At 41.6% G+C, this 144,179-nt stretch overlaps 4 protein-coding genes across 4 annotated transcripts; 1 reads left to right on the top strand and 3 right to left on the bottom strand.

Moving 5' to 3' along the window:
* Positions 1–33,528: 33,528 nt before the first annotated feature.
* LOC310691462 (metabotropic glutamate receptor 4-like) lies at positions 33,529–39,825 on the bottom strand. The gene is made up of 4 exons (XM_083471278.1): positions 39,723–39,825; positions 39,012–39,143; positions 37,582–37,809; positions 33,529–33,762 (listed from the first exon to the last, which is right to left on the bottom strand). Exons 1-4 carry the CDS (start codon positions 39,756–39,758, stop codon positions 33,646–33,648), a joined length of 513 nt encoding a protein of 170 aa, XP_083327404.1. The 5' UTR covers positions 39,759–39,825; the 3' UTR covers positions 33,529–33,645.
* A 19,054-nt stretch (positions 39,826–58,879) lies between these two features.
* On the bottom strand, positions 58,880–65,859 carry LOC310692619 (vomeronasal type-2 receptor 26-like; the record flags this gene model as incomplete). The annotated part of the gene is made up of 6 exons (XM_083473564.1): positions 58,880–59,781; positions 61,277–61,403; positions 62,458–62,685; positions 63,909–64,799; positions 65,013–65,063; positions 65,569–65,859. 6 exons carry the CDS (start codon positions 65,857–65,859, stop codon positions 58,880–58,882), a joined length of 2,490 nt encoding a protein of 829 aa, XP_083329690.1.
* A 4,226-nt stretch (positions 65,860–70,085) lies between these two features.
* Positions 70,086–81,030, bottom strand: LOC310692618 (vomeronasal type-2 receptor 26-like; the record flags this gene model as incomplete). The annotated part of the gene is made up of 4 exons (XM_083473563.1): positions 70,086–70,987; positions 76,704–77,370; positions 78,757–79,048; positions 80,951–81,030. The coding sequence occupies 4 exons, from the start codon at positions 81,028–81,030 to the stop codon at positions 70,086–70,088; spliced, it is 1,941 nt and encodes a 646-aa protein (XP_083329689.1).
* Positions 81,031–92,175: 11,145 nt separating this feature from the next.
* On the top strand, positions 92,176–98,706 carry LOC310692481 (vomeronasal type-2 receptor 26-like; the record flags this gene model as incomplete). Its single annotated transcript, XM_083473427.1, has 5 exons — positions 92,176–92,466; positions 92,732–93,607; positions 94,523–94,750; positions 95,886–95,898; positions 97,805–98,706. 5 exons carry the CDS (start codon positions 92,176–92,178, stop codon positions 98,704–98,706), a joined length of 2,310 nt encoding a protein of 769 aa, XP_083329553.1.
* Between the last annotated feature and the right edge of the window lie 45,473 nt (positions 98,707–144,179).

Here is a 144,179-nt window from a genome sequence, read left to right as displayed (position 1 = left end):
CAATGGAGAGACTCTTCATGCAATGTGTCATTGATTCTTACTGTAAGCTGAAAAGGCAGAGGTGTTATGTATTCCAGGTTGAGTTCTAGAAATGGGAAGATGGCCTCTTTTTTGATAGGCTTGTGCTCCCCTGGAAGGAGCCAGTTTGTAGATTGTGGGTAGCCCCAGATACAGCATTGTCACTTCTGGCCCTAGTGGCCTCAGTGCATAGGACTGCATATTTCTACCTTCATCTAGGTTCACCAGCTAAGGCCTCTTTGGGATAGAGATGACTTGGCCATGGTATTTCATGACCTGCTGATTTCCATATGGAATCATTGCAGTGCATTCTATGTGCAGCTGCCCTTGAAGATGACTTGGAAACTTCATTTAGTACAAAAGGCAGTAGCCAGATGATTTTTTTCAGAACACACCCTATATATGTGGCTGAAATCAGTTTTAAATTGTTGTAATCTACCCTGCTTACTAAGAAAAGGGATGATGCCCATTATGCTGTGCTTGGGGATTTTTATCTCCACAGTTGTTTAGCGAGATCAGGCATCCCCATCATGCAGCCCTCCCAATGTTTTGGCCTACAACTCCCATGATCCCTAGCTAACAGGACCAGCGGTCAGGGAAGATGGGAATAGTAGTCCAAAACATCTGGAGGGCCGAAGGTTGGGGATGCCTGAGCTAGATGGATAATTCTCACCACACATAGAAAATGCACACACACAATCACATATACAAAGCAAAATATTAAATTATACATTGACTTCCCTTCGCACCTTCCATGGTTCCTTCTGATTACCCCTTTTCCCTTTTGTCTCAGTGTAATTTTTACTTCTGAATTCACTCTAATCCTGCTAATTTTTTAAACTTGTTTACAATGATTCTTCAAAAATTCTAGAAACATTTTCAAATCTTCCTGAAATTCCCTTTCCTCTTGATCTCTTATTCTGCTAGTTAGGCATGCCAATTCTGCATATTCCATCATTTTTGTCTGCCACTCCTCCTTCGTTGGCACTGCTTCCTCCCTCCATTTCTGGGCATATACCATTTGGGCTGTCACAGTTGTATAGAGAAACAGATTCCTTTGATATCTGACTCATTTATTCCTAAAAGAAAGCCTTCTGGTCTTTTTATAAAAGACCTTTGAAATATTTTTATTATTATTATTTCATTATTTACCATCTCCCAGAAGGCCTTACATGTCCACCACAAATGCAAAAACAGATGGGGTATACAGTAGACCCCTACTGTATACACCATCTGTTTTTGCATATGTATTTGCGTGGCAAGGCCCCAAACCCACCCCATTGTTGGAATAAAGACACTAGATGTCAGTATTTTAGGTTAATGGGCTAAAAATGGTCACAATTTTATTGGTTACAGAATGTGAGTGGTATTGGCTTGGGCCCCAAACCCACCCCATTGTTGGAATAAAGACACTAGATGTCAGTATTTTAGGTTAATGGGCTAAAAATGGTCACAATTTTATTGGTTACAGAATGTGAGTGGTATTGGCTTGGGCACTGGAACCAAACCGACTATATCTAACTCCTGCCCACCTGCAGGAAGTCTCAGAAGGGTTAACCACCAGTAGAGGGAGCCCTGTTGATGCACATCAACTAGGAACTCCGCCAGGGTCACCGATAGGGGTCATGCCATGGCCCTAGCCCCTGTCTGGGTTTCGGATGGGGCCACACCCCCCAGATTCCTTTAACAGAATACCCTTGAAATAGGAGGGATAGGTGAGGGCCACTACGTCCATTCACCTCCAACCGAATACTCCAGTGCCTAACCGCCAAACCTTACAAAGTTGTGACGATTTGCTACGAGGTAGGCGAAAAACCAAGTGGCTGGTGCCAATTTTCCAAGTGGAAAAAAATCCTACCAGGCCCCTTCAACAAAGGATTAAGAGCCTAACTATAGGGAGGGAGAAAGGGAGGGAGAACTGTGCAAGCGTGAACCAAAAGGGGCCGAGTTCCTACCTTGAGCAGCTTAAATGGCATAAGCCATGTCCCCCCATCCAACCAGATTGGTCAGCCCATGGAGTGAAGCAGCCAGGGACTCCCTGTGATGTGGGGGCCAGCCCTGCCCCCCCCCCCACAGGGTGGGCTCATGGCCAGTCCGCAACTTCATTTCCCGGGGGAAGGGAAATGGCTTTATTGGACATTGTGGATTGGATATCATTGTTGGATATCATCAGACATGTAATAGTTGATAATATCTAAATCGACATTTCTGAAACATTTTCTGAATGCTAATTGCCTCCTTTGTTTAAAACCAGGTGCCTCCCTTCTCCTTATGTAACGAGAACTGCCTGCCTGGTTACAGCAGGAAAGTGATCGAGGGGGAGAAATTTTGCTGCTACATTTGCGCTCCGTGTCCAGAAGGGATGTTCTCAAGCAAGAAAGGTAGATTATACATTGTAAAGACACTTGAATATAATGAAATGACAGCTGAATCTGTGATTACCGATGACAGAATGTCTAGCCTGTGTCGTTATTAATGCCTACAATTGTTCCTCTACATACCCACACCAAAGTTATTGACAAGGCTTAGATAGACTGTGGCTTTCTCCCTCTGCATGAATTGTCTGCCTCCAAAGACAAATGGAATCCAGTCAATCCCATAATTGGGGAATTCCTGATGCTTCTGTTGAGCATGTCCTCCCCTGGATGATAGAGTTCATTTACATCCCGCATTCACCAGAGTAGTTAAGGGAAATGCTACAAAAACAGAGTTTCACCTAAATGCAGTTGGTTCAAGGGAAGGGAAATTTAGGGCTTAACTGTGAGTGATTGCCTGCTTGAGCCAAATGTATTGGTTAAAGTTTTGTGATGAAAGGCTCATTTTAGGCCAATTCAGACAGGTCAAGACTGTAGGTCTCGCAAAGAGGAGAGCTTCCTTTTATAGAGATTCAGTGATACACTGTAGTGGCAATGAACATGAAGCTTTATTAAAGATACAGAAACAAAACTATAGCAAAGATATGACACACTTGTTCTCTGATTACATTTCAAAATGAGAACCATCCCCTTGGGTAAATCTGGGTAGAGGAACTCCATACTATGTGTGATATGTGTCTTTATTCTGATTCCCTCCCAAAGCTGCAGCCCAAGCCTTATATAGCTATTATCTTTAATAGCTTTATATAGCTATTAGCCACTGCCATATAGCATGGCTTCTGTTCATCTATATTCACAAAACAATGGTATGGAAAGCCACCGAGAGATCAAGTTAGAGAAGCAAGGTCACCTTTCCCTGTCTCTCTCCTGATAAAGGTCATTCATCATAAACATATCATTTCTAGCAATATTACCATGCAAAGAAGCCTGTAAGTGTGATAAGTGTGATGAGATGTGAAAGAATTAATAATATATTTTTGAAGAACAAAACGACATAGAGCAAGAAGTACAACCAAGATTTTGGACAATTTCCCTGGATGTCCTGTCAACCACTATTGTATTTCGCATTTCATTTCAACCCATCCCTAAAATAATTAATTGTTCTTGGTAGATCATGTGATTTTTCAAATAGAAGGCAATATTTATAATACCTCAAAACCCTTACATAAGCATATTAGGTTAGGAGGATAGAATGGACGGTAGCCACATGTTCAGAGTTTTGGTAATAATTACTAATAACTACTTATTAAGATGAATTCCAGGAAAGATGCTCATTGTTCATGAAAATAGAAGAGTGTTTAAAAAGCATGTGTTCTTCTTTTAGACATGGATTATTGTATCAATTGCCAAGGAGATCATATTCCAAACAAGGGACAAGATAAATGCATCCCCAAGACGCACAACTTCCTCACTTTTGATGAACCTTTGGGCATTACTCTAGTTTCTTTGGCTATTCTTTCTTCTCTGATGACAGCTATGGTACTTGGAATCTTCATTAAGCACAGGGACACTCCCATCGTCAAAGCCAACAACCGGAGCCTCACCTACTTTCTTCTCATTTCTCTCCTTCTTTGTTTCCTCTCTGCTTTGCTCTTCATTGGAAAGCCTCAGAAGGGGACCTGTCTCCTGCGACAAACAGCTTTTGGCATCATCTTCTCCATTGCTATTTCTTCTGTTTTGGCCAAAACCATTACAGTGATTGTGGCTTTTATGGCCTCCCAGCCAGGAAACATTTTCCGGAAATGGGTGGGGAAAAGATTGGCATATTCTCTTGTCTTGGCTTGCTCTCTCCCTCAGTTTGTCATTTGTGTTATTTGGTTGTGTACCTTCCCCCCATTCCCAGATTTGGACATGAACTCAATAACTGGAGAAATCATTGTGGAATGTAATGAAGGGTCACTTTCCATGTTCTACTGTGTCCTGGGGTACATGGGAATTATGGCAACCATCAGCTTTACCATGGCTTTCCTAGCAAGGAGGTTGCCAGACAGTTTTAATGAAGCCAAGTTCATCACCTTCAGCATGTTGGTTTTTTGCAGTGTTTGGCTGTCCTTTGTGCCAACCTACTTGAGCACAAAAGGAAAATACATGGTGGCTGTTGAGATCTTCTCCATCTTGGCGTCTAGTGCTGGGTTACTAGGTTGCATATTTTCCCCCAAATGTTATATTATTATATTGAGGCCTGAACTGAACAAAAAGGAACAGCTAATAAGAAGGAAGCAATAAAAATCAAATAGGTTCTATCCAGAGCTTATCCTAATCAGAGTACTTAGTTTGATGCAATCTGCTATATATTTTGTTCCTGCTCAGGAGCAAACGCCTCTTCTCCTTATGTTTGTTGAACAGACTAAATGGTTACAGGCCCTACTATGAAAAAGCAGATTTTCGCATTATTGTCTTCACTGCTGTCTCTTTTGTTTTGTGCAATGCCTTTATGATGTTTTTTGCATTCACAATCTATAAACCAATAAAGACTGGCTCAATTTCTTTTATTGTCATACTACTTTTTCCCATCCAATATTTGTGCTGTTAAGTTAAACACATTGCCCTCATTGCTCAGTTTGGATTTGCAGTCATTATCTAGGACAAACATGGGGGACTTGGCTGCTCTCTAGATATTGTTGGACTCCAAGTCCCATCAGGCTTAGCCAACATTACCAAAATTCAAAGATGATGGAAGTGGGAATTCAATAACATCTGAAGGATCACTGGTTCTCAGTTTCTGTATGTTGGTCTTTTTCTGTGTTTGTGACAATCGTGCTCCAGAGAAAATGTGCACATAGTGGCCATGGAGATCTTCATCTTTTCCTCCAGTGCTTGTTTTCTGGATTATAACTTTTCATCCAAATGCTTTCTTGTTGTGCTGAGGTATGATCTGAATAAAATGCACCAACTAATAAGGGGGGTGGGGGGTGGAATAAAATATCAAATGATCAGTCCTATTTGTTTCGCCACCTTTTTTTGTTTCCTCTGAAGTGACTATTGGTAGATTTAGCACTGTGGAAAGTGTGGCCTTTGATAATTCACTTTAAAGATCTCACCTAGCTCCTTTCAGATCCCAATCAGATGAAATTCTTTGGAATGTTTGCCTACTTACTTAATAACTATATTGGGCTCAATCTCTATTCATGTTTACATGGTCTAGAGATGATTGAAAGATTTTAGTTTTGGTTTTTTTAAAGACCAATTATGTAGAGGTTGTAATATATTTTCAAGAAATGTATGTAATGGCATCTATGTGCAATCTAGGCACAGATAAAAACAGATACTAGGGGATGCCCCTGGAAGACCCCATAAAATTTACCAGCTGCTTAACCCAAACAGAAGAAAACCTAAACTTCTCCCATTCCCGTCTTTGGGGTCATCTTCTTGCCTTGCTAATAGAAACAACAAAACTAACCAATGAACTTTCACCACAAGATTCAGCCATGCTATAAATTCACCTTTATGCTATTAAGGAATAAAGATTGGAGCCCCTCAATTCCCTGTGTGTGGACAGTGACACTTGTAGAACACATACAGGGCAGCTGAGTCTCTATTGACACTTTCCCCCTCAAAATATCTTGTGCGCATTTGGGAAATATTCAAATAACAATGTGTCATTGAGCAGCAGTCTAATGAGGGATAAACAAGGGTTTCAACAGACATTGCAACATTCTTATCCCTTTAGAGAGTAGCAGATTATCTTGAGGGACAGCAAATAAAGATTTTTAAAAAGTAGTTCTCTTGGCTTTCATATCTATGACAGCTACTATGACGCAATGAGCTTTGAAATAAGCTGACATATTTCAAATTGGTTTTCATCAGCAGTTCTGGTTCTCATGAAACCTCAGAGAGCCCAGAATCATTGCAGAAATGTTTATCCTTCCCCTACAATTATCCATACTATTATGATTGAATCACCTGGACAAACCCCCAATGGCTTCCCTGACTGCAATAGGAAAAAACAAGTATTACATGTTCATAAATACCACAGTGTTCTATTGGCAGCTAAGATTATCTAAAAGCAGGCAGGGCTCTGTCATTCTCTGTATTTCTCCCTTTTTCTATGTATAAGTCAGGCTTCAAATGAGTATCTCCTTTCATCTACCATTCAAGGCAAAATTTTATAGCACAGCTGAGGCTAAGAGAAAGGTGTATAAGAACTGTTTTGGTGGAATCACATTAAATCTGCACCATTTTGCTTAAACAAATTTGCTCTTGCAGATAGCGACACCATAGAGGGACCAGGGAAAATGCATGTTTAGAGGGGAAATTTGCCACCAGGAAATTGAGTTGCTGCAATGTTGTTGATACTGCTGCTCTTCTTGCTTCCTCACCTGGTGTGCACAGTGCACCCTATGAATTGTGCCCTGACAGACCCCCTCTCAATTCCCCATGAGTGGTACCAGCCAAAAGATTTTGTAATTGGTATGATCGTATCTCAGATGCATTACATTTTCCCCAATATTTTATTTGACAGAGACCCTTCATTGGAGCTGGTTAACTTTCCAATGTAAGAATCCATTTTAATTTTAAATGCATTTTCATGAAAGCTGCTTGTTTTACTTTGTTTGTCTGTTTGCTTTAGACAGAGAGATCCTATATGCATATAGGTTGGCAAACTGCTTTGAGTTTTGTGGGAGGGAGAATCTCATATATTAATGGATGGATGTGAATATTGTTTGAAATTAAAGGCAAAATGCACATATTGACTCAACCATGTTTTGTGGTCTGATTGCACTCTAGTTACATTGCTGGTCTATAACAAATTTTCATCATTGTCATATAGAAATGGGTTAAGGAGGGTGTAGGTTGCAGTTATCCATTTTATTTCTCAGATTTAACGTGTTGGTCCATGTGGAAATCAGGTAACATAGGCTTCTACTAAGTCATGCCTTCTGTTTTAAAATCAAATGTAACTGCTTTCTTTGTTGCATTTCATACATTTTTTTCTGCATAAGCTAGCTATTACCTATACATTTCCTCTTGAATATTTATTTGTTTATTTGATATATTTCTGGCAAAACCATCAGTACCTGGAAAAGAGTTAAACAGATTCGCAGTCATTCAGGAAGTAATGTGCTATTGAATGGGCTTCTTAGTTCAAGTTATTTGAACATATAGCATTGTATTTACTCGTAACTTAGATATTAATGTATCCCCCCCCCCCCGGCCAACATTGGCTTTTGCCTCTGTCAGTCATTTTGTCTCACTTTGAGTTTTGTTCTCTTTGTGTTTTTTATGTTATTAATCAGTTTAATCGCCTGACAAGTGCATAGGTTTATCTGCCTTGGCGACAAAATCCCTTAGCATTAATCTCCCAACATTGTTGCTTATTCTGTGGGTGCAATGCCCCACATAATATTTTTCTCTGTTTTGTGACAACACCAGCAACCTCTTGAACTAGTTGCTTTATTTGCAGTGTATGTATAAAGTTCTACCAGCATATCATGGCCTCGGTGTTTGCCATTAATGAGATCATGGGAAATCCAAAACTGTTGCCCAATGTCACTCTTGGGTTTCACATCTACGACAGCTGCTCCAATTCAAGGATAACTTACCGTACTACTCTGGACATGGTCTGCAAATCACATAGTTTTTTCCCTAACTATCAATGTGGCATCCCAAAAAATCTAATAGGAGTCATTGGAGGACTTGAATCTGACACCTCCGCACGAATGGCAGACATCTTAGGTCTTTACAAGATCCCACAGGTAGGATATGCTGGTGTTCGTTATGGAAAATTTCCATAACCAACATATAATTTACTGCCGCTTACTCATTCTGCTTTCCTTCTGCAATTTACTAATTTTTAAAGAGGGTGAAGGATAACAACAACAAATATGTAATCTGCACCAGGGTAATATTGGGGTTTCCAAAGCCAGAAAGCACCATCTGGAACTCACTCTTTGGAGAAGCTAGAATGTGTCCCTCCTTATTGTTCTACTGCCAGCAGTTGAAAGACCTTCTTGTTCCAACAGGTTTGGAGAACTGACTGCTTTTAATGAAAGAGCTTGTGTTGTGCTGTTTTTATTGTAATTATTTAAACTGATTATATGTATGGTTTTTATTCTATTAATGTTGTATTGTTTTTAATGACCCCCCCCGTGTTTGTAGTCATTCTTGTTTTTATACTACTACTACCACGGTATACTACTACTACTACCACTGTAGTTAATTTCAGAAACTGTTTCATACGACAGCTTCAGGGGATGAAGCTGTCAAATGTTCAATTTATTTACCCAGAACATAAACAGCTGCCTTCTGCCAGCTGAGACAAGTTGTTCATCTAGCTCAATATAGTTTACTGCACCCAAAAGTGGCTCTATAGGAAAAGAGAGATCTTGCACATCGTCTGTAACAAACAAGCCAGTGCCTGTATGTAGCACATTTTTTGTGCAGTGTATCTGATTTATCACCGAGCTGCAGTTTTTCCAACCCTTCCAAACTATGACAGCCCCCCACCCCTTTCTCTGAAATGTCTGTAAATTTATATGCATTTGTTCATTTAGTTTTCTTATGGCTCCTTTGAACCAGCTGCGAATGATCAAAGCAATTGCCCAGCTTTTTACCGCATGGTCCCCAATGAAATCCTACAGTATGAGGGATTTGTCCAGTTACTTGTGCATTTTGGATGGACCTGGGTAGGGCTCATGACAATGGACACTGAAGCTGGAGAGCATTTCTCAAAGGTCTTTGAGACCATGCTTTCTCAGAATGGAATCTGTTTAGCATTCCAGGAAACTTTTCCAAAAAATGTGCATTTCATTGGCATGGAGGAAATCGTGACTCTCTTTCTCAACATTGTCCCAGATTTCATGAGGAGCACAGCCAACGTAATTGTTTTATATGGAGAAACTGCATCCATTGCATGGGTGACAGGTATTATATTTGTAAAAACACTCTTTCCTATAACAGCTGCTGATTATGAGTTAAGTTCTATAGCGAGAGTGTGGATTATGACAGCTCAAATGGATGTCACATTGCATATAGTTCAAAGGGATTTTAAAATGCAAACGCTCCATGGTGCCATCTCCTTCGCAATTCACTCAAAGAAGGTTCAAGGCTTCCAAGAATTTCTTCAGACTATCAACCCTTTGAAGGCAAAGGGAGATGGTTTTATTAAGGATACCTGGGAGAATGCATTTAGCTGTTCTGTTTCGACAGACTATGTTGATGATCTCTGTACTGGGGAGGAGAGATTAGACAGCCTTCCTGCAACTTATTTTGACATGAGCATGACTGGCCACAGCTACAGTATCTATAATGCGGTCTATGCTCTGGCACATGCCTTACACATTACATACTCATCAAGATTCAGTAGAAGAGCAAAGGGGGATGGGAGCCGATTGGCCCCTCATAGTGTGGAACCTTGGCAGGTAATGGCTTCTTATTGACTCTCAATGTTAAAAAGGGGAAATGGTGTCTGATCCGTCTTCACTGAGATACAATATAATATTTGGGGTGTGTCTCTGCTTGCTGTTTTCAAAAAATCATTATGTGTGGTGCGTGTTCAGGCCACACTTCTTAGAAATCTCATTGGAGGGCACTCTCGTATGTATAATGTCTTCCTATGAGGCTTTCATGGCTGTGGGAGTGCTAGTAGTGGTAGCAGTTGCAAGAAGATGGTGCAATGATTTGTTGTTTGTTTTTTAAAAAGTGCTTTCAAAATTAAAAAAACTGTTGTCTCTCAAAGTCAGTTGCTGGGCATCACAAATGGGGAGATGGCTGCTGTGCCGAAGTCCTGTTTCAGCTTTGCATTGGCATCTGGTTTCCTACTGTGAGAACAAGATCCCGGAGCAGATGAAACACTGGTCTGATGAATCAGGGTCTTTCTACGTTCTCAGTTCCTTGATTCTCCTTTTCTTTCCATCTAGATTTTATCTTTAATTCAGAGGATCGCTTTCAACAACAGTATTGGTGACGAATTTAAGTTCAATGAACATGGAGAGTTAGTAGCTGGATTTGATGTTACAAACTTGATCACATTCCCAAACAATTCCTATGTCGGGGTCAAAGTGGGAAGGTTGGAGCCACAGGTATCATCTGGCATAAACCTCACCATTGATGACGCGAGAATTGAGTGGCATCAAAACTTCAGTCAGGTGGGAAGTGACTTAATCCTATTACTCTTCCTTCTCCTCCTCCTGATTCTCCTTCTTCTCCCATGCTAGCAACAGTTTGATAATATCTCACTCTTATTTCATGTACCAGCTTACATTTACATGCCATACCTCCACTCTGAATAGCCAACAGAGGGACTGAATATTTCCCCCAATGCCAATGTTCATGATCATTTAAGGAGCCTGGGAGACATTATATTGAACATAAAAATAAAAAGTCATTCCTTCATGCATTACATGATTAACCTTTGCAGTTAATGAGCCTACATACTTTGGTGTCAAGTAAGCTTTTCTTTCTAAAACAAAGCTTATGACTTTGTTGTTGTTGTTTTATTATTTTATAAACCATACTCAGAGTGAATATGCCCATACGGTTTGAAGGAAGTTGAAACTCTTACTCACATCCTACAATATTGCCATGTTTATAGGGACATCCATTCTATATTTATCACCCCAATCATGCAGCGAATCCCAAGCAGATCTGATGATCACTAGTTAAAATATCTAATAAACAACAGGGAAAGTGACTAAATTCTGTGTTTCCGCTATAAAACTAAGGAAGCAAGCTCTGAATGAATCTGGTGGCCAATGACTTAATGTGCACATTTTAAATTAGTGGTTAAAGGCTTTAACCTGTATTTTTAAATTGTTTTATATCTGCATTACTTATCACGTTTTAGCTTATAGATTTTAATTTTAACCGATTTATATGGCTTTTTTATTGTTGTATATGTCTGTATTTCTGGTCTGTGGCCGTAATAAATCTGTTCTTCTTCTTATTGGGTGAGTCTGTCTCGGTTTCCATAAAACTGATATAGGGTAATAGCCATCTAAATCATAATAATTTAATTGACAAAGGGTATTTCACCAATACTTTAAAGCTGGATGGCTGACAGCAGTGGAGTGATGGATGGACCTTACTCTCAGCCTTCTATATTCACTGGAATAGATCCATGAGGTCTATGCAACTGAAGGTAACATTTTCCTTTCTTCAATGACAGGTACGTCCGTTCTCCCAGTGTAATGAAAAATGTCCTCCTGGTACCAGCAAGAAAAAGAAAGAGGGGGAGAAATTTTGTTGCTATGATTGCACTTCGTGTCCGGAAGGGAAGATTTCAGACCAGCAGGGTAGGAGATTTATTATTAAGAAATATGGATCTGATTGAATAGTCAATCGTGTGTGACTTGTGACAAGTTGTATAATCTGAAAGATATACCAATGCCTGTCTTTGATGAGCTTTTTGCCTCCTTGGTAGCTGTCTGAAGTAGAAATGAAATAATGGGTTTATCACAAATTCTCCGATTATCTTACGTGGTTTTGCTCAGTCATTTGGATTAAGAAGAAAGGCAATCTGTATAGAACACCCCCAGCATGCTCCTGATCATGGCTCAGCCACTGAGTCTTGTAATTGTTCTATTGGGTTTCTATTATGAGAAATGGGGAAACACAACTTTCCCTCCCATCTCCTGGAAACCTTCCTATGCTTTTATGAGACGCACAAGTGATGCAGGTTCTGGAGATCAAGAAAGGCAAAATGCACATTTTCTCCTTTCTTCCCTTGTGAAGTCTCTTGATACTGAATAGGGAGTAGAGGTTTTTAACCTCACACCATATGAATATTGGTGCATCACTGCCTCCAAGATACTGTTCAGTGTGAGAGGCTCAAATAGAGCTCTTTCTCCCTCCCTCCCTTCTTTTTTCTCAGTGGCGTAGCGTGGGGGGTGCAGGGGGGCGGCCGCACTGGCCGCAACATCTGGGGGTTAGGGTTAGGGGGAGCAAATCCACAGGTTAGGGGGCGCAAATTACTTGCCTTGCCCCGGGTGCTGACAACCCACGCTACGCCACTGTTTTTTCTTCAGATGTGTCACCATCTATCTTTCTTATAAATGCTATCATGAGGTCCGCAGAGCCTCATCAGGTTATTTTTTCATTTCTTTGTTTAGAATTTTGCTTTTAATTCACAAATAAATAAATTTATGCATATCTGTGGGGATTAGCATATTTTGGAAAACTACTGCTTTAGGGCTGTATCCAACCAAATCTTACTCAGAGTAGATCCACTTAAATAAGTTGATGAACATAATGTAGTCATGTGCATTAATTTCAATACATCTACTCTGCATAGGACTAGCACGGGATACAACCCTCAGTTTCAGGTTTTGTTGTTTCACTTCCAGACTGATAAACATAACGTTTAGTATTGGAGGGAAGAGGTGAGCCTTTTCGAGGTAATCAATATATTCTCTGTCAATTTTAAAATCCCCTCTGGGGAAAAAAAGCAATTTGTTTAGCAAAAAACATCCTAAACTCATAAAATAAGATGAACAGCAGTTTGGACAAACAAACTGGACAAAACTTGGACAAAAATAATATCACACAGACATAGAATGAATTTGGGAGGGGGGAAAATAAGGCACTCAACATGTTAAAATTTAAAAAGCCCAGGGGGAAATATACTTGGAATACCTGTTATGTTCTACACACTGCTGTAAATTCCCATCATACAGCTTAATAAAGAATGTATAGTTAGGGTCTGATATGGTTAGGGTCTGTTTGAAAGGAGTATCTTATTCCACAAAACAAATCAGTTTTAAATATGGTATTTCTTCCACGTTTAGACATGGATTACTGCATCAGCTGCTCAGAAGATCAGTACCCAAATAAGGGAAAGGATCACTGCCTCCTCAAAGTCCAGACCTTCCTCTCTTTTGAAGAACATTTGGGCATTTCTTTAGCAACACTGGCTCTATACTTTTCCCTGGTCACAGCTCTGGTACTTGCAGTCTTCATTAAGCACAGGGACACTCCCATTGTCAAAGCCAACAACCGAAGCCTTACCTATATTCTCCTGATCGCTCTCCTTCTTTGCTTTCTCTGCTCTTTGCTCTTCATTGGAGAACCCAATAAGGTGACCTGCCTGCTCCGACAAACAGCATTTGGCATCATCTTTTCCATTGCTATTTCTTCAGTTTTGGCCAAAACCATTACAGTGGTTGTAGTTTTCATGGCCTCCAAACCAGGAAGCATCTTCCGGAAATGGGTAGGGAAAAGGTTGGCACTTTCAATCGTCTTTTCCTGTTCTTTTACTCAACTAGGCATTTGTGCTGTTTGGTTGGCCACATCTCCCCCATTTCCAGGTCAGGACATGCACTCAGTGTCTGGAGAAATCATTGTGGAATGTAATGAAGGGTCAGTCTCCATGTTCTACTGTGTCTTGGGCTACATGGGCTTTTTGGCAACCATCAGTTTCAGTGTAGCTTTCCTAGCCAGAAAGTTGCCAGACTGTTTCAACGAAGCCAAGTTCATCACTTTCAGCATGCTGGTCTTTTGCAGTGTGTGGCTATCTTTTGTTCCAACCTACTTGAGCACCAAGGGAAAATACATGGTAGCTGTGGAAATCTTCTCCATCTTGGCCTCCAGTGCTGGGTTGCTAGGCTGCATCTTTTCTCCAAAATGCTACATTATTATTTTGAGGCCTGAGTTGAACAACAGGGAACAGCTAAAACGAAGAAATAATTGAATAATGGCACAGTTTCTGGTGTCATTTTAAGATCCTTAAAGGAACACATTAATAAGTACTGGGGTCATCCACCAGGAACTGCGCTACACTTACAACTTTTTGCTGAAATTATATATCAAAGGATTTTAAATATATTCAGAAATAAAATAATATTTTGCATGCAGTATTTATGTGTGTTCACTTTTTGCCACAAATCTGAAGAAGTGCACAATCTGATTGTGACATGATTTCTGACCAAACAAATTTCTGCTGTGGAGTGTGTGTGTGTGTGTGTGTGTGTGTGTGAGAGAGAGAGAGAGAGAGAGAGAGAGAGAGAGAGAAGGGAAATGCAAGCTGAGCAACAATTGTGAGTAATAAATGGTTCTTAGGCATGTTCATCAGGTATCATGGAGATTATACAATAACACCCCCAGAATGTCCCAAGAAGAGGGATGTGTAACATCAGGTCTGGGGGAGAAATGCTGCCCATCCAATTGTTGCTTGATAACAACTGAGGGAGCAAAAATTCCAAACCAAATCAGTCACAAATGGAAAAAAATGTCACAAAATCAGTCACAAATGGAAAAAAAATGTCACAAAATCAGTCACAAATGGAAAAAGTCTGTATTAGAATACATAAGCATGATTAAGATGAATGTATAACATGAGTCTGACCAAACTGCAGGAGGCAGTGGAAGACAGGAGTGCCTGGCATGCTCTGGTCCATGGGGTCACGAAGAGTCGGACACGACTAAATGACTAAACAACAACAACATTACCATAAAGTTGCATATGTTCTGTATATGGTACAGAATCTGTTGCAGTAGATACTACAAATAAGACCTAAATGGAATGACAAAAAATAATTGCCCGATTTGTTTAGCAAGGAAAAGAGGCAGTTGTAGAGTTTATGAGTTGATCCCAGAAATAGGTAGGTATTATTATTCAGGCATTCTGCTCTGGGTCATAGGGTCATCCCCAAAAGGAAATATATAATATATGCCAATGGAAGAATTAATGGCACAGACTGACATACCTGACATCAGGCAAATATGAGCCCCCCCCCCCCCGCTGGCAAGCAAGGCTCCCTCTCAGATCCCATCAGCACTGACACCTCTGGGATGTCCCATTGGAATCAGCTGCATGTGCAAGTTCCCCATTAGGAACTTTTTAGGCTGAGCCCCACAAGTAAGTGACACAAGTTAACCTCAAAAGTTTTCTTAACTGGGTAGGAAAAGGGTGATCTGAAAGTTGGGGACATTGACACCAGTCCCTTGTCATGGTCTTTCAGCACCTTTCCACTTCTGCAAAGGTGGAGGATCTATGAGGAAGGTCCACCCACAGAGGCTGATGGATCCAATGGGATTCCAGATAGCTCTGGGGAGTTTTCTGGCTGATATGACCAGCGCTCTGGTCAAAGCACTGCCCAACCTCTGGAAAATCCGAATGGGTTGGGCCGTTGACACAGCTGATCTTGAGCACCCTCGCCCACTCGGTGGGAGCCCACTTGGGTAAAAAGAACGCAAGCTGGTATGGAAATGTGAATTAAAGACTGTGAAAACAAAAACTGAGAAAAACCAGGATTGCTCCTCTCTAGATGCTGATGACAGTGTCCTGGTAAAATTAAGAAATATGTCCCAGCATTTAAACTAGTTATAGAAGGCTTGGAGTGGAAAAAAGAATAGTATTGCATGCCATCCCCAATCTCTGAGCGGTGCAAGAGTCCAGAGAACTCCAGGCATGTTTACCCATGTTTATTGTTTCCTTTTCGAAATTGAGACACATATGAGACTATCGCGTCTTTGTGATATATGATTTATTTACACATATGTCCAACCTGAGCCTACGATGGAGGGGTTCACAGCATAATCACCCTAGTAGGGTCTTGTTTCTCCCATACAGTGGTGCCTCGCAAGACGAAAAAAATCTGTTCTGTGATTCTCTTCGTCTAGCAGTTTTTTTGTCTTGCGAAGCAAGCCCATTGACGGATTAGAGGATTAGCGCTATTAGTGCTATTAGCGGCTTTTAGCGGCTTTTAGCGGCTTATCAGCTTATCGGATCAGCTGATAAGCGGCTTAGCGGCTTAGAAAAAGGGGGGGAACCCGCAGGAACTCGCAAGACATTTTCGTCTTGCGAAGCAAGCCCATAGGAGATTCATTTTGCGAAGCACCTCCAAAACAGAAAACTCTTCCGTCTAGCGAGTTTTCCGTCTTGCGAGGCATTCGTCTTGCGGGGCACCACTGTACCTGCAACCTTGGATTCAAACTGACCTCAGCAATAACTCTGACTGTCTCTCTAACTTTCTGTGTTTTACGGACTGCTGCCTTTACCAGACTGCAACCTTTTTTCCTTAGCTCAAATCACACCCAAACTATTCTAAACTCAACTCTGCTTTAAGAAAAGGGGTAAAGGGAAAATCACAAAGGAGGAAAATACATGAGTAGCCAACAATGGCAGGGGGAAAGCTGGACTGGCTAAAGCTGGGGTTTGCAAGAGAAGTTAAAAATAAAATAAAAGGTTTATTTGGCTATGTCTGAAGAGGAAGAACAAGCAAGTGGTAGGTCCTCCACATGGGAAAGGCTACTCAACACCTACTTTGCCTCTTTCTTCACCCAAAAGGGAAGTGATGCCCAACCTAGTGATAACAGAATAAATAATGTAAGGAAGGAGCACCAGCCCAAGATAGGAAAAGAGGTAGTGAGGGAACACCTAGCTACTTTAAATGAATTCAAATCTACAGGGCCCAATGACCTGCATCCAAGGTTACTAAAGCATTTGACTATTATCTTTGAGAATTCTTGGAGAACAGGTGAGGTCCCTACAGATTGGAAGCGGGCAAATATTCTCCCCAACTTCAAAGGGGGAGGAGAGGAAGACTAAGGAGCCGGGTATGTTTAGCCTGGAAAAGAGGAGAGTGAGATAGCCATCTTCAGATATGTTAAGGGCTGTCACACGGAAGAGGAAGCATGCTTGTTTCCTCCTGCTCTGAAGGGTAAGACTCAAACCAATGGCTTCAAGTTACAAGAAAGGAGATTCTGGCTAAACATTTAGAAAACTTTCTGATAGTAAGAGGTGTTTGGCAGTGGAACAGACTCCCACGATAGGTGGTGGACTTTCCTTCCTTGGAGGTTTTTAAACAGAGGTTGGATGGCCATCTGCCACGGATACTTTAGCTAAGATTATTGCATTGCTGGGGGTTGGACTATATAACCCTTGGGTCCCTTCCAACTTTTATGATTCTATGAAAACTCTTTGTCTTCTGAACTAACTCTGACACAAACAGTTCCCTCCCTTTGGCTTTCTTGTTCGTCTGATACCTTCCCTTTGTCATTTGTAGCGGCTCATCAACTAGGAAATTACCAACCTAGCTTGGCTATTCAAGCAATTGAATCCATGCCGGATCCAGGAATTAGAAGCAGGGTCCAAGAATTAGAAGGGAGTCTGGGCATTCAGCCTACCACCTCCTCCAAAAAGTCTCATAACACCATGAAGAAAGTGAAACAAAGGGCTCAGGTGGGATCTACCATTCTGCGTAAATATCAACAGAAGGTATATTTTTTGATTCAGTGGTACCTCGGGTTAATTCATTCTGGAGGTCCGTTCTTAACCTGAAACTGTTCTTAACCTGAGGTACCACTTTAGCTAATGGGGCCTCCCGCTGCCACTGTACCGCCGCTGCACAATTTCTGTTCTCATCCTGAAGCAAAGTTCTTAACCCAAGGTACTATTTCTGGGTTAGCAGAGGCTGCAACCTGAAGCGTCTGTAACCTGAGTTGCCACTGTACATTTTTTTTATATAAAAAAGATTTGCACTGAAAACTGACTTGATTTCATGTTTGATATATATGTCAACTAATAAAATTCAGAAAATCGTGACATAAAACCAGCATTATTTCATTATACCTAGGCAATAAAGTATTGAATAATAGAAAGATTTCCTTTACAAAATGTGTGTGTGTGTGTGTGTGTGTGTGTGTGTGTGTGACTATATCAGACTTGCATCTCATTTTCTTTTAAAAAAGCCCATTTCACGCCACAAAATTCTGAAGAAATTTAGACTCTTCACGTAGTCCCAATTTATTAACACATTTTACATTTCAGTATAGATTACCCAAAATATAAATAAAAACATGAACTCTTTCTTCATATGTTACAGAAATAGACTTTGGAGCTTCAGATTGGGTCCCACAAGGAAGACTCTATTTTGATAGGATTATAACTTCACTTAAAATAAAAAGTAATGATTTCACAACAACCCTATGATAATTGCTTCAGTCTGGCTCCCACAAAGAAATATAACTTCAATAAAAATAAAATAATTTTTTTCATCTCAAAACAACCCTACAATAATAATAAATGCTTAAATACTTTCATTATTTCACATAGTACCAGTTTTTCTGTAGCTATGTTATATTTTCCTGTGCAGGGGGAAAATACCCAGATTTATTATTCATTTATTTCTCTGCATTATCTGCTCTTTGTTGTTAAGCTCAGGCCTAAAAACAATAATGTAGCATTTAGGAGAAAAGATACATCCTAGTAACCCTGCACTGGAAGCCAAGATAGAGAAAATCTCCACAGCCACCATGTATTTTCCTCTTGTGCTCAGGTACGTAGGAACAAAAGAGAGCCAAACACTGCAAAAGACCAACATGCTGAAAGTGATGAACTTGGCTTCATTAAAACTGTCAGGCAACTTCCTGGCAAGGAAAGCTACAGTGAAGCTGACAATGGCTAGGAAGCCCATGTAGCCCAAGACACAATAAAACATGATGCTGGAGCCTTCATTACATAGCAATATAATTTCTTCAGTCCCTGAGGGTGTGTCCACATCTGGGAATGGTGGAAAGGTTCCCAACCATAGAATACAAATCCCTACTTGAGTACTGGAGGAGGAGATGACTACGGAATAAGCCAAGCGTTTACCAATCCATTTCCTCATCCTGGATCCTGGTTTCGTAGCCATGAATGCCAAAACCACAGAGATGGTTTTGGCCAAGATGCTAGAAAGGGCTACAGAGAAGACAATACGAAAAGCAGTTTGTCGCAGAAGACAGGTCACCCCATTAGGCCTTCCAAGAAACAACAAAGAGCAGAGGAAACACAAGAGGAGGGAGATGAGAAGAATGTAGGTTAGGCTTCTGTTGTTGGCCTTGACTATGGCAGTGTTCCGGCATTTAATGAAGATGACAAGCACCAGAATTGTGGTCAGAGACAACAAAAGCGCAAAGGAAATTAGAACAATGCCCAAAGTGTCATCAAAAGCCAGGAAGTTTGGAATCTTAGGAATGCATCGATCCCGATCTTTGTTTGGATAGTGATCATTTGGACAAGAGACACAAGTTTCCATATCTGTGGAGGGGGAGAGAAATTTAATTCAATGAAAATTGTTCTCAAGCTTTTTCAAGAGTCCACCTAACATAGATTCACCATGCGTTACAAAACCTTCTGAACAATTGACTTACAAAAAAGGAATGCCAGCAATCAAACAAGTGTGTGTGTGTGTGTGTGTGTGTGTGTGTGTGTGTGTGTATTTGAGTACTCATTCTTGACCTCCTTCTCTCCGTCTTAGAATAATAACTGCTGTGCAGTGAAAAGAGAGATTCAGTGCAAATGATATCCATTATTGGGGAAGCTAGATAATTTTGCAGCATGGGTAAAAATAATAAATATTATTAATGAAAGGTCCTCTAGGTTTCCTTCTCTCATATGCACCACCTAGAAGAGAAGTTGAACATTCTGGAAGGTGTGACAAAGGCAGAGATAAGGATAGGTGCTGGGGGTGGACCAAAGGAGATTAACTAAAAGAAAAGCGCTGTTGGGTGAATGGTTTCTGGGAACATTCATAACCAATGTGTGGAACAGTGAAAGATGTAGAAAGGAAGGGACAGAATGAGGAATTGGAGACTTATTTAGGATGTGCTTTTCCGGAAGTCTGAGCAGTGGTGAGCCAGAAACTATATTGTTTGAAAGCACTATGAGAACAACGTCTAGGTCTCTATATTTCTAAAAAGGTAAAGGTAAAGGACCCCTAACAGTTAAGTCCATTCACAGACATCTTTGAGGCTGTGGCACTCATCTTGCTTTACAGGCTGAGGGAGCTGGTGTTTGTCCGCAGACAGTTTTTTCCGGGTCATGACTAAGCCGCTTCTGGCAAAACCAGAGCAGTGCACGGAAACGGTGTTTACCTTCCCGCCAGAGCGGTACCTATTTATTTACTTGCACTTTGGAATGCTTTTGAACTGCTAGGTTGGCAGGAGCTAGGACTGAGCAACAGGAGCTCATCCCATCGCAGGGATTCAAACCGCCAACCTTCTGATCGGCAAGCCCAAGAGGCTCTGTGGTTTAGAACACAGCGCCACCCGCGTCCCTTTCTATATTTCTAAGGAGACACAAATCCACTAAGTAAATGTGAGGAGGGGAGAATGCTTGGGGGGGGCTCTCAATACTTAATTGAAGAAGCTCATAATAGGTCTTCTGCTTTAAAAGTATTTTTTCACACTGACTAAAAATAACAAACAATATTAATGGAATGTCGTTGTACATTTTCCAGACAATGGATCATGCCATTATTACTTCAGTGTTACTCAGAAATACTTTTTACCTGTGTTCCTATTATATTAAAAGTTCCAATAATATTAACAAGATCTTTCCATAAAGCTTATCTATATCAACAATAAGAACCATATATTATGCCATGATTTGAATGGGGGGGGGCACCCGAAGTTAATAACAGCTAACTTGCAAAACAGTAAGTCCTACCAATCTCATCAGAAAACATCCCATCTTGACATGGAGCACAATCATAACAGCAAAATTTCTCCCCCTCCTTTTTAAACTTCCGGTAACCAGGTTGGCAGTGGTCATTACATACTGAAGGGGGTGGCACCTATCCAAAGGGAAAGGTTATTATTAAGAAAATGCCTGGGAAATTGATCTTAAATCAGTAAGAATCACCAGTAAATAGAAGTGTAAATGATATGGAATAGCATATCCATATGAGCACAGGTGCAAGATTCACTGGATGAAATACTGATTATGTCAAGCATCTTATAATTAAAGATTAGAAATTCTATAATGAGTCCACCAAATAATTGACCTATTTATACATCTGATCTAATACCATTAACTAGGTTGTAGACCCTGTGACCTTCCATATTTTGTTGAATTAGCATTCCTATCAGCCAAAGTTTTCCAGCTGAAGGGCCAAAGGTTTCCATTAGGTGAAAAAGAATTACATCTAACCTGAACTTAGCTGGCTTAGCATAGTTAGGATGGCTCTCTTACATAGGACACAAAATCAATAAAGGGAATTGATTTAATGGAAGAACTAAATGAAAAGATAACAATCTATTTGAATATTCATTGGTAGCTTGCCTATAAAGTATCTTGGTATTTATTTATTAAACATTCAGAGAAAAGGATTTTCAAGCTAATCATTCCAAATTTGAAGAAGGTCCTTTGAAAAGACCTTAAAACATCTATTGACTGCATAATATACTTACATTAAAAATGAAACCCTACGCCAAAGGATAAATGGACATAAACCTGACATCAGGAATCACAAGACAGAGAAGCCAGTAGGAGAACACTTCAATCTCCCAGGACATTCAATACAGGATCTCAAAGCAGCTGTCTTATTACAAAATAATTTCAGAAATAGACTTGCATGAGAAGCCGAATTACAACTTATTACTAAACTGAAAACTATGGAGAAACTTGGCCTGAATAGAGATATTGGATTCTTGTCTCATTACATATGCTAAAGCTATTATTGGTTATCTACAGTACATACTATCCCATGCTTTTTCCTATCACTAACAGTCGTCAACAGGTTTACCATACCCATTGAGTAAATCACCCATCTCTTACTACCCACCCTCCTACTATGTATAAGGGCCTGGTGACTTCTGTTTCAGTGTATCTGAAAAAGTGTACATGCACATGAAACTTATACCCAGAACTAACTTAGTTGGTCTCTAAGGTGCTACTGGACAATATTTGTTTGTTTGTTTGTTTGTTTGTTTGTTTGTTTGTTTCGTCTGCATCAGACCAACATGGCTACCTACCTGAATTAAAAATGAACGTAACAGAAGATATTTTTATTTCTGTTTTAAAATTTAATTGTATCAATCACATATATTATTTTGAAGAAATAATAAGCTGTTGGCAGGCTTTCTGTGGAATGGGGAAACAGCTAGGATATTAATTGTGACATTTCAAAAACCACATAGTCGGAGTGGAGAACAATATCCTAAATAAATATTATATCATGATGCGATGCAGGTAAATGTGCTGGAGGGATGGATAAATATGAAGCATTAATCAATTAAGAATAATAATTGGGATAGTTCCAATAGGATTGCACCCTAGATCACTCTGATTCACCTCATAATTTCATATATGTACAAAGACGATACATGCATTTATTATGTATTATTGTTAGTGTTGTGTATGAGGATTTGGTTTCAAATAATTCCAATAACCAGAAGGTTAAAACCAATATTCTAAAAACAGCAGAAACCTGAATAAAAATGTTTCAATTAGATCCTCTGGAGAAGAAGAATATTCTAATCCTTTATTATGCCTGGCAATGAAAGGGCATAATAAAGGCTTTGAATATTCTTCTGCTCCAAATGATCTAATTGAAACATTTTTATTCATGCAAAGAAGGGGCAGCTGGGTGCATTTGCCCCAGGCCTTGGCGAGTTAAGATAGTTGGAGGCCCCCACCAGGTACTTGCCAGTCGTACACTGTCATGCCATGGAGGCCTCTAACAAGATTCAGACAAGCTCGGTCCTGGAGGAGTTTTATAAGTTATGTGATGTCTAACTGATTTCAATGACAAGTCTAGCAGCAGCGCCTCTGGTTTCAGCTATTACAGAACAGAACATTTCTTCTGGGAAGGGACTGGTCTGCTTTCTATAATGACTTTTAAACATCATTGTATCCAATCTGCTTAATACTTGAAGGGCTCCAGTCATCTTATGTATTAACTCAAAGATGTTAAATGCAGGTGGATTGTGCCAGGAGTGAGACTATAACCTAGGTAAAGATGAAGATGTCTGGGTTAAAATATGGCTTAAGCTTCCTATAAATATCATTGTGGCCCATAGTCCAGGAGGCGTTGCTGAAGGTAGCGTTTTTCTAGCACTGGACTCCAGGTGAGCTTTTGCACATCACCTCTTCAACGTCATCCCTTTGGTGGTGGAGCTACAACTTTCTACATTTATGGGGAAACCTTTATACATTTATAGCAGGCATGTCACAAGCTTACTGGGGTTTGGCAAAGTATATTTGATGTTATTCCTGGTATTACTGGTTAGCCGTGTTATTGTTTGATCATGAATGTTGCTACTTGAGAGGTAGTATGGCTCTTTCCCTACCTGAGTCAAGTTCCAGTGCCATTTGATTCTGTCCTCATTAATGGAAAACTCTTTGCCCGGAGGAGCCTGAGGATCCAGCTTCCCCACCTTGACCCTGATGTAGGATCCATTTGGGAAGGTCACCAAGTTCCTAATATCAAATCCACCTACTAATTCTCCATGTTTGTTAAATGCAATTTCATCTCCGGCACTGTTGTTGAATGACATCAGCTGAAGGGATGAGTGGAGCTAGAGAGAGAGAGAGAGAGAGAGAGAGAGAGAGAGAGAGAGAGAGAGAGTTTTAAAGTCCAAATGCATTGTAATATTATCATTAAATATGAAATCACAACAGCTTTGGGTAGCAGATATGGGAAGAGAGTGGCAAATAATCAAACCAGTGGAAATTCAGGATTTGAATGTGCTGCCCAATATATTTAGGGAGGAAAACTAAGACTATTACCACTATTGGAGGCAAGTCTTCCTCTAGAGAACATGATTCTTGTTGAAATGAGGAGGGGAAAGGAACACAAGCTTGGGTAAGATAAATGCAAGTCAGCAATAAGATAAGCTAAAATACATTTCATTGTGCCCATTGCTAAAATCATAAAGAGCAGCAGTAAAACATTATTTAAATAGTTGTGTAGCAAGAATTTGGCTAAGGAGGTGCTTGGATTCTCTCCTCTGAAGGAAATAGTGGAGCTAGAACGAGAAAGAGAGAGATTAAAAGTCTATAAAGAATTTTAATATTATCATTAAGGTTATTCAAGCAGCTTTCCTAGATAGATTTGCATGCTTTTTCTCTGTTGTGAGGAATTCACAACAAAGCGTAATCCCCTTTTGGTAGCAGATATGGGAAGAGAGTGGTAAATCATCAAATTATTGGAAATGCAGGATTTAAATGTGTTAGAGGTGAAAACTCTATTGCCATTGCTTGAAGCAAGAAGGCTTTCTGTAGAAGAGTGAGTAGATAGGTAGCCGTGTTGGTCTGCCATAGTCAAAATAAAAAAAATTCCTTCCAGTAGCACCTTAAAGACCAACTAAGTTAGTTCTTGGTATGAGCTTTCGTGTGCATGCACACTTCTTCAGATACACAGATCTGTATCTGAAGAAGTGTGCATGCACACGAAAGCTCATACCAAGAACTAACTTAGTTGGTCTTTAAGGTGCTACTGGAAGGAATTTTTTTTATTTTGTAGAAGAGTGAATTCCTTTTGAAATGAGCAGGGGGAAAGGAACAAAAGTTTGGTAAAATAAATGCAAGCAGGTGATAAGTGCACTGTGCACATTGCTAAAAGCATAATGAGCAACAGCAACACATTATTAATATAGCTGAGTAGCAAGAATCTTGCTAAGGAGGTACTTGGACTCTTGCATGACAAATGAGTCAAACGTGTGTTAAAAGAAGATAAGGAGATTGCGGGGAAACTGAATGATTACCCCCCCCATCAATCTTCACAGTTGATGACATGGGGCAAATCCCTGTGCCTGAACTGCCCTCTGCAGGAAGTACGTTTGAGGAACTGAGGGGAATAGTGCTGACCTGAAATAAGTCCAAGGCCTTATTGACAAAATAAAAATTGACAAATCAGCTGTCCTGGATGGCATATACCTGAGTTATTTAAGAGCTCAAATATGAATTTTGTTCATATTTGAGTTTGGGTGTAATCTTCGACGCCTCCCTTTCCATGGAGGCGCAGATTGCAGCTATAACAAAGGCGGCATTTTTCCATCTCCGCCAAGCTAAGCAGTTGGCTCCTTACCTCTCTCGCCCTGACCTGGCCACTGTGATCCACGCGACGGTCACCTCCAGATTGGATTATTGTAACTCGCTCTACGTGGGGCTGCCCTTGAGACTGACCCAGAAACTCCAGCGGGTGCAGAATGCCGCGGCGAGACTCCTTATGGGGTCTTCGCTGCGAGATCACATTCATCCGGTGCTACACCAGCTGCACTGGCTCCCGGTGGAGTACAGGATCAGATTTAAGGTGCTGGTTTTAACCTTTAAAGCCCTATACGGCCTAGGACCCTCGTACCTACGGGACCGCCTCTCCTGGTATGCCCCACAGAGAAACTTACGGTCTTCAAATAAAAACATCTTGAAGGTCCCAGGCCACAGAGAAGTTAGGCTGGCCTCAACTAGAGCCAGGGCTTTTTCGGCTGTGGCTCCGATCTGGTGGAACACTCTGTCACAAGAGACCAGGGCCCTGCGGGACTTGACATCTTTCCGTAGGGCCTGCAAGACAGAGTTGTTCCGCCAGGCCTTTGGCCAGGGCACAGCCTGACTCCCTCCCTCGGCAATCTTCGCGGAGCTCTGGCCCAATGGTTGCCAGTGGCCTGAATTAATTAATTTTACAATGAATGATTTTAGAGTGTTGTTTATGTTATACTTTTATACTGTTTTATTGTTGTTAGCCGCCCTGAGCCCGGCTTCGGCTGGGGAGGGCGGGATATAAATAAAATTTATTATTATTATTATTATTATTATTATGAATTTGCTGAACTGCTAATTAAAATATGTAACTTCTCCCTAAGATCAGGCTCCATGCTTGAGGATAGGCCAATATAACACCAACTTTTTGAAAAATGGATCCAGGGAAACCCTGGAGATTACAGGCTGATTCGCTTAATCAGAATCTGCATGGTTTCTGAAAGAGTAAGCCCTGCTTTACTCATCTGCTACAATTATTTGTAAGTGTTACCAAGCATATAGATACGATCCAGTTATTATTTATTGAATTATAGGTCACTTGGGTTTTACAAAAAGCAGCTTACAACATAGTACAAAAACTAAAAGCAGTGCAAAGCTGAAATGGAGCACATCCAAAACTCTCCATGTTATGGGTACAAAACCTGACTGGGAAGAAACATTTTTCCTGGTGCCCAAAGGGAGCCAGTAATGTCAGGTGTGCCTCCATGTGAAGAGCATTTCATAGGCTAGGAGTCACCATTCAAAGGTTCCATTCTCTGTACCTGAAGTAGTGCTTCATCTCAGTCACCCACAGACAATGGCAGAGCCTCCTTGGTCTCTCCTGGGAACTTTCCTTTCTTCTGCCATTCTCCCAACCTGGGGGTGCTTCAATTCCCGGACTCTCTTTGAGGGTCCTTCCATTATCTATCTGCTGCTTTCACATGGGTGCAGTCCTTGGCTCCCAATGGCATCCCAGAAGAGGAGACAACAGAGCAATAACTGCATGTAAACTGGATACTTTACAAAAGGGAGTATTACCTTCCATGTTTGCACATTCCAAGGATATGGTCGGCCCCCGGCCTCAATTATTCTGTACTTGGCTCTGGATGAGTATGTGATTTGTAAGGCATGTGCCAGAGAATGGACAGAATTATAGATAGCATAGCTGTGGCCAGTCATACTCATTGCAAAATAAGGTGCAGGAAGACTCTCCAGAATCTCTTCTCCAGTACATGTCTCTGTGGTGTATGTTGACTTCGGATCGTTTGGAAATTTACAGCTGAATGCTTGTTTCCAAAATTCCTTGATAAAACCATCTTTCTTTTTCCAAGAAGGATGTACATTCTGAAGAAGCTCTTTAAAGCCTCCCGGATGACTTGAGTGAATTGCAAAGGTTAGAGCACCATGAAGCCCTTCCATATCCATATTAAATATCTTTAGCATGGCACATGATGTGAATTCAATTTGGGCTGTTGTAATCCACACTTTTGCTGCAGATACCTTCTCCGGATAGTCAGGATGTGCTACTTGAAACATTATAGTTCCTGCTATAGCATATGGCAACCATGAAATAGAAGAGGTTTCTCCATATATAATAATCACATCAGCTTTGCTTACCGCAAAAGCTGGCAACAATGCCTGTGTTTCTACAACTACTTTTCCTGGATCAAGTAAATTATGCAAATGTTTACGAATTCGACGTATGAATGCCGAACAGATTTTATTCTGCAGAAGCATTGGCTCTATGGTCTGCAAAAAATGTTCTCCCGCTTCATCATTTATAGCCATCAGACCTACCCATTTCCATCTGAAATACACAAGTAACTCAACAATCCCTTGATACTGAAAGGCTTCATTGGGGACCATGCGATAAAAAGAAGGGAACTTCAACTGATCATTCAATTCTGGTTGAAATGAACCATATGAAATCTAAAACAAACAAACAAAAGTGCACCCTTTCAATGTTGGAGGAGGAGTTCAGTATATTATTTAAAACCTTGGCACATATCCATCTTTCCAAGCTGAAATTCCACCTTCAAAAAAAGCATGTGGCAATAGAAGCATGAAACAGAAAGACAGAATGACTACCATTTCCCTCATTCAATGCAAAACTCGACACTCTTACCCATTGATACAGATTGTAACAGCTGACCATAAAACTCATTGCATTTTGATATATAGCATACACAAGTGCTGGATGCAAGTAACACAGCCTTCTTGGACTCAAGTCTCCAATTCGCACACTGCTGGTGGAATCACATTTGCCTGAGTTCTGGCCTGTGAGATCAGCAGGCAAAACGTCTCTGTCAGGTTCCATGAAAGAGCATCAGCAATGCTATCTTTCATAAATGAAATATGCCATACAAGGAAGAGGATGATCAATAAAGGAATGCCCCAGCTGCATGAACCAGGGGTTTCTGTGAGTGAGAGAATTAATAACAATAGGCTGACAGTAACACCAAAAATGTGCAGTAAAATTCATAAGTGTGTCAGTCAAGCATCACATTGAATCAATGGAGAAAAAACCTCAAGGAAGCTTACATCCCCAGTTGGTCTCTCCAGAACTGAAGCATAAATCTACTCCCCAACAACAAATTATTACCAAATATAACACCAAAGAAATGCAGTATGGCTTTCATCTGACTTTGCCTAAAGTTTCGTTTTTAAAATGCATTCTCTCCAAAAAGAAACCCAACCAAAATTCTGCAGGAAAGAGAACCAGACTGCGAAATCATTCATTTCACTGGAAAGCCCTGACAGCCAACGCTTACATATATACCTCACAAAGTCACAGCCAGGAGCTGTCATTCTCCACGTACAATTAGATAGATCGATAGATGATAGATCGATAGATGATAGATAGATAGATGATAGATAGATGATAGATAGATAGATAGATAGATAGATAGATAGATAGATAGATAGATGATAGATAGATGATAGATAGATAGATAGATGATAGATAGATAGATGATAGATAGATAGATAGATAGATAGATGATAGATAGATAGATAGATAGATAGATAGATAGATAGATAGATGATAGATAGATGATAGATAGATAGATAGATAGATAGATAGATAGATGATAGATAGATGATAGATAGATAGATGATAGATAGATAGATCGATAGATGATAGATAGATAGATAGATAGATAGATAGATAGATGATAGATAGATAGATAGATAGATGATAGATAGACAGACAGACAGACAGACAGACAGACAGACAGATAGATAGAATATTGCTATGTTCTGTATAGGCCACCCACTTCATTGTGCCAGATGACAGGATAATAACAAGAAAAAATACAGACTTCACCTTTTGTGTCACCAAATTCCTACATGAAAATTGGAAATTCCCATTGTTTGGTTAATCAAATTCTACCTGTGGAATCTTGTAAAGACCTAAGATATCTGCCATTGTTGAGGAGGTCTCAGCGCTCAGTCCCCCGATGACTCCTATTACATTTTCCTGGATACCACATTTGTAGTTGGGCACAAAGTTATGTGAGTTAAAGATCAGATCCTGAGTGTTGCGGTAGGTCATCTTTAGGTCACAGTAGCTCTCATGGATGTGGAACCCCAGAGTCACATTGAGCAAGATATTGGGATTCTCATTGATCTCTTCAACAGCGAAGACCAAGGCTAGGATATGCTGGTAGAACTTTGTCACCACACTGCAAATGAAGGGACTTGCAATTTCATTGGAAAATTAAATTATTTTAACACTGTTTTCAACTAGATCCAAGAGCTAAAAATGCCCAGCTATAAAGAGAGGGCACAGCCAGGAAAGTTAGTCATTAGCTAAATCCTGTTGGCAAGAAAGCAGCTATGTTATGGTTATTAGACTTGTGCATGATATAATTCTGTTTTCGGAGTTCCATTCAACCAGATCAGAGTTATTGTAACTCAGAATATATAAAAGGTAGAACAATCTACATAGAGGATATGAAATATTTCCTTGAATTTCACTGTACTCATATATAATATTACATCCATTCTTTTTTAACTCTAGACAATTTCAGCAATGGGCACCAGCTGGGTCACAGAAGTACGATACTGTGTTTGGAATCACTGGTAATTTCTGAAATCTCCTAAAAATGCATCAATTTCATACTTGTCTGTGTACCTTTAGCACCTTCCTTTTAAAAATTTGAAACCCAGTTTTGAGTGGAAATAGAACGGAATGCAGGGAACTGCCTTCTACTAAGTCCATCTAGCTCAGCATTTTTTATACCGTTTACTTTCATGTTGTGGCGTGTGAGTCTTTGTCAGCCCTACCAATGGATGCCAATCATTTAAACTGCAACCCTTTACATGAAAAGCATGTCCTGGAACACTTCCTTATAGCTGTTCCCTGTATGCAGACACAGACAGAACAATTGTGTCTAATGGTTTGTAGTACTGATTTCTTTAGTAAGTTGTTTTATAGCATAAATCATTCAAAAAACCAAACAAACCCTGCTTCTTTGAAGGATGCTTTAATTAATTCATATCTATGATCCAGTATTTCCATTGGCTGTTGTTATTATTTTATTATTATTATTACTATTACTATTATTAAAAATTACATTCTTCATGTAGTGTTGGAGATGTCAAATAAAGATACGGTGTGAAATGAAATCAATGTGGATTTTCCAACACAGTGAGATTGGAGTTCCGCTCATGGACTGTCACTTCAAAAATTGTTCTGAATGGTTCTCCAACCTTCTAGAAAAGATTTTGAGAGTAATTCAAATGAGAGAAGGAGAAGGCTGCATTGCACAAGTGGGAATGTGCATTGATTTTCACCCTATGCATTTAGCTAGAAAGCCATTTAGGAAATATATTCCTATGGGAACATTTATAATCTTGGATTTATCTGCCCCCCATGTCCCCATGGTTTCCTCCTGAAAAGACTGCAGTCAACCAGCAAAAGAGAGGCAAAGAAAGAAGTGATTTGTCTGATATCTCCTGCTCTGTCATTCATCTGATCTTGCTCCCTCCCTCCCTGCATGATTTTCTCCCTGAAAATGGCTGCTGCCAACCAGCAAAGAGCAAACAAGCAAGGAAGGAAGGAAGGGGGCAAATGCTGGCTGTTCAGATATCTGAATCTGCAGAGTTTATAGAGAAGTTTGGACATAATTCTTTACATTCGAATCAGTGAATTTACACAGAGCACAGTCTTATTCAAAGGAAACATGAATTCATGACAGTCAACTATAGAAACATAAAACACCACACACACACACACACACACACACACACACACACACACACGGTGCAGTTTTAGAGAAGGAAACAATTCCTTACAGAGGGTCTTCAATCAGTACTGGGGAAGGTTGCTCTTCGAATGACAATCCAGGGATGACGTAATGTATAAGATCTGTCATCCCACCAATGAGAAGATCGCCTGGCTCATACCACTCATGTAGAACACGTACAGGTTTCTTTCTGCTGCAGCTAATACTATGCACTTTGCACACCATGTTTGGAAGCAGAAGGAGAAAAATCACCATCCTAATAGTAACCTTCCGTCCACACATGAAATCTCCCACGTCTCTCAGTTCACCATATCATTACTGCTATTGACCTCATTTGAGCAAGATGACTTTCATAGCAGCTGACTCTGCCAACACACTACACAAAGGGACTCCTATCCACCTTAACCTTAACTTCAACAATATCACAAAAGCATATCTTGAATGCCAATTAAACTACATCAATTTGAAATGTGAGCTCTACAAAGTAAGAGGGAAACTGGTCAAAATGACAGAGCCCTAACTCTCTCTATTCCCTAATCTTAGCTGTCTATGGAACACTGGGGAACTTATAATCATTTCAGATGTTCCAATTGAATGTTTTCTGCTTCTGTCTTCTGTGAAGCCACTGGAGCTTTGGTCAATTGAATTGATTATACTAATTTAGATAATTGCAGGGGAAATAATAACTTCTGCAAAGTTCTTGCCTGTTGAAAATATGGTTTCTTTGAATGAAACATATTTGTTGCATCACAGAGTTGGAAGGGAACTTCAAGGTTCCCCCTGGGGATGGGGGTTATTGTTTTGTCACAACTTGCCTGTTGCAGTGTGGGGCAGGTCGACAATTTTTTTGAATGCCATAAATGAACAATTAAATGAAGCTTGGGAAGCTTAACACAGGTCCCACCAAATGTGGCATAGGTTTCAAACAGAAATTCTCTTCTTGTAGAATAGACAATTTCAAATAGCATTATTAGTGTTATTACTACTATTTTAATTTATTACTAAAAGTAAGAAGTATGATGGGATTTGAAGAATGCTTCAGAATCTATTATAGTCAGTAAACTGTCATCTATGACCACTGCACCTGGTAATGGAGCTCCAATCTGATGTCTTTATTCTCTGGCTCTCCCTCTGCTAACAGTCTTTAACCAAAATAAAAAAATTCCTTCCAGTAGCACCTTAAAGACCAACTAAGTTAAAGACTAACTTAGTTGGTCTTTAAGGTGCTACTGGAAGGAATTTTTTTATTTTGACTATGGCAGACCAACACGGCTACCTATCTGTAACTAGTCTTTAACCACTGTCACTTACTTAGTAGCCCAGCCAATTCCCTGCACTGAGTAAGGCCGTGAGGTTTTTGGGAAGGGGTAAATAACAAACCAATTGAAAGAGACAGAAAGAAACACATTCAATTGAACACAGTTGATATGTGTTCCCAATTTATTTACTAATTTATTAACTTTCATCACAAAACAATCAAAGGGCAGGTCACAACAGGGCACTACTATCCGTAAAACCAATCAATTAAATTAAGCAGATTTTTAAAAAAATCATAGCATATTGAGGAAACATCAAGCACTTATCTATCCACATTGTGTGAATAGGAACGTATTGTAACTTAATGTTGGTGTTGGCCGAATCTTGAGCCACTGGTTAGTAATAAAGACACTTCAACTCGTCTCATGGTTATAACATTGCAGCTTCTAGTCTTCCTGGAGTTTATTCTATTTATACCAGAGCTCTAACATCAACTGTAATTTTCTGAAAAACTCTGCCACAGTAATATACATCTTTTCTATTCCTGTTCTCAACTTATTGGCCAATCAAGGAACAAAGAGTTCATATATCTTACTTGCACTGAATTGCATATCTTGCTAACATTTTAGCCCCTTGGTGAGAACTGCATCTATTTTCATGGGTTTTCTTTCTTTTGTTTTAAAATCACTATGCAAAACCACAGAACAAAAACTGTTGTAATTAGTCCCTGCTTATTTACACATCTCTGATGATTATGTGTAGAATACCAAGAAAAAAATTGGAAGCATAAACCCTTCTATTATTTATAGCTTTCTTCGGATCAGTTGATCTTTGTTGTTCAACTCAGGCTTCAGTAAAATGATGTAGCATTTAGGGGAAAATATGCAACACAGTAGCCCAGCACTGGAAGCCAAGATGGAGAAGATCTCCACAGCCACCATGTATTTTCCACTTGTGCTCAGGTATGTAGGAACAAAGGAGAGCCAAACACTGCAAAAGACCAACATACTGAAAGTGATGAACTTGGCTTCATTAAAACTGTCAGGTAAATTCCTGGCTAGGAAAGCTACAGTGAAGCTGAGAAAGGCCAGGAAGCCCAAGTAGCCCAGGACACAATAAAACATGATGCTTGAGCCTTCATTACATAGCAATATAATTTCTTCAGTCATTGAGTATGTGTCCACATCTGGGAATGGTGCAGATGTTGCCAGCCACAGTGTACAGATCCCTATTTGAATTTTGGAGCAGGAAAGGATAATGGAATATGTCAGCCTTTGTCCCAACCATGTCCTCATCCTGGATCCTGGTTTGGTAGCCATGAATGCCAAAACCACAGATATGGTTTTGGCCAAGATGCTAGAGAGGGCGACAGAGAAAATTATACCAAAAGCAGTTTGTCGGAGAAGGCAGTTTACCACATTAGGCCTTCCGAGGAACATCAAGGAGCAGAGGAAACAGAAGAGGAGGGAGATGAGGAGAATGTAGGTGAGGCTTCTGTTGTTGGCCTTGACTATGGCAGTGTCCTGGTATTTGATGAAGATGCCAAACACCAGCACTGTAATCAGCGCTAACAAAACTGCAGAGAAATTTAGAACAATAGCCAAAGTGTCATCAGTAGCCAGGAAGTTTGGAATCTTAGGAATGCAATGATCCTTTCCTTTGTTTGGATATTGGTCATCTGGACAAGGGACACAAGTTTCCATGTCTAGAGAGAAAAGGAACAGCAATTTAAATGCATGGGAAATTGTTCTCATCATAGCTGTCTTAGAAGAAGTCCACCTAACAATGATGCAAATAATTGAGACTATGCTTTCTAAAGGGAACTTGCTTGGGATCTCTATGTGAAATACCTCTAGGTCTCTGCATTTCTAAGGAGATAGAGATCTACCAGATGAATCCAAATTGGGGGTGTGGAACTTTGGGGGCTTTAAGGACTTCCTTAGAGAAGCTCACAACAGATGCCTAAAAAGGGTCCTTTGTATTTAAAAAGGTTCTTCCAGAACTTATTCATAATAACAAAACACACACACACACAAAACCCCTCAATATTACTAATGAAACTTTTTTTACATTTTGTAGACAACAGATCTTGCAATAATCACATCAGAGTTACCTGGGAATTTGCTGGTGCTAAAAATGTTTTACCTGGGTTTCTACGTATTTTTTACTCAAGATGTTTAACAAGAATTATTCATAAAACTTTTGTATGTAAATAACGGAAACTATATATTATACCCAGTGTTTTTTTTCGGGGGGGCAGGGGTACGCGTACCCCTAAACATTTTGTGAATTTAAGTTTGGCCTCCTTGAGGGGCAGTATTTCACTATCTCTATTCTTTTAAGAATAAAAGGACTGGTTATACAATTATTTGAAGATCACCCCCAGCTTACTTTGGGGGGAGGAATGCATTCTTTGATATATATTTATATGACAAGTCCTACCAATCTCATTTGAAAACATCCCATCTGGACATGGAGCACAATCATAACAGCAAGATTTATCCCCCTCTTTTTTTTTCTTATGGTAGCCAGGATGGCAGTTGTCATTACATACTGAAAGAGGTGGTACCTATCCAAAGGGAAATTTATTAAGAAAATGTTCAGGAAATTGAACTTATATCAGTAAAAAGCACCAATAAACCAAAGTGCAAATGACGTGGAATAAAATATGCACAAGAGAACAGGTGCCAGAATCACTGGATAAAATACCTACTAGATCAGGCATCTTGAACACTAAAGAAGATTTATATTCTATTCTATTCTATTCTATTCTATTCTATTCTATTCTATTCTATTCTATTCTATTCTATTCTATTCTATTCTATTATTAATTTTATTGGATAATTATCTTCCTATGCACACACTTTAAAAGGCCATGGATCATTAATAGCCAAAAACTTGGTTGAAGAGGAATGTTTTTATTTGGTATCCAAATATATATAAAAATGCTGTCAGGCGAGCCTCCCTGGGGACTGAATTCTACAAATCGGGAACCACCACAGTAAACACCTGTTCTCATGTTGTTACCCTCCAGACCTCTATGTAGTGGGCACACAAATAAAGGACCCAGATGATGATTGGAATATTGTAGTACCTAGGTAAGGTAAAGTTTAAGGACCCCGGGATGGTTAAGTCCAGTCAAAGGGGTTGTGGCGCTCATCTCACTTTCAGGCCGAGGGAGCCAGCATTTGTCCACAGACAGCTTTCTGGGTCATGTGGCCAGCATGACTAACCCACTTCTGGCACAATGGGACACCGTAACGGAAGCCAGAGCACACAGAAACACTGTTTCCCTTCCCGGCACAGCGGCACCTACTGTATTTTTCTGTCTATAAGATGCCCCCATGCATAAGATGCCCCTTGTTTTTGGGGACTCCAATTTTAAAAATGGGGGGAGATACTATTCATGTATTAGACGAGCCCAGATTTTGAACATTATTTTAGAGTAAAAAAAACCATAGTATTATACACGGAATAGTATGGCATTTATCTACTTGCAGTGGTGTACTTTCGAACTGCTAGGTTGGCAGAAGCTGGGACAGAGCAATGGGAGCTCACCCCATCACTGGGATTTGAATTGGCAAGTGGTTTAGACCACAGCGCCACCCGCATCCCCATTGTACCTACACTTATCCCAGCAAATAGTACAAATTGTAAAACATCTGATATAATGTCACTACCTAGAACAGGTGTGGAAAACTTTTTACCCACCAGAGGTTGCTGAACTGCAACTCCTAACAGCCTCAGCAGTTACGACCAATGGCCAGGGATGATAGGAGTTGTAGTTCAGCAACATCTAAAGTATGAAAGGTTTTCATGCCTGAAACAGAATGACTTGAACCAGAAGTTTCTAAAGTGTAAATTACACTGGCTTTCCATAGTTAGAATTTCTCCCTTCCATATAGATGTTTCAGGATATAACATTAATAAAAATAATACAGATGGGAAATAATTTAATGGAATAGCTAAAGCAGGATGTAGTGAGCCATTTGAATGTTGATTGTTAACTCACAATTTAAAGTTTATCAGTATTTGCTTTCAAAATAATTATTTCACATTTGAAAGGGCTGTAAAAGAAAACCTTGCAATCAATAAGAAAACCTTAAAACTTTTCTTGGCTGTGTTGACTGGTTATATTTAAAATGAATGTAATAGAAATTTAAATTTCTGTATTAAAAGGCAATTGTCTCTGCTCCATATAGTATTTTGAAGACGTTAGAAATTGTTGATATTGTTATGAGTTTGGGGTGTTAAGGTGGGTGCCAGGCCCCTCTAATCCCTGGATCCAACAAGTGTTAGAATTTAATCAAGGTTTCTAATTCTTGGAGTTGCCAGGCCAGCCTCCTGCTGTGGTGATAGCCTGGATGATGAACCATTAAGAGGGATTAAGGGGCTTGGCGCAAGGTGGCAAATGGGTGGGGTTTTCTGCCTCAGTAGATAAAGCCAGAGTTTAGAGTACAGAGTTTGGAGGAATGATTTGACCTAGAAGTAAAACAGCAGACTTGAGAGAGCCAGAGAAATATTTCAGAGCAATGTTTGATTTCACTGAAGGTTCAGGTTGTATATATGTGTAAGTAAACCATATCTCTTAAAAACACCATAGTCTCTGCTGTGCCGCATTTCCAAAAGAAACACCACCCCTGGAACCCCTGGAATCTCACACCGCTCAGACATTGGGGTGGCATGCAACACTGGTGTTAGAATCTAGATTTGTGTTTCTGGAGAAGAGCCTGTGAGCAAAGAGTCCTGATTCTAAATGGAGGGAGGAACGGGAACACACCTGGAACAGATAAAGCAGCAAAGCTAGCAGCAGATGGAGCAGCAGTTTGCTGAAATGAAGTCCTCTCAATGGGTTTGCTAGATCAACAGCTGCAAGTGGTGAAGACTGACCTAGAGGCCTGGTTGTGAGACTTCAAGTAAGGGGGTCAAGAGGATAGAAGCCTAGCTAGCCTTGACTCTAAGGTATCTGAGTCACTAGCTGAAACCCTAATGGCTTTCGCTAATTTGGTGTTGGCCAACAGGCTCGCAACAGCACAGAGTGGGGTGCTCTGGATTCAGTGTGGGGTGCACAGCACCTGGTCTTCTCCCAACTGTGTGGCACAGCGTGCTTGGTGCAGCCTGCTCCCAACTGTGCCATGTCACACACGAGTCTTGCATGCATGCAACATCAGGCCCCCTCTTCAATGCAAGATGGCACTGCTGCATTCCTCAGTTTCTTTAACACACTTTTATCTATTTGTCAACTCAATACAGTTTCCCAGTGAATTTCAAATGTATGCAATATATTAATCAATTCTGCCTTTTTCTTTGTTACATCTACAGTGGCGGAGCTACTGTGGGGGCGGGGCTAGCCATGCACGGGGGCACATCCCAGGGGGGCAATGTCACCCCTCTCATGGATGACACCCAGGGTGGACCGCACCCACTGCACCCCTTTCTCTGCCAGTGTACATCTATAGACGTCTCATTTTATTGTATGATCATGAATATTGATACTTGAGAGGCAGTGTGGTTCTTTCCCTACCTGAGTCAAGTTCCAGTGCCATTTGATTCTGTCCTCATAAATGGAAAACTCTTTGCCCGGAGGAGCCAGAGGATCCATCTTCCCCACTTTGACCCTGATGTAGGATCTATTTGGGAAAGTCACCAAGTTTCTAATGTCAAATCCACCTACTAATTCCCCATGTTTGTTAAACGTAATTTCATCTCCAGCACTGTTATTGAATGACATCCTCTGAAGGAATGAGTGGAGCTAGAGAGAGAAAGGGAGAGTTCTAATAAAATATCTATAAAGTGTTGTAATAGTATCATTAAGGTGGTTCAGGTAACTTTCCTAGATAGATTTGAATTCACTTTCTTGGTTGGGAGTGGGGGAATTCACAATGAAGGTTTATTCAACTTTCAGTAGCAGATATGGGAAGAGAGTGGCAAATCGCCGAATTAGTGGAAATTCAGGTTTTTGAATGTGCTGCCCCAGAGAGTCTATTTTCTTCAAATACATTCTAGACATTCTTTGAACAAATAAATCTACATTATATGCATACTTGTATTCACTAAGTGCATTAACTCTTGAAGTGACAAATTCCAAAATTTGCTCATTGTAATGCCAATATGCCATATACAAAGGCATCAGTAGTAATAGGTGAGAATTCAGTGTTGCATGCAAACTGAACAGTCTGCCAGAGGAAACTTTACCTTCCAGGGTTCAACAGTCTGAGGAGATGGTCGGCCACTGGTCTCAATTGTTCTGTTGTTGGCTCTGGATGAGTACCCGATATGTAAGGCATGTGCCAGAGCATATGCAGCGGTGTAGATACTGTAGCTGTGGCCAGTCATACTCATTGCAAAATAAGGGGCAGGAAGGCTCTCCAGCATCTCCTCTCCTGTACATGTGTATGTGTCATCTATTTGCTCCATAGCATTTGGAAATCTACACTTGAATGCTTGCTCCCAGAAAGTACGGATAAAACCATCTTCATTTGCCCAGGAAGGACGTACATTCTGAAGAAATTCTTGGAAGCCTGGCAGATCATTTGAGTGAATTGCAAAGGACAGAGCACCATGAAGCTCTCGCATTTCAGCATAAAACAAATTATGAAGCTTAGAGAATGTGAATTCAATTTGGGCTGTTGTAATCCACACTTTTGCTGCAGATACCTTCTCCTGATATTCAGGATGCATTACTTGAAGTATTCTAGTTCCTTCTATAGCATATGGTAACCATGAAATAGAAGAAGTTTCTCCATATATAATAACTGTATCAGCTTTGCTTACCGCAAAAGCTGGGAAAAGCCCTTGTGTTTCCGAGACTACTTTACGTTCAATAAAATAGGTATGCATATTGGTACCAATTCGACGTATGAATGCTGAACAGATTTTATTCTGCAGAAGCATTGGCTCTATGGTCTGCAAAAAATGTTCTCCGGCTTCATCATCAATAGCCATCAGACCTACCCATTTCCATCTGAAATACACAAGTAACTCAACAATCCCTTGATACTGAAGGGCTTCATTGGGGACCATGCGATAAAAAGAAGGGAACCTCAACTGATCATTCAATTCTGGTTGAAATGAACCATATGAAATCTAAAAAGGAAGAAGAAAAAAGCAAGAAGAGGGCATTTCAGCATGGAAAGAGGCATTCATCATATTGTTTAAAACCTTGTCACATACTGTCTAGTATCTCAAGGTTAGTGACAGGAACCTATGACCTGTGTTCTAATTTGTCTGGCTGACCTCCTAATTTGTCTACAAAGTAGTTTTCGCTAAGCCACTGATGGAAAGAATTAATATCCTAGTGGTGCCGATGACTTTAGACAATCAACAATTGAGGCACTCTTTCCCCTCTGAAAACCTAAGGTCACTCATGAAAAAGATCTGGGTGTGAGGAAGTTAGTAACTCATCCAGTAGCCTGACAGTAACACCAAAAGCATGCACTGGAATTCATAAGTATATTACTACCACCTAATGTAACACCAAAGAAATACAATAGGGATAGCATCTGACGTAACCTGAGGTTTTGGTTTGAAAAGGCATTCTTTTCTCAAGAAGGAGGCCCCACCAAAATTCTGAAGGAAAAACGACCAGTCAAATTATTGCACATGAATAATCAAATTCCTACACGGAAAGGAGAAATTCCCATTGTTTGGATACTCAAATCCTACCTGTGGAATCTTGTAAAGACCTAAGATGTCTGCCATGTTTGAGGAGGTCTCATAGCTTAGTCCCCCGATGACCCCTATTACATTTTCCTGGATGCCACATTTATAGTTGGGTACAAAGTTATGAGAGTTAAAGATCAGAGCCTGAGTATTGCAGTAGGTCATCTTTGAGTCACAATAGCTGTCATAGATGTGGAACCCGAGTGTGACATTGGGCAAAATATTGGGATTCTCATTGATCTCTTCAACAGCAAACACCAAGGCTAGGATATGCTGGTAGAGCTTTGTCACCATGCTGCAAATAAATTAACTGGATAATTAAACAGTGCACATAATTATTTTAGTACCGATTTCTTCTAGATTTGAGATATGCAGCTGTCAAACTATAAAGAAGGAGCACAACCAGCAAAGTCATTCAGTAAGTCTGGTTGGCAAGAACTATGCCATGAACATCAACAGCGCCACAGAACTGTGATTCTGTGTTTGGAATCATTGGCACTTTCCAAAACATCCTAAAACTTCATCATCTTCATACCTATCTGTTCAGCTTTGGCACCTTCCTTTTTAAAGTTTCAAAGCCAATTTTGAGCCCAGCCCATCTAGCTCAGCATTTTCTACACTGGTAACTGGTAATGTTTCAGAGTGGGGTCTTTGTCAGCACTACCTACAAGTGCCAAGCTGTTCCCTATAGACAGACAGTGCTGATCCCTTTATTAAGCTGTTTTGTAACATAGTTGGCCCCCAAAACAAACAAACCTCACTTTAATGAATTCGTTTCTATACTCTACTATATACCATTTTCAGCAATCTTGGACATATAGTACAAAATAAAATCAATGTAGATTTATCCAACAATATTCGTGTGGAGGTCCACTTATGCAATGAAACTTCTCCTTCCTCTCCTCTTTCTGAATGCCTTTGAAATCTTCCCTGGGGTCAGGAGGAGTCCTCTAGCCTTCTGGGAGCATGTTTTGAGGGGAGGTTGCAAATGAGAGAAGTGGAAAATTCCAATGTGCAAGTGGGAATCTGCTATTGAGCAGCAGTTTGAGAAGAAACTGCATTTTTGTTCACATATCTTGGTGACTTCTTTCCAGAAGACCATTTAGTAAAGAAAGCATGACAAAGAATAAATTTTCTTCTTTTTGTTTTGTTGCTTTGGTTCTTAGATTCTCTTTCTAGAAAGGAATAAGTGAAAACCCATTCCCTTCTAGAATGCTTTTATGAGATTTTCTTTTGGTCCCATAGCAGATTCATTTTCCAGTATCTGTTGGCATTTGGTTATTTTTAAAAGTGAATATAATTATGAAATAAATCAAGGGACTTAAGGGCTGTCATTTTCAATGCAAAGTATATCTTTCCTGCATACTATGATAGAATGCTTAAGATTTTGAATTTCTGCTCAAATTGAATTACAATATGTTGATGTTTCCAATGGTTCAAATGGCAATATAGTCTTTAAAATCAAAGAAACATGTCACCAATAATATAAATGTAAAGAATCATTGAAACACTCACACCCCAACACACATATACAACACACTTTCATAGAGGGAAACCGTTCCTTAATAGGTGAGATAATCAGTTCTGGGCAAGGTTGCTTCCTGAATAAAACTTCAGGTAAAATGTAACAGATAAAATATGTCATCCCACCAATGAGATTACCTGGCTCATACCACTCATGTGCAACACATACAGGCTTCTTTCTGGTGCAGCTAATGCTATGCACTCTCCCATTCTGTCATTCATCTGATCTTGCTCCCTCCCTTCTTGCATGGTTTTCTACCTGAAAAAGGCTGCAGTCAGCCAGCAAAGAGGAAGGAAGGAGGGAAAGAAGGAAGGAAGGAAGGAAGGGGGCAAATGCTGGCTGTTCAGATATCTGAATCTGCAGAGTGTATAGAGAAGTTTGGACATAATTCTTTACATTCAAATCAGTGAATTTACACAGAGCGCAGGCAGATAATGGGAACTGTGTGTCGTCTTTTTCAAATAAATCAAGGAAACATGAATTCATAGAGGCAGTCAACTATAGAAACATAAAACACCACACACACACACACAGTGTAGTTTTATAGAAGGAAACAATTTCTTACAAAGGGTCTTCAATCAGTACTGGGGATGGTTGCTCTTCGAATGACATTTCAGGGAAAATGTAATGGATAAAAGATGTCATCCCACCAATGAGGAGATCACCTGGCTTATACCACTCATTTGGAACATGCAAAGGTTTCTTTCTATTACAGCTAATACTATGCACTTTGCACACCATGTTTGGAAGCAAAAGGAGAAAAATCACCATCCTGATGGCAAGCTTCCATCCACACATGAAATCTCCCACGTCTCTCAGTTTACCATATTATTACTGCTATTGACCTGATCTGAGCAAGATGGTTTGAGTGGCAGCTGGCTTTGCTAACACTCTACTCAAAGGGACATCTACCACCCCTTATCCTTAACTGCAACAATATCACAAAAGCATACATTGAATGACAATAAAGATACAACAATTTGAAATTTCAGCACTACAACGAAAGAGGGAAACTGATCAAATCACAGTCCTGCCTCTCCCTAGTTCTTAATCTTAGCTGTCTATGGAACACTGGGGTGCTTATAATCAATTCAGACTTTCAAGTTATTTTTTTCTTCCTACTACCTTCTGTGAAGCCACTGGGGCTTTGGTCACTTGAACTAATTATAGTGATTTTGATAATACAAGGAAGGTAAAAAAATTGTGCAGTGTTTTATCCTGCTGAAAATATGTTTGCTTCAACACTGTTGAAGCAAATCTTTTTTTTTACATCTTAGAGTTGGAAGGCAACTCAGAGTTCATCTGGTCCAAGAGATCCATAGCCACCCATATGGGAGACCCATAGCCACCAAAACCTGGAGAATGTTCTCAATAAATTCTTAGTAATGAGTAGAATCCAACCCTATTCTGATCTAGAATGCTGAAGGATTCTTTACCTTCTAAGCCATGGGTCACCAATGGGGTACTGTTGGACACACATATGCCCAGAGAAGCCTTCCCTGATTCTGTGTTGTTTTTGTCACAAAGGTGAACTCTGAAAGGAAGCATGCAGAGAAGATAACATATTTGTAAATATCTGTTGGTGGTTGAGTTACATGTTTCAATATATGTAACAAAACAGAAGCCAAAACAAACCAATTGCAGCGTAACAGAAAGTAACAGAAGAAAATCTGAATGGATGTTGGAACACATTGAGTCATGTTCATACATCACTCCTGCAAAGTTAAGCATGTGAGAGAGACTGAGGTGTCCCACAGCATTTTCTAACCCCTGGATGTGAGAAATGTGTATAAAACTGGTTATTTATGCCTCAGGCAACAGGTGGAATGGAATGCCAGTAGAATATATGTCTTCCTCAGCTGGAGGGTGGGCATATTTATCATGGGCTGTATGTGATCTGACCATTGAGGATGGATGCCTTTGTGGCCTGGCAGGATGATAGATGGTGTGTTGAACTCTTCTGGCAGGGTGTGTCTTGGAAGAAGGATATTGGAGAAGGTGGCTGTTGGATGACCTATCTTAGTAACTGAGGAGAGAGGTAGGCATAGCAGACAGATACATGCACTCTATCAAGCTTGCACTTATACCTTGTATTAATGGACTCTCTACAACAGTCCCCAGCCATCCATTGGTTCTCCTGTTATCCATGATAAAACCATGCTGACCCATGATTTGAATATGTATGAATGGACCAACCTGTTATGTATCATTGAAATTTCACTGGAGAAGCTGGTCAAGCCAGATATGACTCAGCTCTGTTCTCCTGAGTGCAACTTCAGCCCAGTATTGAAGGCTTTTTGCTGTGATCCATGGAAGTTCACTTCCCATCCCTTGGAATCCCCTTTCTTTGAACAGAACTTTAGGGCCTACATCTGGTTTTGGGTCAAACAGACAAGATGGGGATATGGTACATTCTGCTGTTCAGGAGCCTCCCCAACCAAGCTGTCTAAAGTTGTTTTGGTTGTTATAATTGGGGAAATCTAGAATCAGTAATTAATGACTTTCCTCCCCAGAAGTCTTGAGACTTAGATTGGATCCTAAGCCACTTCAGCTTGGACATATGACCAAGCAATGCAATACAGAGAACCATTTAAAATGGCACATTTAGGCAAAATGTGCACTAAAATGTGACTGAGTTTTTGCACCAACAAAAAAACCCCAAAACCACCCACAGATGGAGAAATGGAAAGATGAACACAAGTTTAGGAAAATAAGACCCTGACCCCCCCCCCCCCCGCATTGATGCATTGGCCCATCCCTAGCTAACTGCCCTCTTGATTCTTGCTCATCTAGTCTTATTAAATCTTGCTGCAGAGAGTGGCTGGGTGGGTCCTGATGACAATGGTTTTGTGTGTAACCTGCTCCCACTCCTTGACGCCTCAAGGACTTTTGATACAATTGGCCATGTTATTCCTCTCAGTCAGCACTATGAAATTGGGACTGAGAACAACATATTGCAAAGGCTCTGCTCCTATATATTGGGCCATTTTCAGAGATTAGCATCAAGACGCTACTGCCCAGAATCAGGACATTTCTCCCATGGTCTTCTACAGTGGTCTACACATGTTATTTAACATCTATATGAAGAAACCTCTCCCCCCACACCACCATGTGCCAGTCAATACATTACAATATCTTGTGGGGTTATCACCTTCCAAGCTGAGAAGGGTGATAGCTCATGAGTCTCAAAATTCTGGAACAATCATAAACCATTTTTTTACTGCATTAGTTTCTTGAGATGTGTGCATTGCATTGTATGGCCCTTTGGGGGAGTTTGTTCTGAAATAGTCGGCTGGTAATCTTTTTTCATTTTTGTGTGCTTTTTATTATATCATAATAAATACCTGTAAACCACTTTGACATTTATTCTGAAATTGAGATATACACTTAATTTAATAAAGAAATAAAGAAATTCCCCATGCTCTCTAGTTCCTGGCATGGTGTTGAGATCCTCTCACTGTTCCCCAAATACAGTAAGAAATACAGAACATGAGGTGTTGTATGGGCTGAAGTACATAGAAGCCTCTAGCACTGAAAATGGGATTAGAAATGCTATTATCTTTCTAAAGATGTGGTATATAAGAAAATTATTCATTTTAATTGGAAACAACAAATTATAGTGTGGAAAGATGTTACAGTATGTTCGTCACTAAAATGTCCTGTTGCTGATATTGAACATAAGAGGGGAAATGAATTGTACTGTTGACACTTCTATCCAAAGCATTTTCCCATTTCCTCATTTATTATTAAATTGGAGTCATTGTTGGCCATCCTAAATTTCCCTGCACTTACTTCTGCCATTGTGCAGCAGTAGAATGGATCAAATTAGAGAGTCCTACTACATCAGAAAGCAGCTCTTCCTGAAAATTTGAGTGGTCTGATAATGGACAGATGGCCTTTGGTGGTAGTAGACACCCCTTCATTACAAGTTTTTTAAGCAGAAGACAGATATCCAGCTTTTATAGCAGTGCATTTTGTAGCAGTGCATTTTGCATATCTTCAGGGGAGATGGAGTTGATGACCTTTTAGGTAGCTACCAAATGGTTGATTCTATGATCTAGCAAATATGTTTGCTTCAGCAATTTTGCTACTGATTTATAATGGCATCCAAAAACATAACAAAAGTTATTTTCCCCTCCATAATTACCAATTATAGTGGAAGACAGAAGTGCCTGGCGTGATCTGGTCCATGGGGACACGAAGAGTCGGACACGACTAAACGACTAAACAACAACATAATTATCAAAATCACTATAATCAATTCAGCTGCTCAAAGCTCCAGTAGATTTCCAAAATAGAATAAGAAAACAAAATACTAAAAGCAAATCTGAAATGGTTATAAGTAAAGCCCTTGTTCCATTAACAGCTAAGTTGGGGGGGGAGAGAGGTAGGTCTCTGTCATTTATGTCATTCTGCCCTCTCTCTGTGTAGAGGAAAATTCAAGATTCTGTTTTCAATTAGAATTCAATATACACTTTTAAACAGTTGAGTTTAATGATAAGGTGGAAACGTGTCCATTTGAGAAGTACATTCCCAGATTCTGCTGCCACCCAAGCTATCTTTCAACCAGGAGTCTCCTTGTGTGGAGAGAAGTTTGTCATCAGGATGTTAGTGCTTCTGATACTGCTACTTCCAAACATGGTGTGCTATGTGCACACCATTAAGTGCACCAGAAATAATCCTGAAGATGTTCCACATGAGTGGCACCATTCGGCTGATCTCCTCATTGGTGGGATCCTGTCTCACATCTCAAACCAAGTGCGCTCCAACATTTTCTTCAACCAACACCCTTCTCATGCCCTTATCAAGTACCCAGTGTAAGCAAACACTTTTTTCCCTTTTAGTTTTTTTTTTAAATATTTGTATGAAACACTAAGTACTACTTTAATTTGGGGGAAATAATGAAAGTAAACTTTTTAAAGAAATATGAAAACATGAGAAAATGATGTGCTCAATCAATTGCAATTGGGCTGTGGTTCGACTGGCAATTGGATATTTGGAAATATTAATGTCCTTTGATTGAATAGCTCTCTACCTGGCTATAGCATAGGTGCTGTGTCTGCCCATATTTTCACCCATCCAAACATATTCATCCTATATAGTTCTCTAATTCAGGGGTGGACCCATTTAGCACTCAGCCAAATTTCATGCACATGACAAGGAGGAGGAACATATGACATTGTCTTATACTGAGACAGACTAATGGTCCATCTATCCCAGTATTTTCTGCACTGCATACAATGAGTGGTAGTGGCTCTCCGGGGTTTCAGACAAAGGCCACTCCCACCCCAACTTGGAAATGCCAAGGGTTGAATCTGGGACCTTCTGCATGCAAAGTGGATGCTGTACCACTGGCCTTCGTCCCATGAGGCAAGGTGAGGTGTTCACCTTTGGTGGCAGGATCCACAGGGTCGGCAGATCTGCCATCCAAGGGATGCATCACCTGGTTCTGCTGCTGCTGCCACAGTGGTAGAGACAGATGGGATATGTTCCTCAGAGGCTGCATTTGCCACCTCTTTCACAATCCCCCCCTTGAAGCTGCCACCAAAACAGCCTCTTGATGAATAGGAAGTGCTGCTGGTCTCTACCCACACTTGTTCCCAATGTAGATCTTCACTCCCACCTTCTTTCCTGGCTTGCCTCAGGTGCCAAAATGTATTGGGCTGGCTCTACTCTTGACCATAAAAATAGGAGAAAGGGAGGTGGGTGAAAGCAGTGGCAGGGATGGATGGATGGACGGACGGACAGAAGTGAGTGGTAGAGGATGGCAGAAGGAAATGGTGCATCCTGCATTATTTTGATTCTGGTCCTCCATACCCCAGTCCACCCAAAGATTACCCTTAAGGGAACACATTCCCTACTCCTGCAGTCTACTTGAAAATGGCACATTTTCCCAGATATTATTTGTTGTGATCTCCACTTTAAGGGTTGTACTATGGAACAGAAATGCTTAGATTAAAGCATTCTAGAGCAGATCAAATTATGGACAATTCGTATCGATAATAGAATTGTGTCAATTTATTCTGTGTGTGTTGTTCTTTTTTAAACTATGCTCTACCAATTGATGAGACAATAAATTGCACCCAAAAATTATCAAAGTATTTCAGCAATAGTTGTTATGCATAACTGAAACTGTTTAAGTAATGAAGAACAAACTGGACAAAAACACCAAAACTGAAATGCAGTTCCAGAAAATATTTTATCAATTCTGCATCTGTGTCTCCATAATGTATGTGTTCTGACACATTTAAAAATATGAGAGTTGAAGTCAGATCCAAACATTTACCCTTCCTCCACTCTTTCTAGGCATGGTCCATACTTTAAAGCAGGCATAGGCAAATTTGCCCCTCCAGATGTTTTGGGACTACAACTCCCATCATCCTTGATAACTGGTCCTGTTAGCTAGGGATGATGGGAGTTGTAGTCCTAAAACATCTGGAGGGTCAAGTTTGCCTACGCCTGCTTTAAAGCTCCATGTCTGAGTGTCATTAGTCGTCGTCATCATCATCATAGTATTTTGCTCCAGAGCATACCCTGAATCAACCTTTTCTCCAATTTAGCACTAAAATGTGGGTGTTCATGGGGGAAGCTCTGGGGCAAATGGGAAAAAAAGAATTTTTGGACATGGAGAACATGTGGACCTATGCCTGTAAAGAGCCAGGCAAAAAGTAAGTATGGGCAAGCCCTTACCTGGTGCACAAGTCTAAAGGAACAATACAGTGAAAGGTTCTCACAGCACATTTTCTTTCTTTCCTAAAGGGTTTAGCTAATGACTAACCTTGCTGGCTGTGCCTTCTCCTTAATAGACTGCTGAATCTCTCTGGTCTAGAAAGGACCAGTACTGTTCACTGTATGATTCTGCCATGAAATAGTAAGTCACTTTATTTGCAGCATGGTGACCAAGTTCTACCAGCACATCCTTGCTCTGGTTTTTGCCATTGATGAGATCAATGAGAATCCGTGGATCTTGCCCAATGTCACCCTTGGCTTCCACATCTATGACAGCTATACTGATTCAAGGAAGACTTACCGCACCACTCTGGACCTACTCTTTAAATCACGTCAGTTTTTCCCTAACTACAAATGTGGCATTCAGGAAAATGTAATAGGAGTAATTGGGGCGCTTAGTTCTGACACCTCTTCATGCATGGCAGACATCTTGAGTCTTTACAAGATTCCACAGGTAGGATCTGAAGATTGTTACTATCAGGCTTTCGTCTCATCGCCCCCACAATTCCTTTTCCCATTCTTTCCAGCAGTGTTTCCATGAATCATAAAGCATAATGGCAAAAAGTAAAATTAACTGAAATATGTGGAATTGCCTTTGAGTCTATCAAATAATGTGCATGAAATGGGTGGGGGTGTAAAAGAATTTTGTTTAATTCATTTAGAGGCGAATTGCTTCAAATGTGATAGAAGAAGATGGGTTATCAGTTTTTGTCAATTACAACAGCATCTTCACAAAAATCCCAGAACCACAAACCCTCAAGACCCCCACTTGTATAATTACTGATTTTTCACTCAGTCAGTCTATTAGAGAAATTCTCTCTTTAGGTTAAAGAGACTGCCTTATCTGCCATCCACTGCCACCCCCACTCTCTCTGCCCCTCTACACACACACACATACAGTGGTACCTCAGGTTACAGATGCTTCAGGTTACAGACTCCGCTAACCCAGAAATAGTACCTCAGGTTAAGAACTTTGCTTCAGGATGCTAACAGAAATCACGTTCTGGTGGTGCGGCGGCAGCAGGAGGCCCCATTGGCTTCAGGTTAAGAACGGACCTCCAGAACGAATTCAGTTTTTAACCTGAGGTACCACTGTACACCCATGATTGCATGTAGTGGGCAATCACTGAATATTGCAAGTCCCATCCCATCTCAAAGACAAGGCCATGCTCCATGAACCAATACAAAACAGCTGCAGTCACATACACGTTTTCTTGAGAGTGAGTCATGTTGAACTTAAAGAGGCTAACTTCCAAAAACAGGCATTATAAATTATAACAGTTTTATAAATGTTGGGTGCTCATTAATATTATTCTTTTTATCAAAGAGTTTACCAGGTGCTTAGTGCAGTCGTTGATGGAAACAATCTTTTGACCAGCCTGTTACAATTCCTGCTTCCAACTCTCTCTCAGATACATATGGCATTTAAAAAAACATTTCATGTATCTTATGAAGTAGACTGTAGTACATGAAAACTTCAGCCAGCATACATTTGTTAGTCTTCAATTGGAGTGTGTGAAAGTCACTTTGGGATCTATACTTTAAGGTTGTACCATAATGTTTACCAAAATGGGGCGGGGGGTGTTAAGCAGTACAGCAGACCCACAATTTATGCATATTTAACTTGTGTGCATTCAGCTTTACATGCTTGGCAAATTTATTTATTTTTAAGTGGGGCAAGAAAGGGGCAGGTATCCAGAGGGTTGGGAAATTTGGCAATCCCATCTGCCATTTTATCCAATAATTAGCTCCTGTTCTGACCCTAATATATCTGTTGCTGTTGTTCTTAAAGGTTTCATATGGCTCATTTGAACCAGCAATGAATGATCCAAACAAGTTCCATTCCTTTTACCGCATGGTCCCCAGTGAAGCCCTCCAGTACAGGGGAATTGTCCAGTTACTTCTACACTTCAAATGGAAATGGGTCGGGCTGTATGTGATTGATAATGAAGGTGGGGAACAATTCTTGCAGACCATGGAGCCTATGCTTTTGCACAATGGAATATGTTCAGCATTCATAGAAAGAGCTCAAACACATGTGCGCTTCTCTGATAACATAGAAGAAATGTTTACTTACATAAAGGGTATTTTTCCAACTTTCATGCTGAGCAACGCCAATGCAATTGTTATATATGGAGAAAGTAAAACTATTGCATGGTTGGGAGGGATTATAGGGGGAATCAAGGTAAGTCAAATACTGTTTCCTCAAAATAAGAAGATGCTTTCTACAGCAAAAGTGTGGATTACAACAGCCCAAATTGATTTCACATTATATAGCTTTCAGACAGTTACAAATATGGATAGACAAATGTTCCATGGTGCCATCTCCTTCACAATTCATTCAAAGGAAATTCAAGACTTCCAAGAATTTCTTCAGAATGTAAATCCTTCTTGGTCTTATGAAGATGGCTTTATCAAATATTTCTGGGAAAAAGCATTCAGTTGTTCATGGTCAAACTCCATTATGTCTGCATTAATCCATGGCAGATGTACTGGAGAGGAGATGCTGGAGAGCCTTCCTGCAACTTATTTTGAAATGAGCATGACCGGCCACAGCTACAGCATCTATAACGCTGTGTACGCTTTGGCACATGCCTTAAATATCATGAAATCAACCAGATCAAAACACAATAGGATGGAAGCCAGCGACATATTGTCTCCTCAAAATGTGGAGCCCTGGCAGGTAATGTTTCCTCATTTAATTGTCATTTTCTGAGTGCAGGACAGTGGCCTGTACCCAGTATCCATTATTTGACTAACAGATATTCCTTATGTGACAAAGTCTCTACAAAACATTAGTATCAAGCTCTTGTTGTGGTTCGAGGACCCGACCCCCGCAAAGTGAAATGAAGACACAAGGACACGTGATATAAGGTTGATGGGCTAGAAAAGGCCACAACTTTATTGATTACAGCAATGAAAAGGTATTGGCTTAGGCATTGGATCGAAACAAGTGGGTTTATTCACCAGTAGGTGGAGCCTGTTGATGCTAATCCAACTATAGGCTCACCCCTGCTGTCACCGAGGGTCGTGCCATGGCCTCCCGCCAAGCAGGCATCGGGCGGAATACACGACCCCCAGATTCCTTTAACGGAATACCCCTAAAAATTGAAGGCATAGGCGATGGCCACACCTAGCACTTTGACACACCACAACACATTATTCCAATGCCTAACCTACCCACCAATACCACAAAAGTTGTGACGATTGCTACGAGGTAGGCGAAAAAACCAAAAAGCCTAATGCCAAATGGAAAAACTCCTACCAGGCCCCCCGGGCAACCAGGGCGACCAACCTAAGGTCCATAGCAAGGTCAATGACCTAAGCCCTAACCAAAAGGGAGTGGAGGGTGGGTGACTCGCGAGGGGACGACGACGAGGAATGAGGCCAGGGAGAGGCTAGCACTGCAGCAAAAGGCTGCTGAACACGCCCCCTCCGCGGCACCTGGTTGGGTGGCCACCGGGGGGGGCGTGAGCGCCAGCCAGGTGAGCTGGAGGCAGGGGGCCACGCCCCCTGCTGGGCGGTGCTCGGGCTCCTGCCCGCAACCACTCCCCTCTCTTTCAGGGAGAAGAGTCTTTTTCTTCATTTTCTTAAACTCCTTCCCTTCCTTGACAGACACTGACCTTCTCATTGTCTTTCAACCTAGCTCCACTCATTCCTGCAGAGAATCTCATTCAACAACAGTGTTGGAGATGCAATTACACTGGACGAACATGGAGAATTAGCATCCGGATTTGATATTACAAACTTGGTCACATTCCAAAATAAATCTTACATCAGAGTTAAAATAGGGAGGCTTGATCCTCTTGGGAAAGACCTCACCATTGATAATGACAGAATTGAATGGCACAGAGGCTTGACTCAGGTAGGGAATTAACTGTGTGCGTCAGTGCTGGTGATCACCAGTCAAAGTGGAAGGGCAATAAAAATGAAGAAAACACAAAATGGGAGCACGAGGGATATAAGGGGGGGGGGGAGGAATGAATGAATGCATTACAAAATAAATAATTACAGCTGAAATTTATTGGAATATCATATTGTGATGACAAATAACACAAGTGGTTTTATTAATAGGTGGAGAATGAGAATGTCATTGAAGAGAAAGCATCATTTTAAGGACATGTGCAGGTCTATGTTTTGACTTCAGATCTGGAGGTTCTGTTTTCTGGCCTACCATTGAAATTATCTAAATAATCAGTCACTAGAGACAGGACCTTATCAGTGATGGTGCCTACTTTATGGAACTACATTCCAAGGAATGTGCATTTCACCTGTGCTGCCCTTCAGAAAAGCTTTGAAAACCCTCTGTTCCAGTTGGCTATTAATTAAGATCATTTCATATAATCATTGGATCAAAAAATTGTAGCATTGGAAGGGATCCTGAGGTCATCTAGTCCAAGACCCTGCAATGCAGGAATCTTAGTAGAGCAGAGATTCCTACCACTTAATGTGTCCCACTGTACTTACAGATTTTACCTTCTGCATCACTTGCCCTCCTGTTTGCTGGTAGATAATCTGATATAAGATAATGAAAGATAATGAAGATTAATTCCTCAAACCTTATTTAACGCTAAACCATCCCTATATATTTGGGCAGGTGCCACCCCTATCAGTATGTAATGACAAGTGCCGTCATGGTTATGGGAAGAAGAGAGAGGAGGGTAAGAAATTTTGCTGCTATTCTTGCACTCCATGTCCAGATGGGATGGTCTCAAACGAGAAGGGTAAGACATGCAATGTTATAATACACCAAACTACAGTGGAACCTCGGGTTACGTACCATCCCCCTTATGAACATTTCGGGTAACGAGCTCCATTAACCCAGAAGTAGATGCTCCTGGTAGTGAACTGGTAGTGAGCGGAAGTCGGCACAGCGGCAGCAAGAGGCCCCATTAGCAAAGCGCACCTCAGGTTAAGAGCGGTTTCATGTTAAGAGTGGACCGCCGGAACGAATTAAGTTTGTAACCAGAGATACCAGTGTATCTGTATTTGTTGAAGTAAAAAGTGAGGAGCCCTTTTATAATGCTATTGCCTTTTACTTTGTGCATATTTTTTAACATTCACAAAATGTTTCGTGTTTTTTTTATAATTATCAAATTAAACATAGTCCTCATTTTTATATAGATACCTTTCCATTGGCTGTTTACTTATAATTGCTTTAAATTATTTTAAGGACAATGTTTTTAGAAGAATGAGTAATGCCTAGTGCCAAGTTCCCAGATAACTGCAATATTAGAGCTCTGAAAGTCAGACTGGATGGCCATGAATTATATAATGCCCCAGAAATAAAAGACCAGGAGATGGCAGACTGAAATAACACAAAGCTATCAGCAGTTTTGATTTGGATAGAGGTCAAAATGACTGACACCTTTGTTGACTCCTAAGATTTTGAAATACAGCCAGAATGGTTGTCTCATTTCACTGAACATAAATTCTTATTTTAAGAAAAACTTTTTTGAACATCAGGAGAAAACCACATTTCAATCCAGATATGATACATAACATTTCTGTTTGATGCACTTTGGGCAGAAGAATTTTAAACATTTCATGGGTAAAAACACAAGGTGGGATTATGGAAGGCAGTTCTTAAGCTTGAACAATGCCTTACATTCCTTTTCAGATGAAGAAACTTGTGTCAGTTGTCCAGAAGACCAATATCCAAACAAAGGCCAGGATCAATGCATTCCTAAGATTCCAAACTTCCTGGCATTTGATGACACTTTAGCCATTCTTTCAACTTTCTTTGCACTTTTGTTATCTCTGATCACAGTTCTGGTGCTGGGAATCTTCATTAAGCACCGGGACACAGCCATAGTCAAAGCTAACAACAGAAGCCTCACCTACATTCTCCTCATCTCCCTCCTCTTCTGCTTTCTCTGCACCTTGATGTTCATTGGAAAGCCTAATGAGGTGACTTGCCTTCTCCGACAAACTGCTTTTGGTATAATATTCTGTGTGTCCATCTCCAGCATCTTGGCCAAAACGGTATCTGTGGTTTTAGCATTCATGGCCACCAAACCAGGATCTAGGATGCGGAAATGGATAGGGAAACAATTGGCTTTTTCCATAATTCTATCCTGCTCCCATATTCAAGTAGGGATTTGTGCTCTTTGGTTGGCAACTTCCCCTCCATTTCCAGATTTAGATTCACACACAATGCTTGATCAAATTGTACTCTTATGTAATGAAGGGTCAGTCACCATGTTCTGCTGTGTCTTAAGCTACATGGGTTTCCTGGCTACTGTCAGCTTCACTGTAGCCTTCCTAGCCAGGAAGTTACCTGACAGTTTTAATGAAGCCAAATTCATCACCTTCAGTATGTTGGTGTTTTGCAGTGTTTGGCTCTCCTTTATTCCAACTTACTTGAGCACAAGAGGGAAATACATGGTAGCTGTGGAGATCTTCTCCATCTTGACTTCCAGTGCTGGGTTACTGAGTTGTATATTTTTTCCAAAATGCTACATTATTGTGGTGAGGCCTGAGTTGAACAATAAAGGACATCTGATACGAAAAAAGATATAAATGAGAGAATATTTTGTTGCATCCTATGTAAGAATAAATTGCACCAGTTTAATGTTTTGCTCTGTGAAAAGCTTGCTCTTTGTTTTAATTGTTGAAATAGACTGTGGGAGAAATTTCAAATTGCCAACATTGACTGCAGACTTCTGCTATTGATCCAAGAAAGACTCTCCTCCCTGGAAGAGAGGGGAGTGGTTGTGGGCAGGAGCCCGAGCACCGCCCCTAGCAGGAGGCATAGCCCCCTGCCTCCACCTCACCTGGCTGGCGCCCATGCCCCTCTGGAGGCTTCCAACCAGGTGCCTCAGAGGGGGCATGTTCAGCAGCCTTTTGCTGCGGCGCCAGCCTCTCCCCGGCCTCATTCTTTCCCGTCGTCTCATCGCGAGTCACCCACCCTCCAATCCCTTAGAGTTAGGGCTTAGGTCATTGGCCTTGCTATGGACCTTAGGTTGGTCGCCCTGGTTGTCTAGGGGGCCTGGTAGGAATTTTTTCTATTTGGCATTTGGCTTTTGGGGTTTTTTTCGCCTACCTCGTAGCAATCATCACAACTTTTGTGGTATTGGTGGGTAGGTTAGGCATTGGAATAATGTGTTGTGGTGTGTCGAAGGGCTAGGTGTGGCCATCGCCTATGCCTTCAATTTTTGGGTATTCCGTTAAAGGAATCTGGCGGTCATGTGTTCTGTCCGATGCCTGCTTGGCGGGAGGCCATAGCACGACCCTCAGTGACATCAGGGGGAAGCCTATAGTTGGATTAGCATCAACAGGCTGCACCTACTGGTGAATAAACCCACTTGTTTGTGAGATCCAATGCCTAAGCCAATACCTTTTCACTGCTGTAACCAATAAAGTTGTGGCCTTTTCATGCCCATTAACCTTATATCATGTGTCCTTGTGTATTCATTTCGCATCGTGGGGGTCGGGTCCTCGAACCACAACTATACTGCAACAAAGAAATAAGGCTCGGATTAGGTTTAAATGGTTGTATTAATGATGCTTTTAAAATGCCTTTAAGATTGCATTCTGGTTCCCACTCTTTTTAACTTTTATATTAATGATATTGTGTCATATTTAGGAAATGCAAACTCCCCTTCTCATGTAATTAGGAGCAAAAAGACCTCAATATCAATATTTGCTGATGATTTATTGCTCCTCCCTCATTTCCAATTGGGTCTCTTGGAGGTGTTCATCACATACTGTAAACAGGAAAGCCTATCTATAAATTACTCTAAGACCAAGATTGCGATTTTTGGCATACAGAGTCCTAGGACATGGGTGGTGCTGTGGTCTAAACCACTGAGTCTCTTGGGCTTGCTGATCAGAAGGTCAGCTGTTCAAATTCCCGTGGCAGGATGAGTTTCTGTTGCTCTGTCCCAGCTCCTGCTAACCTAGCAGTTTGAAAGCATACCAGTGCAAGTAGATAAATAGGTACCACTGTGGTGGGAAGGTAAACAGCTTCCGTCATTGCTGGGGCAATCAGAATAAGGTCCACTATTTGATTGCTGATTCAGGACCTTAAACTGTGTTTTATATAAGTGACTTTTAATTTTTTTCTGTGTACATCCCAATGTTCTTTTGTTGCTGTGAACGATAGCTGATGCAAATAAAGTTTCATTTATTCAGCTTCTGTCATGGTGTTCCATTGCTCAAGAAGCAGTTTAGAAATGTTGGCCACATGACCTGGAAAGCTGTCTGTGGACAAATACCAGCTTCCTTGGCCTGAAAATGAGATGAGGGGCTGCACCCCATAGTTGCTTAACTATCCAGGGGTCCTTTGCCTTTATCTTTACCAGATTTATGGCAACCCTTTGTAGATTTTTAAAAAAGCTCAACAATCTTGGTCTCCCCAAAAACTTTGCCCAAAAAAGTGCTACAACTTTTGTGTCTGGATTTTATCTTTTTGAAATATGGCAATCCTAGTATAGTTGCCGCTTGGATCAGCAGGCTATAGAACAAACTTACTTATTTATGTACCTGGGTGAATGCATTAATGAGCCCCTCTCTTGGAAGTGTCATATGGAGGCATTGTTGAAGTTCTATTAAAATCAGAGAGGGCAGCTGTTTGAACCTGCCTTCAAGGTATTTGGTAGCAAAGTGCTTACTCAAATGCTCTATATGGAGTTGAAATATGGGGCTATGATTCGAACGCCACTAAAAAATGTGGGGATTTGGAGGACTTCACATGAAGGAAGCACATGAAGAAGGGCCTCAGATGATGGACACAGAGTGCTGTTGAAGAAAGAAAAATCTTACACATTTTTATGTAGATGAGGCAGATATTGAATTGATCTTTTCCTCATAATGTAGCCTAGTTTTTAATTTCCTTAGTAGTGGCTGGATTAGCTCTCTTTGGGTATCACAATACAACAAACAGTGTAGAAGAACATGCCTGATAGATTCAATCTCAACAGAGCTGCATATGCATAATCTCTGTTCCAATTAGATGTTGTGACATTTGCCCTGTAATAGTGCTGAACGGAGAACATTAAAATGGAATCTGGAAAATGCCCAATGATGTTTAGGGTTGTCCAGTGCACTTAAGTAATTTTCTGGGTGTGATCTTTGAGGTTCATGTAAGGATTTATTAATTTTAGAGAATCGGTTAAAAATCTTGTCTTCAAAGATTAATTGAATATGTGATATGTACCAATCCCATATGCTTACATATAATAATTAATTAAATGAATGAGCGGAAACTGACAATTCCCTATGGGCAATAATTTGATATTTTGTGAGACCTGCATTGAACATCCCAATATTTTTATATGTTTATTTATTTATTAAATGTTTTGTCTACCACATTTTAATTTAAAATAAATGTGGTTTAGAACAATTCTAATAAAATTCAAGAACAACACAAAAATAAAACAAATTATGAGACAACATATATTTTCTTAACTGTCTGCATAAACCTGGCAACAGAGAAAAGTATTTAACAAACATTTTAAAGTTTGGTCCCCTCTGAATCACTATTGCAAGAGTATTCCACAGGAGTGGGCGAATTACACTAAAGGCTATGAGATGCCACTTTCAACTCAATTCATTAAACCTTCAAGGGAAAACTGCTTATTCCGTTCTTCCTTTCTGCTATAAAATTTAAATTAGGGCAAACTCTCATTCCACTCCCAGGTCTGGCCACGTACTCAGTGACTTAATAAGTTGTACTGTAATATAATGAAGGGTCATTCACTATGTTTTGTTCTATTTTAGGGTTATATTTTAGCTTCACTGTGGCCTTCCCAATGAGGAAGTTGCCAGAGCTTTTTAATGACACCAAGTATATCAACTTGGGCATACTTGTCTTTTGCATTGTTTGACTCTCCTTTGTTCAAACTTATTTCAGCAGAAAAGGAAAATACATTATTAGTGAAGAAACATGGTTTGGGCAGCAATTAATTTTCAGAAGCTTTTTCAGAGGCTGTTCAGAGGATATAATTGTAGAAATGTTTGCCTTCCCTATAATTATCAGAAAAACTGTTATCAATTCACCTTCAGGAGGCTGTTGGGAGCGGGAGGAATCAAGAAGCAAGTCTGAAATAATATGTACCCCAGTGTTCTTTAGTCATCTAAAATTAGGTAGGGAAGAGAGGTGGGCTGTGACCTTTTGACGAGTTTTGCTCTTTCATTATCAAACATCAAAGGGTAGCTCTCAGTTCCCATTCAATGAATGCTTTTGTAATGCTGTTGTGGTCAAAGACAAAGCAGAGGATTATTTCCTTCAGGAGACAGCATCAGCTGCCTCCAAAACCATATAGTTCATATGCACAGGTGCTTCCCAGCAGAATATACAGTTCACAAATGCCTGAGAAATCAGCCAGGCAAGATGGCACCATGCATACCTCAGAGAGGAACATATGGAACAGCCTGAGAGCCACTTCTGACACCACGTTTCATCCAATCAGGCTTCATGCAATTGGGATGTGAAAAAGATGCACCATGGAGACCAGAAGTAGGGGGAGCTTTCTCATCAACATGTTGCTGCTGCTCCCAAACATGGTTTGCAATGTGGACTGTGTTAAGTGCTCCACAACTAATTTCATTTATACAAGTCTATGGATACAATACAACAAAAGCATTGTTGCATTGAGCCCTCTCTTTATACTCAAGCAATGAAGTATTAAATTATACAAAGATTCCATTTAAAAACCAAATAGCTATATTTAAATAAACGTGAATATGCCAGACTAGCCTCTAATTTTACTTAAAAAGGAAAGAGCTTCAGGCTGGCTTCCGCAAAGAAATAGAACTTACATTAAAATAAAAAAAATTGATCTCAAAATCACCGCACAATAATAATAAATGCTGTAATACTTTCATTATTTCACATAGTACCAGTTTTCCTGTAGCTATTTTATGTTTTGCTGTGCAAGGAAATAAAAAACAAATTTATTATTCATTTATTTCTCTGCATTAGCTGTTCTTTGTTGTTCAGCTCAGGCCTCAAAACAATGATGTAGCATTTAGGGAAAAAGATACATCCTAGTAACCCTGCACTGGAAGCCAAGATGGAGAAAATCTCCACAGCCACCATGTATTTTCCTCTTGTGCTCAGGTAAGTTGGAACAAAAGAGAGCCAAACACTGCAAAAGACCAACATACTGAAAGTGATGAACTTGGCTTCATTAAAACTGTCAGGCAACTTCCTGGCTAGGAAAGCTACAGTGAAGCTGACAATGGCTAGGAAGCCCATGTAGCCCAAGACACAATAAAACATGAAGCTTGAGCCTTCATTACATAGCAATACAATTTCTTCAGTCCCTGAGGGTGTGTCCACATCTGGGAATGGTGGAAAGGTTCCCAACCACAGAATACAAATCCCTACTTGAGTACTGGAGGAGGAGATGACTACGGAATAAGCCAAGCGTTTACCAATCCATTTCCTCATCCTGGATCCCGGTTTAGTAGCCATGAATGCTAAAACCACAGAGATGGTTTTTGCCAGGATGCTAGAGAGGGCGATAGAGAAAATGGTACCAAAAGCAGTTTGTCGGATAAGACAGGTCACCTCATTAGGCCTTCCAATGAACAGTAAGGAACAGAGGAAGCACAAGAGGAGGGCGATGAGGAGAACGTTGGTGAGGCCTCTGTTGTTGGCTTTGACTATGGCAGTGTCCCAGCATTTAATGAAGATGACAAGTACCAAAATTGTGGTCAGAGACAACAAAACCGCAAAGGAAATTAGAACAATGCCCAAAGTGTCATCTAAAGCCAGGAAGTTTGGAATCTTAGGAATGCATTGATCCCGACCTTTGTTTGGATATTGATGATTTGGACAAGTGACACAAGTTTCCATGTCTGGGAGGGAAATGAAATTTAATTCAATGAACATTATTCTCAAGATTAAGAACTGTTTTTTCAAGAGTCCACCTAACAAATATTCACCATGGAAACATTACAAAGCCTTTGTAACAATGTGCTTCCAAAAAGAAATGCCAAAGGTCAGACCCAGAGTCTTGACCCCCTTTCCCCCCTATTATAATAACAACTGCTATGCAGTGAAAAGAGAGAATCATTGCAGAAGTTATTCAATATCTTGGAAGCCAAAATAATGATAATTTGGTTAGACTTTCTGCTGCCGAAATAGCTTTGTTCTTAAAAAAACAGACCACAACTTACATTAAATCCTGGTTAATTAATTTCTGCTAATGCACAACAGTCGTGCAGTGAAAAGAAAGAATTATTGCAAAAGATATACAATATATGAGAAGCCAAAATAATGATATGTTGAAACTTTTTATCCTCTGCCCATATAGTTTGTTCTTAAAGAACAGACCATGTTTGCTTTATCCTGATTGATTTGTTTCCCTTTGTTTCAAGCTATTTTATTGCACACTGCCTTGGTTCTTGGGTATATTGTGATATATGGACAAGCAGTGGTGCATTTATACCAGAAATATGATGCCATTCAAGAACTTATAAAATATCAGAATAATGTCCACTATTTGATTGCTGACTCAGGACCCTAACCTGTGTTTTTTATAACTGACTTTTTATTTTGTTCTGTGTACCAATGTTCTTTTGTTGCTATGGCCGATGGCTGACACAAATCAAGTTTCATTCATTCATGCTGGAATGGGATGGCAAAAGCAGGGATAAGGAGAGATGATGTGGTTGGACCAAAAGAGAATAACAAAAAGGGGAAAGCTATTGGGTGAATCATTTCTGGTAAGATTCATAACCAATGTGTGGAACAGTGAAAGATGTAGAACTGCTAACAAACCTCTGGAGAAAGAGGAGGGCAGGAGAAGGAATTGGTACTGATTTAGGAGTTGCTTTTCTGGAGGTCTGTGCCATGGTGTGCCAGAAACTATATTGTTTGAAAGTATGGTGGTTTTGGAGCACTATGAGAAGGACCTCTAAGGAGACTCAAATCCACCAGGTTAATGAGAGGGGAGAATTCTTGAGGGCTCTCAAGACATTCTTGAGATGCTTCATAACAGGTCTTCTGTTTTAAAAGCATTTTTTTCACACTAACCAAAAATAGTTTTAATGGGATGTTCTACATATTCAGACAATGAATTATGCCATTATTATATCAGAGTTACTTCGGAATTTTGTTACGCTGAAATATTTTACCTGTGTTTCTAATCATATTATAAGTTTTAATAATATTATCAAGGTCTTTCCATAAAACTTAACTATATAAACAATAAGAACCATATATTATACCATGATTTGAATGTGGGGGAGGGACCCAAAGTTAATAATCCAAACTGTTCAGATGGGCAGGGTACAAATAAAATTATTATTTAGAATCATAACAGCTAACTTGCAAAACAGTAAATCCTACCAATCTCATTTGAAAACATCCCATCTGGACATGGAACACAATCATAACAGCAAAATTTCTCCCCCTCCTTTTTAAACTTCCGGTAACCAGGATGGCAGTTGTCATTACATACTGAAATGGGTGGCACCTATCCAAAGGGAAAGGTTATTATTAAGAAAATGCCTGGGAAATTGATCTTAAATAAGTAAGAATCACCAGTAAACTGGAGTGTAAACGATGTGGAATAACATAGCCATATGAGCACAGGTGCAAGATTCAGTGAATGAAACACTGATTATGTCAAGCATCTTACAACTAAAGATTAGAATTTCTATAATGAGTCCACCAAATAATTGACCTATTTATACATCTGATCTAATACCATTAACTAGGCTGGAGACCCTATGACTCTCCATATTTTGTTGAATTAGCATTCCTATCAGCCAAAGTTTTCCAACTGAAGGGCCAAAGGTTTCCATAGTTATGATGACTCATTTATACAGATACAAAATCAATACAGGTGTGGAATAACTAAAGGAAAAATATAACAAATCCTTTTGATGTTCATAGATAGCTCACCTAGAAAGTATATTGGTATTTATTGATTAAACATACGGACAAAACCTTTTCAAGCTAATTCTTCTAGATTTGAAGATGCTGCAAAGAAAGCCTTAAAGCCAGTAAGAAGAGCTTCTAACATCTATCGGCTGTATAGTATAGTTATGTTGAAAATGAATGTAATAGAAAATATTAAACATCATTGTATCCAGTCTGCTTGATACGTGAAGAGTCCCACTTCATTTTATCTACTGTCTGATTGAGTGTAAGATGTTAAATGCAGATAGAATGTGCCAGGAATGGGAATACAACCTAGGTGTAACAATAGATGAAGATGCCTGGGTTTGAATCAGGATGAAACTTCCTATAAATGCCACTTTTGCAAGAGACCAAGAGGCAGTGCTTAAGGCAGGGTTTCACTGGTACTACAGTCAAGCATTCTCACATCACTTTTACAACCTCATCTCATGGCTGGTGAAGCTGTAACAAGAAGGAGAAACTTTATACATTTATAGTGGGAGTGTTACAAGTTTACTGGGTTTTGGCAAAGCATATTTGATGTTCTTCATAGTATTATTGACCAGCCATTTTATTGCTTGATCATGAATGTTGCTATTTGAGAGGCGGTGTGGCTATTTCCCCACCTGAGACAAGTTCCAATGCCATTTGATTCTGTCCTCATCAATGGTGAGTTGTTTCCCAGGAAGTGCCTGAGGATCCAGCCTTCCCACTTTGACCCTGATGTAGGATTCATTTGGGAAAGTCACCAAGTTTCTAATATCAAATCCACCCACTAATTCCCCATGTTTGTTAAATGCAATTTCATCTCCAGCACTGTTGTTGAATGACATCCTCTGAAGGTATGAGTGGAGCTAGAGAGAGAAAGAATGAGTTGTAAAATCTATAAAGGGTTGTAATATTATAATTACATTTATTTTGTGCTGGCAAAATCACAACGAAGTGCAGTCAGCTTTTGGTAGCAGATACAGGAAGAGAGTGACAAATAATCAAATCAGTGGAAATTCAGGATTTGAAGGTGCTTCCCAATATATTTAGGGAGGACAGCTAAGACTATTACAGTTACTGGAGGCAAGAAGGCTTCCCCTAGAAAACTGAATTCTTGTTGAAATAAGGAGTGGGGAAACAACATAAGCTTGGGCTAAATAAATGCAAGCAGACAATAAGATAAGCTGAAAAGGATTTCATTTTGCCCATTCCTAAAAACATAAAGAGCAACAGTAAAACATTATTTAAATATCTGAGTAGCAAGACTTTGGCTAAGGAGGTGTTTGGACTCTTGGATGACAAGAGAGTCAAATGTGTGCTAAAAGAAGAAAGCAGAGAAAGTGAATTATTTGCATCCTCTCCAGCCTCTGCTTCTGTTTCTGATTATGGACTGTTCCCTGCCCCCAGCCTCTCCCTGCTCACCAAACCCTGTTACCTCTACAGCTTCCAACACCTCCTCTTCCCAGTCTGTTCCCTTTTCTTCCTCTGGCCACCCATCCCACCACCCACCCCTGGATCTGAGCCTTTTTCCATTGACTGTTCCCTTGGTGATTCCCCAGCTGACCCCTTCCACCACTCCTCTGCACATAGCCAGTCCATGACATTAATCTGATAATCAAAATACGTAACTTCTCCATGCTTGAGGACTGGGGAGAGGCCAACATAACACTAACTATAAAAAAGGGATTCAGAGAAATCATGTAAATTACATACTGGTTTGAGAGTGTCACCAAGCATAATGATATGATCCTGTTCTTGGTTTTTGCAAAATGTTAAAGTGGCTTACAATATAGTACCTCTCACCTGGAAGCTTCCCTTTCTTCTACCATTGTCTTAACCTTAACTGGGGTGGGGTAGGGTGGGGTGCTTCATTTCCCTACCTGTCACTGAGTATCCTTCCACCACCTATCTTAGGGTTGCCATATTTCAAAAAATAAAAACCACAGCATCCCAAAATTGTATGGCAGTCCTGATCTTATCTGCTGCTTTCATGTAGATGTGGTTATTGGCTCCCAATGGCATCCCAGAAGGGGAGACACTGGAACAGTAACTGCATGTAAACTGCACACTTTATGAAAGAGAATATTACCTTCCATGGTTCCCCATTCCAAGGACATGGCCACCCCCTGGCATCAGTTATTCTGTAGTTGCCTCTAGATGAGTACCTGAAGTGTAAGGCATGTGCCAGAGCATAGACAGCATTATAGATAGCATAACTGTGCCCCGTCATACTCATTGCAAAATAAGGAGCAGGAAGGCTGTCCAGCATCTCCTCTCCTGTACATGGGTTTGTGATGTCTGTTGGCTCCATAGCGTTTGGAAATTTACAGCTGAATGCTTGTTCCCAGAAATCCTTGATGAAACCATCTTTATTTGTCCAAGAAGGACGTACATTCTGAAGAAACTCTTGGAAACCTTCTGGGTCACTGTAGTGAATTGCAAAGGATATAGCACCATGAAGCTCTTGTAAATCAATGCCAGCTATCTTTTGAATGCTAGATAATGTGAAGTCAATTTGGGCTGTTGTAATCCACACTTTTGCTGTAGATACCGTCTCCTGATATTCAGGATGTATTTCTTGAATTATTCTAGTTGCTTCTATAGAAAATGGCAACCATAAAATAGAAGACGTTTCTCCATATATAATAACTGCATTAGCTTTGCTCAGTGCAAAAGCTGGCAAAAGACTCATTGTATCAGCACCAAACTTTCGTTCATCCAGGAAGTTATACAAATTTTCACGAATTCGTCTTATGAATGCCGAACAGATTTTATTCTGCAAAAGCATTGGCTCTATGGTCTGCAAAAAATGTCCCCCGCCTTCATCATCTATAGCCATCAGCCCTACCCATTTCCATCCAAAGTACAGAAGTAACTCAACAGTTCCTTGATACTGAAGGGCTTCATTGGGAACCATACGATAAAAGGAAGGGAACTTGATTTGATCATGCACTTCTTCTTGAAATGAACCGTATGATATCTAAAACAAACAAACGAATAAAAGTGCACCATTTCAGCGTGGGGGAGGAGCTGAGTGTCTCTACCTTACTAATGGGAAACTGACCAGGCATAACCTTCATCTAAGTCATCCATCCATCCATCCATCCACACATGCATACCCAGAGATGCTGCTGAGTTTGGTTGACTGGAGCCAGATGTAAATTTGCCCACCTAAAAATCTAACATCACTCACCAAGAAGACCTTATTTGGATCTGGTAACCATCTTTCCAAAATGAAATCCCCCTGTAAGAACAGGAGCATGAAACAGAAAGGCATCAAATTTGACTCATTAATTATCTAACCCAAGGGTAGTCAACCTTTTTATACCTACCGCCACTAATGCATCTTTCTTGATGGTAAAATTTCCTTACTGCCCACCAGTGCTCAACAGAAGGAGGATTCAGCTTGTGCCATAGAAGCCCACCCAGAATCCTGAAACACCCACTAGTGGGCGGTAGGGGCCAGGCTGACAAGCCCTGATCTAACCGGACAAAGATGCACAGTAGCAAATCATCTAGTCTAAACCCTTGCAATGCAGGAATATTTTGCCCAACATGCGGCTAGAACCAATGGCAGTCAAATTAACAGCCTCATGCTCCACCAACTGAGCCAACTTAGCAATCAACTACCTACTTCATTATGTTAGATGACAAGATAATAATAGGAAAATAAAGACTTCACTTTTTTGTGTCACAAAATTCCTAAACGAAAGGGATAAATTCCCTTTGTTTTGATATTCAAACCCTACCTGTGGAATCCTGTAAAGACCTAAGATGTCTGCCATTGCTGAGGAGGTCTCAGAGCTTAGTCCCCCAATGACTCCTATTACATTTTCCTGGATACCACATTTGTAGTTGGGTACAAAGTTATGTGAGTTAGACAGCAGGTTTTGGGTGTTGTGGTAGGTCATCCTTGAATCAGTATAGCTGTCATAGATGTGGAACCCCAGAGTGACGTTAGGCAATACCTTGGGATTCTCATTGATCTCTGCCACAGCAAACATCAGTGCTAGGATGTGCTGGTAGAACCTTGTCGTCATGCTGCAAACGAAGGGACTTTCATTGGAAAATTAAACAAAATCATTTTAACCTGTTTTCACCTAGATATGAGAGCTGAAATTGCCCAAGTGTAAAGAGAGGACACAGGCAACAAAGTTAGTCGTTAGCTAAAATTCCGTTGGCAAGAAAACAACTGTGCTATGATTGTTAGAATTATATAATTTTGTATTTGGAGCTTCCTTCAACCAGATCAGAGTTTTAGTATCTCAGAGTACACCAATTGTGGAATTATCTATATAGATGGAATGGAATATTTCCTTGTATTTCACTGCATTTGTCTGTAATATTTCATCCATTTTCCCCCCTTTAACACTGTACAGTTTCAGCAACGAACATTAACTGTGCCACAAAAGTGTGATAATGAGTTTGGAATCACTGCTACTAAAAATGCACCAGTTTCACACATGTTTGTGTACCTTCAGAACCTTCCTTTTAAAAAAAATGAAACCCAATTTTGAGTGGACATAGAACTTAATGCAGGGAACTGCCTTCTACTAAGTCCCTCTAGCTCAGCATTTTCTACACTGATTACTTTCATGTTGCAGATTGGGAGTCTTTGTCAGCCCTGCCAGTGGATGCCAATAATTTAAACTACAACCCTTTACATGAAAAGCATGTCCTGGAACACTTCCTTACTGCTGTTCCCTATAGGCAGACACAGACAGGTCATACGTTCTGAATGGTATGTGCATTGACCTCCACCTTGTGCATTTAACTTGACATATTTGGTGTTTATAGCTAGTAATCAATTTCGGAATGAAAGCATGAACTTTATTTCTATGGGAACATTTCTAACCTGGGATTTGTCTGAACCCCCTCCCCCCAAATATACACACATTTCTTCCTGAAATGACTGCAGTAAACCAACAAAAAAGAGACAAAGAAATAACTGATGTGTCTGATTTCTCCAGATTTATGATTTGTCAGATCTCTCCTGCTCTCTCATTCGGCTGATCTCTCTCCCTCTCTGCATGGTTTCTGCCTCAAAATGGCTGCTGTCGACCAGCAAAGAGCAAACAAGTGAGGAAGGGAGGAAGGAAGGGAGGGAGGGAGGGAGGGAGGGAGGGGGCAAGTGATGGCTGTTCGGATAGCTGAATCTGCAAAGTGCATAGAGAAGTTTGGACATAATTATTTACATTCAAATCAGTGAATCTCCACTTAGAGAGTAGGCAGATAATGGGAGCTTTTTCAAAGAAATCAAGGAAACCTGAATTCAAAGAAACATGCAGTCAACTGTACAAACATAAAGAACCACTAACACATGCACACACCACAGTTTTATAGAAGGAAACAATTCCTTACAAAGGGTCCTGAATCAGTTCTTGGGAAGGTTGCTCCGTGAATAAAACTTTAGAGAAAACGTAATGCATAAGAGTTGGCTGTCAGGAATATACTATCTGAAGCCCAGGCAGCTTTCCGTGAGAATCATTCAACAACAGACCACTGTCTAATGCTGTCCTTCCTAGCTGAGAAGTATACCAGACACCTACAGGGTAAACTCTTCGTGGCCTTTATGGACCTGAAATCAGCATTTGACTCCATCCCCAGATCCCAGCTATGGTCCAAATTGAGTCTGATCTTGCAGGACAAACGACTTCTCTTTCTTATAAAAGCCCTGTACAATGGAACCAAACTGCAGGTCCGATGCGGTCGACAGGGACAGCTATCGAACAGCATCGAGATGACTAGGGGGGTGAGACAGGGTTGTATTTTGGCCCCCACATTGTTCTGCCTATTCCTAAATGACCTAGAAGAGAACTTAATGGACCCAGATGGACACATTCCAAAAATAGGAATGAGAAGGACCCCTTTGTTGTTGTATGCTGATGACGCAGCCATCATCTCGCGTTCCAGGCCGGGCTTAAATTATCTGTTGAGGAAATTTTCTGATTACTGTTCTGGAAATGGTTTATCCATTAATTATGAAAAATCTAAAATCTTAGTCTTCGAAAGAAGATTCTCCCAGTCTAAATGGGTGCTGGATGGCCATAACCTCGAACAGGTAAAATACTTCAGCTACCTAGGGCTCACATTCCATCATACAAGATCTTGGAAGCACCATTGGCAAACCTCCCTTCAAAAGGCGGAGATTACAAAGCTAGCCATACATAAATTCTTCTTCACAAAGGGCGGCAAATATGTTCCAGCAGCCTTAAGGGTTTTCAACGCAAAGCCCGTTTCCCAACTCCTGTATGCAGCATATGTCTGGCATAATGGGGACCTGCCAAAGCTAGATGGCTTTCAGGCAAAATTTATACGATCTCTGCTGCAGGTACCTAACTGCGTCCCCAACTCCGTACTTCTGTTGGAAGCTGGTGAATGCCCAATTTCAGCTAGAGCATGGTGGGCTGCCCTAAGACATTGGCTCAGGATTTCAGTGTTTAATCTAGGGAAGGGTCTGTACCAACATATCACCAATGAGGAATTTGTCAGCAAATGGCAGAAAACCATGGCTAAAAAAGCCACCTCTATTGGTCTGTCTCCCCCCCAACTGTATTACCTGGGCTATGAAGGCGCCCAAAAGGCTTTAAAGCAAAGATTATGGGACAATGCACACAGTGACTTGCGATCTCGGTCACACGCAGTCTGTAGTCCACTGGCAGCAGGAGTTCAATATGGGTATGTCTTTGAGTTAACACCTTACATCAAAAACCTGACAGTACCTAACTATCGAAGCCTTTTCACCAAGGCCAGACTGAATGTCTTCCCCTCTGCAGTGCTGGATGGTAGGTTGAGAGGAGTTCCCTACCAGGACAGACTTTGCTCGTGTGCTCAAGACATCGAGTCCATAAATCATATTTTGTTACATTGTGCGAAGTATGAGCAGGCCAGGGCTGAACTGATACTACCCTTGCTGGTGCCTTTCCCGGGAAAGTCAGAGGCTCACTATGTCAGGTTCCTACTGGAAGACCGGACAAAAGCTAGAACTTTGGCAGTGGCAAAGTTTTTATCGGTGGTTGAAAGAACAAATGAGCCCTATATTCCAAACAAAGTGCTTGATTAACCTGGAGGTAGACTGTATGAACTCTGTATTAACTTGTAATGTTTTGTTGGGTCTCTGGACCGTAATAAAGATTGTTTATAATGCATAAGAGTTGTCATCCCACCAATGAGAAGATCACCTGGCTCATACCAGTCATGTGGAACACGTACAGGTTTCTTTCTGCTGCAGCTAATACTATGCACTTTGCACACCATGTTTGGAAGCAGAAGGAGAAAAATCACCATCCTAATAGTAACCTGTCCACACATGAAATCTCCCACGTCCCTCAGTTTACCATAGCATTAGAACTATTGACCTCATTTGAGCTAGATGAGTTTATTAGCAGCTGACTCTGCCAACACACTACTCAAAGGGACTCCTATCCACCTTAACCTTAACCTCAACAATATCACAAAACCATACCTTGAATGCCAATTAAACTACATAAATTTGAAAGGTGAGCTCTACACTGAAAGTGAGAATCTGGTCAAAATGACACAGCCCTAACCTAACTCTCTCTGTTCCCTAATCTTAGCTGCCTATGGAACACTGGGGAACTTATAATCATTTCAGACTTTCCAACTGAATGTTTTCCCCTTCTGTGAAGCCACTGGAGCTTTGGTCAATTGAATTGATTATACTGGTTTAGATAATTGCAGGGGAAATAATAACTTCTGCAATGTTCTTGCCTGCTGAAAATTTGTTACATCACAGAGTTGGAAGGGAACTTCAAGGTTGCCCCTGGGCATGGGGGTTGTAATTTTGTTTGTTATTATCTTAAGTGTTGTGTTTTATATTGCAAACTGCCCTGTGATCTTTGGATAAAGGGTGATATATAAATGTGATAAATAATAATAATTTTATACTTTTAGAATATTTATTAATAGTCCAACACCATTATGGGAATTCCATAACCACAAAGTCCCCACAGATCCTGTGAACAAATTCTTTGTGATGAAAATTTGTGCAAGAACCTCTAACTTTGCTGCACTTCTCAAAGCTTGAACTTCTCGAATCTGATAGCATATAATGCTACATTTTCTGCACTGGTTACTGGCATCCCTGTAGTGTTTCAGAGTGGAGGTGCCAGAACAGCATCTAAAACAAACAGGCAATGATTCTACAATCCAATAAAATTTAAAAAAGCAATTTGATTCATCTAGAACAAGTTCATCTGCATATCTAGGAAAAGAACATAAAGAAAGTTACAAACTATTCTATCAGTTATAACTTTTTTCGTATCAATTGCTCTCTGTTGTTCAGGTCAGGTCTCAGAAGAATGATGTAGCATTTGGGGGAAAAGATGCAACAAAGTAACCCAGCACTTGAAGCTAAGATAGAGAAGATCTCCACGGCCACCATGTATTTTCCTCTTGTGCTCAGGTAAGTTGGAACAAAAGTCAACCAAACACTGCAAAAGACCAGCATGCTGAACGTGATGAACTTGGCTTCATTAAAAGTGTCTGGCAACTTTCTGGCTAGGAAGGCCACGGTGAAACTGACAATGGCCAGGAAGCCCATATAGCCCAAGACACAATAGAACATAGTAGCTGACCCTTCGTTACACAAAAAAACTATTTCTTCTGCCATTGAGTGCATGTCTAAATCTGGGGATGGTGGAGAGGTTGTCAGCCAGAGAGTGCAGATGCCCAACTGAATGGTGGAGGAGAAGAGAACTATGGAATAAGCCAATTTTTGTCCCAACCATTTCCTCATCCTGGATCCTGGTTTGGTGGCCATGAATGCCAAGACCACAGATATGGTTTTGGCCAAGATGCTAGAGAGGGCCACAGAGAAGATGATGCCAAAAGAAGTTTGTCGGAGAAGGCATGTTGCCTCATTAGGCATTCCAATGAACAGTAAGGAGCAGAGGAAAGCTAAGAGGAGACAGATGAGGAGAATGTAGGTGAGGCTTCTATTATTGGCTTTGACTATGGCAGTGTCCTGGTGCTTGATGAAGATGCTAAGCACTAGAAGTGTCATCAGAGACAACAGAAGTGCAAAGGAAGTTGAAATGATTGTCAAAATGTCATCATATGCTAGGAAATTTGGAATCTTGAGAATGCATTGATCCTTGGCTTTGTTTGGATATTGATCTTCTGGACATCCGAGACAAGTTTCTTTGTCTAAGAAAAGAAATGAATAAAAAACACTAAGTGTTAAGAACTGCCTTGCCAGGCATCTACCAAAACTAAGTATATTTCACAAGGGGAAAGGTAAACATTTTCTGACCAAGATGCTTGAAAAAATGCCATCCGTCATATTTTCAATTTACCTACGTTTCAATTTACTTACGTTAAATTGCCTAACTTTAGAAAATGAGACTCTTTCATGAGCCCTAAATATTCTGTTTTCTGAATACAGAGAGGAAGGCCTGCCTTCATTCCTCTCCACCATGACATCTGTTTCTAGGATAATCTAAGGTGCTGCTTTAAGCATTGAAGAAAATGTTAGATACATAAAATGTATTCTTAAGATTTTACCCTGAGCAGAACAAATGTGGCATGGGGTGTGTGTAGGTGTCACATTTTCTAAACAAGGGGAGATTTCCTAGAGAGGGCTGAAGCAAAAACTCCCCTTCTTCAATTTTACAGGTCACCTACACAATTGGAAACAGTTTCTGTTACTTTCATTTTAAGCCATTGGATTTTCCCAGAAAAGTTTCCAAAGTTATTGCTGATTCAAAATCACACAGTTTCCCGAGTGTTGCAACTTCATTTTGGGGCCTTCATTCCTACCTTAACATATTTTCTCAGTTATCTGTGATGCAAGGACAATGGAAGGACATTCTATGTCTTATGGCATCAAAGTTACATGGGAACTTGGTTATGTTAACTTGTGTCATTTGTTATTCTAGCAAGCTTCACCTTACTTTATTTTAACAGAAAATAAGTGTTCATATCTATATAAGCAGGAGGAACAAATATTACTGCTATCATTTCATAAAATGTACAAAGCTAATTAAGAGAAGCTTGCAGAAGAACTGGTCAGAGTTTACTGCAGTCAGTGGTATAGTTTGGTACATCTCCTTAGCATGACATCTCCTAGCATGACATCTCCTACCCTTCTCATCTGAGAACATCCCATCTGGACATGGAGCACAATCATAGCAGCAAAATTTCTCCCCCTCCTTCTTTTTCTTGCCATTACCAGGTCGGCATTCATCATTGCATACTGAAAGAGGTGGTACCTATCAAAGAAAGAAAGAAAGAAAGAAAGAAAGAAAGAAAGAAAGAAAGAAAGAAAGAAAGTTTAGCATTAAAAATGTTCAGAGAATTCCTCTTACATCAGATGATCCTTCAGCACACAGTAATATTGATGACATTGTTGCTGTGTACACTATACATTTTAAACATATATAAATCACACCCACTCTATAGGATCCTGGAGACTATAGTTTCTTAAGGATGCTAGGAATTGCAGCTCTGTGGGGAGTAAAGTAGAATTTTTTGGGAGAGTTATGCTGCTGGATGTAACTGGAGGCAACCTTACAATATTATGTGCATCAGGTTCAGGCCTGCTTTTGTAAATGAATGAACCTTAGCTATCCCTATGGATGGCATCTACAGTGAGGAAAACGGGGGGGGGGGTGACCCTATTGATTCTCCTGGACCTCTCAGTGCCCTTCAGTACCATTGACCTTAGTGCCTTCCTAGATCCTCTCTGTGAACTAGGAGTTGGTAGCACTTCCTTCCAGTAGACTAATTGCCATTTGGGCATAGAATAGCATTTGGAGATCATCTTTTGACCTCTTCACTCTTGCACAAAATAGAACAGGGCACCATTTTGTCTCCAGCGCTATTTTACTATCCACATGAAGCTGCTAGGGTTGGTCATTAGGGTCCATGAACCCAGTTTCCATCTAGTACGCTTCAGAGACATAGCTCAGTTTCTTGGTCTTATCTGATTCAGGAGTGCCTGCAGTAATGGGCTAGATTAAGGCTGGCAAAGTGAAACTGAATCCTGCAGGTAAGTGGTTTCCAGGTTTAGGAAATTTGCAAATTGTCTGTTTTGGGGGGGGGTGTCACTCTCCCTCTGAAGAATCGGGTATATGTGTGGCATTTAGGCTAGGTGTGTCTTTAATTAACTTTGGCTCATGTGGCAGATCAGACCTTTTCTGGGTAAGAATAACTTGGGCATTGTGGTTCGTGTCCTTGTAACCTCAAAGCTTGACTATTGCAATGCACTCTATGTAAGGCTGGCCTTAAGATTGGTCTAGAAGTCCCAGCTGGTGCAAGATGCAACAGTTCAGGAGCTTGTGGAGCAACCTATGATCCACATAGGACACCTCTGTTGAAACAGCTGCACTTCCTTCCAGTACGTTGCTATGCCAAAATGAAGGTTGTGGATATGGCAGTAGCACACAAATCTGTATACAGATATGCCTGAGTGTATACCTGAGTCACTGAGAGACTTTCTTGGTTAGAACATGGTCCTGGTAACACCAAGGTTGCAGGTTCAGTGCCCATATGGGACAGCTGCATACTCATTCGTTGCAGGGTTTGGGACTAGATTATCCTCAGGGTCCCTTCCATCGCTGCAGTTCTATGATTCTACTATTCTTCTCCTGAACCCTGCTCCATGATTACAGTATGTTCACTTGGTTTAACAAGTCAGGTTGGCTTACGAAGGATCAGAGCCTTCAGCTGGATTGTCCCCACTTTATGCAACTCTAACCGCATGAACACAAGGGAAGCCCGAAAGCTGTATACATACATTCCAGTCCCTGATAACAATTTCCTTTTTTACCTGTATTTTCTGCCACCTCTTCACACATTGTTCATGATGTTCTATATCAATATGTTTTGCAGCAATAGGAATTTGTGGTTCATGTTTTAACTTACTATGCATTTAATGCATTGCTTTTACTGTCCAAAACTTAGATTCATTAGTTCACAGTAGTATATAATTTAATAATAATACTGACGATGCTGATAATAAGGTCCAGCGCCGAGGGCCTTCTGGTGGTTCCCTCGCTGTGAGAAGCCAAGTTACAGGGAACCAGGCAGAGGGCTTTCTCGGTAGTGGCACCCGCCCTGTGGAACGCCCTCCCTCCAGGTGTCAAAGAGAACAACAACTACCAGACTTCTAAGAAGTTGTTCTACTTAGAATTCTAAGACATCTGAAGGCAGCCCTGTTTAGGGAAGCTTTTAATGTTTAACAGGCCACTGTGTTTTAATACCTGGTTTTAATACTTGGTTGGAAGCCGCCCAGAGTAGCTGGGGAAACCCAGCCAGATGGGCGGGGTATAAATAATAAATTTTATTATTATTATTATTATTATTATTATTATTATTATTATTATTATTATTACAATAGCATAATGCATAAGTGAAAAGAATAAAAAATATCAAATACAAACCAAAGTGCCATCCTGTGAACAAGTACAAATAAATCAAACCTTTGAAATAGTGCAGATCCTAGGTAAAGATAGCCATCAGTTCCAAATATTGCAAGACTAAAATCAATGAAATGATCTCTGTTAAAAGCCATTTTTGTAACAATGGTTTTCAAAGAATTTTCGAAGCAAGTAACAGTAAACACCAAATGCACAACCCTTACAGGGGGATTTAATTGCATAGGGACCACTATTGAAAATGGTATGCCAACAGGTCCGAACATCCAAAGCTGATGCACTAATACATTTATATGGTTGAAGGCAGTCCTTTCAATGGTGGCTCGTCTCTGTAGAAATGCTCACCTTCCTCATATCAGTTTACTTCATATATTTAACAAACATTTGTTTGTCAACACAGTGAGGTATTCCAGTGCATTTCAGATTTATACATTATATGAATGAATTCCTCCATCCTTTTATTTACATCTATTACCCTCCCAATTCATTGTAAGACCATGAATGCTGATACTTGAAACCTGAATCAAGCCTTTGTGCCATTCGACTCGGTCCTCAAAAATGGTTAGCTCTTTCCCAGGAGGCTTGCGAGGATCCAGTGTGCCCACTTCTACTCTGACGTAGGATTTATTACGGAACGTGATCAAGTTTGTAATATCAAATCCAGCTGCCAGTTCCCCGTGTTCGTTTAGTGTGATTAAATCTCCAGCACTATTATTGAATGAGATTCGCTGAAGAAATGAGTGAATCTTGGTGGAGAGAGAAAGATAATTTTATAACATCATAATATTAAAGGGGGGCTTAATGGGGAGATGGGGAACCTGTGGACCAGAGAGCCAGTGTGGTGTAGTGGTTAAGAGCAGTAGACTCGTAATCTGGTGAACTGGGTTTGCGTCTCCGCTTCTCCACATGCAGCTGCTGGGTGACCTTGGGCTAGTCACACTTCTCTGAAGTCTCTCAGCCCCACTCACCTCACAGAGTGCTTGTTGTGGGAGAGGAAGGGAAAGGAGAATGTTAGCCGCTTTGAGACTCCTTTGGGTAGTGATAAAGCAGGATATCAAATCCAAACTCTTCCTCCTCCTCTTTGGGGACTGGTAAAACTAGTTCCTTTTTAAAAGGAATTTTCAATGGTCTGGTTCTACACAAGGGTGGAACTAACTTCATCCTGTTCCATTGTTCCATTTTAAAAAATCCATTCAGAAATTCAATGTATTTTTGTTCTCTGCAATGGGTTGTTGAGCAACCACAAGAAGAAATGAAATTAATTTCCTTGTGTTGTAAATTGTGGCATGCATTCAACTGCTTGCTGTGTGATGAGGCTTATTTCATTGAAAAAGTCCAGCCAAATAATCCAAATCTTGTTGCACCACACATAGAACACAGTGACTTGCTTTTTTTCAATGAAAACTCATAGGCTGTGCATAACATATAAGGTAAAGGTACCCCTGCCCGTACGGGCCAGTCTTGCCAGACTCTAGGGTTGTGCGCTCATCTCACTCTATAGGCCGGGAGCCAGAGCTGTCCGCAGACACTTCCAGGTCACGTGGCCAGCGTGACAAGCTGCATCTGGTGAGCCAGCGCAGCACACGGAACGCCGTTTACCTTCCCGCTGGTAAGCGGCCCCTATTTATCTACTTGCACCTGGGGGTGCTTTCGAACTGCTAGGTTGGCAGGCGCTAGGACCGAACGATGGGAGCGCACCCCGCCGTGGGGATTCCAACCGCCGACCATGCGATCGGCAAGTCTTAGGCGCTGAGGTTTTACCCACAGCGCCACCCGCGTCCCGTGCATAACATATATACCCCCTTTATCTACCTCTCAGTGGTCCTGCTTACACCATTTGCATGAAGCATTTACTGTGTATCTTTTTATTCTCTCTGTGCATGTACAATAAAGACCCCCATTTAAAACCTGCATGTGTGTGTGTTTCAAGGTAAATCAGCCCAAAAGTGTTGCTGCCACTGTCAAACTAATTCACAAGATTCGTAAAACATGGGTATGTGAAGCATGAGTCTGCTGAGGAGTTTTATTAACAAGGAGTGAATTATGGTTGACAAAGGACAAGTGTGGTAGCAAATATAGGAAGATCAAGAGAATCTCCAAAAGGAGAAACGAGGTTAAAAATACTGCTATTAAATGAGATCAGATAATGTTAAGGGAAGGAATTTGAGAATGAGAAAAGCAAGGAGTGTTCATATACTGTAAGAATTTAGTAGTCAATGTCATGTTTGCTACTGCATGTCACATCACTGTGCTATACACTACCTTCCAAGGTTCCACATTCTTAAAAGACAGGTTTCCCCAGGCATCCATTCCTTTATTGTTGGCTCTTTCTGAGTACATGATATGCAAAGCATGTGCCAGAGCATGGACAGCATTGTAGATACTGTAGCTGTGGCCAGTCATGCTCATTTCAAAAAATGGTGCAGGAAGGCTCTCCAGCATCTCCTCTTCTGTACATGGAGAATGTCTGAAGAATGTAGACACACCTGCAGAATTTGAAACAGAACAACTGAATGCTTCTGCCCAGAAATCGTTGATAAAACCATCTCCATCTGCCTCGGAAGGATTTATTGTCTGAAGAAAGGCCCGGAAATCTTGAATTTCCTTTGAGTGAATTGTAAAGGAAATGGAACCATGGAACATTCGGCTAATCATATCACTCATCATTTGAAGTTTATAGACTCTGAAATCAATTTGGGCAGTCGTAATCCACACCTTTACTGCAGAAAATGTATATTGGCGATACCTTGTTCGATACAAATCGATTGCTGCTACAGTATTTGCCAACCATGTGATTGGTGCACTTTCTCCAGATACAATAACAGCATTGGCTTTGCCCACCAGAACAGCTGGGAGAATATTTAATCGATCCAACAACATTTTGACCACATTTTCAGAGAAACGCACATTTGTTGGAACTCTTTGTGTGAATTCAGAACAGATTCCATTTTTGGAAAGCATTGGCTCTATGGTCTGCAAGAAATGTTCTCCACCTTCATCATCCTGGGCAATGAGGCCAACCCATTTCCACTTGAAATGCAAAAGGAGTTGAATAATTCCTTTGTACTGAAAATATTCACTAGGAACCATTCGATAAAAGGAAGGGGACTTGATTTGATAATTGACTGCTGGTTGAAAAGAGCCATATGAAATCTGAACAATAAAAGCCAGGCATTACTGAGTAGAAACAGGAGCTCATATTTCTCTCATTTATCTAAATATTTTCTTACAGTGCGATTTTATATATCCACAACTTTTAAAGCCACTATTCTGTCTTTTGCACATACATAATTTCCTTACACTATCTTCATCAATTTTTCCTCAAGCTATTCAGTCCTATTTGGCTTGCAGCAATTCTTTTCTACACATCTAAAACATTTTTTGGAACCTCTCCCATCTCATAGCTGGATGCCTAATTTATTTATTTTTATTTATTTTGTTTATGAAGCATGTCCCTTCTTACTAGCCAGATGGGCGGGGTATAAATAATAAATTATTATTATTACTACTACTACTACTACTGACTAATTTCATTTTTTAAAGAAAAACTGGCATGTGGAGACAGGGATGTTAAAAATGTTTTTATTTTACAACAAACTTGTTAAAACAACAGATGCGTCAGGAGATAGAATTATTTCAAGTAACAGTAAATTTTACACGCACATGCACACATAAATTTAGTGGATGTTACAGGTTTCTAAACAAGATGGTAAATGTATAGCTTAAATTTACTTCAGTTCCTTAAACTATTTGCAGACATGTTACTGCTCAGGTCTTAATATTTTGGTTCTGAAACAAGTTTGTACCTTCTGCCAGTTTCCCAACCTTCTATAAATCTGGGTCCTGAGGCTCCTCTGTGAGTATACCAGGCCAGGGGATCACCTCACATTCCCCTTCTAACTGGTTTGGGGTTATTATTCTCTCTCCAGAAGATCTTTCCCCTTCTCACTGAATCCAAGTAGAATGTTCCCTCACAACTTCAATTCTTCTTTCTCAAATTCAACTACCCATTTCTCACTTGTTTGTATACTCTTAAAAATTTATAGCGATTGTCTTTTAATTGAACACCCAGCTCAGGATGTTTCCTCAGGGTGAATTACACATACAGCTCAGAGGCTAGACTACTATCGAGCTGAACTCCAGAAACCCAAACAACTCTCAACTCCATTTCTTTCCCCCTCCAAAAGTGTTGCATCCATGATAGCTGTACCTGCAGTCAATCTGAATGAGTCACCAACCCAGAACTTAGTGAGATATACCACTTTGGGGGGTTTCTGCTGCACTGCACCACCAAACCCTGGTCTATCTGAGCTTTCCGTCACAGTTTTAATAATTTATTCCTCACTTTTAAGTCAAAAAATCTTCCACAGTGGCTTACAGACAACCAGCTGAAACAAGTCCACATCATTCAGTTCATTTTAATTCTCCTCTCTTACTACACCACTCAATCATTATCAATCATACTAGAAAGAGAGGAGCTGGCTAATTTATGGTGGGTGATTAAGGGAAGTCCCCATTTCTCTGATTCTCAGATCCTACCTGTGGAATCTTGAAAAGACCTAAGATGTCTGCCATGCGTGAGGAGGTATCAGAGCTGAATCCACCGATGACTCCAATTACATTTTCCTGAGTGCCACATTTGTAGTTGGGGACAAAGTGATGTGATTTAAAGAGCAGGTCCAGAATGGTGCGATAGGTCATCCTAGAATCAGTATAGCTGTCATAGATGTGGAACCCAAGGGTAACATTGGGCAGGATATTGGGATTATAATTGATCTCATCAATGGCAAACACCAGGGCAAGGATGTGCTGGTAGAACTTGGTCACCACACTACAAATGAAGTTGACATGTCATCAGATAATTAACCAATGCACAAAATATTTTATCACAGTATTTGTCTGCACACAGTATTCACCTACAGTATTCAGTTGCCTGACTATAAGGAAAAGTTACAACCAGAAAAGTTATTTATCTGGCAAGTCCTGTTGAAAATAAAGAAAAAAGTATTGTTGGTAACTTTTGTGTATTGTGCCTTTGGACTTCTACATTACCAAATTAGGCAAGTTTGGTTCAGGCTTCGGACCAACATACATCGTTTTGTATGTCTCAGAACTCACATATTCTGGAAACTGTATAGTATGGGCCATATATTTTCTTGGGTTTTTTAAATCGGTTTTGTTCTTCACTCTGAAATAATTACAGCTTGAAGCATCTAGTCTGCCACAGGGTTATAGCTAAAGGTTTCTGAGAGTTCCTGAAAAGACTGACTGCACTACTAGGCTTCCATGTACCTTCATCACCTAGGTTTTTATAGTTTGAAACCACAACATTAGAGGCTGCTTTCTTCTGCATCCCTTTATCTCAGCATTGTCTATATGGTAGCTGGGGAACTTTGGCTCCAACTCCAGCCAGCATGGCAAATGAGGAGGGAATATATAACCTGTAGTCCAGCAACATCTACAACAGGCACTCAATATCTATGACCCATACTATACAGTTTCCAGAATATGTGTGTTCTGAGACATATAAAATGAAGACTGAATCAAACCTGCCTAATTTGATAATGCAGAAATCCAAAGGCACAATACTCAAACAGGTCCAGGCACTCACCAGGGTTTTAAAAAGGGGTCTTTTCCAACCCTGCCGACTTACATCTGGGGTTAAACTTGTATGCAAGGCATCTGGTGCTGTACCAGCAAATTGTTTGCTGCCCTGGTTGCAGGTTTCTCTTTAGCAACCGATTCCTTAAAACAAATGCATCATTCAAACTAGTCATTTGATATCATAACCAAGTAGTAGTCAACAGTTTTGTTTTTTGCATATCAGCTTTTCTTTGGGAAAAAATATATTCAATGGGAACAAAGTATGGACTGTTATTTTTTCCTCTCCCCTTATTTTCTCTCTCTTTTATGCTATGCATTCCCTAGTTAGTTGATAATGACAGTAGTAATCCAGTGCATGAATCTTACCTGGATGGCGTGAGGCAGGGCAGGGATGTGATGTGAATGTACCAACAGATCCTCTCATTCTCTCACCTTTGAGGACTCACCACCACCCTGCCTCATTCCAGCTATTAAGCTGGAACCTATTAAGCTGCAGCCATTCTGTCCCCCTTTTCTTTCTTAATTTCTGATATCTCCTCTCCCTCTTTCACACTTTTCTGTCTCACTCCCTTTCTCCTCCACTTTACTTCCCATTGCCATCCACCAATATAGACCTAGGCTGGGGATTACACAGAGTCCTCAGATTTCAAGCTGACTCACTCTGGGGGTTTTTAGCCACCTCCCTTTTCTCCATCCTCTCTCCTTTGCCACCAATATAAAATTAGGCTGAGAACTACATATAACCTTCAGGTTGCAAGCTGCTACTTATGAAATACAGAGCTATATAAGTTGAATATAGCTGAATGTGTGCAAATTTGGTGGTGGTGGTGGGAATGCTTCCCCTTCCATACTTCCCTCATATAGTGAGAAAACTCCCTACCTACATAAGATAATCAGAGCAGAGATTAGTTGGACCATAAAATGTTAATATTTCTAAATGTCCAATTGACCATAAAGGCACAGTTTACACTCATGGGTGTTTGCGTACTTTATTTCCTTATCTCGCCATCTATCATTTTTCTTAAAAAAAAAAACCCCAATATATTTTGAAAGCAATACAATCTGCAGTTGGTGATACAAATATCAAGTCTAAGCAACACTAAAATAAAATGCCAGGCAATTTTCTTACGTTGGGACATCAGACAAGACCTTAGAAGGGTGCTTGTTGAATGCAAATTTAGGGAATAGGTAACGCATGAATGATGCCATCCCACCAATGACGAGATTTCTGCGCTCGTACCACTCATGTGGAATATGCACAGGACTATTTCCAGTGCATTTACTAGCATGCACTTTGAACAGTGTGTTTGGGAGGAGCAGGAGCAGGAGCAGCACCAACATCCTGGTGACAAACATACTTCTGCAGCTGACTCCCCTTTTCTCTCAATCTCTCAGTCTGACTCCCCTTTTCTCTCAATGTCATGAAGGCTGCTGGCCTGATTTCTGCATCCTGTCAGGGATGGAAACAGACTCTGCCGGGGCACCATCATCCAGATTCTCAAGGGACATAGTTGGAAGCTTGAGATTTAAAATGAAATAGAGAAATTTACAGACACCCCCCTTCTTTATACCTAAACTTGGCTTTTTTTAAAAAAAAAAAACAACCCACAATGGGCTACATAGTGCAATTCCAGATTTGCTTGTTAATCCCCCACTATGGTTTTACAAGAAAGCCCCTGGAGCTTTGACCAACTGAAGCAATTATAGTTATTTATATAATAACAGAGGACAAAATTATTTTGCAATGAGTTTCAACTCAATGGTTAATCATCCATAGCATAACTGCTGGAGAAAACATGTCTGTTATATCATACAATCTTAGAACTGAAAATTATCTCAAAAATAACCTAGTCCACACCTTGCCCATGCAAGTAATCCACTGCTATACAATTCCTGATAGGTGGGCATCCATCCTCTACTTAAACCTTTATAACAAAGGAGAGTCTACCACCATCTGAGGAAGGCTGTCCCATTGTCCCACTATATAAAAATTATTAGTTAATTAATAATATCTAGCAAATATACCTGTTTTATTCTGTTGGTCCATATTGGCAAATGATTAAACTGTGGATCATCCACCATAACATCTAGCATGGAAACATTAAATGGTACACCCTTGGGATGGAAATGTCAAAGCTACTATACATCTTACAGCCAGGAACCCTAGATCGAGGAAACTGGCATAACTTGTACTAACATAAATTACACTGGCATATTCCAGACACCATTCAGAAGCCTCCAGGAGGGACTACTGCCAACTGAAGTGGTAGGTGAATGTAAGCCCAAGTTTTTAGGATTGGATCCTAGTTCCCAAGACCCAGCTGAATGGGGTTTAAAATTGATATAAGTCTCTCCATGTCCTGCCCAGTTCTCCACATCCCTGGAACACTGTTCTCCACATCCCTGGAACACTGTCAGTTGTTCAGAAAATCAATATCTAAATAAAGCTAAGAAACAATAGTTATCAGAAGCTGAAGGTTCTAGCATTTGTTGACAGTTCTGTGGTTGTTTTGCTGCTTTCTTCACTTGTATTCCCTCGGAGCACTGCTCTGGTGCTTGATATCTCCATGGGTGTTGAGTTCTTACCCATTGCTGGGTTTCAGCTTTTCCTCAAATACTACTTCATTGTTCTGAGGCCTGAGCAGAACACAAAAGGATATAAATAATATCTACAATGAAAAATTGCTAAATAATTTTTTCATTAAATAGTAAATGGTGTTTCTGTTCCATTTATATCATTAGCCTACACAGAAACACAAAAAGAGGCATAACGTAGTGTTGCATTCCTCACTTCAGTTGGAATGATAGACTAGATGGTATCTGACGACAGTTCCAGCTCCATGCTTCTATGTGATGAACGTTTGTTTCAGCACTTCTGAAACAAACATTTTTTCAGCAGTCCAAAAACCTTGAATTTCCTCTTTCATAACCATCTAAATTACTATATTAGATTCAGCCTGCCCAAACTACAGTGGCTTTCCAGACTTCCTGACTTGAGAGTTCCAAAGAGGATCAAATTGATAAACTGTTCAGAAAAACCTGTCCAGTTTCTGGGGATGAGTTTTAACTCCTGACACATTTAATTTGGGTACCAGGAAGATGAAGCTGGTTCTCCCCAAGTGTTCTCCATATATATATATATATATATATATATATATGCAGGTTTTGGTGTCCTCGGGTGTCTTCCCGTGTAAAAGTTGGGGTGTCTAGGCGACGTTTCGACGAGGTCTCACTCGTCATCTTCAGGCTGGTGCTTTCGGCTTCTTGTTACTGGAACAGAGCGGGATCTCAGTGTTTGAGTTCCTATAAATACTGTAGAGGGGTGTGGTGTATTGCCTCAAAAGTTCTGGGCAGAGGGGAAGTTCCCAGGCTAGTGTTCTTTTCTTCTTTTGTTCCTTAATTACTTGAGGGATATCTTGAGTGATTTCTTGAGTGATATTCTGGTTACCACTTAGGTGGGTCATTAGGTGTGGATTAGTTGCTAAAGCCTTCGTGTCTTGACCTCTTGAATTTGTGAAGAGTTTTTCTGGGAAGATGGCTGTACTGCACTTAGTTGTGCTTTGGCTTGGCTTCGTGTATAGGGGCGAGCTGTGGTTTTGTGCCCTGTGCCAGCCAGATCTGTGTAGGGATTGCAGGGGGGTGCAGCATCCGGAGGTGCCACTATGGTTTGGTTACTGGATGGTGTCTGTAATTTATCTGTGGAGAGGGTCTGGGTTTGGGTCTGGTGTGGTTGATTGGTGGTGGCGTTCTGTGTGCCTCTGGATCTGGTGTCGGTTTTTGTGGGGAGGGCTAATTTCCAGATGTCTGGCAGGCGGGACGTGTCGTCACGCTTGTTCATGTTGTGAGGGTGTTTCTCTATCTCGATGGCTTCCATGATTATTCTCTTGTGGTGATGTTCCATGTTAAAGAGCAATTTGGAATCTGCAAAATTAATTTCGTGTCCTGTTTCTTTCATGTGTTGGAAAAGAGAGGAAGATTTTTCTTCTTTTTTGACGGCATTCTTGTGTTCTGCGATACGTGCATTTATTCGTCTGTTTGTTTGTCCAATGTACGTGGCTGGGCAGACTTTGCAGGGTATTTCATAGACCCCTTGGTTTTCCAACTGGATTTTATCTTTGGGGTTTCTGAGGATATTGGCTATTTTTTGGTTGGTGCAAAAGGCTGTTTTGATATTGTGTTTATGGAGGATTTTGCTAATTTTATCTGTAGTGCCCTTGATATAAGGAAGGAGGGCCATGCCATTGTTTTCTTCCGTGTCTTGGTTTTTGGGGGGTGTTTCTTTTTGGATTAGCTTCTTAACCCTGTTTTGCTGGTATCCATTGGCGATTAACACATTTGAGAGATTCTGTAACTCAGTTGTCAAGTGGTCTTTGTCAGCCAGGCGTTTGGTTCTGGAGATGAGGGTCTTGGCTACGGAGTTTATTTGTGCAGGGTGGTGGTGTGATTGAGCATGTAAGTAGCGGTTGGTGTGTGTTTTTTTCCGGTAGATAGTGTGTCCTAGGGAGCCATCAGGTTTTTTGTAGATTAGGACGTCAAGGAAGGGAAGCTGGTTGTTGGCTTCTATTTCCATAGTGAATTGTATTTTGGGGTGTAGGCTGTTGAGATGTGTGAGGAAGCTATCTAGTTTTTCTTTCCCGTGTGGCCAAATTACAAAGGTGTCGTCAACATATCTGAGCCAAAGTTTGGGTTTGTGTTCTGACTTGTCTAAAGCATTGGTTTCAAAGTGTTCCATGTACAGATTTGCGATGACCGGTGAGAGGGGTGATCCCATAGGTGCTCCTTCTATCTGTTTGTATCTTTGTCCATTGTGGATGAAGTACGTGTTGGTTAGGCAGTGGTTGGTCAGGTCCAGGATGTATTCGGGGGGATTGTATTTGTTTTGAATGGCTGTCAAGGCTTCATTAATGGGCACTTGTGTGAAGAGAGATACAACATCGAAGCTCACAAGTAGGTCATCGGGATGTAGGTTTTGCTTCTTTATTGTTTCTATGAACTGGAAGGAGTTTGTAACGTGTGAAGAGATGGATTCTGCATAGGGCTGAAGTTGCTTAGCGAGAAATTTAGCGAGATTTTGTAGAGGTGAGCCTATGGAGCTGACTATTGGTCTGAGTGGTGTTCCTTCTTTGTGTATCTTGGGGAGGCCGTAGAGTTTGGGGCATCTGGATGATTTTTCTCTGGGGATGATTCTTAGCTGGATTTCTTCACTGATAGGAGAGGCTTTTATTTTGGATTTGGTGGTTTTTTCCAGATAGGTGGTGGGATCTGTTTTTATAGGTTGGTAGGTAGGGTCTTGGAGTAGATTTGATAGTTTTGCTTGGTAGTCCGATGTGTTCATCACAACAGTGGCATTACCTTTGTCTGCTGGGAGAATGATTATGTTGTTGTCTTTCCTCAGGTTGGTGAGTGCTTTCTGTTCTTCTTTGTGTAAATTGCTTCTGGGTGGTTTGCTGGAGCAGAGGATGTTGGTGACTTCAAGTCTGATTTTATTGGCTTCATCTGGGTTGATTTTGGTTAGGCTAGCTTCGACTCCGCATATGATGTTTTCCGTGGGGATGCGTCTCGGGGTAACTGCAAAGTTGAAACCTTTGGAGAGTACTTTGGTTTCAGTTGAGGTGAGGATCCTGTCTGATATGTTATGTACTGTTTGTTTCATGGGTTGTTGTGGAGGGTGGCTGGGCTTCTGGCGTCTCTCTAGTTTGTGGAGTTTGTTGGTGTGTGTGTCTGTCTTATGTGAGGTCTCAGTTTCAGCTCAGACACACACACCAACAAACACAGACACACACACCAACAAACTCCACAACACACACACCAACAAACTCCACAAACTAGAGAGACGCCAGAAGCCCAGCCACCCTCCACAACAACCCATGAAACAAACAGTACATAACATATCAGACAGGATCCTCACCTCAACTGAAACCAAAGTACTCTCCAAAGGTTTCAACTTTGCAGTTACCCCGAGACGCATCCCCACGGAAAACATCATATGCGGAGTCGAAGCTAGCCTAACCAAAATCAACCCAGATGAAGCCAATAAAATCAGACTTGAAGTCACCAACATCCTCTGCTCCAGCAAACCACCCAGAAGCAATTTACACAAAGAAGAACAGAAAGCACTCACCAACCTGAGGAAAGACAACAACATAATCATTCTCCCAGCAGACAAAGGTAATGCCACTGTTGTGATGAACACATCGGACTACCAAGCAAAACTATCAAATCTACTCCAAGACCCTACCTACCAACCTATAAAAACAGATCCCACCACCTATCTGGAAAAAACCACCAAATCCAAAATAAAAGCCTCTCCTATCAGTGAAGAAATCCAGCTAAGAATCATCCCCAGAGAAAAATCATCCAGATGCCCCAAACTCTACGGCCTCCCCAAGATACACAAAGAAGGAACACCACTCAGACCAATAGTCAGCTCCATAGGCTCACCTCTACAAAATCTCGCTAAATTTCTCGCTAAGCAACTTCAGCCCTATGCAGAATCCATCTCTTCACACGTTACAAACTCCTTCCAGTTCATAGAAACAATAAAGAAGCAAAACCTACATCCCGATGACCTACTTGTGAGCTTCGATGTTGTATCTCTCTTCACACAAGTGCCCATTAATGAAGCCTTGACAGCCATTCAAAACAAATACAATCCCCCCGAATACATCCTGGACCTGACCAACCACTGCCTAACCAACACGTACTTCATCCACAATGGACAAAGATACAAACAGATAGAAGGAGCACCTATGGGATCACCCCTCTCACCGGTCATCGCAAATCTGTACATGGAACACTTTGAAACCAATGCTTTAGACAAGTCAGAACACAAACCCAAACTTTGGCTCAGATATGTTGACGACACCTTTGTAATTTGGCCACACGGGAAAGAAAAACTAGATAGCTTCCTCACACATCTCAACAGCCTACACCCCAAAATACAATTCACTATGGAAATAGAAGCCAACAACCAGCTTCCCTTCCTTGACGTCCTAATCTACAAAAAACCTGATGGCTCCCTAGGACACACTATCTACCGGAAAAAAACACACACCAACCGCTACTTACATGCTCAATCACACCACCACCCTGCACAAATAAACTCCGTAGCCAAGACCCTCATCTCCAGAACCAAACGCCTGGCTGACAAAGACCACTTGACAACTGAGTTACAGAATCTCTCAAATGTGTTAATCGCCAATGGATACCAGCAAAACAGGGTTAAGAAGCTAATCCAAAAAGAAACACCCCCCAAAAACCAAGACACGGAAGAAAACAATGGCATGGCCCTCCTTCCTTATATCAAGGGCACTACAGATAAAATTAGCAAAATCCTCCATAAACACAATATCAAAACAGCCTTTTGCACCAACCAAAAAATAGCCAATATCCTCAGAAACCCCAAAGATAAAATCCAGTTGGAAAACCAAGGGGTCTATGAAATACCCTGCAAAGTCTGCCCAGCCACGTACATTGGACAAACAAACAGACGAATAAATGCACGTATCGCAGAACACAAGAATGCCGTCAAAAAAGAAGAAAAATCTTCCTCTCTTTTCCAACACATGAAAGAAACAGGACACGAAATTAATTTTGCAGATTCCAAATTGCTCTTTAACATGGAACATCACCACAAGAGAATAATCATGGAAGCCATCGAGATAGAGAAACACCCTCACAACATGAACAAGCGTGACGACACGTCCCGCCTGCCAGACATCTGGAAATTAGCCCTCCCCACAAAAACCGACACCAGATCCAGAGGCACACAGAACGCCACCACCAATCAACCACACCAGACCCAAACCCAGACCCTCTCCACAGATAAATTACAGACACCATCCAGTAACCAAACCATAGTGGCACCTCCGGATGCTGCACCCCCCTGCAATCCCTACACAGATCTGGCTGGCACAGGGCACAAAACCACAGCTCGCCCCTATACACGAAGCCAAGCCAAAGCACAACTAAGTGCAGTACAGCCATCTTCCCAGAAAAACTCTTCACAAATTCAAGAGGTCAAGACACGAAGGCTTTAGCAACTAATCCACACCTAATGACCCACCTAAGTGGTAACCAGAATATCACTCAAGAAATCACTCAAGATATCCCTCAAGTAATTAAGGAACAAAAGAAGAAAAGAACACTAGCCTGGGAACTTCCCCTCTGCCCAGAACTTTTGAGGCAATACACCACACCCCTCTACAGTATTTATAGGAACTCAAACACTGAGATCCCGCTCTGTTCCAGTAACAAGAAGCCGAAAGCACCAGCCTGAAGATGACGAGTGAGACCTCGTCGAAACGTCGCCTAGACACCCCAACTTTTACACGGGAAGACACCCGAGGACACCAAAACCTGCATTCCTGTACCCGTGAAAATCTACGAAAACAAATATATATATATATATATATATATGATTTTCCAATAAAAGCCTCATTATAACAATACCAATTTCATCCAATTAATCATCTTATTAATGCCAAATGCCAAATTATAGAATTTAATTAAACTGGCCCCCTTGCATGTTAGAGTTGATGATTTCATTCTTCTACATTTTTTCTGCATTCCAAAATTTTAATAATTTCCATTCCATTCCATTCAGATATAGTAATTCCTTCTATAACAGCTACAATCTTGTGATTCCAATTCGTGTCCGTGTAATAGGTAATTTATAAAGTTTCAAGTGAGAAACTTTAGCTGTAATCCTTATTCTTTCCAGTGTGTGATAATTTTTCTCATCCACATAGTGCTGTAGCCTTTATTCCTGCAACTGTTGATGGTTCCCATCATGTCTCAGGAGAAGCTGTTTTCTCCATTTCCAGAAGTCATTGCATTGCTTTTTCCTGTGCTTCAGCTTCTAGTAATCAAGCCATCTTCATCGTTTTTCCAGCTGAGGATCTCTTGAGCTTTTTTTTTTTTTTTTACCCACCAGGTGTTCTTTAGTTCTCTGGTTCTTCTTTGAACCTCAGCCTAAGCATTGGCTTTTTTTTTTTTTTTTTTTTTTAGTGGCAAAGTTTCTTTCTCTTTGCCAGATCTGAAAGGCCTTCCTTTTCTTGTCAATATTATGTTCAATCTCAGTGTCATTCTCCGCAAACCAGTCCTGGTGTTTCTTTGTTTAGCATTCAATAGTTTGTTTACTGGCTGCAATAATGGATGTTTTTTAGCTTGGTCCAGTGTTCCTCAATGTTATCAGGAAGCTCAGGAAGCAGATGGTTCTTAAGAGTCATTTGAAAGCAATCCCACTTAATAGGATCTTGAAGGGCTTGAATATTCCTTTTCGCCTTGGTTTCCATCCTTGAAGCCTGTGTTGAGGTATAATCTTGATAGCCATCATGGAGCATATTAATCAGTGACCTCTCCAGCAGTCGTCAGCACCCATCATAGCTCTCATAAAGAGCACATCATGGCGATCTTCAGCTTGGACAATCACATTGTGTAAGGGGTGCCAGTGGTTTGACCGAGGATGCTTCCACAACAAGGTGATGATCCACCAAGTGAGACCTTGAAAAGTAGCATGTACACTATATTTACTTGTAATAAATCACCCTTTTTTTAGCTCTTGGTGTGCAAGAACTTTTACGTGCCCAGGTGGAGACCCCCCTGGCCCCGCAAGACCACCAGAAGGAATAATGACTCATGACAACGGGTTATGGAATTAAAAATTGGCCAGAACTTTATTAAACCTTTCAGATGTAGGAAGACCTTGGCTCAGGCAGAGGGTGTGTATCCCTCCCAGCCCCCCAGCTAGGGAAACTGGGGCTCCTCGGGGTGAATGAGATATGGGAGGGTCCACAGCAAGACGCTTGTGTACGCTGGCGGCCCACCCCATACCCTCAATGCAGGAAGGGGAATTCACTGACAACCTTTCGGTGTATGGCCAGTGACTCCCATTTTACAAACCCCTTTAAGAGAGGACCCTGGAATCACCACCATGGGGAGGGGTGAGTCACCACTTCACACACACACCTCATTTAGGAAAGATAGACTAAAGGATTCCTCCCAAGGCCTAAAACTGTTAAAGTTGTGACGAATTGCTACGGGGAAAGCAAAACCTGCCAATGCAGGGAAATTCCTTCCTGTCTCTTCAACAGCAACCATCCAAAGACCATAGCAGCACCCGCTGAACAGGAAGGAAAATGGTTAACCTGCAAACAAGCATTAGACAAAGGGAGGGTTGGGTGGGTGAAGCGCCAGAGCTTGGTTGTTGTTGCTGCCACCTCCGCCTCCTATTTAAGCAACTGGCCCCACCTCCTTGAAGGGCTGATTGGCTAACTGAGATTTGGTGGGAACCTCTAATGACTAACACAGGGAGGCAGGCCAGCCCAACCAGCTGGTGGGTCCCACATGGGCCGAGGTGCTGCGTGCGGTCCTGCAAAGGGCCCCCACAAAGGAAGGTGTTAGTGCTTATTATTGGAAATAAGAGTCATTCAGACATGTGTTGTTGTTCTTTATTATCTCCACACCAGTTATTCTATTTCTTGCAGAAGAGTATGTTGAGGTTATTGTGTGCGGTATACGTGTATGAGGGTTCTGGTGTATACATATAACACTAGGATACCTTGCCAAATATATCCCTGCTAGGTCACTTCAAGACAACCTGTTCATTGAGTGTTCGTCCTGATTTGCTTGAGAACATTGCATCAAGCATATATTATTTTCTGATGTGTTTCCTCATCATTTTCCTTATCATAAAAAGTTGGATTTGGGGAGGGACAGTTTTGTTGAAGGGTTGTTGCAGATGGACACAATATCAACATTAATTCTATAACCTGAATTTTCTGGTATGTGTTTGGATCTCATCCAAATATAGTGACAGATTGGAAGCCCTCATAGGCCAGTAGTGTGGTGGTTGCAAACTGAACTGACATAAATATTATATCTGAATCTAAGTGTTATAGATTGATACTTCATTTTCTATTTTTAAAAAGGATGCTTTAGCTTTTAGTGGGGTTTGGTATGCTCACCAGTGAGGATTTAAACAGACAAATTTTAAAGTAGATGGCCAACTTTTGAGTTTTAGTAGATGTGGACCACCAGCAATGGCCTAGATGACAATCGGAGGGCTATTCAAACTCTATCATTCTATGGTATGACAAATATGTTTTCTGCAGTAGTTATACAAACATATTTTCAGCAGTCCAATGCTTTGCAGAAGTGATTATCTTCTCTGTAATTATCTAAAACACTATAATTGAAATCACAATATGAAAGCTCCAATGTGTATGTGTGAAAGGAAAGAATTCAAGTCAGAAATGGTTTTAAGTACTCCAGAAATCCATAAACTGCTAAGATTAGAGATATGAGAGAGAGAGAGAGAGAGAGAGAGAGAGAGAGAGAGAGAGAGAGAGAGAAATGGGGCCCTGTCATTTTATTTTTTTAAAAAAACCCTATCCTTTCATAGATTGTTCAATTTTTGTCTCTTAATTGTCATTCAAACCATGCAAATTTAAACCATGATTTTGCTACGCTGCTGTGGTTATGGATAAGGTGCATTAATGTTTCTCTGAGTAGTGCATTAGAAGAGTACAGCTATCACCCAAGGTGTCATGTTTAGTTCAGGCAGAAGAGAGCAGAATGGAGTTGTAGCCTGAAACAGGACAGTCCATGTTCAGGGGGACGTTTAGTGTCATGATGCTGCTTTGCCTGCTTCTTCTCTCAAATATGGTATGCAAAGTGAATACTATTAAGTGTGTGAGAAACAGTGCTGTGTATATTCCGCATGAGTGGTACGAGTCTGGAGATCTCATCATTGGTGGAGTAGCAACTCATATCAATTACATTTTCCCCAAACTTCTTTTCAATGAGCACCCTCCTCAGTTCTGGGTTGATATCCCATTGTAAGTAAATAGGCATTTTCATTATGCTGATATTTGTAATTCTAAGGATGACTGTAATGTACTCTGATTGCTTTGAAAAATAGGAAAAGACCCTATTTCTGATCAGAAAATGAAATGCTCAAAACTAAGCGCCTTGTCTCCAGGTTTTCAGAGAGGTGGCATTTTCAGAGAGGGGAAAGAGAGATGGCAGAAAGAGGGAGAGAAAACTGGGTGGCAGAAAGAGATGAAATGAGAATGGAAGGCTCTGGCTACTTTAGGTTCTGGTCCAACCCTAAAAGCAGTTTTGCGAAGGAATTGTTTCCAGCTGAGATGTCAAAAACATATGGACAACTTGTAATATCGCCAATCTCTTGACCACACAAGTGCTTAAAAAATTGCAGTCTGACTTTGACTAACCTAGAAGATTCTTCCTTCTCTCCATACTTAGGCAGCTGACTTGTCAAACACTGCTAAATTGATGCAGAGTACACTGTTTTCATTCTCCCCTGAAATAGCAAGTGACTTTATTTGCAGCATGGTGACCAAGTTCTATCAGCATGTCCTGTCCTTGGCATTTGCTGTTGACAAGATCAATGAGAATCCCAAGATCTTGCCCAACATCACTCTCGGGTTCCACATCTACGACAGCTATGCCAAAGCAGGGATGACCTACCGTGCCACTCTGGACCTGCTCTTTAAATCACATCAGTTTGTCCCCAACTACAGATGTGACATCCAGGAAAATGTAATAGGAGTCATCGGGGGGCTAAGTTCTGACATCTCTTCCTGCATGGCAGATATTCTGGGTCTTTACAAGATTCCACAGGTAGGAACTGAAGACTGTTACGATCAGGCTTTCCTCTCATCGCCCCCACCATTCACCAAATTTCACCAAAAGTTGCTCCAAATGTTGGAGGGGTGAATATTGAATGGAAAACTACTGTGTGGATGTAAAAAGTGGGGGACATCATCCTAAATAGAAGAACATTGGGGATATATAGGATTGTAACTTTATGAAAATAATTATGTAAATGAGAATATAATGACCTTTGTTACCATTCCAAAATGTCTGTGTTTTTCTTTCCCTTTAGATTTCATTTGGTTCATTTCAACCAACACTGAATTATCCAGCTCATTTCATTTCATTTTACCGTATGGTTCCTAATGAAGACCTTCAGTACCAAGGAATCATTGAGTTATTTCAGCACTTCAAATGGAAATGGGTAGGGCTCATTGCTCAGGATGATGAAGGTGGAGAACGTTTCTTGCAAACGATAGAGCCAATGCTTTTCAAGAATGGAATCTGTTCAGCATTCACAGACAGAAGCAAAAAAACAATGCATTTGTCCAGCAATGCACGTGAATTGATTGACAATATACGCTTTAAAATGCCAGCTTTCATATCAAGCAAAGCCAATGCAGTTCTGATATATGGAGAAAGTGCCGCCATAACATTTACAGGGAATATTATAGCAGCATCCAGAATAATGCAAGTAATATTTTCTCAACACAGATCTAGAGCTAAAGTTTGGATTACTACAGCCCAAATAGATTTTCCATTATATAGGTGGCAAAGCTTAATTACCACAGATATACAAACATTTCATGGTGCTATCTCATTTGCAATTCACTCAGAAGAGATTCAAGACTTCAAATACTTTCTTCGGGGTGTATATCCTAATTGGGCAAAGGAAGATGGTTTTATAAAAGATTTCTGGCAACAAGCATTCGGATGTTCATTTTCAAACTCCACTGTGTCCACAATCACTGGAAAAATATGTACAGAAGAGGAAATGCTGAAAAGCCTTCCTACACCTTATTTTGAAACGAGCATGACTGGCCACAGCTACAGCATCTATAATGCTGTGTATGCTCTGGCACATGCCTTACATATTGCATATTCAGCTAAAGCCAGCCACAAGGAGGTCAGAGGCAGCTTGTCTCCACAAAATATGGAAGCCTGGCAGGTACTGATTTATCTTAAGGCATAAGTCCAGCTTGTATACAAGTCTGAATCTTTACATGTAACTCTCACACATCTGTTTTAAGGACTTTTCACCACTGACCTTCAGAAATGTTCGAGGATTAATGTAGCCAGTGATAACAAATATAATCCTAACTGTATCAAAAATGGAAATTGTTATATTTCTTATATATATAAAGAGATATTAATTGCTGCAGGTTTCCCTATGCAACACATCAACAACTGGCAACAACTCCCACCCATCTGTAGGGAGTCCATCTAAGGGCAAACCACCAATAGGGGGAGCCCTATGACTTACATCAAATAGGGGCACCTCGAGGGGTCCCCTAGCCCATGTCCGGGCATCAGACAGAATCCACACACCCAGATCCCTTTAGCAAGATACCCTTAATGAGAAAGGGCAGGTGAAGCCTACAACCTCCCCTCCATCCAAACAAACAAGGACTTACCCAATGCCTAACCTCACAAAGTTGTGATTGTTGCTACAAAGTAGGTGAAAACCAAATGGCTGGTGCCAATTTGCCAAGTGGAAAAAATTCCTACCCAGACCGAACAATATGGTAGCTGACATTTGTCCATAGAAAGGTTGTGTCATAGCAAAGCATAAAAAGTGGGAGATCTGGTGAAGGGTGTGACAGTTTAAGATTCCTGTAGCCACGCCTCCCAGCAGTGCTGATTGGACAGTGAGGCCACCTCTAGGCAGGGCCCGCTCAGCACTGGTGACACAACCTGGACAGTGACTGGGGGGGGCGTCAATCTCTGCCCGCCGCCAGATCACTGCAGGGGCCCTGATGCCTGGCCGCAAGGCCGCCCACCCGAAAAGGTGAGTTTTTGGAGTAGTACAACCCAGAATGAGACCATTACAACACATTTTAGTGCTTTCTCTTTTCTTTCCTAGCTCCATTCATTTCTTCAGAGGATTTCATTCAACAACAGTGCTGGAGATGATATTACATTTAATGAACATGGAGAATTAGTAGCTGGATTTGATATTACAAACTTGCTCACGTTCCCAAATCAGTCCTTCATCAGGGTCAAAGTGGGAAGGCTGAATCCTCAGGCACCTCCTGGGGAAAAACTCACCATTGATGAGGGCAGAATCAAATGGCAAAGAGGCTTGACTCAGGTGAGGAAATACCCACACGGCCTTACAGATATCAACATTCATTGTCATTCATGGAACTAGATGGCAAGAGATGCAAAGAAAGCTAAGGCAGGACTCTTAATCTGCCCATATTTTTAAGACTGGAATCTGAAACCTACTTCTCTGGCCTGCCATTAAACCCAATTAGATTAGCAGCCATTATATATGGGAACCGTACCTTATGATGGAGGGATGCGGGTGGCACTGTGGTCTAAACCACAGAGCCTAGGGCTTGTCAATCAGAAGGTCGGCGGTTCAAATCCCTGAGACAGGGAGAGCTCCCATTGTTCAGTCCCAGCTCCTGTCCACCTAGCAGTTCGAAAGCACATCAAGTGCAAGTAGATAAATAGGTACCACTCCAGCAGGAAGGGAAACGGCGCTGCTCTGGTTCACCAGAAGTGGCTTAGTCATGCTGGCCACATGACCTGGAAGCTCTCTGCAGACAAGCGGTGGCTCCCTCGGCCTATAGAGCAAGGTGAGTGCACAATGTCAAAGTCATCTGCGACTGGACCTAACGGTGAGGGGTACCTTTACCTTTTTACCTTATGGTAGTCGCTAGAAGAGGGCATGCATTTACCTGTAGCTTCATCCATCAAAAATGATTTGGCAATACATCTCTTCAGCCGATTTTCAGTTAAAATTATTCTATTACATTAGCTTCTGCCTTTTCACTAATTTTATTTAGTTTGTTTGTTATTGGATTTATTAATTCTATAATGAGCTGTATTTATTCCTAAAGCAAGAAACTAGGATGTTTATAGTGCAATGGATGTATCTTAAATTTATAGTGCGGCTATGATTCCTGCTTAAGACTAAGATGAATTCCTCAAAACACTTAATTAATGCTAAATACTTCCTCACTGGATAGGTGCCACCCCTTTCAGTATGCAATGACTATTGCCCTCCTGGTTACAGGAAGAAAAAGAAGGAGGGACAGAAATTTTGCTGCTATGATTGTGCTGCATGTCCAGATGGGATGTTCTCAAATGCAGAGGGTACGAAATATTGTATTCAGATATACCTAAAGAAACATTTCCTCTTTTGCAAATTTGCTATTGTTAATATTGCAGTTTTTTTCAAATTATGGTACTATGTATTTTTCTCATTGTTTACATAGATATGTTTTATGGGTATTTCATGTTAATCATCTAGAGCAGGGGTCTGCAACCCGCGTCTCCGGAGCCGCATGTGGCTCTTTTACACCTTTGCCGCAGCTCCGGGGCGGATACTAGCGAGGGGAGGAGGCGCATTGTGCGCCCCGACACTCCCCACTGTGGCGGGCGCTGTACTGGCTGTGACGTCGCATGGGGGCGGTGCGTGCGTTAGTCACACACTGTCCCGGCGTCACCTTCCCACCCGCCCGCTGCATTGTAAGGGGCATGTACGCTGGTCACTGCATTGAAAGGGGGCATGTACACTGGTCATTGTTTTGAAGGGTCATTTGTTTTGAAGAACACACACAAAAAAAGGTAACTTGTTAATTTAACATTTATTTCTATGAGGAGGACTAATTCTGAGGGGTCAAACAAAGAAATAATAAAAAGTGACCAAAAAGTTATTTTTATAATGACGAGTTTTGCGGCTCCCAGTTTGTTTTTTCTTTGGAAACAGGTCCAAGTGGCTCTTTTTGTCTTAAAGGTTGCAGACCCCTGATCTAGAGTAAATTATTTCCATTTTTTGTAAAAAAAGATAAAAGAAGGAGGAGAAGAAAAGAGGAAGGGAGGGCTGAAACTTGTCATGTGATGTTATGTTAAGAGATTAATCCATCAGTTTAAATTGAAATGGAAGAATAGGAAACACACTTATTTCTTTTTGAGGTGACTTGGTCAAGTATACATTAGGTGGGTTCCTGGTAAAACAGATTTTTTCTCCAGAAGATCCATATCCAAACAAAGGAAAAGTTCAATTCATTCCAAACATACCAAATTTCCCAGCCTTTAAGTAAACTTCAGTAATGGTTGGAAATTTCTCTACACCTCTTCGCTTTGGTAACCCTCCTGATGCTTGGCATCTTCATAAAACACCATGACAGGGTCATAGACAAAGCCAACAATGGAAGCCTAACCTACATTGCCAACAGACTCAGCAAGAAATATGGGTTAATAGGTTATATTTATGAAAATAAACCAGCTATGGAATCTGCTATCAGAATAAATCAAACAAATTAACCCAAACCAATGAAGTCTACAAGGTGAAGTGGATTCATGGAAGGATTTCAACCCTCCAATCTCCTGAGCCAGGTTCCATTCACACACTGTGATCATGCAGGAAGTCTCAAGGAAATGCCCCCTGTGTCTTCCCTGGGTATATGAACCTGACACGCACACTGTGGCACCCTTGGCCAGTGCTCACCCTAATGCACCTGACAGGCCCAAACTCTACTCTGGCTCTGATAATTTCCAAAATCCACTCACCTACCCAGACCAAATGCCAGTTTGCCAACCTCAAACAAAGCACTACTCCAGTCATGCAGACAACACTCAGTAGTGTGAAGTAGGCAAAACAAACAAACAAAAACCACCTTGACACAGACCAATTAGTATCATCCCCCAAATTAGGTGTCTCAGTGAAAAGAGGGGATAGTGTGGTGTGGGATTGGATTAAATATTCTGATCTCCTCTCCTATAGGGCAAATTGTCCCATTACCCATGCAGGTGGGTCTTCTCTTCTTGCAGGGGAAGAGGGCATGGCAAACGTGTCCACCATCTCCATATGGGGGAAAGGATTAGAATTCTCTGCATCTCCTCAGCTTCTTCTGCTCATTAGAATGCCTAATTGTTGCAGTGATTCTCTCTTTTCACTGTATAGTGGTTGTTATTCCCAAAGGTGGCTGGAAGGTGGTAAAAAATCAATACACAAACCCACAAATTCCTGTGGAAAATTCTGGGTTTGATCTCTGGCATGTCTTTTTTGAAACAAGAAATGTTCAGAAGTTTTTGCAAGCTTCCATGGTGATTGTAGGCTAGCCAGACATATCTAGATCTTCTTGAGGGCAATGCTCTTTGAATTAAACTTCAAATATTCTGTTTTCCCCAGACATGGAAACTTGTGTTACGTGTCCAGATGATCAATATCCAAACAAAGGTCAGGATCAATGCATTCCTAAGATTCCAAATTTTCTAGCTTTTGATGACACTTTGGCTATTGTTCTAACCTCCTGTGCAGTTTTGTTGTCCCTGATCACAGTTCTGGTGCTTGGCATCTTCATTAAATATCGAGACACTGCCATAGTCAAAGCCAACAACAGAAGCCTCACCTACATTCTCCTCAGCTCCCTTCTGTTGTGTTTCCTCTGCTCTTTGCTGTTCATCGGAATGCCTAATGAGGGAACCTGCCTTCTGCGACAAACAGCTTTTGGCATCATCTTCTCTGTGGCCCTCTCTAGCATCTTGGCCAAAACCATTTCTGTGGTTTTGGCATTCATGGCTACCAAGCCAGGATCCAGGATGAGGAAATGGGTGGGGAAACGACTGGCTTATTCTATTATTCTATCCTGCTCCCATATTCAAGGGGGAATCTGTGCTCTCTGGTTGACAACCTCTCCACCATTCCCAGATTTGGATACACACACAATTACTCATCAAATTGTATTATTATGTAATGAAGGGTCCATCCTAATGTTCTACTGTGTCTTGGGCTATATGGGCTTCCTGGCCACCATCAGCTTCACTGTAGCTTTCCTAGCCAGGAAGTTGCCTGACAGCTTCAATGAAGCCAAGTTCATCACCTTCAGCATGCTGGTCTTCTGCAGTGTTTGGCAATCATTTGTCCCGACCTACCTGAGCACAAGTGGAAAATACATGGTGGCTGTGGAGATCTTTTCCATCTTGGCTTCCAGTGCTGGGTTGTTGGGTTGTATCTTTTTCCCAAAATGCTATATTATTCTGTTGAGACCTGAGTTGAACAATAGAGAACAACTTATACGAAAGAAGAGATAAATTGCAAGTCTTTGTCTTCCTAATTATATACTAGATCACCTTCATGGAAATAAAAGAGAGAGACATAAAGTGTATTGGACATTTTGAAGGAAATAAAATATTTCAGAAATTTGATTTTTGTTTTGATGCCATGAAATTGTTTTATTTATTTAGTCACTGTCAAATCATTTCTGGCACGGAGAATAAAAGAAAAAAGAGAAGGATATGAACTTCTGCTCAAGTAGTCTACGTTTTTTTATCTTGATGCATTTTCCTGCGTTTAATTTGCCACATTGTTTAGCACATGGGTAGGCAAACTAAGGCCTGGGGGATGGATGCAGCCCAGTCGCATTCTCAATCTGGCCCATGGAATTAGTGTGTTTTTATATTTGTGGGGGCTGCCTGGTGTTTTTACATGAGCAGAATGTGCTTTTATTTAAAATGCATTTCTGGGTTATCTGTGAGGCATAGGAATTCATTAATTCCTCCCCCCCAAAAAATAATAGTAATAATAGTCCGCCCCACACAAGGTCTGTGGGACAGTGGATTGGCCCTCTGTTGAAAAAGTTTGCTGACCCTGGTTTAGCACATGAATCTACAAGAAGAGCACTGCTGGATCAGACCAAGAATGTCTGTATAGTGAGCCGCGATCCCAGCGCATTTACCAGACTTCCGGTGAGCCGCGATCCCAGCGCAAGCAAGGGCTTACACCGCGAGGTGAAGCCCGAGCTATTCTGAAGGATTGGGGCGACTCCAGGGCGCGGAGACCCCTTAAACTCTTTGGAAGGGTGTTCAAAGAGTCTAGTTCCCAGCACGACCGGAGAAAGGATCAAACCGGCTACCAGGTAACCTCGTGAGAGGCGAAGAGTGTAGCGGAAAGATTCAACGGGTCTAGGGGAGCCATTTTCTTACCTTCAGATAGCGAAGCCCTGCGCTTGCAGGAAGAGCGGCTCGTTTTCAAAAAGAAAAGAACTCCGATACTTGCAACTTTGTGGCTAAGAGGGAAACAAAGAAACTTCGGAGTAACAAAGAGAGATGAATGGAGTTCAGCGGATGGTCGAAATCAACTAAGACACGGCGGGAACGCAGTACAAAAGAAAGTGAGTGACTTGCCCGGGCGGTAACGCGGTTCCCTTTCGGCTTTCCCCCCCTCACGAAAATAACGCTGTTATAAAGGGAGAAGGGGAAGAAAAGAACCTCGGAGGGGAAAGGAAACAGGAAGGGTCCAGGCGAAAGGGAGAGTGGAGGTCCTTGGTTTTTGGCGAGCAGGAGGCTGTAAAGAAGAGAGGGGATATCCCTCTGGCTTTTTTTTTTACAAGCGAGACTGGCGTTAGTGAGAAATCCGGAAGAGAAGCCCCACCGCCATTTGAAACTGGAGCGCAGCGTCGGCGTGGAGGTAAAGGGAAACAGCGATAATACGTGTTGGCGCTCTATAGAGAACTATATATTTTATCGGGAACTGCATATGGAAACAGGAGTTTGAAACGGGAATTCTGAGGACAATTTAAAGATTTAAAGAGTTGATGCGGACTTGGGACAGAAGTGGGGGTTAATTTGGAGAGCTTCTGAGGACAAAATGGAGGATATGAGTTGTGTCTGAACCTTCCTCCTTCCTCCTTCCGGTTCCCCTCCCCCCCTCCCCACCCATCAGATACCTGCTGTGTTCTCACCTCTCCCTACCTAACCCCCTCCCTCTTTTGTTAAACCTCCTGAGGTTCATGCAACATTTGGACTAAGTAATAGGCGAATTAGAGAAGAAGCATCTGCTTCCGGAAACTGCAGTTTGCTGCAGGGAACATCGTATACCCAAAGGATTTATCTTTGAATTACAAACAGACATTGATTGACAAATAAGACCACGACCGGGACTGCGAGGATTTGCCAAGAACCAACTTTACTGCTTTGGAGTGTTGTATAAAAGCTTATAGTTTAGCGTTTACAGATCTAAAGGCTATTGACCGGGTCTTGGAAAAAGCAAACAGGGTATGAGAGATAAATCATAATAAGGAAAGGAAGTGAATGTAAGGAAACTGCGGGAGGGACTAAGAAGGATAAAAGTGGGTGGAAAGGGACGGTGGGGAGAGGGATTACATAAAACACAAGATGTCTCATACAGGAAAGAAGGGAACGAATGGGGGTACACCAGGAGAGAGGAGAGGCTCCAAACAGGAGACAGATTTTAAGACAGATATTCTGAAGATGTTTGCAGAGATCAAACAAAGTCAAGTAAATGTCGAACATAAGTTAGAATCAGTGGATAACAGAATTGGGAAATTAGATAAAAAAATGGAGGAAACCGTGAACGAAATTAAGGGCCAAATAAAAGAAATATTCAGGAGAACGCAGCTCACAGAGGAAGGTCTGAAAAAAACAAAGGTAGAGATAAGAGATGTTAGAAGAGACAAGGAAAAGATCAAATCAGATGTGATGGAAATATGTAAGACACAGGAAGAGATAAAAGACATTATAGCAATGAACGAACTGAGGCAGAGGGAGGTAAACTTGAGGCTGAGAGCAGTCCCAGAGATACAGAATGAGAATATCAAAGAAAAATTGACGAAGGAGCTAGCAGAATGGATGGGTTTGCCTGTAGAAGAAATGGCCAATAGTATACTAAATGTATTCAGAATGCGTGTTAACGCAACAAAAGCAAAGAAATTTCCGGGCGATTGTCTGATTACATTTAAAAATAAAGTAATGAGGGACAGGATCCTCCAAAGAAATAGAGAAAAAAGATTGAATATAGATGGAAACTATATAATTATTTTTAAAGATGTCCCAATAAGACTGCTTAAAAAGAGAGATGCTTATAAATCTTTGGTGCAAACATTGAGGAAAAATAGGGTTGAGTTTAGGTGGGAATTCCCGGAAGGGATATCATTTACATATAGAGGTAAAAGACATAAGTTGACAAACTCTGAAGAAACCGGGAAATTCCTTAGGAAATACAAGGAACTTAAAGCGGAAGTCCAAGAGGCAGGAAAAGAGGAGAGAGCCTCACCAGGAGAACTAAGAGTGTTAGAGGAGGGGGAGGGGGAGGAGGGTGGGTCGGAGGAGGAAGAGGAAAAAGAAGAGGAAACAGAGGATTTAGAAAATACACAATAGAAAAGAAAACCTTAAAAAATAATAAAAGGATAATATAGGGGCCATGGGGTTAAAAATCTGGAATTGGAATGTTAACGGGATGAATGATAAAAGAAAGAGAAATAAAATCGAACAATGTTTGAAAAGGAAAAACCTGGATGTTATCTGTCTCCAGGAGACACATGTGGCCAGAAAACATAGAAAAGTGATAATTAACAAACGGTTGGGAAATGAGTATGAAGCCCTGGACAGGGTCAAAAAAAGAGGTGTGGTATTGTACATCAGTAATAAGATAGAAGCTAAAACAATGTTTAAAGACGAGGAGGGGAGGATGATAGCGGTTAACATCAACTGGCGGGGGGGGGGAATACTGTTAGTGGGGATATATGCCCCGAATGGCAGCAAAACTGAATTCTTTAAGAAATTAGAAGAAAAATTAATGGAATATGCTGATCAAAAAATAATATTAATGGGGGATATGAACGCAGTGGTCTCACTTGAGATGGATAGACTTAGAGATAGAGCAAATAAAGAAGGGAAGTTGCCAAAATCTTTTTTCTCTATGGTGGAAAACTGCGGGTTAGTGGATATTTGGCGCTTGAGACACCCGCTGGAAAAGCAATTCACCTTCTATTCAGAACCCAACCAATCCTTTTCTCGATTAGATCAGATCTGGATTTCAAAAGAACTGTGTCCAAGAATTAAATCTATAGAAATAAAGCCAAAAGTAATCTCAGATCATAACCCACTAGAGATGGAATTGGAAAGTTATGAGAAAAGATCTTACAGATGGCGATTAAAAGATAACTTGTTGGATGATCAAGAGCTGGTGGAAATGGCAAAGAAAAAATTGACAGAATATTTCAAGGATAACTGTGGCAAAGGAACAAAAGAAAATATAGTTTGGGATGCAGGCAAGGCAGTCATAAGAGGATTTTTTATTCAACAGAATGCAATTAAAAATAGGAATAGAGAAAAAAATAAAGAGGAAATTTTAAGACAAATAATGATAAATGAACGGAAATTAGTTCAGAAACCCAACTGTCTAGAAACAAAGGAAAGAATAAAAATCCTCCAAACCCAATTTGCCACAATAATAAACAGGGAGGTAGAATGGAATATAAAAAGACTCAAACAAAGAAACTTTGAACATGCTAACAAACCAGGCAAATGGCTTGCCTGGCAAATTAAAAAAAGGAAAGAACAAGGGATAGTCAATAAAATAATAGTAGAGGGGGAAGAAAGAACTGACCCTAAAGGAATAAGGAGCGAGTTTATAAGCTATTATAGAAACCTATATAATGATCAAGAAAAGATAGGACAAAGGAAGATAGAAAGATTTTTGAAAGATAAAGGAGGACAAAAAATTCCATTGGAAGGAAAACAAAGATTGAATATACCTATTGAAAACAAGGAAATAGAGGAGATAATTAGAGATTTAAAGAGGGGAAAAGCCCCGGGTCCCGATGGATTCACGGCCGGCTATTACAAAGAAATGAAATCAGTCTTGGTTGAACCTCTGAAAAAGACAATGAATATAATATTAAAGAAAGGGGAAATCCCGGAAACCTGGAAAGAGGCGTTTATCACATTCCTACCTAAACAAGACTCGGACCTAACTCAAGTTAGAAATTATAGACCAATCTCATTGTTGAATGTAGATTATAAGATATACGCAGGAATCCTGGCAAGAAGGTTAAAAGATGTATTAGCAGATGTTATTCATAAAGACCAGGCAGGATTTCTGCCAGGTCGGCAGATGAGAGACAATATAAGACATATTATTGACATGTTAGAATTCTTATCTATTAGGTTTGACAAACAAGTTATAATGATGTTTATCGACGCCGAAAAGGCGTTTGATAATGTGATATGGAATTTTATGCTGAGAAATCTAGAGCACATGGACGTAGGCAGTGATTTTTATAACGGGGTGAAAGCAATATACACGGACCAGAAGGCCAAGCTGATTGTAAATGGCACAGTAACGGAAGAGATTAAGATAAGGAAGGGCACAAGGCAAGGATGCCCACTCTCCCCGTTACTATTCATAACAGTGTTAGAAACCCTCCTAAACTCTATAAGGAAAAACGGAAATATAAAAGGTGTGACTTTAGGTCAGAATGTATATAAAACAAAGGCCTTTGCCGACGATTTAGTGGTGATGACGGAAGATCCATTAACATCAATAGGAGAGATAATGAAAGAAATAGAAACATTTGGAAAGGTGGCTGGATTCAAACTAAACAAGACAAAAACAAAAATGATATATAAGAATGTGGACCCAAAGACAATAGAATTAATTCAACAGCAATGGCAGATAGGGACAGTAAAGAAAGTTAAATACCTGGGTATCTGGATAACATCTAAAAATATGGACCTATACAAAAATAATTATGAGCCAGTGTGGAGGGAAATAAGGAAAGATTTAGAGAAGTGGGGACGATTAAAACTATCATTATGGGGAAGAATAAACATGATCAAGATGAACATTTTACCAAGATTGATGTTTCTGTTTCAGTCTATACCCATAATAAAAGGGAGTAAGACTCTAAAAGAATGGCAGAGGGTAGTTTCGAGGTTCATATGGCAGGGCAAAAAACCCAGAATCCAATTTAAATTACTCACAGATGTAAAAGAAAGGGGGGGGGTTTGCCCTGCCAGACCTTATGTTATATTATGAGGCAACATGCTTAAGTTGGCTAAAAGACTGGGTCAACTTAGAAAACACGGAGCTACTCGATCTGGAGGGTTTCGATAACAACTTCGGCTGGCATGCCTACCTGTGGAAGAACAAAATGAAAGTACACAGGGGGTTTAGTAATCATATCTTCAGAGGACCGATAATTGAAGTGTGGGAAAGATACAAAAATATATTGGAACCGAAAACACCTCACTGGTTAGCACCACTCGAAATAATAAGCAGAAAAACCATCAACATGGGAGGTAACTGGGCAACATACAATCAGCTAGTAACTAAAGTGGATGGGAAATGGAGAATCAAACCCTACGAGATGATTAGAGAATGTGTGTACGACTGGTTTAGTCATCAACAGATTAACCAGATGCTTAGTAAAGATATTAAAGAAAGAGGGTATGTAGACAAAGACTCAAAATTCCAGACGGAAATAATAAATAACAAAGTGAAAAACATATCTAAAGCATATAGGATGCTGTTAGATTGGAATCTGGGAGACGAGGAGGTTAAATCAGTGATGATCCGTTGGGCAAAAGACGTAGGCCATAGTATACAATATGAGGATTGGGAAAGATTATGGAAAGATGGATTGAATTTTACAGCGTGTACGGCGATAAAAGAAAACGTTATGAAGATGTTTTATAGGTGGCATTTGACACCTGTAAAACTTTCAAAAATGTACAAGGTGAACAACAAGTGTTGGAGATGTAAAGACGCAGAGGGCACCTTCTACCATATGTGGTGGGAGTGTGGAAGGGTAAAACAGTTCTGGGAAAAGGTATATACAGAATTGAAAAAGATATTAAAGTACACGTTTATAAAAAAACCAGAAACTTTCCTATTAGGAATATTACAACGAGAGATAAGAAAGGAGGATTGCAGAATGGTATACTATGCGGTTACGGCAGCAAGGATCTTGATAGCTCAAAGATGGAAACAGCAGGAAACCCCAACAGTAGAGGAGTGGAGATCCAAACTAACAGAATATGCAGAGCTAGACAAATTAACGGGAAAAATTAGATACATAAAAGACCAAGTGTTCATCAGGGACTGGGGAAAATATGCAAACTATCTGGAAAACATCAGTGATGGACAAATAACGCTAAGGGGGTTTAGAGATGTACTATGACAGACTAAGGTTATTGTATAAGGAAAATAGAGAACAAAACTGGACACAACGACAATATAAAAGATGAAACGTGCGACTTTATTTATTTACTTCGTATGATTCGCGGCCAGGCTGAAGGAAGTCCCAAAAGAAAGAAATATGTTATGAAAAAACTGTGGAAATAAGAACTTTGTGCGTTTTTTTGCTTTGGTTGAGAATTGTTGTTGTTTTTTTGTGTGTGTGTTTTGCTGATTTTTTGTGTGTGTTTTGTCTTTATGGAATAAAAATAAAAAGAATTTAAAAAAAAAAAGAATGTCTGTATAGTTCAGTTTTCTGCTCTCACAATGGCCAACTAAATGCTCAAGGGAAGCCCAAGAATAGACAGCACTCTCCCCACTTCTGAATCCCAGCAACTGGTATTAAAAGCATGTTACCTTCAAAGGTAGTAGCCATTGATAGCTTTATATGCCATGGATTTGTCCAGTTCTCTTTTAAAGCCAAATTGGTGGCCATTACTACATCTTCTGGGAGCCAATTCCTTGGTTTGGTAGGGTGTTTTTTTTTGAGGCTAAGTACTATCCTTTGTCTTTCTAAATTTAATATTCACCTGCATTGGATAGTCCTGAGTTCTAGTATTATGAGAGGGACAGAGAAAGAAATTTACCCCTATCTGTCAAGTTGACTTGGAACAGCTATGAATCTCTCCAGGTCAAGTTAGATGTCTGGGTCTGTCAAGAAGGAAGCACAGGCATCAGGCTGGAAAACCTGTGAAATGATCTAGAGCAAACTGAGCTCTGAATGTGTCTTTCCAGGGGAATGTAGGAGACTGACTGACTGATTCTCCTTCCTGCCTGATGCCCTACCCCACAACACCTCTGCTCCCCCCCCCACCCAGTTTTGAGAAGGAGGCAGGAGGGCTTCTGGATTGTGTCAGAGCCTTAGAACCTCCTTTCCAAAGCCTGGTAAGCTTGTGCCCAGTTTAGGGAGGGAGGTACAATGCTCTGAGGGGGTCTGAGCACCCTCCTATCACAGCGCAGGAAAGGGACAGGACAACAAAGGACCATGGATGATTTAGGCTGGGATGGTATAGTTTTCAATCAGTTAGTGGGGCAATAAAGGAGAAGTGGGGCCTGGAGCATCTGGGGCGACTGTGGCAGGCTATAACAAAGAAACAGAAAGCATGGTGGATTTTCCTATTTTTGAACTCAAGCTTGCTGTGCCTGTGGGAAAAGCGAGAGAACTTTGTGGCCAGGTGTGCCAACTTGAATAAAATATTGGCGGGTGGGCAGGTAAGCCCCGTCCCACATAATTTATCACATAATGTGGTGCATGCACAACATTTGAATGGCAATGTCCATCAATTTTGGTGAGGCCCAGCCCCCTCAAATCTTTTAGAGGGGGGCAAAGTCCCCATGGTCCCTAGGAGTTGGTTCCTATGTTTGTGGCATTTGATGCTGGGATTCCCCTCCACCTAGACTCAAGTTGCTTATATGTGCAAATAAACCATGTATAATAAAAACACCACAGTCTATGCTGTGCCTCATTGTCTAAAAAGAAGCACAGGCCCTGGATAAAGTGTGAATGCAGCCTCTGGAATCTTGCAGCACTCATGGAGATTGGGGTAACATAGCAATATTCTAATCACACTCTTCCTTCACATTCATGTCATCCCTGTGGGTCTGTTTGAATTTCAGTAGTATTCCTTTTTCTGACATTATGGAGCAAGCAGCTTGAATCAAGGGAAATGCATGACTTTTGGATCTGACAAATATGTTTGCTTTTGCAACTCAGGATGCATCATAGATTTCAAAAACATTGCAGGACTGTGATTATCTCCTTGTAATTATCAAAATCACTATAATCCATTAACCTTCTCTGTTTGTATGGAATAAGCACCAAGTCGGTGTTTCTTCACTAGCATTCAAATCATTCTTTAAAGAGCTGAATTGTTAAAATCAGCTACCACCTTATGTCATCTTATTCAAGTGTGGCTAATGTTAGAATTGATGCTGTAGAAAGGAGGTAGAATTTTTCTGTGGAGGAAAATTTGTCATCAGGATGTTTTCTCTGCAACTCCTGCTGCTTTCAAGCATGGTTTTCAAAGTGTGTGAGCTGAAATGCACCAAAAATGATCCTGTAAATATTCCACACGAGTGGTATGAGCCAGGTGATGTCCTGATTGGTGGGATGGTGTCTCATATCCATTACATTTCCCAACCAGTCCTCTTCAAACAACACCCTTCTCAGTTCTTGACTCAAATCCCATTGTAAGGAAATGGTCTTTAATTTAATGTAGTTGTTCACATATATATTTGACTGCATCAATTTCATGTGTTTTTCATATGATGATAACTATATTCTTTGTTTTGGTATCTTCATGTTGTTTAGACGTCCTTCCATCCCTCTTATTCCCCCCCCCCTTTTTTCTATTTCCCTTGACTGCCCAGACTCTTCCAAAGTGGCTTAGTGTTTTGTGCTCCACATAGATTTTCAGTGTAGATGAAACTTTGCAATAGTGACACCGACTCGGCCTGCTGTGTTGAGACCTGCCAGCTCCTAACACCAGAGAACTTAGCTTTCAAAACCGGCTCTTTAGAAATGGGTTTCGGACTGCCTTATTCTTTGTTGCTGATTTTCTGTAGGATTTGTTTTGAATTGTTGTGGGAATGGATATACTTGCCTCACTTAACTATTGTGCATTTGCTCAATTTTCATTAGTCTGCTTATCCCTGTTAGTGGAATGATGGTGACTTATGTACCTTGAGTTATTTATAATCAACGGTTGATATCAAATTTGAAAAGGAAACCACAGCAGCAAGCCATTAAATAGAAACTGTTCTTCTTTTATATGACTTCAGTTTTAAATGTATTTCCAACAATAAAAAGCACAGCACTGTGAAGAAATGAACACATTGTCTGAATTGCGTTCTATCTAACAGCATGTGGTAACTGGTGAAGGGATATATTATATAACAGAAATAGACTCATTAAAGCATCCTAATAGGCATTTGACTTTTAGACCATTTCTGTTATGAAATAGTCTGCTAAGGGACTAGCGCACCAAACCATTAGACAAACAATTGTTATCTTTTTAATTTGTTGCAGTGGTTTTACAAACGTCAGTGGATGTTTGCAATTGGTACTTTATAGTGATAAACAACACAATAAATAGAAATTCTGAAGACTAAGAAAGTGAAATTTAGGGAAATGTCTTTGCCAATCTATGGAGATGTCTACAGAATTCCATTAGTTATGATGTGCAAATCTAAAGAAATACATGAAAAGGTAGCCACAGTAAATGTTACATTCTTACCACTATAACTTAGTTATGCAGGCTGTGTTTTCCCTTCATGTCAGGAAGCTGAATCTTCAAGGTGTAGAGTGGACAAATAATGTGTTAAAATGACTTTGTACACTGTTTAATACTCACAAGAAATAGCATGTGACTTTCTTTGCAGTGTTTTGACCAAGTTCTACCAGCACATCCTGGCCTTGGTCTTTGCTGTTGACAAGATCAACGAGAATCCCAAGATCTTGCCCAATGTTACCCTCGGGTTCCACATCTATGACAGCTACTCTGACCCAAGAATGACCTACCGAACCACCCTGGACCTGCTTTTCAAATCACATCAGTTTGTCCCCAATTACAAATGCGGCATCCATCAAAATATAATAGGAATTGTTGGGGGGCTTGCCTCTGTTACCTCTTCACGCATGGCAGACATCTTAGGTCTTTTCAAGATTCCACAGGTAGGATCTGAAAGTGAGGGCAATGGGGACTTCCCTTAATCTGCAGCAAAATTCTCCCCTTTCTTTCCAGTAGCGATTTGAGTACTAGTTGATGGAGAAATATAGAAGAGTCAGAAATATGTGGAACTGCATTGTGTTATAATATGGGTATGCAAAATGTATGAACAGCCTGCATAAGAACTAAAAGTTTACTGAGGTCTTTGCTGGCTACTAATTTACAGTTTGATATTGATTACTGGCTACAGTTGGTTGAGGTTGACAGTGGTTTGATGTTAGTATATGTACTTTATTTAGTTCTAGATTACACCCCTCTCCCAAAAAGTTGATTATATCTAATGTACTGGCAATTTGCTTTTTATATTTACAAATCATTCAAAGATTGTCACAAACTTATGCAGCAGAGCATTAACGATTTCCGTATTTTAAAAGCAGGCAAGGTCCATCCCAATTAATTATAAATTTATTATCTTATGATCAATTGACAGGAAAATGTATGTGGTTTGAGCCCGGAATAACACAATTTAATATGCTACAAAATTAACTGGAGAGTTTTAGATCTTGCTGGCCTCTTCTCAGTACAGCATAGTTTCAACACACCAAGCTGAAAAAGATTCACAGGGACACGGTCTGCAATTAGCTGCAGGATTTATTTATCTGAAAGATGCTTTCAAACCCACAGTCCCCGAAAATTGCTGTGGGAGAAAGGTTTGTTTGTTTAAATCACAATAAATAAGATGCTTTTCGATTGCATCTTTGAGTGGTAAATTTGATCCAACTGGTGCACTCACCAGTGTCGTCTTGCTTGTGTTGCTTCAGACTCTATTCAATCTATCTGTGAATTATTCAAGTTCTTTTCTGGGGGGAAATTAAACATTTCAACATGCCATTATACAGATGCATCCTAAAATATTCCACTGTAATCCAGAAATACAATACATACAAACTAACAACATAAGTTCTTTTCCCAGACTACTATATGTAGAGAAGATGATACACAGTTTAAGTTAACCACAAAGATTTATAATGTGTGGGGAGGAATTGCTTTCTCTATTCAGTGGAATTGGTTCACTCCCAGGCCCCAAACTTGCTTTTGTGCAAATGCCATATATCACTGTATGCCTAGTATATGCTTAGTGAGTAATAGTTTGGCAGCTCTCTGAAGTTTCAGTTGCACAAAAAGTGCTCATTCAAGTGCCTATTTCCTAAGCAAAGAAGAATAACTCAGCCTTTCTATAGGGTAGCCATACACATATAGAATATTCAGATAGACATTAAAACAATTCCGTCTCTCTAGAGCAATGCTAGTTAACCCTAGGTATGTGGCTAAGGGGTTATTATGTTCAGTAACTGGACTGAAGCATAAAATTTTAGCTTGGCTAAATAGATATTATATTAGCTAGGTATAAAATATTCTCCAGTGACCTCAGGACTATAGTTCCCACATTAGGAAATGTGAAGATTCATGCAGAAATACAAGGCTGAAGGCTGTTCAATATAAAATGAAGCACTTGAGCATTTCTTCGCTGTACTTGCTATGTTTAGGTGACAAGATTTCAAAGAATATGTGACAAACATGAAGGGTGGTGAATCTGCTGGATCTGGGCCAGCAAACTATTTTTAAACACCTGAGTGCTGGTTATCAGTATGTTGTTTCCTGTTTCTAGTCCTGTTTACTGACCATAGCAAGCCCTGCCATAGATTGTCAATGTGTAATGCCATTATTGCCAATATATTGCTCTCTACTCAGAGCCAGAGAGTCCTAGACACTCAGAAGTTCTATATTTTCTTCATGGTGGCTCATAAAAATGTTCATTCAGCTGCCATATTAGAGGGGAGATGCAATTAACTATCCAGTTTGGATACTTTGCTTTATTTTATTCTGGCTTTAAAAAAAAATACAAACCAAGAAACATGAATTCATTTTCTTCTTTCTGGCTTTCCAAGTAGCGGAAACAGTATATTACTGTTACTGAAAAGGTACAAAGTGTTTTGGTTTTCCCCACTGCAATTAAAGTGAGAAAAATAAGAAGCACATAGGATTGGAAACTGTTTTATGTGTATGAATCACCTGAATAGATATACTTTCATATTTTTATACCTGTTTACAGTTTTAGGCTATATTTCTGATTTTGCCTACATCTATCTGTGCTTTATTTATTTTTAAAATGTTTTTGCATACTATATATTGTGGTCTTTGATCACAAATTGCTTAGAGATTAAATGAAAAAACAAGGTTTAAAGCAAGAAATGAAAATAATTAAATAAATGAGACTAGAATGAGTGAAGAGGCAATATGTTTTCCCTGTTTCCAGTTTCAATTGTCTGGACATTTCCCCTCTTCTTGCAGTTTTCATACGGCTCATTTCCACCACCTATGAATGATCCAATCAATGTTCCCTCCTTTTATCGCATGGTTCCCAACGAAGGCCTTCAGTACCAGGGAATTGTGCAGTTACTTCTCCATTTCAACTGGAAATGGGTTGGGCTCATTACTGAAAATGGTGAAGGTGGAGAACAATTTTTGCAGATGATGGATCCAATACTCTCCAGGAATGGAATCTGTTCAGCATTCACAAAAATACTTCCAGAACATATGCATATCAGGAATGCAGATCAAATTATCAAGGGCACAAAGGAGGTTTTGCCAATTATCAGTGCAGGCAATATCAATGCTGTTGTTATCTATGGAGAAACCTCATCAATTATGACGTTGGCTAACATTATAGGAATAACCAAAGTAATGAAAGGACTATTTTTTCAAAATAAAAAGGTGTTCTCTGCAGCAAAAGTGTGGATTACCACAGCACAGATTGACTTCACATTACATAACTTTCAAAAGTTAATTGAAATTGATATTCAAATTTTTGAAGGTTCTATCTCCTTCTCAATTCATTCCAGGGAATTACAAGCGTTCCAAGAATTTGTAAGGAATATCGACCTTTCTTGGTCAGAGGAAGATGGTTTTATGAACAATTTTTGGACACAAGCATTTGGTTGTTCATTTTCAACCTCTGCATTCGTCTCTAATACATGTACTGGAGATGAGAAGCTGGAGAGCCTCCCTACACCTCTGTTTGAAATGAGCATGACCGGCCACAGCTACAATGTCCATAACGCTGTGTATGCTGTGGCACACGCCTTCCATAGCTTGATGTCAATTAGATCCAAATACAGAACAGTGGAGGGCATGCAAACATGGTCTCCTTTGAATGTAGAACCCTGGCAGGTAATGTTTCCTCACTGGCCAAACCCAACTGCGAGTCATGGCCCCATCCCCTGCTTTATGATGAAATAAGACACATGGACACAAGTATTTTAAGTTAAAGGGCTAAAAAAGGCCACAACTTTATTGGTTACAGAATGTGAGTGGTATTGGCTTAGGCATTGGATTCGAACCAACTACACTTGACTGCTGCCCGCCCTGCAGGAAGTCACATGAGGGTTAACAACCTGTAGGGGGAGCTTGTTGATGCAAATCAACTGGAAGCTCTCCCCTAGAGTTACCAGAGGGTATTGCCATGGCCCTAGCCACTACCTGGGCATCGGACAGGAACCACAAACACCAGATTCCTTTAAAGAAATACCCTTCAAGGGGAGGGGTAGGTGATGGCCACAACCTCCCCTCCAACACACAACGCATTTTCCAATGCCTAACTGCCAAACCGTATAAAGTTGTGACGATTGGCTATGAGGCAGGTGAAAAACCAAGTGACTGGTACCAATCTGCCGAGAGAGAAAATTCCTACCAGGCCCCTTCAAAAGGTGACCAACTGAGGTCCAAAGCACGGTCAGGTGTTGAATGCCTGACATTAGAAGGCGGGAGGGCAGGAGATCCGTGCTTGCAGGAACCAAACAGGCTGAGCCCAGGGCCCAGGGACGCTGAAATTCATCAAAACCATGACTCCCAGCTAGCCAAGACTATAGGAGAGTGGTGTGTCATGCAGTAGCCAAATGCCAAGGACCTATTTCTCATCCATGAATTCTCATTTAATGTTCTCTTGCATTGGTACCAAGCATCAATGTTGTTCTTTTAAGTCTGGCTAATATTTGTTCAAGCTTTCCAGAGAAAACAAAACAATAATGTCTCCATTTTTCTTCTCTTTACTTAATGATTTGCTACGCTTTGTCCATAACTAGTAACTAAAATGGCATGTTTTCTATTAGTAATGGTAAAAGTATTGAATTCATAAATACTTTGTTTCCTAAACAAAAATAATTAAATTTGTGAAAGAAAACTAATAGTGATTATATATAATCACCTGAACACTTTGGTTCTGTCTATCTCTCCACCTAGCTGCACTCAGTTCTTCAGAGGATCTCCTTCAACAACAGTGCGGGAGATGAAATTACATTTAATGAACATGGAGAATTAGTAGGTGGATTTGATATTACAAACCTGGTCACTTCCCCAAATAACTCCTATGTCAGAATCAACGTGGGAAGACTGGAACCTCAGGATTCTCCTAACAAAAAGTTCACCTTTAATGAAGAGAGAATCAAATGGCACAGAGGATTGACTCAGGTAGGTTCCGGCAAATATGTCAAAATCAACAAGGGAAAGCTGGAAACTAACACAAGGATGACAATTTATGAAGAAAGAATCAAGTGGTACAGAGGGTTGACTCAGTTGGGGGGTTAGAAATAACTACACTGTCGCTCCAAGGAAAAGAAATGGCCATCTGCTGGTTCAGGAGAGCAGGTAAATTTCTCTGCACTTTTATTTTTTCTGACCACAGCTCGGGTGCTGAGCATCTTCATTAAGCACCAGGACACTGCCATAGTCAAAGCCAACAACAGAAACCTCATCTCACCTCAATATGTTGTCTAGCATCTTGGACAAAACTATACCCATGGTTTTGGCATTCATGGCTACCAAACCAAGCACTATCTTCCACTGTGTGTGCCACCTGTGGATGCAAGGATCTTACATTCAATTTCACTGGCCTCCTGATATCATGTAACAGTAGACAGATTTTGCAGGAATCTTTGAAATACAGTGGTACCCCGCAAGACGAACGCCTCGCGAGATGAAAAACTCGCAAAATGAAAGGTTTTTTAGTTTTCGAGTTGCCTCGCAAGACGAATTTCCCTATGGGCTTGCTTCGCAAAACGAAGCTTGCCCCGGGGACAGCGGGTCTTCTCTTTTGAAGCAAGGGGCTGCGGGGAGATAGCGATCTCCCTGCAGCCCCTTGCTGCAAAAGACGTCCGGGGAAAGCGGGGAAGAAGCGCTTCGCTTCCCGCTGCCCCCGGACCTCTTTTGAAGCAAGGGGCTGCGGGGAGATAGCGATCTCCCTGCAGCCCCTTGCTGCAAAAGCGCTTCTTCCCCGCTTCCCCCGGACGTCTTTTGCAGCAAGGGGCTGCAGGGAGATCGCTATCTCCCCGCAGCCCCTTGCTTCAAAAGAGGTCCGGGGGCAGCGGGAAGCAAAGCGTTTCTTCCCCGCTGCCCCCGGACGTCTTTTGCAGCAAGGGGCTGCGGGGAGATCGCTTCTCCCGGTGCTCCGAAGCCGGGCGGGGGGCAGGGGACACCTCCCGCCGCCGCGGGGACACCTTTTGAAGGCAGGCAGGGGGGAGCAAAGACTTTCGCCCCCCGCCCGCCTTCAGAAGAGGTCCAGGACCTCTTCTGAAGGCTGGCGGGGGGCAAAAGTCTTTGTCCCCCCTGCCTGCCTTCCCAGGGGCTTTTAAATCGCCCCTGACAGCGGAGAAGTCCTCCGCTGTCCAGGGCGATTTTAAAATGCCGCCCGCCAGCATTTTAAGATCGCCCGGACAGCGGAGAAGTCCTCCGCTGTCCCGGGGTTTTTTAAAATGCTGGGGGTGGGAAGAAAAGCCCTTGTCCCCCCCCCAGCCTTCAGAAGAGGTCCGGGGACAGACAGTCTGGTCTGAAGGCGGTTTCCCTAGGAACGCATTAATTGATTTTCAATGCATTCCTATGGGAAACCGTGCATCGCAAGACGAAAAAACCGCAAGACAAAGAGACTTGCGGAACGAATTAATTTCGTCTTGCGAGGCACCACTGTAGTAAACTAGTCCTTCTTCTTTGGATAGGTGCCACCCCATTCAATATGTAATGACATCTGCCACCCTGGTTCTCGGAAGAAAAAGAAGGAGGGAAAGAAATTTTGCTGCTATGATTGTGTTCGATGTCCAGAAGGAATGATCTCAACTGAGGCGGGTAGGATATGTGTATAGTACATATACCAGTTATTTAAAAGATTTACTTAATCACCCTTGCTTTTTATGATACAGAGTAATACTGCTCATGTGTCTCTTGGCTGGCCATTGCTCTCCATCCCTCAAAAAAAAAAAAAAAACCCAGCACAAAACGCATACACCTGTAGTTATGTTAGGGTACAGCAGTACTTTTATTTTTTATAAAGCATGTATTTTGGTCACATACAGAGTTTTCTTTTTTAAAAAAAAGTTGAAGAAATTATAGCTTTCAAAGATGTTTAAAGTAAAATAGGCTTTAGATCACATACAGAGTTTTCCTTCAAAGAGCTTTCAAATATGTTTAAAGCAAATAACTTTTCATACATCAGAATGGTGGTATAAATGTTGAGCAGGATGTCCACAAACCATTTGATACCACAAGGAAAAGTGAAAGGATATGGAACACAAGAGAAGTTCTAGATTGGGAGGGAATAGAAGTAGAGGCATCGTCCTTAAGAAGGATGTTGGATGGGGAGGTGGAGAAGAATGTCAAGAAATTAACGAGTGTTTTTCCCATCTTGTGATCTTTGGCTGAAGGTTGGTATAAAATTAATTAATGAATTCCAAGAGAGGTGGAAGGGTTTGAGAAAATATACCAAATGAAAATTAATATAGACATATCCAGATACAATGCTTGGCAGTGATTTTAAGGCTCTTCACCGTAAAATTTTTAAGCTTTCCTTTCTTAAAAAATGGTTGTTAGCTCATTTTGTGATAAGATTGTTCTTAACCCTAAAAACGATATTGATTGTTCTTAGCTGATCATAATTAATTTGCATTTTCAGAACAAGAAACTTGTGTTAGTTGCCAAGAGGATCATTACCCAAACAGAGGGCAGAATCAATGCATCCCTAAGATTCCAAACTTCCTTGCTTTTGATGAAACTTTAGCCATTATTTCAACTATCTCTGCACTCTTATTGTCTCTGGTCACAGTTCTGGTGCTGGTCATCTTCATTAAGCACCGGGACACTACCATAGTCAAAGCCAACAACAGAAGCCTCACCTATATTCTCCTCACTTCCCTCCTCCTGTGTTTCCTCTGCTCCTTGATGTTCCTTGGAAAGCCTACTGAGGCAACCTGCCTTCTCCAACAAACTGCTTTTGGTATTATCTTCTCTGTGTCCCTGTCTAGCATCTTGGCCAAAACCATCTCTGTAGTTTTGGCATTCATGGCTACTAAACCAGGATCCAGGATGAGGAACTGGTTGGGGAAAAGACTGGCTTATTCCACTGTCCTCTCTTGCTCTGTTGTTCAAGTAGCGATCTGTGCTCTGTGGCTGGCAACCTCTCCCCCATTCCCAGATTTGGATATGCACTCATCACCTGAAGAAATCATATTGTTATGTAATGAAGGGTCAGTTCCCATGTTCTATTGTGTTTTGGGTTACATGGGCTTCCTGGCCATTGTCAGCTTCATTGTGGCCTTCCTAGCCCGGAAATTACCTGACACTTTTAATGAAGCCAAGTTCATCACCTTCAGCATGCTGTTATTTTGCAGTGTTTGGATCTCCTTTGTTCCTACTTATCTGAGCACACGAGGAAAGTACATGGTAGCTGTGGAGATCTTCTCCATCTTGGCTTCCAGTGCTGGATTATTGGGTTGCATCTTTTCCCCAAAATGCTACATCATTCTGGTGAGACCTGAGTTAAATAACAGAGAAAATCTAATACGGAAAAAAATATAAACAGCAGAACGGATTCTGTTTTCATTTATGGAAAAAAAGGAAATATTCTTCCCCCCTGGATCCAACATGATTGCTGCAAAGCCAGAGCTGAACAGCAAAATGTAGTTAATATAAACAAGATATGTGGCTTCATTTATGTTATTGCTATTCTATATAGGATTTTGAAAGAGGTATCAGTGAAGTGGGGCTATTTGATGGAATGAAACTATTTCACGGTTGTTGGGTGTTGTCAGGGCTGCCGCCCAGTCCCAGCTCACATAGGACCAAGTCAGCCAGCGTTCAGTTTCAAAGAGTCTTTATTGGATTACAGGTTCCATTTCCAAACTGCAACGTGCAGCCCTACTTCTTCTAGGTCAGAACGACGAAGACCCGTCTGAGTCTCCGCCTCTAGCGCACCAGCTTAATACCCTAGCCTTGCTCCACCTCCTGCGCCTTTCCTTCCGTCTCTGGGTCCTCCTGCCCCCCTGGGTCTCTCCCTTCCTACTCTCTTCTGACGCGGACCCCCCTGACCCTTCCGCCTCCTTGCGGCGGGCTTTGGGACCCGGTTCACTCTCTGGGCTGCTGACTGCGCCAGCTTCCGTTACATTTGAACTTGGCGCGCGCGCCCAACTCTCCACTTTCCTCTTGATCGTTTCCTCGCTCCCCGAGGTGGGCGTGACTACTCCTGACTCATGCCCTCCCTCCTTCTGAAAGTCTCCGGAGCCCGATATCTGGTCCCCTTTCTCCCCGCTGCTCCCGGCTGGGAACGTGGGTCCCGATCTCCAACTGCTGCTTTCTGATCCCTCTCTGGACCCTTCTTCCTGGGGTGTCCCCCTGCTCTCCCCCCTTGCTCTGGCTGCTGGCGCTCCCTTCTGGGAATCCTCGGACTCGCTAGACAGGCTCGGTGATCTCGGGTCGTCATCCCCACTCATCCTTCCTTCGTATTCCTCCCCCTCGCTCTCTGTCTCCTCCCTTCTCTGCGTCTCTGCTCCTGAACCCCTGACATCCATCCCCCCCTCGAAGCCCCCCCTTCCCCCCTCCCCGCTTTCAAGGGTGGTTGGTGGGTGCTCCGTCATCACGGGAGTGAATGTCGGATACAGTTCGCTCCCCGTTGCTGGCCGCCAACTGAAGACCTCCGAGTCTTCCTCCCCGCGTTCGTCAACGGTGGTCTCCTCCGCCTCCATTTCGGTGCCGCCGTGCTCGAAACCAAGGTCCTCCCCGCAAACGTCCATGTCCGTCTCTGCGTCTGTCGCTGGACCTGGTGTCTCCTGCCACTTCCGGCGCCACTGCTCCTCTGGCCGATCGTCCCACCAATACGAGTTGTCGGACGCCGAACCCTCCGGTGACCCCTCTGGGGAACGTGTGCGCGGTGCGGGTTCCCCTTCCGAGTCGAAGCCATGGAACGTGCTGGAAGAAAGCGTGGGCGTGAACAACCAGTCGTCGAAGAAGCCCGCTGGCATAGGTCTGTGTGGGAAAAGGGCATGAAACTCATCCTTGAGCAGGGGTTCCTCCAAGGCGTAGTCCGGCACCCAGCTATTAGTACTGGCCCGGGTGCCCTCCCTTGCTAGCAGATATTCTACTCCGTCTTCCCCCCATCTGGAGTCCAAAATCTCCGTGACTTCGTTGATGGGGTCCTGCTGTGGCAATCTTCCCACCTCCGTCCGCTCCGGAGACTGACTCGGTGCCGTTCCTGGTTCCTGAAACCTGTGCGGTGCCTTGTAGGGAGTGAGCACCGACCTGTGGAACACCGGATGCATCCTGGAACCCTCTGGTAGCACCAGCCGGAAAGCCACCGGGTTGATCTGCGCTTCGACGCGGTATGGACCGAGTTGCCTGTGCCCTAGCTTCCTCTTGGCTAACGATCGGGTCGGCACCGCGTGGGCTGCCAACCAGACCCAGTCTCCCACTCGGATCTCCTCGCCAACTCGCCTGTGCTTGTCAGCTTGGACCTTGTATGCGTGCTTCGCCAGCTCCAGCTGCCGTCTGAGTTGATCGTGGACCTCTTGCAACTCAGATGCGAAAGCGTCCGCCGTCTGTGGTTCCCCTTCCCCCACTCTGTCCAGTCCCGGGAAGGTTCTGGGATTCCTCCCATTGTTGGCGAAGAACGGCGTCACCCCTGTGGATACGTGTTTCGTGTTGTTGTAGGCGAATTCGGCGAGCGGCAGGTAATCCACCCACGTCGCAGGCTGTTGATTGGCATAGCATCTCAGGTACTGCTGCATGATGGCATTGACCCTCTCCGCTTGCCCGTTGGTCTGCGGGTGCCTTGCCGATGTCAGGTTGATCTTGACGTTCAGGAAGCCCATCAGCTTTTGCCAGAAATTCGAGATGAACTGGCGTCCGCGGTCGGACAGTATAGACCGCGGCAGCCCGTGCACTTTGAACACGTGATCTATGAACAATTTGGCTGTTTGTTCTGCCGTGGCCACCTTCGCACACGGTATGAAATGTGCCATCTTGGTGAACAAGTCCACCACCACTAGTACAGCTGTCTTGCCTCTCGAGCTGGGTAGATCCGTGACAAAGTCCAGGGCCACTCTCTCCCACGGTTCAAACGGCGTTTGCAGCGGTTCCAGCAGTCCCGCCGGTGGTTTGTGCACCGGCTTGGCCCTCTGGCAGGTGTCGCACCTCGCGACGTAGTCCGCGACTTCCCCCCTCAGTCTGGGCCACCAAAAGTCTCTTGCGACCAATTCCACCGTTTTTTCTGTGCCAAAGTGCCCGGCCGTGGGTGCGTCGTGCAGCTGCTGCAGTACCCGGGCGCGAAGTTCGTCTCCCGGCACGTAGACGGCCCCTTTACGTAAGAGCAAGCCGTCTCGTATCTGGAACTCGTCGCCCTTCGCCGTGCCCTTGTGCACCTCTGCCATCTTCGCCTGCGCGAATGAGTCGTCCGTCAACGCCCGTCGCACCGCATCCAGGTCTACTGTGGCTGAAGCGCACGCCCACGCTGTTGGCGCGAAGATGTGCATGGCCGCCGCTGGCGTCGCCTCTTCGAGGTACTGCGGTTTTCGGGACAGGGCATCCGCCATGATGTTGGTGTCGCCCGGGACGTACTCAATTCGGAAATTGAAGTCAGCAAAGAACTCCGCCCAACGGATCTGCCTCTGGTTCAGGAACCGAGCCGTGCGCCAGTGCTCCAGATTCTTGTGGTCCGTGCAGACCTGCACCGTGTGCTTGGCGCCGATCAGGAAGTGCCTCCACGCCTTGAAAGCTGCATGAATGGCAAGCAGCTCCCTATCCCAGATGGTGTAGTTCTGCTCCGACTTGCTGAGCTTTCTGGAGTAGAACGCCCCCGGCCTCCAGACCCCCTGCGGGTCCTTCTGCAGCAGTACCACTCCCACTGCTCTATCGGACGCGTCTGTCTCCACCCTCAGCGGTCTGCTGGGGTCGATATGCAGCAGTTGCTCTTCCGACACGAAGAGACGCTTGAGTGTCTGAAAGGACCGCTCCGCCTGCTCCGTCCAGATGAATTTCTTTTTCTTGGAGCTTAGCGTGTCCGTAATAGCTGCCGTCTGCATCGCGAACCCCTTGATAAACTTGCGATAGAAATTGGCGAATCCGACAAACCTCTGGACCTCTTTCCGGTTGCGCGGGCTCTTCCAATCCAACACCGCACGAACCTTGGCGCTGTCCATGGCTAGCCCCTTGTCCGACAGCTTGTAACCCAAGAAATCCACCTCCGTCGTGTCGAACTGGCACTTCTCCAGTTTGGCGTACAGTCTATGCTGCTGCAGCCTCTTCAGCACCTCCCGAACGTCCTGGTCGTGTGCTTGCTGCGAGTCAGAGAATATCAGGATGTCATCCAGAAAGCAGACGCACTTCTTGTAGAGGAGTCCCGCCAACACGTGATGCATAAAAGCTTGAAAACAGTGAGAACCGTTTTGCAAACCAAACGGCATCACTCTGTATTCGTAGGTGCCCAGAGGCGTGAACATGGCTGTCTTCCACTCATCGCCCTCCCTCATGCGGATGAGATTGTACGCTCCTCGCAGGTCCAACTTGGTGAACACGCGTCCCTTGCGCACCGTCGCCAGCAGGTCGTCAATCCTGGGCATAGGGAAATCGGAGGGCTTGGTCATTCTGTTTAAGAGGCGGTAATCCACGACCAATCTTTTTTGGGGCGTGTCCTTCTTCTTCACGAAGAAAACAGGACTGCCCCCTACTGCGCTGGACTCCCGGATGAAACCGCGCTGCAAATTGTGATCGATGAACTGTTTGAGTTCCTGTAGTTCGTCCTCAGACATGGAATATAGCTTCCCCTTCGGCAGCGTCGCCCCTGGCAGGAGGTCAATCTTGCAGTCATATTGCCTGTGCGGTGGTAGCTTGTCTGCCTCTTTCTCGCAGAAGACCTCCAGAAAGTCCGCGTATTTGTGGGGAACTGCTTGCAACGTTCCCAACTGCAGTTGTGAGTCCTCCTCCTCCCCCTCCTGCCTGGGCAGGATGCAGTGTTCTGCGCAGTAAGAGGAGCCGAAGATCAGCTGTCTCTGGTACCAAGCCAGCGTTGGACTGTGCCTGTCCAGCCAACTCATGCCCAACACAATGGGCGTGTCCGACAGTCGGGTGACATTAAAACTGATGACTTCCCTGTGGTTACCAAGTTGCATCACCATTGGTGGCGTCTGCTTCACCACCTGCCCCCCTAGCAACTCTCTGCCATCCACTGTGACGACTTGCAGGGGCAGAGTGGCAGGCAGCAGCTTTATAGCGTGCTGCTCCACAAAATCCTGTGCTATAAAGTCTGCGTTGCTTCCAGAATCCACAGAAAGCGGCACTTCGATGGTGACTCCATTGGGTAGCTGGAGAGACGCTGTGAGTTGCACTACTGGTTTGGGTGGGAGGGGGTCCGTGGGTTGCAATATCGCTGGGGACTGCTTCACTGATGCGTCTGGCTGGGCCCCAGTGCCTCTGTTTCCAGCCAGACATCGTCGTTTCCCTGCTGGGCTTCGCTGCATTGCGTGGCCACTTTCACCGTTGCGGAGGCTGCAGTGTGCTTGGAGCTCCTCTGGGGACACTCTTTCGCCAAGTGTTGAGGGCTCTCGCATATGTAACACTTCCTGGTCCCTCTAGGAGGTTTAGTCTTGACTGCTGTCGGTGCAGAGGCTCTGCTAGCTGACTGAGCCCTGGCGCCTCCCACTTCCATAGGTTCCACTCCCCCTCCTGGCGGAGGTGTGGATTGCGCACGCGCTGCTTCCCTTGGAACGAAAGAGAAACTTCTCGCTGCTTCGCGCCCTCCACGTCCTTCATTTCTGCACCATGGACGTTCTTCCAGCCTCACCCCCACAGTCAGCGCCCTTTGGACCACCTCCTGCGTGCTTCGGGGCCTCTCCCCCCTCGCAATTTCATCCTTCACAGCAGAGCTGAGACCCTCCCAGAACAGGTCCCTGACTGGGGGCGAGTCCCGGTCCCATTCCAATGCACTGACCAGCGCAAAAAAGCGGGCATGGTACTGCCGGACGCTCGCCCTCCCTTGTTTCAGTCCATGAATCTCCCGTCGGGCAAGATCCACATCAATGGTAGACAAAAAACATGCATCCATCGCTTTGATAAAGGCATCTGCACTCTGAAGCGCCGGATCTTTATCCCTCCACAAATTGCGCAGCCACGCTTTCGCATCCCCATGCAAATGGGACAGTATAAACCCCACTTTCTCTTCCTCATCTCTAAAGTCTTTTGCCAGCAGTTGCAGTGCGCACATCACATCTGCTCGAAAGTTGGGGTACTGTTGTAAATTCCCATCGAAGTGAGCCACCAGCCCTCCTGCTCTCCGTGCCAACCCAACCCCCTCCGGTCTGGGTCCTGGCTGTCCATGCTTAACCCATGCTTCAAACCTGGCGTGGAGATCTCGGTAGGCGGCTGCCGCAGCCTCCTCCCTTTTCTTGGATGCCAGTACCTCCGCATTCAATTGGGTAACTGCCTGTTGCAGCGCTGAAACTTTCTCTGCTTCCGTCATCTTTGCCAACCGTCGTGAGCTTGCTCCCACACACCGATCCCCTCCTCCAGCTGCTTCTGTCTCCGCTGCGAGGTATCAGGTGTCAGAAGCTTTGAGAGACGGGTCTTACTGTCAGGGCTGCCGCCCAGTCCCAGCTCACATAGGACCAAGTCAGCCAGCGTTCAGTTTCAAAGAGTCTTTATTGGATTACAGGTTCCATTTCCAAACTGCAACGTGCAGCCCTACTTCTTCTAGGTCAGAACGACGAAGACCCGTCTGAGTCTCCGCCTCTAGCGCACCAGCTTAATACCCTAGCCTTGCTCCACCTCCTGCGCCTTTCCTTCCGTCTCTGGGTCCTCCTGCCCCCCTGGGTCTCTCCCTTCCTACTCTCTTCTGACGCGGACCCCCCTGACCCTTCCGCCTCCTTGCGGCGGGCTTTGGGACCCGGTTCACTCTCTGGGCTGCTGACTGCGCCAGCTTCCGTTACATTTGAACTTGGCGCGCGCGCCCAACTCTCCACTTTCCTCTTGATCGTTTCCTCGCTCCCCGAGGTGGGCGTGACTACTCCTGACTCATGCCCTCCCTCCTTCTGAAAGTCTCCGGAGCCCGATATCTGGTCCCCTTTCTCCCCGCTGCTCCCGGCTGGGAACGTGGGTCCCGATCTCCAACTGCTGCTTTCTGATCCCTCTCTGGACCCTTCTTCCTGGGGTGTCCCCCTGCTCTCCCCCCTTGCTCTGGCTGCTGGCGCTCCCTTCTGGGAATCCTCGGACTCGCTAGACAGGCTCGGTGATCTCGGGTCGTCATCCCCACTCATCCTTCCTTCGTATTCCTCCCCCTCGCTCTCTGTCTCCTCCCTTCTCTGCGTCTCTGCTCCTGAACCCCTGACAGGTGTGTTTTTGTTTTTTGTTATGCTTTGGCATTGTGAAACATTTTGTTTGGGATTCTTTTCTTCTGAGGGCTGGCTCTTCCAGTAGGCAGGCTTGGGGAATTTCCTCAGCTGGAGGGGCATCCTAGGGATCTGTTTCTGCTTCTGTTACTAACCACCCACATAGCTCTTCCAGTGCTTCCCAAGGAATCCACATTATCTTTTTTTCTTTATTGACGTAATAAACAACCCCAAAGTGCAGTCTTGCATCATAGCATATTCAACAGAAATAAACAAAGAAGAAGAAGAAGAAGAAGAAGAAGAAGAAGAAGAAGAAGAAGAAGAAGAACAACAACAACAACAACAACAACAACAACAAACCAATATAAATCAAGACATCCATATTACCCAAGCTGGCATGGATGGTGCATATTGAGGAAAGGTAATAAAATCCCACTAGATGCTGTGGAAATTTTTATGGGTGACTTCATTCCTCTAGAAACTGTTGCAGATTGTCTTAAGCAAATTTTAGCCTGGGCTTCTTCACCAGATTCCGTGGTAAAACCTTCCTGATCTTGTAGTACATACAAACCACCAGTAAGCTTCCTTACTAAACAGGATATAGACATTAGATTATTCTCTAGTTTAGAGACACAAATAATGTCATTGAAATGAGTGTTTAAACAGGGAACAAAAACTTTTCCAGCTCCAATCCCATCATGTCTGGTCCCATCAACCAAAACCACATGTGTTTGCTTCTTAGACTACTGACCCACAAAAAATGCAGGCAAAACCACCAGGTGACTGGAAGAACCACTATCCAGGATCTGGGTCTGTGGAACATGCTCCAGCTCCTTCTCTCACCACTGCTGCCACGAAATGAGCCCGCTGTTTTTTGCTTCTTAGATGGCTGCCACTGTTTGCCATCACTGCCCAAATTAGCATTCCAATTTCTGTGCAAGTGCTTTGTAGAGGACTGGAAGATTTAAAGGTTTGAAGGTAGAAAATACCATGCTAAGTGCACTCCTGATGAGGAAATTCATGAGAATAGTTTGGGTTCCTTCAAATTGTCATGCATTGTTTGTTTGTTTTCAGACATGGAAACATGTCAGTTGCCCAGCATATCAGTACCCAAACAAAGGCCAAGATCTATGTATTCCCAAGACTCCAAATTTCCTAACCTTTGATGAAACCTTGGCCCTCATTTCAGCTTTCTCTGCACTTTTATTCTCTCTAATCACAATTCTGGTGCTTGGCATCTTCATTAAGCATTGTGATACAGCCATTGTCAAAGTCAACAACAGAAGCCTCACCTATAGCCTCCTCAAAGCCATCCTTTTGTGTTTCCTCTGTCCTTTGTTGTTCATTGGACAAGCTAATAAGGTGACCTGCATTCTCCAACAAACTGCTTTTGGCATTGTCTTCTCTGTGGCCCTCTCCAGCATCTTAGCCAAAACCATACTGGTGGTTTGGGCATTCATGGCTACCAGACCAGGAACCAATATGAGGAAATGGGTAGGCAAAGAACTGGCTTATTCCATTGTCTTTTCCTGCTCCATTGTTCAAGTAGGGCTCTGTGGTCTTTGGCTGGCAACCTCTCCCCCATTCCCAGATGTGGACATGCACTCAATGACCAAAGAAATCATAATTCTTTGTAATGAAAGGTCAGTTCCCAAGTTCTACTGTGTTTTGGGCTACATGGGCTTCCTGGTCACTGTCAGCTTCACTGTGGCCTTCTTAGCCAGGAACTTGCCTGACATCTTCAATGAAGCCAAGATGATCACCTTCAGCATGCTGGTCTTTTGCAGTGTTTGGCTCTCCTTTATTCCAACTTACCTGAGCACCAGAGGAAAATACATGGTGGCTGTGGAGATCTTCTCCATTTTTGCTTCTGGTGCTGGGTTACTAAGATGCATTTCCCCCCTAATTCCTACACTATCATGTTGAGGCCTGACCTTAACAACAGAGAGCAGTTGGCACAAAGAAAGATATAAATCACAGAAGAATTTGTAGTCCTGTTGGTTCTTAGGCTATGTGGACTACGTGGTCAGATATCACTTTCCCTGTAGTTTCCTCACCAAGAAATTACCAGAAAAATTACTTTCCCTTCTCCTGCATCCCCATGAGTGCCCCACATTTCTGCTCAAGAAGCTCTAAGTGCCTTTCTTGAGCAAATTTGGGGAGAGCATAGGAAGTTGCAGAGAGAGGAGAGGAAGAGAATCACAGGAATATTGGAAACTGCTTTCAGGTTGATGGTGCTGGCTTCTTTCCGCAGATAGCTTTCCAGGTCATGTGGCCAGCATGACTAAACTGCTTCTAGTGCACAGGACACCGTGATTAGGGCCAGAGTGCATGGAAAGGCCATTTATTTTCCCACTGCAGTGGTGCCTATTTATTTACTCAATCTGCTATGCTTTTCAACTGCTAGGTTTGCAGGAGCTGGCACAAAGAAACAGGAGCTCACCCCACCATGCAGATTTGAACTGCTGGCCTTATGACCGATAAGCAAGCCCAATAGGCTCAGTGGTTTAGATCACAGCACCACCCATGCCCCTGTGGGATGGGGTAACATAGGACCATTCAAATAAATGCTGACAAACTCTCTAGTTGTGCTTTCCTGGAACCACTGGAGGTATTTAGGAAGTGAATCACTTTCTCCTTCAGTGTGTCTTAGTGAGCAGAGACAAAAAGGATGTAGGACTTCAGTTTGGATAGTGGAGTAAAGAAGGAGAAGTGGGACCAGTAGTACCATGTGGACTGACCATGACAGAACATAACCAAGAAATAGAGAGCATGGATGATTTTTCTGTTTCTAAACTCAAGCCTGCTGTGCCTGTGGGAGAAGCAAGCGACCTTCTTGGCATTTAATGCTGGGATTCCCCCTACCTAGGCTCAAGTTGCATATGTGTGCAAATAGACCATGTATAATAAAAACAACACAGTCTCCGTTGTGCTTCATTGTCTAAAACGAAACATAGGCCCTGAGTAAAGTGTGCATGCAGCCTCTGGAATCTTGCACAACTCATGGAGATCGGGGTGACTTGGCAATATTCTAAACACACTCTTCCTTCACATTCATTTCATCCCTGTGAGTCAGTTTGAATTTCAATAGTATTCTTTCTTGGACATTATGAAGCAGTGGATTGAATCAACAGAAATTCATGACTTTTCGATCTGATAAATATGTTTGCTTCTGCAACTCAGAATGTGGCACAGATTTCAAAAACATTGCAGAAGTAGTATTATCTCCCTGTAATTATCAAAATGACTATAATCAATTCACCTGCTCAAACTCCAGTGGCTGACTTGAAGTTGGTAGTGGTGGGGGAAGCTATGCAGTATTCCATAGACATCTAATATTAGGGCTAAAAGAGAGGCAGGGTGCTGTCAGCTTCTCTTCTTTATTCATATAGAGTAAGCTCCAAGCTGGTTTTTCTTCTCTAGCATTCAAAGCATTCCTATATAACACAGTTGAGGTTAGGAATGAAGTGGACGACTGTCTCTTTAAAGAGGTGATTTGTTAAAACCAGCTGCCACTTCAAGTCATCTAATTCAAATGTGGCTGATGTTAGCAATGATGCTGTAGAAAGGAGGTAGGAGAGTCTATATGCAGAGGCAAATTTGTTGCCGGGATGTTTTTTCTGCATCTCCTGCTGCTTTCAAATATGGTTTGCAAAGTGCATGAGCTGAAATGCACCAGAAAAGATCCTGTACATATTCCACACGAGTGGTATGAGCCAGGTGATCTCTTCATTGGTGGGATGGTGTCTCATATCCATTATATTTCCCGCCCAGTCCTCTTCAAACAACACCCTTCTCAGGTCTTGATTGAAATCCCACTGTAAGGGAATGACCTTTAATTTAATGTAGTTGTTTATATATATATATATTTGACTGCACCTAACTCATGTGCTTTTCGTATGCTGATAATAATATTCTTTGTTTCGTTATCTTCTTGTGGTTTAGACATTCTTCCACACCTCTTCCCCCCCCTTTTTTCATTTCCCTTCCCCAGCCAGACTCTTCCAGAGTTGCTTAGAGTTTTGTGCTCCTCACAACATGGTGACTTTTAGTGTAATACTTTTAGATGAAACATTTCAATACTGACACCAACGCTGCCTGCTGTATTGAGACCCACAAGGTCCTAACACCACAGAGCTTAGCTGCCAGATAAAACTGCCTCTTTAGAAAGGAGCTTAGGACTGCCTGATTCTTCGTTGTTTCTTTTCTGTAATAGTTGTTTTGAATTGCTGTGGGAATGAATATACTTACCTCTCTTAATTAGTCTGCTTAACCCTGATAGTAGAATGAAGATGACATATGTACTTTTAGTTATTTATAAGCAAAGAGTATTTTCAATTTTTAAAAAAGAGAGATGGACTATATCGTAGAATGTCCTCTCTGAGATTTCTGCACTAACATTGATGGATACTGGTGTTTATAGCTGTTGGTATCACATTTATTTCTATTTGCCTTCCAAAACTACCATTTTATTTTATTCTGTTAATATTATTTCCAGCAAATGATGATTTCAAAAGATAATTACTGTGTCTGTTAAGAATTCAAATAATTCAAGATAGTAAAACTAGGGAGGTGATTTAATCATTATAGGAGGGAACAGTATTCAAGGTGGGGAAAAGAGTTCCAATCATTCCTTTCTTGAAAGAGTCAATTCTAAAAGTAAACTGGCAGGCACAGCAGCAACCCATTAAAAAGCAATTGTTTGGCATTTTCCACACCTTCACTCGTAAATATATTTCCAACAATAAGCAGCACAATGCTGTTGAATAAATGCACATATTGTCTTAATTTCATTCTATATTTTTTCTGATATATGCAACAACATATGGAAACTGGCAAAGGGATGTATTATATAATAGAAACAGACTCATTAAAGTATCCTAAAAGGCATTAGACTTTTAGACCCTTTGTGGTATGAAACAGTCCGCTAAGGTGAGCCAGGAACTAGAGCACCAAACCATCAAACACCTGTTGTCTTTCTAAGTTCTTGCAACGGCTCTACAAATATTAGCAGATGTTTTGACTTCATACTTTATAGTGATAAGGAGCACAATGGATAGAAATTCTGAAGACTATGAAAGTGAAATTTAGGGAAATGCCTTTGCCAAAATATGGAGATGTCTACAGAATCTATGTGTTTGGAGAAATGAAGATTATAATTTGATTTTAAGACAAATACAAATATTCCTTTAGTTATGATGTGCAAATCTAAAGGAATACAGGAAAAGGTAGCCACACTAAATTTTACATTCTTACCACTATAACTTAGTTATGCAGGCTGTGTTTTCCCTTCATGTCAGGAAGCTGAATCTTCAAGATGTAGAGTGCACAAATAATGTGTTAAAATGACTTTGTGCACTGTTTAATACTCACAAGAAATAGCATGTGACTTTCTTTGCAGTGTTTTGACCAAGTTCTACCAGCACATCCTGGCCTTGGTCTTTGCTGTTGACAAGATCAACGAGAATCCCAAGATCTTGCCCAATGTTACCCTCGGGTTCCACATCTATGACAGCTACTCTGACCCAAGAATGACCTACCGAACCACCCTGGACCTGCTTTTCAAATCACATCAGTTTGTCCCCAATTACAAATGCGGCATCCATCAAAATGTAATAGGAATCATTGGGGGGCTTGCCTCTGTTACCTCCTCACGCATCGCAGACATCTTAGGTCTTTTCAAGATTCCACAGGTATGAAAGGCCTACGTCAGAACTACATGCTTACTGAAGTCTTTGCTGGCTACTAATATCCAGCTTAATACATATTGCTGGCTACAGCTGGTTGAAGTTGACTGTTGTTTAATGTTGGTATATGTATTTTTATTGCATATGGCTAATGTGTTATTTTGCCCAGAGACTGGACTGTAATATATATTAGCTTGGAGAGAGAGAGAGAGAGAGAGAGAGAGAGAGAGAGAGATATTGCACGCATGTGTGTGTGTGATATTAGCTAGGTGGATAAAAATTCTTCACTGACCACCAGGACTCTAGTTGCTACATAATGAAATGTGTAGATTCATGTAGAAATACAAGGCTGATATCTGTCCAATAATTGAGAAAACAAACGAAACTGTAGTGGTTGGGAGTTACTCGTGCGTAATCCTGCTCCGTTTGAGCATCGGATTGCCTGGTTAAACCCTCCGGACTGCGCAGCCCATCTTAGCGTGGCTGCTCTTAGTCACTCGTAGAATCTGTCTGTGGGCGTTTCTTAAAGCGTTGCCAACATAAGAGCTGTTTGACGCCCAATCGTTTCCGCCTTTCACTGCACGGGAGTCTCCTGCGCAGGGTGGGCGTGGGCAGTGGGGTGCTTGGGCTCTCCTCGCTAACTTCCAGTGAAGAGTCCTGGAGCCCCTGCACCTCCCTGTCCCGTTGCTCTCCCTGATCCCTGGTGTTACACTCATTCTCTTCCCCTTCTTCCTGGCTGAGTCTCCCTCTAGCACTTGGACCTTCCCCTGCAGAATCAGAGACCCTCTCCTTCTCCCGTGCCTCTGATGGCAGTTCCCTGACATCAACACTCCAGCATTTCTTTACTAAACTTTCTATCTTTAGGTGACAAGAATGAAAAGACTATCTGACAAATATCAAGGGTGGTGAATCTGCTGCCAGCATGTTTGATCCAAGCTGCTGAACTATTTTTAAATGCATAAGTGCTAGTGCTCAGTGCTCTGCTTCCTGTTTACTCTTCAGTTTACTGAGTCCATTTCACTGAGCATAGAAAGCCCTTTCATAGATTGTCAATGTCTAATGACATTAGTGCCAAACTATTGTTCTCTGCCCAGAGTCCATGAAGTGGGGGTGTAGCACCCACCTTAGGTGGCAGAAGCAGAAGAATCTGTGCTTTGCCCACCCCATTGCTTCCACCACTGCCAGAACATCCCCCTCTACCTAGAGAAAGGGGGTTGTTCCAGTGTGTGTCATTGCTGTGTGAGCCAGAGTGCTTCAGCAGAAGTGGTGGGGGTTGTGGTGGTGGCAGAAGTAGCGGGGTGGGGTGGCAAGGGGCAAGAGACCACAGATCCCATTTTGCCTCAGGTGGAGAAATAGGTTTCTCTACCTATTCAGTTTCCAACTGGGAACACAGAAACTAATTATTCTAGAGTCCTAGACACTCAGGAGTTTTGGGTTTTATTCATTCTGGCTCATTGAACATGTCCGTTCAGCTGCCATGTCAGAGGGGAGTTACAATAACCTATCCAACTTGAAAACTTTGCCTGCTTTGTGGCTCGAAAGATATGTTACATGTTTTGTTAATTGCTATGTTACAGTCATACCAGAAAACATTAATTTGTTTTCTTCTTCCTAGGATTCCAAGCAGGTGAGACACACACATTTTATCTTACTTTTACTGAAAACCTTTGAAGTATCCCCCCTCCCCACAATTAAAAAGAGGAAAATAAGAGGCATATAGGATTGGAAACCGCTTTATGTGTATGAATCACCTGAATCTATATGCTTTTAATATTTTTATACTGGTTTATTAGTTTTAGGTTGTATTTTTAATTTACAGATTTTTGAAATAACGTGTTTAAACAAATATATGTAGAGGTAGACTTGGTTTGTATTAGCTAATGACTACATGTTTCTCTTACACCTGTCTGTTTATCAAAACAGTGTTGAATGACTTGCGCTTTATTCATTTAAAAAAATGTTTTAGTATATATTGCGGTCATTGATCACAAGGTTTAAAGTAAGAAATCAAAAGAAGTAAATAAATGTGACTAGACTGAGCCAAGGGGCAATACGTTTCTCCTGTTCCCAATTTCAATTTCTTGAAATTCCCCTCTTCTTGCAGTTTTCATATGGCTCATTTCAACCAGCAGTGAATGATCCAATCAATATTCCTTCCTTTTACCGTTTGGTTCCCAATGAAGGCCTTCAGTACCAGGGAATTGTCCAGTTACTTCTCCATTTCAACTGGAAATGGATCGGGCTCATTGCCAAAGATGATGAGGACGGGGAAAATTTTTTGCATATCATGGAGCCAATACTCTCAAGGAATGGCATTTGTTCAGCATTCACAGAAAGAGCTCCAGAACGTCTGCGTATCGACAAGTTGGATGAACTTATCAAGGACACACACAGTATTTTGCCAATTCTCAGTGTAGGGAATATCAGTGCTGTTGTTATATATGGAGAAACTGCATCAGTCATGTGGCTGGCTAACATTATAGGGATAACCAGAGTAATGAAAGGACTATTTCTTCAGTATAAAAAGCTGTTCTCTGAAGCAAAAGTGTGGATTACCACAGCACAAATAGACTTCACAGTACATCACTTTCAAAAGTTAATTGAAATTGATATTCAGATTTTTGAAGGTGCTATCTCCGTCTCAATTCATTCAAGGCAGCTACAAGAGTTCCAAGAATTTGTAAGGAATATCTACCCTTCTTGGTCAGAGGAAGATGGTTTTATCAAAACTTTTTGGAAACAAGCATTCAGTTGTTCATTTTCAAACTCCACATTCATCTCTAATACATGTACTGGAGAGGAGAGGCTGGAGAGCCTCCCTGCGCCTCTGTTTGAAATGAGCATGACTGGCCACAGCTACAGTGTCTATAATGCTGTGTATGTTGTGGCGCATGCCTTACATATCTTGAAATCAGCTAGATCCAACCACAGAACAATGGAGGCCACGGACAGATTGTCTCCTTTGAATGTAGAGCCCTGGCAGGTAATGTTTCTTCAGTGGCCAAACTCTATTGCCAATACCTGACTATAGTACAGTGTGTGTCATGCAGTAGCCAAAGGCCAATGACCAATTTCCCCTCCATGGATTCATGCTTAGTGTTATCTCAGCATTAGCACCATGAATGAATGTTGTTGTTTTAAAGCCAACTAACATTTATTTAAGCTTTCTATAGAAAGCCGCATTAAACAATAACGAGTCCACTCATGGCACACTTTTCTTAATGATTTCCCACACTTTCCCTATAACTAGTAATTAAAATAGCATGCTTTCTATTAGTAATGGTAAAAGTCTTGAATTCATAAATACTTGGTCTCCTAGAAAAATAATAACCTGAATTTGTGAAAGAAATTATATGAATAAATGCAGGGGAAATACAGTGGTACCTCTGGTTAAGTACTTAATTCGTTCTGGAGGTCCGTTCTTAACCTGAAATTGTTCTTAACCTGAAGCACCACTTTAGCTAATGGGGCCTCCTGCTGCCATCGTGCCGCTGGAGCACGATTTGTGTTCTCATCCTGAAGCAAAGTTCTTAACCTGAAGCACTATTTCTGGGTTAGCGGAGTCTGTAATCTGAAGCGTCTGTAATCTGAAGCGTATCTAACCTGAGGTACCACTGTACTTCAGTACAGGGGTCAGCAACCTGAGGCCCATGGGTCCCCAAACTGAGTTGCCTGCTCGCTTGCTGCACTAAACTGGCACAGTGCAGCGTGGAACACGCTTCCGCAGTGCTGGAAATCGCAGGCACGCCCACTTGCGATCCGGTCCATGGAGGGATCTCCACAGGACCGACCCGGCCCAGGCAAGATAAACCTTGCTGACCCCTGCTTCAGTACTTTAACAGCACTTTGGTTCTGTCTATCTCTCCACCTAGCTGCACTCAGTTCTTCAGAGGATCTCCTTCAACAACAGTGCTGGAGATGAAATTACATTTAACGAACATGGAGAATTAGTAGGTGGATTTGATATTACAAACCTGGTCACTTTCCCAAATAACTCCTATGTCAAAATCAACGTGGGAAGACTGGAACCTCGGGCTCCTCCTAACAAAGAGATCATCTTTAATGAAGAGGGAATCAAATGGCACAGGGGACTGACTCAGGTAGGGAACGGCAAAGAACTGCTTTTCTGAGACAAGGAGATGGTCATCTAATAAGCCAGGAGACCATTTCTATTTTAGCATTTGCTTCCACTTTATGTGCCACAAGTGAATGTGAGGATCTTATATTCCATTCCATTTGACTTCCTTTTTTTATTAGCAGATCATCTGATATTAGATAAATTCTGCAAGCATTCTAAAAAGGCTAAACTGTTCCTGTATCTTTGGGTAGGTGCCACCGCTTTCCTTATGTAATGACATCTGCCATCCTGGTTACGGAAAGAAAAAGAAGGAAGGAAAGAAATTTTGCTGCTATGATTGTGTTCGATGTGCAGAAGGAATGATCTCAAATGAGATGGGTAGGATATGTGTTTAGTACATATACCATTTATTAAAAAGATTGGCTTAACTTCCCCTCCCCACCTCAGATACAGAATAATATCATTCATCCATCCCTTGGCTGTTCCTTCCTCTCAATCTGTCCATCAGTGCTCCACAAAACACAAGCAGCTGTGGTAATGTGAGGGTACAGCAATACTGATATCCTTTATTAAGCATGTATTTTGGTAAAATATGTTTAAAGCAAAATAATTTTCATACATCAGATTAGTGGAATGAATGTAGAGCTGTATTTCCATGAACGGAAAATGTAACATGGGATGAGAGGGTCTGGAACAAAATAAAAGTTCTACATTGGGAGGAAACAGTAGAGTTATCTTCCTTAAGAAGGAGGTTGTTTTGGGAGATAGAGAAGACTGTCAACAAATTACCGTACTTTTCCTTGTATATTCAAAAATTATGTTCAAAATTAGGGGTCGCCTTATACATGGGTAGTGTATTGTGGAGATGTGGGATTGGTTGCTGCCGCAAGTTGGTGATTGTTATTGGTGGCTGCAGCATGGGCTGTTGTTGATTGGTTGATTGGGGCAGGGGACAAAAAGAAGCTCAACAACCCTGTGCAATCCTCCACCCAAAAAGCTCAACAACTTTGGGGAATCTCCCCACCATTTTCTTAAATTTGAGTCCCCAGAAATAGGGGGCGTGTCATACATGGGGGCGTGTTATACACGTAAAAGTATGGTAACCAGTATTTCTCCCAAACCTTTGAAGTACCCACATTTCAGTTCTTAGGACTAGTTATTATTTTTAAATTATAAACCACCTTGTGAACATTGAATGATATGATGGGTGGTAAAGAATGAATATATATACAGTGGTACCTCGGACTAAGTACTTAATTCGTTCCGGAGGTCCATTCTTAACCTGAAACTGTTCTTAACCTGAAGCACCACTTTAGCTAATGGGGCCTCCTGCTGCTGCCACACCACCGGAGTCCGATTTCTGTTCTCATCCTGAAGCAAAGTTCTTAACCTGAAGCACTATTTCTGGGTTAGCGGAGTGTGTAAACTGAAGCGTATGTAACCTGAAATGTATGTAACCCGAGGTACCACTGTGTGTGTGTGTTTTGTGTGTGTGTGTGTGTGTGTGTGTGCGTGTGTGTGTGTGTGTATATATATATATATATATATATATATATATATATATATATATATATATATAATTTATATTAGGTGGAAGTGGTCCAAAAATCACACCAAAAGAAAATATCATGAATATAGAAATATCCAGATACAATGCTTGGCAGATTTTAAAGCTCTTGGCCAAAAACATTTTAAAACTTTCCTTGCTTAAAATAAATGAGCATAGATCATTTCCTGATAAGACAGTTCTGAATCCTGAGAACAGTCTTGATTGTTCTTAGCTGATCATAATTAATTTACATTTTCAGAACAAGAAACTTGTGTCAGTTGCCAAGAGGATCATTACCCAAACAGAGGGCAGAATCAATGCATCCCTAAGATTCCAAACTTCCTTGCTTTTGATGAAACTTTAGCCATTATTTCAACTATCTCTGCACTCTTGTTGTCTCTGGTCACAGTTCTGGTGCTGGTCATCTTCATTAAGCACCGGGACACTACCATAGTCAAAGCCAACAACAGAAGCCTCACCTATATTCTCCTCACTTCCCTCCTCCTGTGTTTCCTCTGCTCTTTGCTGTTCCTTGGAAAGCCTACTGAGGCAACCTGCCTTCTCCGACAAACTGCTTTTGGTATCATCTTCTCTGTGTCCCTATCTAGCATCTTGGCCAAAACCATCTCTGTAGTTTTGGCATTCATGGCTACTAAACCAGGATCAAGGATGAGGAACTGGTTGGGGAAAAGACTGGCTTATTCCACTGTCCTCTCTTGCTCTGTTGTTCAAGTAGCGATCTGTGCTCTGTGGCTGGCAACCTCTCCCCCATTCCCAGATTTGGATATGCACTCATCACCTGAAGAAATCATATTGTTATGTAATGAAGGGTCCGTCCTCCTGTTCTATTGTGTTTTGGGCTACATGGGCTTCCTGGCCATTGTCAGCTTCATTGTAGCCTTCCTAGCCCGGAAATTACCCGACACTTTTAATGAAGCCAAGTTCATCACCTTCAGCATGCTGTTATTTTGCAGTGTTTGGATCTCCTTTGTTCCTACTTATCTGAGCACACGAGGAAAGTACATGGTAGCTGTGGAGATCTTCTCCATCTTGGCTTCCAGTGCTGGATTATTGGGTTGCATCTTTTCCCCAAAATGCTACATCATTCTGGTGAGACCTGAGTTAAATAACAGAGAAAATCTAATACGGAAAAAAATATAAACAGCAGAACAGATTCTGTTTTCATTTATGAAAAATCAATTAATTAAATTATAGTAGAGACTAATGCTAAGTTTCTAATTACGGTACTTTATGACAGAAATGGCTCTTTCCCCCTAAATCCAACATGATTGTTGCAAAGTCTGAGTTGAACAACAAAACACCTAATAAAATCAATATCTGTGCCTTCATTTATTGTGTTATTATTCTACATACTTCTATGGAAAAGGATATAAGTGATTTGGGACCCTGTCATGTATTTCAGATTATTTTTATTTTGTTATACTTTGGCACTGTGGAACATTTACTTTTTATGTTTTTCTGCTGAGAGCATTGCATCAAACCATAAGACAGGAAACAAAAAATAAATAATAAGAAAAGAAACACACCAATATAAATTAATACATCCATATTACTGAACCTGGCATGGATGGTGACTATTGAGCAAAGTCCAAAGCAGAGGAAATAAAATCCCTTCAGAAATGATCTTGATCCTCCATTCCCCCCGGATGCATACAATTTATATGTAATTTTTTCAGCAATAGCCAAATTCCATATGTTCTTAAACCATGCCGCCAAATGCGGACTTGTCAAGGTTTCCCATTCCTGGAAATTGGTACTGAAAGCTACTGCAGCCACCTAGTGACAAAGTAGATTCAAGCAGTAGCACTGGAGTACAAACCCAATATAAATCAATTCAAACGCTACACGACTGATTAAGTTTATGTTGTTGTTGTTGTTGTTGTTGTTATCATCATCATCATCTTTGTGCCTTTTTGGACTAAGATTTCAGATGATAAGTTCTCTTTGTTGCTCTTTTTCTCTTTGAGCTAAAGGTAAAGGTACCCCTGCCCGTACGGGCCAGTCTTGCCAGACTCTAGTGTTGTGCGCTCAGCTCGCTCTATAGGCCGGGAGACAGCACTGTCCGCAGACACTTCTGGGTCATGTGGCCAGCGTGACAAGCTGCATCTGGCAAGCCAGCGCAGCACACGGAACGCCGTTTACCTTCCTGCTAGTAAGCGGTCCCTATTTGTCTACTTGCACCCAAGGGTGCTTTCGAACTGCTAGGTTGGCAGGCGCTGGGACCGAACGACGGGAGCGCACCCCACCGCGGGGATTCGAACCGCTGACCATACAATCAGCAAGTCCTAGGCGCTGAGGTTTTACCCACAGCGCCACCCGCATCTCTTCTTTGAGCTAAGGTCTTAGCTAATGATTACCTTGATTGGTTGGTTTTTATTCTCAGTCATCCAGCAGTAACACTCAGATCTAGAGTGACTAAATACTGTGCTAAAACGATTTTGTGTATTAGTTCTCCCATGAAATAGACGAGTTTGCCTATGCCTGGTCTACACTGACTGGGAATAGCTTTGGTTTCAGACATCCCTCTTACCCAACCGTATGAAGTTGATGGGGATGGAACCTTGGACCTTCTCTTCCACTGAGCTATAGCTGTTCTCCAGCATGGGTTCTTGGCTTTCCTTTGTGGCAGGTAGGCTATGAAAGGCATGGCCACTGCTTCTACTGGGTCTTGCCTTGGGTTTGGTTAATTTTGCTGAAAGGTCAGGGAACATTGTCATCTGAGCTAGATTGTGCCCATACTAACATATTGGTTCTTTGCCTTGTAGCACATCCAAGTTAGCACAAATAATAGTAATGTTTATTCCATTTATGTCTTGTCCTCACTCCCATCAGAATAATCACAAAAAGCCCAGTTAGTATGTCATTGATCCCTCCTGACTTAGAGAATTTCTCTGCCCAGACTATTTTTTGATTTGGCTAATTATGTGAATTTGGTTTGGTTGCAGATCCCCTATGTTGTTATAATTGAGTAAATATAAAATTTTCCTATTGTAGTTATGGTTTCTTAAGTCCTTTAAGGGTGTCAAACTGATTTTGGCATCTTCTTCTCTGCTTCCCTCTTTTCATCTGATTGATGAAGAAATGGAAAGGGGAAGATTTATCTATTCCACTGTTCTTTCCTGCTACAAGATTTTAAAATGGATCTGTGCTCTCTGGCAGGCAATGTCTTAGGTGTTCCCAGATTTCAACATGCACTCACTGACTCCAGAAATTGTACTTCATTATAATAAAGGGACATTCACTCTGTTCCATTATATATTGGACTATGTGGGTTTCATCACTATTGTGGCCTTTCTAAACAGAAACATATTTTGCCCAACATGGGTTTCAAACCCATGATGCTGAAATTACGAGTCTCACACTCTACTGAAAAGCCAGGGAAAACATAATTTGCTAGGTGTTTATGCTGCACATGATGCCAAATAGTTTTCAGTGCTCCAGAGACTATGGATTATGATAATTACTGTGAAGCATGTAGTTATCTGAAACCACTGTGATTCAGCCTTCCTTTGGCAATATCCACATGGCACTTTGATGTCCACAAGCATATGCCAGGGTGAAACTTCAGAATTTACATAAAGACCACCCAGTGCCAACAAGAGCTAATCTGCTGTTTATACCCACAGCCAAGAGCTGCCAAATTTTAATGTAGGCTGACAGTGGAGGATGCTAATGAGTTTAAACTGAAACAGGGGCTTAATTGTTAAGAGGAATGAATTTTCAGCTCAGGATGTTAGTGTTGCTCTTGTTGGTGCTACTCATAGTGCTTCCTCTGTTTTTGGTACATCCTGCTTTGCATTGTGTGACTAATCCCATCCATGTCCAACACCAATATTATCAGCCTGGGCATTTCATCATTGGTGGTATCACTTCACAGCTGTTCTCACCCTCCTTCACTGAACTACACTTCAATGAGAAGCCAAAGGAAAAGCATCCTGATGAATATGCGTAAGGATATTTTTCTTCCTCTGGGTAAAAAAGTCTCATGTCAAGAAAAAAACTAGACAACAGAAAGCAACATTGTGTTGAAAAAGCAATCGATTCAGCAGTGGCAGGTGCCCAGAGAGACTGGTAGGACTGAAGGCAGGGAGACTAACAGTCAATAACAGGCAGGGCAATCTTCTGAGCTGACTGTAAATAAGGATGGGGGAGGAGTTATGACCTATCTTATACACACTTGCTAAAAATAATTCACACTTTTCTGAATTTTGCAATGCACGTCTCCAGCCAAATAACGTGTGCAAAAATGCAAATGATATGTTGCAGTGTCAATATGAATTCATCTTTTATTAAAAACAACAAAGAGTGCTGTAAAATTGTGTCTATTATGCAAAATTCATACAAACACAAGTATATAAGGATAAATTTACACTGAAATATTGACAAATTCTCATGTATAAGCTTCTGTAACAACAAAAGATGAGAAGTGGGGAAATCCATTGACTAATCCTCAGGATTAGTCTTGTCTATGTTTCCTCCCTTTGTGTTGAATGGCTCTCTCCTCACATCCTTAATATCACTGTGATTCTGTATTGTGCAAATCAATCTGAAAGAAATAGTCCCAGCAGAAGACAGAAAGTCGATCATATACATAATCTCTCTCTTGCTTTAGCACAGTGCCAAAGAACTATCAGCATGTCTTATCCTTGGTGTTTGCTGTGAATGAGATAAATGAAAACCCCAAGATTTTATCCAACATCACCTTGGGGTTCCAGATATATGACAGCTACTTTAGTGCAAAGATGACTTATCAGAATACGTTGAACCTCATCTCTCGCCATCAGAAAACTGTCCCCAACTACAAGTGTGGCATTCAGAAGAACCTGATAGCTGTCATTGGGGGCCTCGAGTCTGAAACATCTCTCTATATGGCAACCATCTTAACACTCTACAAGATTCCACAGGTAAGAAGATTGTGAATGGAATGAGAATTCATAACTGCAGCATAACAGGTATTCTCATGGTATATTCCCAGTCTTCAGGTGGGGGTGAAGGAAGGAATAGGTGTGAAGGACTGTAAAGGATTAGTTACAGAAACAAAGCTTATGGTTCTTGTGCACTCGCTCCAGGGTTTCCCAAGCAAGGCAGACAGCAGGGGATGTTGATTCCTGTTTCTTCCTCATAGTGGGAACATACCTGGAAAATGGGTATTTGGTTAACGATGCATGAGCTCAAGTGATAAAGTTTTGTACCCTAGTTCAACCCATTTACTGTACCTCATGTCCCCAGCCTGTGATGTAGAGATGAGTCACCAGTTACAGCAAATAGGATAATGGGCCACTAAATTTTGCAATTTGGTGTCTCAGAAAAGCTACTGACAAAAGCAGGGAGAGCAATTGAGACATTTGTTTCAATTGCTTCAGTTAATCCCATTTCAATATTGTGTATGAGGTTTTAATTTATGTGATAGTTCATTGTAAGGACTGATGGAGTAGAAAGAGTGTTAGCTTTAGAACTAAATGAAACTCTTTGGGTGCCCCTGGGCCAACCACCACGTGTCTGCCTAACCTACTTCTTGGCAGGTTCAACAGAGCTTCTTAGGAACAGGATTATCATTAGGTTGAGCCTACAGGTCCTGAGCCTCAGCGCATTGAACATTCATCTGCAATGCAAGCCTATTTCATTACTCTGATCTCAGTAGTACTGCCTTCACTATAGAAAACCTAAATATTCATTTTCTTAGCAGAACACTAAGTGGGGTTAGTATGAAGGAAGGAGTCCCTTAAGCTGTAGGACAGTGTTTCTCAAGCATCCTTTAGAACTAGTTCTTTAATTTATAAAGTTCTTAAAATGATCTCTCCCTGCTCTTTTCATCTGTCTCTCTGGTGTACCCTGCTGAAATTAAGTATGTGTTTGAATATTTAAGTACAAACAAATATCCTACAAGGTGATTATTATTATTTTTACATTCTTCCTGTCTAGGTCACCTATTCTTTATTTTCTGAGGCAGTGGGTGAAAAAAAGCATCTTTCTTCCTTATACCAGATGACACCCAATGAAGCAGATCAATACAATGGAATTGTCCGACTTCTTCTGTATTTCCAATGGGTATGGGTTGGGATCTTTGTCACAGCTGACAACAAAGGAGAAATGTTTGTGAAGACATTGGCACCCCTGCTTTTCCTGAATGAAATCTGTGCAGCCATCATCGAAAGAATGCCAAATGCCAGTAAATTTTTCAATGTGTTTGAGATGGTAAAGAAATATCAGGTTATGGCCATTTCCCTGAGCAAAACCAATGTCAATGTGTTTGTTGTAAATGCAGACACTTCCACCATGAAGTGTTTGCAGTGGTTGCTGATAGCGGCATCAATATCTGATGTGGGGCCAATAAACAAGGTCTGGGTTCTGACTGCCCTTTTTGATTTCTCATCAGAAACATTTCAAAGAGATCTAGATATACAAAACTTCCATGGTGCCTTATCTTTGGCCATTCATTCCAGTGAGATTAAGGGGTTCCACCGTTTCCTCCTGAACCTGAATCCCCATTCTGATGCTGATGGCTTTATCAGCTTCTTCTGGCAACAGGCATTTGATTGCCAATTTCTAGATGTGGAGACGCAGGAGGAATCCTGCACTGGTGAAGAGAAGCTGGAGAGCCTTCCTGGGGCTCTTTTTGAAATGCAAATGACCAGCCACAGCTACAGCATCTACAATGCCGTCTATGCTGTGGCACATGCTTTGCATGCCCTGTTTGTATCCAAAGACAAAAATAGAGGGATGGTGCTTGGGCACTATGTGGGAATTCATGAGCCACAATATTTTCAGGTAATGTCTAACATGGAAAGCAATTCTCTCTCTCTCTCTCTCTCTCTCTCTATATATATATATATATGAAAAGCCTATGTGCATGATGACAGCATTGAGAGTGCGGACACATACTTCCACATCCATAGGGGCTGTTGCTTTTTCATTAAGCTCTTTGTATCTGAAATGACTTGCACGTTATATGCATTTATTATTATTGGGTATTAGTACAAAGTTCTGTTATAATAAGCTGCAAAAATATATTGCTCATAAAAATTGCATCTCTTCACATATGAAATAATATTTGACAAACATGATCTTTCAGATGCTGTCAATGCATGTTTCAGATTTTAAAGACATAACCATATATACAATGTCTGAATTCTTGATAATCCAATTTTCCAGGGATGGTGTTCTCATTTTCTTCAAGCTATAACAGATGAATATTCTAGCAGCAGTTTGTATGATTCTCTATATTATGTGTACACACACACATATACACATGCCAGATAACATTATTAAATTACCCTTCAGCAATATGCACCCTTATATACGTCTTCTATATGGGTTCTAAGTGGTTGTAGAATTTGCAGCCATTTCTTTGTCTTGCATACCTGCACACATGAGATAATTGGAGGTGTGTGCATACAGTCATACCTCATGTTACGTTTGCTTCATGATACGTTTTTTCAGGTTGCATCCCGCAGCAACCCGGAAGTACCAGAAAGGGTTACTTCTGGGTTTCGCCGCTCGCACATGCGCAGACATGCAAAATGACATCACGAGCATGCTCAGAAGCAGCAAATTGCAACCCGCGTGTGTGCAGACGTGCTGCTGCAGGTTGCGTTCTATTTATATTGCAAACGGGCCTCCGGAATGGATCCCGTTCACAACCAGAGGTACCACTGTATATGTTCGCCTGCATGTAAGCTGCAAATGCTTCTTACTGTTTCTTACTTTTTTAAAGTTTGTTGCAAAGCTGTTACACAAAAAAAAACAACTTTAAAAATGTGAAGGTGTTTCTGCTGTCCAATTTCTTCCCCAGAATTCAAGGAAGATAACAGAATGGGATGGTGGTACAGTAATAGCTAGTATGGATTCAGGAAGCTGTCATTACTGGACATTACTGGATGTGCTTTTTCCTTCAAAGGAAAGAAAACCAGGGGTTTCAAGAAATAGTCTGATTTTATTGCAGTATGAGAAAACAGAAGCTTTGTGGTGTGTTCTCTATTTTTACCCAATCTACCTTTCTCTTTCTTCCTCTGTAGCTTCAACCTTTCCTGAGGAATATCTTGTTTAACAACAGTGTTGGGGACACTGTCTTTTTTAATGAGAAACGTGAGCTAGAAGGTGGATTTGATATTATCAACTGGTTGACTTTCCGCAATAAGTCCTTCTTAAGAGTGAAAGTCGGGAAAATGGATCCCCAAGCTCCACTGGGCCGAGATTTCTTCATCAATGAGAAGATCATTAGATGGCACCAGAGTTTTAACCAGGTAGGATCCAACTGTATCTTCTAAGGTCCATAGTTAGATATTTTGATAATTCCTTACACTATGCTGCATAAATTCTTGTTTGCTTCATTGAGGCTTGTTATGCTTAGGAATGGTTTGTGAACATGCCACTGTACTGATTCTGGTACCCAGCATTACTACTCTGCAGCTCTGTCCTGATTAACTGAAATAAAAAAATTCCTTCCAGTAGCACCTTAAAGACCAACTAAGTTAGTTCTTGGTATGAGCTTTCGTGTGCATGCACACTTCTTCAGATACACTGAAACAGAAGTTGCCAGATCCTTCTATATAGAGAGAAGGTGGGGAGGGGTATTACTCAGAAGGGTGGTGGGAATGGGAGATTGGCAGATAGCTGAGATGAGCCTGTTGACGACTCTTAACGACTGCAATAGGTCTTACAGGAAAAGGCAAGGGGTGAGAAGGTGAAAAATGGCTAAGTCATGTATAATGAGATAAGAATCCAATGTCTTTGTTCAAACCAGGTCTCTCCATGGTTTTAAGTTTGGTAATGAGTTGCAATTCAGCAGCTTCTCTTTCCAGTCTATTTCTGAAATTCCTTTGTAGTAAAACAGC

The sequence above is a fragment of the Podarcis liolepis genome (genome assembly GCF_965112155.1).
Source record: "Podarcis liolepis genome assembly, chromosome: 13".
Lineage (NCBI taxonomy): Eukaryota > Metazoa > Chordata > Lepidosauria > Squamata > Lacertidae > Podarcis > Podarcis liolepis.
The sequence above is the reverse complement of the archived record's forward strand: the minus strand, read 5'-3'. Positions and strand labels throughout refer to the sequence as shown.

Bases quoted from the DNA above. Each gene is read 5' to 3' on its own strand.
- LOC310691462 (XM_083471278.1), bottom strand. From the start codon at position 39,758: ATGGCAGACATCTTAGGTCTTTACAAGATTCCACAG. The intron at 39,144-39,722 runs GTAGGATTTGAG...CTTCCTTTTTAG, and splicing joins GTCTTTACAAGATTCCACAG to ATTTCATATGGTTCATTTCA. The intron at 33,763-37,581 runs GTAGGGAAAGAA...TTTTCTCTCTAG, and splicing joins GGCACTGGAACTTGACTCAG to ACATGGAAACTTGTGTCCCT.